The sequence below is a fragment of the Conger conger genome, chromosome 8, assembly GCF_963514075.1.
Source record: "Conger conger chromosome 8, fConCon1.1, whole genome shotgun sequence".
NCBI lineage: Eukaryota > Metazoa > Chordata > Actinopteri > Anguilliformes > Congridae > Conger > Conger conger.
Window position 1 is genome coordinate 18,790,143 of NC_083767.1, and position 144,179 is coordinate 18,934,321.

General features: G+C 39.6%; 3 protein-coding genes across 6 annotated transcripts in view; 2 read left to right on the forward strand and 1 right to left on the reverse strand.

Annotated features, from left to right (window-relative positions):
* LOC133135012 (neuronal acetylcholine receptor subunit non-alpha-3-like) overlaps nt 1-3,171 on the forward strand; it is a 20,452-nt gene extending 17,281 nt beyond the window's left edge. The window contains exons 5-6 of the mRNA XM_061251739.1: nt 774-1,662; nt 2,287-3,171. Coding sequence (XP_061107723.1) covers nt 774-1,662; nt 2,287-2,421 — 1,024 coding nt within the window. The 3' untranslated portion in view covers nt 2,422-3,171. The remainder of the gene's footprint in view (nt 1-773; nt 1,663-2,286) is intronic.
* Nucleotides 3,172-25,337: 22,166 nt separating this feature from the next.
* LOC133135011 (neuronal acetylcholine receptor subunit alpha-7-like) lies at nt 25,338-70,242 on the forward strand. The gene is made up of 10 exons (XM_061251738.1): nt 25,338-25,456; nt 43,377-43,516; nt 55,207-55,251; nt 55,718-55,827; nt 63,471-63,550; nt 63,833-64,000; nt 66,027-66,221; nt 67,190-67,276; nt 68,327-68,436; nt 69,055-70,242. The coding sequence occupies exons 1-10, from the start codon at nt 25,387-25,389 to the stop codon at nt 69,589-69,591; spliced, it is 1,542 nt and encodes a 513-aa protein (XP_061107722.1). The 5' UTR covers nt 25,338-25,386; the 3' UTR covers nt 69,592-70,242.
* A 52,482-nt stretch (nt 70,243-122,724) lies between these two features.
* On the reverse strand, nt 122,725-128,294 carry si:ch211-175m2.5 (uncharacterized protein LOC568697 homolog). 4 transcript variants are annotated; one of them, XM_061252390.1, is made up of 5 exons: nt 128,174-128,294; nt 127,248-127,418; nt 126,625-126,724; nt 126,094-126,224; nt 122,725-125,293 (listed from the first exon to the last, which is right to left on the reverse strand). In XM_061252390.1, the coding sequence occupies exons 2-5, from the start codon at nt 127,374-127,376 to the stop codon at nt 124,991-124,993; spliced, it is 663 nt and encodes a 220-aa protein (XP_061108374.1). In that variant the 5' UTR covers nt 127,377-127,418; nt 128,174-128,294; the 3' UTR covers nt 122,725-124,990. The 4 variants fall into 4 exon arrangements, with proteins under 4 accessions (XP_061108374.1, XP_061108371.1, XP_061108372.1 ...); XM_061252387.1 differs by having other exon boundaries at nt 128,079-128,221; XM_061252388.1 differs by lacking the exon at nt 128,174-128,294 and adding an exon at nt 127,896-128,072.
* Nucleotides 128,295-144,179: the final 15,885 nt, after the last annotated feature.

Here is a 144,179-nt window from a genome sequence, read left to right on the forward strand (position 1 = left end):
GCTATTCCATCACTTGCTGTTTCATAAGAGTATAAAGAATTAGGTAAAAAGCATGCAAAATCCCTTGGTCAACCATCAGCATTGGAAAAAAAAACAAAAACCCAATACAGAAGACACAGTAATTAACCATCACAAGTTGAGTAAAGGGCAGAAAACAATGCATAAATGGCTAAATATACAACTTTGAACTGTAAGGGCAATTATAAAGAGGCATGAAACACTGAGCACTTTATTAGGAACATTTTTATTAGGAACCTGCTTATTCATGCGATTATCTAATCAGCCAATTGTGTGGCAGCAGTGCCGTGGAATGATTGATGGTGGCAGACAGGGTGGTTTGAATATCTCAGAAACTGCTGATCTCCTGGGATTTTCATGCACACTAGTCTCTAGAGTTTTCTAAAGAAAAAAAAACAAAGGAAAAATTCAGTGAGCAGCAGTTCTGCAGACAGAAACACCTTGTTAATGAGAGACGTCAGAGGATAAGGAAGGTGACAGTAATGCAAATAACCACACATTACAACAGTGGCATGCAGAAGCGCATCACTGAACACACAACGTGTCAAACCACGTGTCAAACCACTAAGCTACAGCAGCAGAATAATTAATAAGTCAAAAAAATAAGTATAATAAATACCTAATAAAGTGCTCACTGAGTTTATTTAGTGGCCTATAGACAACAACTTATTTTCCTGTCAAAAATAAGGTTTTGACTAGAATACAGGCTGAGTATTCCCCCTATTCATATTTGCCCTTGTTTCTCTGTGTCGTAGTGCTGATGGGCGTTTTGAGGGTTCCATCATGACCAAGGCCATCGTTAAGTTCAATGGCACCGTCACATGGACGCCACCGGCAAGCTACAAGTCTGCCTGCACCATGGACGTCACCTTCTTCCCCTTCGACCGGCAGAACTGCTCCATGAAGTTCGGCTCCTGGACCTACGACGGCAGCATGGTGGACCTGGTCCCAGTCGACGACCACGTCGACCGCAAGGACTTCTTTGACAACGGCGAGTGGGAGATCCTGAACGCCACGGGCGCGAAGGGAAACCGTCGGGACGGGCTCTACTCCTACCCTTTCGTCACCTACTCCTTCATCCTCAAGCGGCTGCCCCTCTTTTACACCCTCTTCCTCATCATCCCCTGCCTGGGCTTGTCCTTCCTGACTGTGCTGGTCTTCTACCTGCCGTCCGACGAGGGCGAGAAGCTGTCCCTCTCCACCTCCGTCCTGGTGTCCCTCACCGTCTTCCTGCTGGTCATCGAGGAGATCATCCCCTCCTCCTCCAAAGTCATCCCGCTCATCGGCGAGTACCTCCTCTTCATCATGATCTTCGTCACGCTCTCCATCATCGTCACCGTCTTCGTCATCAACGTCCACCACCGCTCCTCGGCCACCTACCACCCCATGTCCCCCTGGGTGAAGACCCTGTTCCTGCAGCGGCTGCCCCGACTGCTCTGCATGCGGGGTCATGCCGACCGCTACCACTGCCCCGAGGTGGAGTCGCGCAGCCCGGAGACGAAGCCCGGGAATGCCGCACCCCAGCAGAGGGTGCCGGAGGCCAAGGAGGATGAGAACCTGGCCTGGTTGGCCATGATGGAGAAGGCCACCGACTCTGTGCGCTACATTTCCTGCCATATCAAGAAGGAGCACTTCATCAGAGAGGTAAGAGAGGTGATCCACAGTGATGAAAAATCATTATCTATTGCCAGCGAAATGGTTAGTCCAGTGGTCCTCACTCATGGTCCTGGAGCTACAGGGCGTGCTGGTTTTGGAATTGGTCTGCAACCAATTCAGACCCAAGAAACCAAGTGAAGTGCGTTAACTGTGTAATTAGCTGCTTAAGTCGATCAATTAAGCGCTGAGTAACGACAAAAGCCAGCCCACTCTGTGGCTCTCTAGGACCAGGAATAAGGACCTTGTTTCAATCTAATGATTTAGCATATGTTCTTTGTAAAGTGATTGCGCTCAATAGTTTATGTTTTTATAATTCAAATTTAGTCTGCAGAACTTTGAGGGACATCGTGGTGACTGAAGACTGAGTTTGTACAAATGATACAAATGTATCACAAACGTAAACATAAACAAACGTTTGTACAAACGTAATTAAATAAAGTTCCAAAAAGAGAAGAATCATATCTAGTTAAAGGGTCCTTTGTTGGGCAAAATGGTTGTCTGGGAGCTTTCACACTTCACATCAATGATAGTGGGTTCCATAAAGAACTAAAAAGGGTTACAGTATAATCCAAAGCCAGATAACCCTTTTTCTGTCATTTTGGCCTTCTACAGGTGGTACAGGACTGGAAGTTTGTGGCCCAGGTGCTGGACCGTATCTTCCTGTGGGGCTTTCTCAGTGCGTCTGTGTTGGGCACCATCCTAATCTTCACCCCTGCCTTGCAGATGTATCTGAGCACCCCTCCCTGAGGACCCCACCTACACGTTGCGATATCAGCATAGACATAGAGCGGGGATCAGCAACTCACAGTCCTAGAGTGCAGAGAACTTCTGGTTTTCCTAGCCTTCCTTACTTGGGAGTCAGGTGTGAAGACAGTTTGGCCAATGAGTTGCACTAATTGCCCAGGAGAAAAGAAAACCAGGGCTGGATTTGGATTCAAGGGCCAGAGTTGATGATCCCTGATGTAGAGTGATAAGCTGCTGGTTATTAGTCTATTTCAAGCACAGAGACCATAGGAATGATGCATTATGCTTTTGCAGATTCTAGATTACAATGCAGATGTACTTCTTCAATATTTTCATTTGGAAATAAAGTATGATTATCTTGCTCTCATCAGAGATTGGTGGTGATGCCAGTTTGAGAGGATTACACTCCTTCAGCTGTTTGAGATTTTCAGAGAAGCTGGGTGAAACATCACTTGCTTCAATTTTGGTAAATTTCTATGGAACGTAAGCTTATTAAATATTAAGGGAATAAACGGACTATGCTGTAAGTAAAAGAGATTTATTTTGCCCACCCTTAGAACTGATATTTGACTTTTTCAGCAAAACCGACAGTGCCAGAATGGGTCATCCATTTAAAAGAATAGAAAGGAAATATGGCTGTACGCATCCCCAATGCAAGTTCTGTAACAGTTCGACAATATTATGTTGATAAAGCATATTCATATCAGTTTGAACTCATATCTGCATGTTACAATAAAACATTAATAATCAGCTCATGAGAGTGTTTTCCATTTTCAATCTTAAAAATAAGGGAAGTTTTGAGGGTGAATCGTTGCCTGTGGTCCCACCATCAACAAGTTCACTTTATAACCCAGGTCAGACTGTACATGTCAGAATGTCTTGTCTGACTGTACATATTACTCATTTTGATATCCGTTTTTCCTGTTAAGGAAAATTAAGCATCACTTTTGTATAGTTGTGTATGAGTACTAAATTGTTATTTTAATATTTGTAGAAGATATAGTTTTGTTTTGAAGCAAAAACTGTCACTTTTGAAGAAACCCCTCCTGAGTAAGTTTTAATTTATGGACACACACCCCTCCCCCCTCATTAATACACTACAAAGGACTCAACATCACATCACATAATATGCAGGCATTTTAGTCAGAGTTATCCACATTCTTTTATTTAGCTCACCAGATATAACCATTACTGCCTGTAATGTTTCCTAAATTGACAGTTTTAAACATAAAACCAGAGAGAAACCTGACACTAGGTGGCACCATATCCTTGGGAAATCACTCAATTGTTATTGAAATGAATGTCTCTTCAGAATTTCTGGAATAATTCAGACTTGATCATAGTAGTTTTCTCATTTCCTGTAACATACACCTTTTAGTATGCAAGTATACTACCTACATGTCTCTGCACACAAATTCATGCACTTACATAGTATGCACAAACACGCTTAAAATCACATTCAAACATGCCCCGATATATGCATGTGCATACCGAAAGAAGAGATGCTGTTATCCACCATTGAACACACATTTTCATAATCCCCTTTTATTTCTCTTTTCTCAAAATGCATAATATTTTGATGAATAAATAAATAAAAATGACAGGGATTTTCCACCTGCATGACTGCTGTAACACTCCACTGGCAGAAATTGGCAGAGGAATACACTTTGTGACAAACCACTTTAATAATTGAGGTTCTGACTTGTTTATTTTGGTAAATGCCCTGAAGCTGGCTATCCCATGCATGTTAATGATTAAACATCTGTCCCCAAATGCAACAAAAAAAAAAACCACTCCCTACAATTGTGAGCATTTAAGGATAAAGACGTGGACAACTCTCCAAGGGTGGATTTGAAACAGAAGAAAATGTGGAATTCAATGCAGAATTTAAAAAGTAAAAAAATATTTAAATGGAATAACTCCATGAAATAATATACTTAGTGAGCACTTTATTAGGTAGACCTGTACATCAGCTTGTTAATGCAAATATTTAATCAGCCAATCATGTGGCAGAAGCTAAACGCATAAAAGCATGCAGACGTGGTCAAGAGGTTCAGCTGTTTTTCAGACCAAATGACAGAATGGGGAAGAAATGTAAGTGCCTTTGACTATAGAATGATTGTTAGTGGCAGACAGGGTGGTTTGAGTATCTCAGAAACTGGGATTTCCATGCACAACAGCCTCTAGACTTTGCAGAGAATGGTAAAAAAAAAAAAAAAAAAAACATCCAGTGAGCAACAGTTCTGCGGGCAGAAATGCATTGTTAATGAGAGAGGTCAGAGGAGAAGGGACAGACTGGTCAAAGCAGACAGGAAGGTGGGAGTAACACAAATAACCACACATTACAACAGTGGTATGCAGAAGACTTAATAACACTTAAGGAGTCTAAAAAATAAATCAGATAAATACCTAATTACGCTCACTGAGTGTATCTCATCGAGCTTTGTTTCTCTAATCACACTATTTTGTATGCTATTTTTTGAAAGAGACAGACATAATATGTCCAATACATGTCAAGCTATCAGGCTCCACACTCTGTGGACTAATTTTTTTTTAAACTGACAATTGGACTAAAGTAGAATTTTCATTGCAAATTCAAATCCTTACAGAGTCCATATAATTCCAACAGGGACCATAGGTATTCTGTAAGAGTTGATTTAAATCCCATAAATCTAATGACATAAGAGACAGCAGATCCTCAGTACTGTTACAGTAAATTTCCATTAATCACTTATTCATGGTAAGACTCCCAGCAGAAATTGAAACCACCTCTATAACCAGAACTTTACCCAGTCTCAGGAGATATATATACCTCTGAGCACTTATTTGCAGAAGCACAATTACATTCTTCTCACAGATAGGCTACACTTTGCTGTAGTTTCAAATGTCAAATGTCCACTTGGGGTGCTAAAGGGATGCTTCGACATTAACTGAGTGGAGAAGAGGCTTGTTTACTCAAGAGACAGGCTTAACCGCTCCGCTGATTTAGTGTAGTGGTTAGCGTATCAGCAGCTCCCGTTTGCGATGTTCAAAAACCACATTTATACAGTAACATATCAGACGACTTTGGTGTAAATACAACAATATATTAAATCAAAACAAATCGAGGAGGAAGGTCTGGATGGTTGAATGAAAGGCAAACTTAATTTCTATTTTAATTCAATTCTAATTAACCTTGCGTCCTGTTTTTAAATTCACACAGCCACTACATGACGCATGAGTTTTAAAAATGCTCGTAATCTTACATTCCTTAAAGATTGAGCTTTTTTATATCACCCCGAGTGGACATTTTGTTTTCAAACTGCAAAAGTGTACCTGTGAGAACATAACCAAGTGGTCAGAGGTATGTAAATTCCTTGAGACTGTGCTGACTTTTTTTTTTTTTTTTCTAACTAGAGGGAGGGGGACCATAAGCTCCATGAACTCATTTGATCTTGTTTCTTTTTTCATGAAGAGGGCATAGTCTGCATATTGACAAACAATCGTACATTTGTTACACTTTGGTTGTGTTACAGCTTTCAGACTGAGGCCTGCCTGTCTATCCACGGTCATCCCCTTTAAAATGGCTGTCTGTCACAGTTTGCATTAGTCACATCACCGATGTCTCGGTTGTTAAAGACCTGAAGTGTTTAAATAAGCCACATTAGCACTTAGAGTCTCTGTGGTGCCTGGTAAGTGCCACCATGTGTCTAATGTAGCACTGTATCTGTGGTTATTTCCATAAAGTGGTTGAATAAACTCAGTTGGCGTCGTCTCCAGAAGCTGCAATCTAAGCTAAGAGCTTGTGAATAGCTTTAGATGAGTCTTTTAAATGTGAACACCTACCATTTATCAATCACACAAAAGTGTGGTTATTTCCTGAGGATTACCCTGCCAAGCTCGGAAAGTGCCCTCAAGATGATGGATTAATATATTGACTGTGAGTCTGGGTCGTTGCCACGCGCATATAAGACACAGTGTAATGTGACAGCAACAGCACAATCCTACCCTGTTGTCATGGCGACCTTTTCAATGTGAATCAGAGCTTGGTATCAGTACTGACCTTTCCAATGTTCCCAACACGTATGCGTATGTACGTTAACGCAAGATTCTGTCCTGACGGACGGTTTTGCACGAACATACTTCTGTGGTATGAACCTCTGTGCCAGCCTTTCATTTTTGGCCATACAATATGTCAAGAGAAACTGAATAATTTTCCGAAAAACAAAGTATTATGACTGGTGCAATTGCATAAAATAAATTATAAAATATAAAAACCAATGGTTTTAATGCAGCATAATGACCTGAAGCTGAAAAGGGATGGCTAAGCTTAAAAATAGACTGAAAGCAGAGATGAGAGTGTAAAAATAGTTCTATGAATTATTAAGAGGGTGGCAAACCCTTAATAAACTGATTGTCTTTTATCTTTTCAGTTGCACACACTGCTTTAGGGTTTGTGGAATAAACGGTGAAATAAACACTTTACTTGTTTCAGTAACTCTTATTTTAAATAATAAATGACTTGTTTCTGTTACTCTTATTTTAAAATTAACATTAACTGTATATGTGTATGTGTGTGTATGTCTTTTAGTGTGTGCGTATGTCTCTCTCTCGTTGTGTCTGTGTGTGCGTGCGTGCATGCCTGCTTCCCTGTGCATGTGTGGAATAATTCAGTGGTTGTATTGGTAGTACATTTTACATTTTATGTAGCTAATTTGGCAAAATTGCTATAACTCACCTGAGAGATTTTAAGGGATAGAATGACAGCAGGGGAGACAAGTGTAAGGAGAGGAGTGGTTAGAGATATTCAGAGAAAGAGAGGTTTGGAAATTCCTTAACATTGCAGGAGGTGGGTCTGTCAAAGCTGTAAAACCTCTGTATTCCAATGTAGACGAAGGCTCTGTTCTCCCCAACAGAGGTTCTTTGAGATACAATCATATCATATTTATCTCTTTCTGAATTCTGGTATTGTTGCAACATAAATGCATTGGATAGCAATGATAAAATAAATATAGGACAATATTAAATTGCAGTTGGACAGAATCAAGACCATTGTCTGAAAAGGGGTCATTGAAATGTGGTCAAGTGTGAGACACAGAGATTCTGTCTAACAACCCCAATAGATAATAGGTTACTGTATGATAGTTGGAGACACACAGAGCCTCTATGAATGAGCAATGACACCCCAGGGCTTGTATGTGTGTCCAACAGTAGATGATGCACAGAGCTTCACCATGTCTGTCTGACAATGAGAAATGTGTAAAGATTATGTAAGTCTGAGTCATACATAAAGGATATTGATAAATGCACACAGTAGAGAAGGATTCCCCCACCACTGATTTCCTTGTCTGTGCATTGTGTTAATCCGAGCATCTGGGAGTTTAATTAGAATTTCATTGTTTATTGGTATATGGCAGATTTTTTCAATTGTTTACACACAGTAGGAAAAAAGAATAAAAAATATTTGAATACAAATGATTTAATAAACACATTTGTAATGTCTTTCATTGGCTTTTCTGTCTGATAAATTTACCAGACAGAAAAATGTGCACAGAAATACATAATATTTAACCCCTTAAGTATCGCCCCTTTTCTTGAAACATGCTTGAAAATGATATACTCAAAATAAAATGGTTTGCTATTCTTGAACCCTTTTGACTACATACATAATTCTGGTCTTTTCTCAAAGGTAAGCCTTTGGGGGTTGTGTTTGAGTCAGAAGTACTCAAAGTATGTCTAAATCAAAGTTAAAGAAGCTTTCCCTTACCCTTTCAAATCCGAGGACAATATCACAACAAATTACCTTTCTGCATTGTTTCTAATCTATGTCTAGGCAGTTTGGAGACTCCAAAAGGACACATGGAAACTAAATAATATGGGTCTTATGAGGTGTAAAATACTGCATTTTGCTTACAAAAGTATACAACACTTTTTATCCTGAAAAAAGTGTTTGCACTTCCCCCCGCCTGTCACCCTCCCCCTACCTGTCTGTTTCAACATCCCTCTCCTTACAGCTCTTCTCAGACAGCAAAATATTGAGAAGACCATAATAAATAAGTATAATAACCACTATAATTGTTATGTACGGTACTGACGACCAAAAAGCTGACCAACGGATGATCCAAAAACGTGGTTTATTCAGCCAAAGTTCAGAGCCAAGAGATCAACAAACAGTACCCAAATCAAAAGGCTAAAGAATGGTTGAAAAAACAAGCAAAGGTTGAAATCCAGGAGGTCAGAAAAACAGGTACAAAAGGGCTAAGGCAAAAATCAAAGTCGAAGACATAAGCAAAATAATCAAAACCAAATAAACAGATGGGCAACCAAAATAAGAGGGCAAGGCAAACTCGGAAATCAAATCAAAGGGGTGAGTTTGATTTGCATGGACAGGTGCGAACACTTCACTGAAACTAAGCGAGTAATCAGGGATAGCATAGGAAGGGAGAGTTATAGAACAGCGTGGAAAACTAGGAGATAATATTAGTCAGTTACGTGATTAAATCAAAACTACCCAATTTCAGAGACTATTAGTTTGTTAATTAGACAGACAGTAAGTGTATTAATCGGATTAGTAGCATACAATATCTAAATTAGTACAATATTTAACTATCGAGAGAAGCCGGAAGTAAGGAATGCAAGGCTGGAAGAAATGTTGAAACTCTGAAAACTGCCAAAACCAACCGAATAGTGAAGCGCACAGACAGGGGAGTGAATCGGGCTCAGAAACATTTAGACACAGACATCACAGGGGATCACGAATGCAGAAACTGTAATAGGGACAATAACCAGATATGCATGATATGAATAAATAACAAGAATAAACACGAATAAACACTGAAACAAACAGAACAAACTCACAAACATTACAATAATACCATCTTGTGTACTAATATATCTACAATGAGGTCCATTGATTGAAGTTCCCAACCCCCATCAACAAGACAAACACATTTACAATTTTGCATGCCATTTATTATTCAAAATCAACTGAATAGACTGAAAATGCCCTCAATTGTGGACGGTGTCAATGGTGTTTTCACTGTCTTCCTCAGAAATATTCACTCTGATGAGAGATTCCTTGGAATTCCACCAAAGAAGTCCCCTATTTAGATGTCTCTATACAGAGAAAGAGAGTTTTGGAAAGTCCTTAACACTGCAGTCAGTGAGTTTGTAAAAGCTATAAGACCTCTGTCTTCTGATGTAGGAAAAGGTTATTTGAAATACAATCCTATCATAATCATTGCTTTCTCAGTTCTGGTATTGTTACAACATCAATGCATTGGCTAGAAATTAATGACACAAGTTAAAAAAATAAACATTGTTCAAGCCTATTGTTTCTTTTGAACCTTATTTCAAAATGTGTAGATTATATAGTACAATATTAAATTGTACAGAATTGTAGGAGGGAGGCGAAGTGTGACTCTGCCATTTGTGAGGAGCCTGTGAGCTGGGGGTTCTGGTATGTGTCAAAAGGGACAAAGGACAATGCTGTTTGTAGTACCTTTGGGGAGTTTCAGACGATTGACGCCAAGAAGATAAGGGATAGATATATGGTGGGTGGATGAGCGGTTCCCGGGCAATTAGGCCATGAGGGCCATTAAAACTCCTGGGAAAAGAATGTGCCTAAAATCTTATGACCCCACACCAGGTCACTTCCAGGGGGAAAGACTCCGGGCAGTACCACAGTGCCCTCCTTTGGGCACTGTTGTCATTACCCCAGGGACTACTCTCTTGGATGAAAACCTCAAAACTGTTGTTGAGATGGTCAATAGACCCGGTAAAATATTGTAAACATTGCCCATGTGATCCTTGTTGTATTGCATTACGCACATTGTAGTAATAACATGAATTACATGTAAAATGGATACACAGGAGGGAGGTTTCATGATAACTGCACCATAACAAAACATTAGGATAATCTGTTTGGTATGGATGTGATCCAGTAAAATCAAGGAATCAGATGAGATACATTTCATACCAAATGGATTTTAATAAACCATAGTTTCAATAACTCAAGGGAAAACCTACACGTCCTCTCTTGGTAATCATCTCATTTTCCCTACGCAACAACCCCCAACGGTGGGGGTCTAAATTCCAGATTTGACAACCCCACCAGGCTAATTTATGGCACTGCCGCCTGGATCAAACACATGATTTGGCATAAAAGCCAGGGAGACAAGCCTATCAGGGAAGATCGCACTCGACTTCCCACACTGTGCATACTTTGTATATGTGTGTAGCGAAAGCAGGCTGGGTAAGACTATTTCACTCTATTCTTTTTATTTTCAATTTGTCTATTCGTAATTGACTGTGTTATTCTACGCTAACTGCCTACCCGTCTGCAAATAAATTATTTTGTTTGTAACATGTGTGATCACCATGACTCTAATTCATCTTGTACCTTTTCAGCCTAAATTACAACTGAATATTGAGGGGGAAAATGGGGACCAAAGACTGACCGATCGGCAGCTTGGTACAGGTGTGATAGTTCTAAGCTGTGAGGCCAGCAAGTTTCTGCCAACATTAAAGGGTCGGTTAGGTACGGCTCTTGTGATTTGACGCGAAGGGAACCCCTGGGCGTTACGGCGCTGGTTCCTGTCAAATTAGCTCTAAGGAGCCCAGTTAATGCTAAGCCGACCTGGGCTCGCAACTATCATGGCAGTTTTGCATGTATTGCGTTGACTGGACCCTCAGCCTCTGAGTTCTACACCGAACTGAGATATTCAGCAATAATGTTAATCGCGAGAACATATATTGAGTAATAGTGGCGCAGGTACGAGTTGAGTGTAATCACTCCCGAGGTTCACGTAAATTTCAAACCCAAATTTCTAAATTATATATCTTAAATGGAGTCAGATAAACGAGTGGAACGATAGTAACCACTAAGCTTACAATACTGCCCCGTTTACGAACAGAGAATATTAATAATTTTACTGATCTGTTTCAGGCCAGCTGTAAGCGGGATATGGGGCAGGTCAATCCATATCCGACCCGTGGCAACGGACCCAGTATATTCCTAAACATAATTGTGCTCTGTCTGTGTGCAGAGGATGATAATTAAAATCTCTCATTCACTTCCAAACAGCCAGGGAAAAACTCGTCGTCCCTTCACCTCCAGCTACTCCCTCATTGGTCTAGCTGTGCAGGTTCAACAGAATCATGGCCATTGTCTGAAAAGGGGCAATTGAAATGTGTGAGACAAGTGTCAAGTGTGAGACACAGGGCTTCTGTATTTCTGACAACACACATGCCTTTAGTATGTGCTAGATACACACAGGGCATCACTATAAATGAGCAAAAGGGATAGACACCCAGGGGCTTGTATGTGTGTCCATTAGTAAGAAATACACAGGACTTTGCTATGTATGTCCAACGATGACTAATATGTAAGGGCTTTGTTTGTCTGAGTTGTATATAAAGAATATTGATAAATGCACACAGTAGAGGTGGATTCCATCAACACTGTCTCCCTTGTCCAGTGTGGACGTTTATCCAAGCATCAGGGGATTGAAATAGAATTTGAACTCAAACTATAGTGTTGGTTTAGTGATATATTTGGCTGGATTCAGATACAAGTGGAAATAAACCAATTATACATGACTGCTCTGAACTTCTCCCCAGAGGTATTAATGGCTTGTAGCAATTAGCATTGAATGGGTCATTTGTATTGGATGTTTGACTCTTCTTATAATAGCACAAATGAAAAATGCAGCAATGTCAGGCTATATCTCAAATTCCACTTTATTTAAGTCTTTGCCTTATGCATTGATACTCCCAAAGTTAATGTACTTAATGTACATACAGTAAGTGACATATCTACACTGTTCTTGGTATTGGTTTATATTTGACCTTTATTTGTTTATTTATTTGATCATCATTAACAAACGGATAATGGTTCCGAAGATGAATTGGTGTATTAAAGAAAGGAGCCAATTTAATTACTTTCTGCCAAGACTTTTTCATAACTGAGACCACCTCACTCAATCCAAGAAGTAATTAGTGGAATGGGTGCTAATGAAGTTTTAATTGTATGGGTAATTAAATCTTCAATTTTCAATGACATGGAGTACAGAGGTTGCTTCATCCATCTCTGGCCAGTTGCATTGGCACAGCTATGGTGGAATTCAATCTGACCAATATGCTCTGTCCATTAGAAAAAAGGTAGCTATTGGCCACACTTTATGCATAGTATGCACCCCTACACCATTCAGGAAACATGCATGCCATCATTCTCACAGGATAAACACATATCATCCGTAAGCATGTCTAAAAATCATGTGATTGACTTTACATCATGGTAAATCTGCACAATATACAGATTTTTTTATGAATGTGTGTATAACAGTAACAAAGATTTATAAATGATTCATAAAGACATGTAAATGAATGTATAACAGAAGATCAATGAAGGCTTTGCAGTAAAGTGTTACCAGTATCTACATATTTTGTTTTTATTTATTCAATATTTGCACAAGTTTGGTTGCAATTTAATATACATATTTTCAGGGGAGTGGCGGCACGGATGGTGCAGTGGGTAGCACTGCTGCCTCACAGCAAGGAGGTCCTGGGTTTGAATCCCCGTGTCTGTGCGGGTTTCCTCCGGGTACTCCCACAGTCCAAAGACATGCAGGTTAGGCTGATTGGAGAGTCTAAATTACCCGTAGGTATGAGTGTGTGAGTGAATGGTGTGTGCCCTGCGATGTACTAGCGACCTGTCCAGGGTGTATTCTTGCCTTTTGCCCAATGTATGCAGGGATAGGCTCCAGCCCCCCTGCGACCCTGTTCAGGACAAGCGGATTAAGATGATGGATGGATGGATTTTCAGGGCAGTTATTTCTTAAACAAATCCCATTCTTTATGCACAAACACACAAGATTATAGCATTGAACTTTCTTTGCCTTGTGACTGTGACTGTCATTATGGTATGTGTTGATGTGGCACAACAAAGCAGAATGCTTCAGCAAGATCGCTTATTACGAAAAGCCGATAACACATCAAGGATGACTAAAGGGGAACAACAGCGACAAACAATTACCCCTGATGCAGAATTACAACTGTTAAATAAATCAAGACCACTGAAGTGCAAATACATGGCTACTGATCATCATACTTACTGTACTCTGTACTAACCATTGATTAAACTCAACACTAACCACCTATAAGAAAGAGAGACCAGCAGGTAGGCTTATGCAGGCAGTTCCAGGGCACATTATACATTATTCAGAAGTTATGCTGGCCTTGTGTTTTCTGTCCTTGCTTATGTCTTGATCTTTGAGTATATACTTTAATAGATAGCGACAGTTAGGCCAATAGAAACCTATGGGGAAAAATTGTGCCACAGCGCACTAGGAAGTGTAATAGTTTGACCACTGCTCATTTGTCTTTGGTCACATGGCTAGTCACATGCAGAGCAAAAGAAACACCTTGGCGGATGAACTAATGATAAATGCTGAACTGGAAGCTCAAAGCGGGCCTTTTGGTCTTGATTCCTGGGCCATTTCCACTATGCGTCATGCATTTATTTGTCAGTTTAACTGAAGAATTACCACTTCGCTCACAAGTTTTCAGCTGCATTTGCAGATTTAATAAACATTTTATGAATGACTATGGTCATTACGAATATCAGTTATGAATGGTAAAATGTTTAGCATAACCTCAACACTGTATTTTCTCACTTAGACTCACTAACATTAAACAAAGATATGTTTTGTGTAAAGAATCTATAATGTGTTTTATTACAGTAGTCACTTGGTCAACCCTTATAATAATGGAAGCAATCCTAAGATTAAGAAAAATTAATATAAATAGTTTGCTTGAGTATTCGCTGTAAATATGAACAGTGAAAACAGATGAAAGCAATTAATAGTTCCAGTGAAAAACCTGGCCTCTATGCCAAAAATGGATTCATTACCAAATACAATTGCTGTTTTACTAGTATCAATAATACTATATGCTCATGCTATATGGTGTAGCAAAATTCTACCCAAGCAGACTTCTAAAACAGACTTCTAATGGGCATAATGACAATTTTACAGGGGCATCAGAGTTTAGAGTAAACTCTGTGTCACAGACAGGCAATCAGAAACCAAGCGCGGACTCACAAATGGCAGAATAGGTAGCTTTAATGACAGTGTTGTACAGACCGGGGTAAAAACCAGCAAACAGTAGTAACAGGGACAAGGCAGTTCATATCGATAGGGCAGGTAATGGTCAGAAGCCGGGCAGACCGGGCAAAGGAGATAATGCAGAGTGAGGTCCAGAGTGAGCAGGGGACGATAATGAGGGGTGAAACAAGACAAACCATGACGTTTCATATGAGACGCATGAAAGACAGGGTGGATGCGGTGTAGGGGAGGAGGGAGGAGGAGGAGGGACGACATTGTGTTTCAATACGGAATCAAAATGACATTAAGAAGTTTGTGCTAACAAATTGCATTTCCTGCAACATAATTGACACTAGACAATAGGCTACCCAATTTACGGAGGCAGTTTCAATAGCCTTTTTAATCAACCAAAAGAAAACTTTCACTTTCAGAAGGAGACAAAGTTTTAGGTATGTTTAGAAAGATAATTTATTTGTCCTCTAGGAAGTCAGTAGGAAGGATGAAAGGGATTAGCAGGGCACACACAATACTTGAAATCTCACACCTAGTCCCAGGATGTCATGGAAAAAATAAAAATTCCATGTACTACTTGAGACATGTTGTGACATGTTTCAGGAAACACTCGTAAAATTAGCGAATGTCTTGAAGAAACATTCTTACCACTGCGACATGCTTCAGGAAATCACCCCAGAACGGGGAATCGAAGCAGGACATACAATGGACTTTTCAACAGCTTAGTTGTCATTATAAATGATAAAGATCGAGATCAAAAGTTTTAACTTTAACACCCAACACTTGGAGATGGCATATAAGCCACCACACACAATGTTTGTAGGCTCCTCTAAATATGCAGATTTGTACTGGCCTTCAGCCGTGACCATGTTTATTCAGTTATAGCTGAAAAACGATAGGGGATTTTACGGAGAAAGGAAACATTAATTATTTGGTCAACGCATGAATAACTGCAAAGGGATTTTATTCCTGATGATAAAAGATGAAAACTGGCTGCTGATGTGGTTGGTCTGTTTGTCATTGATTTCCCGCTGAAATTCACAAAAGCTGGTTGATAAATGATTAAACCTGAGTCCGATGAATGAAAATCACATTAGGAACACATGCAACCTTCCGTGTTCTCCAGATTCAATTGATACTATATCCAAACCACATCTCCGGCCATACAAGCGGGATGGTGTTATGCACCATACCTCCAATGAATAATTTAGCATAAAAACAGTGACAAGACAGCATTTTTTATCCTGCCTTGGTTATTTTTCAAATTCAAGCATACATTTAAATTGTATCACTCTTCTGAAATTGTATCGTCATAATTCATGACAAAATCAAATTTTTTCATTTGATTTACCTTCTTATCCACAATTAGCTGAAACAAGCAATAGGGCATACAGTACTTCTTTGTCTCAATACTTTGAAAGGCAAAATAAAGCACACCCTCTTTCAATTCTAAGGTTTTACATATTAGGACATAGTGTATCTTCAATAACAAATAACACTTAAAATATATTTTCCTTCAATTCCAATCCAGCATTGCTTGACTCGTTTTTAGGAAATGTTATTACACACAACGACGCCTGGATTCAATCAATTATTGCACTTATCTGACCAAACTCTCTCTCTCTATCTCTCTGTTATCTCTCTCTCGCTCTCTTGCTCTTTGGATTATTGTCTCTTCACCACCCTCTGCCTTGCTCTGTGTGCATTTGTGTATACAATGTGTGCAAAATGTCCAGCAGACTCTAGCATCCAAAGTCACTTACAAATCAATACATAAAGTTAAAGAGTTGGCTTTTAGTGAATAGATCCATGGCACTATTAATTGCATTGGACCAGTGCACAGATAGACATCAAGGGGGGACTTGCATTTGCCCTGTCACTCAATGAGTGCCCTTTTGGACAGTGGTATATATAATTTGTGTTTTATATAATATATGCATAGGTCTGCAGTCATGAGTAATCTCTCTGGTGACTCTTTGGCTGCAGTACCAGACACTACTTGTCGTGATCAACACGCAACAGTTTCCCACTTGCAATGGATTCACGTTGCTGTACAGAAAATAATACTGCGTATTTCCTACTGTGTACTCTTTTTTTGCATTTTGTCATAAATCAAATCACCATTGAAACAATAACACTTACAATGCTCAAAATTGAATAAATAGTTTTAAATCAAGTAGTTAGATTTGCCAAATGAGAGCTACATTTTTCGAGGTTAAGTTATTCAAAACTAGCCCACAAGCAAACTAGTCTAGCAAGAACTTACAAAAACTCAATGTTTGAGGCGTGTAGATAAGCTAATGTGTGTGTCCCATTTTCTTTAGTAATGCCACAGACAGTAGTTTTGTTGTACAAATTGTGTGGTAGTGGAACATTGCATTTTTAAAATTAGCCACATACCACTACCATCCATTTGGAACAAATGGCTAAACTACTATCCATGCCATTACTAAGGAAAAGAGAACTTTGGCATGTCTTTGATTACTCAGAACATAAAAAGGGAAATAAGATAATGGAAATAACTTATTGAACAAAAACAAAAAAACATGGTTTTTATAGTGAAACGAAAAGGTAAAACTGCTCATAGGTCACTATACGAGTGTTGATGTCTGTGTGAATGGCTGCTGTAGTATAGTGGGGGATACTATCTGTAGAGCATGGACATGACACAAGTTTACTGGGTCAAAAAATGTATAAAAGGGAGATGAAGTGTTACTTTTATTATGTTTCAGAAGACTCAAAACTATATTATACACGGTACACAGTGTGTGCTTATGAATGTGGTGTCGGTGTGGCAATACCGGGCTGAAAATGCCCAAAATGTCTGTGCATGGCCCTGCATAGCACCAAGCAGTGCTGCACCTGGGAGACTACCCAGTGTGCTTTGTGGTTCAAGCACCACTCCTACTGTCCTCCGCTCTTCTCCCTTCTCAGAATCACCCATAGGTACTACACTGTCCATGGTAATAAAAGGATTAAGTGTTTTTCACACAAAGGACTAATTAACTAGCTACTATTAGTGGAATTGGGTTCACTGAGCAACTCTTTCATTCATACACAATGTGAAGACCTTGATAATTATTAAATATACATGAGATTAATTGTTCTATTTGAAAACCCTGCGCCAGGAAAGATGTATGCACATATGTACATTTACATGGTTAGTGCAGTTCAAATGAGTGAAAAATACTATTGAGATTAATATGCTCTGGTACTTTGCCTGAAAGAATATTGAATTATTGGCACCCTTCGAAAAAAAATGGTGAAAAAAGGCTGCATATATTAAACAACATGGATAATGATCAATAGTCTATATGTTATGTTCAAACATGTCCATAAACAATATAATTTTATTTCAATGTTGTTTCAATGTTTTTTATTGAGTAGTCTTATTTTTTCTTAAAAACACAGGTGCTAACAATTATTGTAAATAAAATCAAACATAGTGAAATTGGAAATACAGTTTTACTTAATTCAGTCAAGCTCAGTCTAAATGAACTATATTGTGTCATTCCATCACTTCCTGTTTCAGTAGTAGAGTATAAAAAGGTGACAACAAGCATGCAAAATCCATTTGTTAACCATCAGCAGAGATTTCAGAAGGCACAGATGGTAATTGGCCATCGCCAGTTGGGAAATGGGTGCCAAAAAAATACATAAACATAGTTAAACATACCACTTAACACTGTAAGGGCAATAATATAAAGCAGTAAAACATACCTGGTTCAACTGAACTACATGATAGCTTATGGGAACATCATTTTCAAAGAACTATACCATATTTTAAATGATTTAGTGGCATTGTTCCATTTCTATTGACTTTGTTTCTAGTTTATTCTTGTTTCTAGTTGTCTTTGGAGCTGTCCTTGTACCCTTTCAGTACATCTGTTCCCTTGGGGAATGGAAACTCTATCAAAGGCATCTTTTCACTTTCTGAGATGGCTTATTATTTTGAACACCTGTTTCCAGTCAGTATTGCAGAAGTCAGCCTTATCTTCGTATGCCTTTCTTGCTGTGAGTGAAAATGGCTATACCATCCAGGCAGTAACCATCGATTCAGGTAAATCTATCTTGAAATTGTATGTCGGCTGAAATACCAAGACCATATACTGGTGCACATTTTTTCTTTTTTTTTGCACTGAATGTTTTTTTTTTTCCACAGGAAGGCTGTGAACTAACAGAAACTGATGAATCATGGCTTTCAATCTGCCAATTGTAGAATTCAAAGAATCCTTGGCTTGTGACCTTTTGTAAATGTGACACAAGGTCACAGTTTTCAGCCTTATATTCAAATATTAAATCTTAATATTATGGTCTGATGAAAATCACTGAAAAAACACTTGACACTGAACCTCATTAGTCACATTCCTGGATGATATACAGTGGTGTGCGAAAATGTGGGCACCCCTGGTCAAAAAGCCTTTTACAATTAATATCTCAGAGAACAGAAGCAAACCTGACCTCTAAATACTACAATGTTAAAGATGACACATTTCTACAAATTTTAAAGCAAGGTCGCTTTTTATTGAAACATTTTTCAAAATAATACAAAAGGAAAAAGGCCCTGAGCAAAAGTTTAGGAACACTGTCAGTTAGTACTGTGTAACTCCTCCTCTTAAAAATGCTTCCTGTAGCCAGCTAAGAGTCTTCCTGGCAAAAACACCTCTAGCTCAGAAATATTTTTCGGCCTCCTTGCATATATGGCATGTTTGAGATCTCTCCACAGATTTTCAATAATATTCAAGTCCGGGGACTGTGGTGTGCATTCCAAAACCTTCATCCATCTTTCCTGGAGGTACTTCATGATTGATTTCGAGGTATACTTTGGATCGTTGTCTTGTTGGAATACCCAATACCTTCAATGTCTGGACTAAACTTCGAACATTAGCCTCTAGAATTTCTTGATATTTGGGGGGAATCCACTCTTCCTTCAACTCGCATAATATTTCCTGTGCCCCCAACTGCCACACAATCCCAAAGCATATTGGATCCACCTCCATGCTTCACAGATGGTAAGATGTTTTTCTCAACATACTTTGCATACTTCAGACACTTTATTTTGTGTTGAGGTCATTGGGAAGGCTTCTTCTAGCAACTCTGCCATGTTGGTCTTTGTTGTTTAAAGTCTATTGTCCTGTGAACAGTCCGCTATTCTTTGCAGCTCTTTGGCAGTGATGTCTGGGTTCCCCTGGGCATCTCTCACCAGGTCTCAGGCCATTCTATCTGACATTTTTCTTTGCCTTCTTGCCTTGACATCAACTGTTCCATTTATCTTCCATTTTCGAATATTTTTTCTGACAGTGGAAATAGATAGTTTGAAACGTTGAGAGAGTTCTCCTTCTTGGTGGAAATGAACCATCCTCAATCTGATATCCTTTGACAACTATTAAGAGGAACCCATGGTTGTTCAGACCAGACAGAACAGCCACTGCTGGATACTTGGCATGGATTTACTTAAGAATAAAAAGTTCAGCCCTGGAATTATATTCACCTGACTCATTGAAGCCCTATTGAGTAAGTGACCTTGGTCTGTCATCTTTCTCATCTTTTAAAAAAGTAATCCAAAAGGGTTCCCAAACTTTTTCCCAAACCATGAGGAATATTACAGTAGTTCTGGAAGATCTCTCAACTGATATCAAAGCTATTCTCCTATCACAACCACAACAATCACTGCTCACAATTATCCTGAACAATTTCCAGCTATAGTACATTCATTTATTCATTCATTCATTCATTCATTCATTATCTTAACCTGCTTATCCTGAACAGAGTCGCAGGGGGGCTGGAGCCTATCCCAGCATACATTGGGCGAAGGCAGGAATATACCCTGGACAGGTCGCCAGTCCATCACAGGGCACACACACCATTCACTCACACACTCATACCCACGGGCAATTTAGACTCTTCAGTCAGCCTAACCTGCATGTCTTTGGACTGTGGGAGGAAACCGGAGTACCCGGAGGAAACCCACACAAACTCCACACAGAGAGGCTGACGGCTATAGTACAGAATTTTGCTAATTAATTCCTAAAATTCCTCCCGTTGTGGCTCAGATACAAGTGGATGTCGCTTTGCACAATGGCACAACATCAGACAATTCTATCCAAAATAACAATGGAGAGAAACTGAGTAGATGGCAGCTGTGATGAGTTTCCCATTCGATCATTTTACATGCTTGTGACATGCGAGTAAATACCAAGGCGTATTGCTGTACCCTTAGAAGGTCAAATGACAAAGCAAATTAAAGCTTGTGAATTACAATCATGGGCAAGGAGCAAACAAATGCATGTTTGCAGGAAGTTGATGAAGCCCTTGTTTCCTCACTATCTTGTTATTTATTTGTATTTATTCATATCTTTATTTTCAGGACTGCTATTTAGCAATGGCTATAGCTGGCTTTCAGTATCACCTTGGAACTGAATGCTCCCTTCAAAAGGGCCATTGCTGCAGGGATTTGAGCAGCCCCGGGAATTGGGCGGCTCGGTGAAAGGTGTCAACAGCCATCACCTGTGCTTTGGTGTTTTATCAAATCCGGAGGTCAAAGCCGGATAGCTGTCAGCGGCTCTTCAAAACTTGGGGAGCTGCACTTGGGGAGCTGCTCCCCTGTCATGCTGTTCAACACTAAATGGATAAACAGTTCCATTTGTTTGTTTGCCGCTGAAATCATTCTTCTCTACTGCTTTACATTAACATGGTTGAAATCCTTCATTGCATTTTCAGCCAATGGCCAATAAATCCATCAGATATATAGACAAGTAAATAACATATTCAGGCCACAGGCCTGAGAAACCTGACTTAATACAACATTGAAACTGGAAGGTAACATGGCTTTTTATTATATGAAATCCACGGTGCCTTTATTGCCCTTGACAGACATAAGATTACCTATCTGGCTATAGCTCCGTGTCAGAAACAACTCTTCTGGTTGCAGAGCAAGACCTCCCATCACCACTGTGTCTGATCCTACATGTCTTACACGGCAGGATCCAAAACTAGAGCACTACTAGGGTAAACTAGGGTAATTAATCAATAATGAATTTTAAAAAAACACATTGTAAAACAACAAAATCATTTTTCAATGAAAACATTGGAACATTCTTTGAGTCATTAGGCCCAAATCTGAATCCAACTGAACATGTATTTAAAGATGGTGGATGTACTGTACAGACCTGGCAATACCAAAACAGTCATTCCAAGGAAGACTACATGTCAGACCACTGGAACAGCCATTAACTCGTTTAAAAATGTGTATAGATTGTATGGCCCTTTCCTGTTGTTTATGTTCAGTAGTGGTCCCCATAATCTGACTTGATAGCTTCAGCATCATTGGTTTTTAGTTGAAGAGTCTGTGAGCAAGCTTCTAATCTACCCACAGTCATTTGCATGTCATTAACATTGGCTGATTCTGGTTGTTAATCGGGGGAAGGCTGTGTTTGACCCCTGAGTAAAGTTTATCGTTTAATTAACATTCTGCAGTTTGAAATCTGCTGTAATTGTTTTTTATATTCTTAATGCCTCTATGTGAGTACACATACACTAACTGCCTGGCATGACCAAAGGGGAAATCAATTGTGAATCAATTGTGACAATGAGAGTTCAGGACCATTCTTATCAGTAAGGTTAAAACAGCTAGGCATAGGTTGAATGAAGCACAGGTCACACCCACAGAAACGGTTGTCAGCAAAGTAGAGAGGGGACAATATTGATTGCTTCCAGAGGATGGATTATCTCTCCAGTGTGTTGTTTTTGATTTGGGTGCAAATCTTTATTAAGATTTATGTGCTTGTCAATTATTTTTATTGGATATTCAATGCAAGCTAAAAGGTTTCTACCACTATGGTAAGTGATGCATTCAGTGAGGCATGAACATTGAAATCGCATTTCCCTTTCCAAAAATACATATATTTTAAATTATTATTTTCTGGTCAGAATAAAATTGCAGTAGAATGTATACAATTACACATTTCCGGTATTATGTGTAGTTCTATTGCGACATAAATAATAATACATAGGCTTGTATTACTGAGGGTTCACTATTCATCAAGAATAGCAAAGGTAACATCAAAATAATTCAACATTGAGTTCTGGCAGCTGAAAAGTGGAGGTAGAAAATTGTTAGCTACATTTCAAACTGATTTTTGGAGTAGATATTTGCGGGGAAATTTCTATAGCAGGTAAACAATAAGAACAAGAAGCTTGCACTGGGAGCCAAAGTATTAGCTGGAGATTGTATCAGTCACCATTGCCAATCTTTTGTTGGTTGTTTCCAACAAACTCCATCACTGGTGACATTCTTCTCCATGTTCTACTAGTATGGTGATTTCACAACTGTCCAATCCCCATTTTGTTACCCCTGACTGATGCAAATGCTTGGAAGAGCTTGCTAGGTGTGCAGCGATTGGTGGGTTTGAGGACTACTCCAATGTATCTTTACATTACATTACAATATTGGTATTATCCAGAGCGACGTACAGTTGATAAGATTAAGCAGGAGACAATCCTCCCCTGGAGCAATGCTGGGTTAAGGGCCTTGCTCAAAGGTCCAACGGCTGTGCAGATCTTATTGTGGCTACACCGGGGATCGAACCAACCGACCTTGCGTGTCCCAGTAATTTACCTTAACCACTACGCTACAGGCCGCCCCACTCTTTAGTGGACTGAAACCTGGTTCCTGTTTGTATTTGACATTAATGTTTTTCTGTCCTTCATCCTCATTGTGTGTGTTATACTTTCAATCAATTTCTATACTTTATACATGTACGATTCATGTTTTGTTTGCGAAAGTGTACTGAAAATGAGCACACACTAATTCCCAAATGAAATTGTAAATGGAGCCTTTAAAAAGACAATTATGACTCTAGACCATAAAATGGCTGGTATGAGTTGTGGATTTTGTTTTAACCCAGCACTAAAACACCAAATTATTCCTATTAAGACCACAATTAATCAATTTGTTGAATCAGGTGTCATCGTGCTGGGTTAAGACAAAAACCTGCTCCCACACCAGCCCTTTTCAGTTTAAGATTGGACTCCCCTAATATAGACGGTGCAGTGAGCTGCTGTATTTTTTGGATGATACTGATCCATTCTGAGAGTATTTTGGGAAAAAAAGATAAATAGGTCAGAGGATTATTTTGTACAAATTCTACAGACTGAAGAAAAGCTTGATTAATACTAAGTACAAACTGGATAAAAGAGTAAAGGGTAAAAACATAAAAGAGTAACCCAACATAGAATCTATATCTATCACTCTGGTCTATATCCATATGTTGTGATCTTTAACCCTCCTATTATGTTTAAGGTCAATTTGACCCCATTCAGTGTTTGACATCTCTTAAAAACCAGTTAACCCTTTTGTATATTGATGCAGGTGCCAGACTTTCACTTACTGTTCCTTAGGCTCTGAAATGAGATGTTTCTCACAGATTTTTTATATTTTTTTATAAAAAGCTAGTGCTTTGAGAGACAATAAGAAGGCAACACACTACATGTCAAAACATTTTATTACAATATGTTTGTTTCAACCGTTTTGACACCAAACAAGCGCAACTTAAAACTGGTCATAAAATCTGAACATAATAGGAGGGTTAAGTAGCAGCTAACTTATTTGAACCAGGATTTAGTTCTAATAATATCCACATGTAGTGCTCCATAACCAGCAGGTATCTTTAGTTGTACCAGCAGCCAGGATTTACTGCTGCTCCTTCCATACTAACAAGCAACATGGAATTTTAAGAGCACAGACACAGCTACCATCCACAGTATTCTAGACCTTATGTAAATATACTATTGTATCCTTACAGGCCCTCACTTTTATCCTCCCAATTTTAATACTCTTGGTTTGAGTGAAGAACTGCTTCAATTGCACAGCACGTTCTGCAGCTTTGCATTTATTTTAATCCTGCACATAATACATTTGAATAAATAGATTGTTTATAGAAAAACATGCTGTTGTTCTTATTTGCCTATTAAAAACAGGTACAGGAACAAAAAATGAAGAGCAGCAGCAGAATTAAGTGTACAGAAACAGCATTCATCAAACATCAAATTTCAGTCAAATGCCTCCAAACGGGTTTTTCAAATCCAAAAACTTGAAGTATTGACTGGTCTAGGCATTCACCCGATCTGAATCCAATTGAAGTTATACCATATAGTAAAGAGATTACCTCAGAAAACAGAACATTAGTAAGTCCAGACATTAGGGTGCTACTGTATGAATAAAAAATTGGTGTAATGCCTAAATGGTAAACCAAAGTGTATAAAATACCCTTTGAATAAAAAGTTTTTTATATGCACTTTAACCACATGTGAATTTGTAAGATTTGTCCCAAACATTATGGAGCTCACTGTGTGTGCATGTGCGTGTGCAAACAATTTTTTTGGGAAAATATTAACTCGGGAATGCATTGAAAGGATATTAAAGAACATGGGGCTGCTTGACCTTGCAATAGGTTCGATGTTGCGGTATTTTCTTGCTATACATGTTTATTTTCATCCACCTGTAACAGTATGCTCATCCAAAGGAACGAGTTCGAAGAGGATGACAGGTAATGAGTTTAATCGACAGCACGCCTACTTTAAGAAATGAAATTATATATATAAAAAAAGAAGAAATAAGAATGAAGAACTGTGATTGAAATGTTATGATAGATTGTAATTCATTCATAATTGTGTTTGCACGAGCACAGTCTAATAGGCTAGGAGAGCCAGTCTCTCTCTCTCTCTCTCTCTCTCTCTCTCTCTCTCTCTCTCTCTCTCTCTCTCTCTCTCTCTCTCTCTCTCTCTCTCTCTCTCTCTCAGCCATCGTTTGCTTTCTCTTCAGACGTTGAGTTAGCAAGCTCACAGCGGGAACGGACGGATTCTTCTTTGGAAAATGCAGGGTCGGAAGTTTGTAATATGTCTTTACATTGGGATGTATTTATGGACGTCGTTCCTTTTCAAAGGTGAGGTTCTTGGTACGAGTTCACTTTCTGCTGAGGGATAGCGTACCTGCCTGTGTCGGTAGCAAATTGTATAATCCGGAAAAAATGCATGGATAACTATTTATCTCCGTAGGTTTGGCTAATTTTGTTTATCAAATAATGTGAACGAAAAGTTTTCATCCCAGTATGAGAACAACCTATATTCATTCATCGGTCGTAAGGAGTACAATAACAGTATATTGTTATTTATCTTTATTGAAAATAAACATGATAGACTAATTGTAATAAGGTACAGCCTATATTCACGACAATAACTATTTTATTTTTAAATGCTATTACAGGACAAACGTCTCTTTAAATTGTTCATTGTAACCGAACGATATACCGAAACTATAAATAAATGCAACAAAAAAAGATACTCCAACTAGACATTTCAGAAACAGATCAACCTTTCCAAATGAAGTGGAATTTGGCTTTGGAGTAGACTAAGACACATTTACACATTTGTCCATTCATATTCACTCAGTGACCACTTTATTAGGCTGACCTGTACACCCTGTCAAACCTCTAAGTGGATAGGTTAGTAAGTCTAATAAGTCAAATAAGTCAAATAAATACCTAATAAAGTGATCACTGAGTGTGATATGTGAACGTCCAGTAGACTAGTTTTAGAGCACATAAACTGCCATGTTTCTCCAGTTACAACTTAATTGGGAGAGTTAAAACTAATTTGGCAGTATTTATATTGAATATGTGTATAGTTCTATACCTGTATATACACCCTCCCAAATATTTTTGCATGCAAAGTTAATTCTGGAGGTCACCCTGCAGGGCCACAGGTAGCAGACCGCAGTAGGCCCCTATGGGAAGAATGCGCATCTTACTGTATGTGGATTTACGTGACCAAGGTAGTACCGAGTGTTACACAAGGGGGCAGTAGGCGATAAGGCCGTCATTTCTCTAACTCTTTATTATGCTTTGTCTAAGGCTGTGATTATGTATTTTCCCTGGAAAACATCAAAGGACAGGGAATCCTATTGAAGTTATCATGTTTGCATGAAGTTTTCATTTGCATGTTCACTGTTGGGGCCACATTGCTTTTTTGCTGACAGACTAATCCCAATTTGAAGATAATAGGCCTACTTCATATGGAATACAGAAAGTTTATTCTAGCTCTCTTCATGATTTAACTCTAACTTCTTTACCATCCATACATTAGTATTGGGGCTGTGTTACAAACAGCTCAATGTAGCTCGCTACTTAATAAAATCAGTTACTAATTCATATTTTACTAATATAGCTCATTCAGAGTACATTCAGGAACCTGCCAAAACATATTTTTTTGTCTAGTCTGTTACGAAAACTGCTAGTTAAAACGTCCTCCTGGACAAAACTGGTCAACAGATTGATGAATTTTACAATGACTATGTGTGGTGTGAAACCATTTTGGTTGGTTTTGGTTGTATCACTGAATGCTTTAGCCTAAGACCCCTTTTTTTACCATGTTGATCCTGAGACAGGACTATGTTCAGGTTTCCCTGAGATTCAATTACAATGGGATGGGAATGAGGCAAACATCAGTTAGGAAGAAAAAAAAGTATTGTCTACATTACATGCCAAAAGTAGCAAAATGTTGGCCTTGTGTGCAAAATGCTCATGGGCATCCCAAGGGCAGGACTATTAGGACAATATCATTTCTGCAGAGGCTGACATTATTGTCAGTAGCAGAGGCACATACTGTGAACTCTTGGAGTAGTCAGAGTCAGTCATCTGTCTCAAGTGTCTGAGTTCTGGCACCAATATGGCCGTCACTGTCATCAAAGCAAAGAATGAGGATAGAACTTCACTGGACCACTCCTAACAAGACAGCTGCAGAAAGATCCAATCTTGCTCATAAAGATAATTAAGCTCCCTATCATGACGCAAGGGTGACATGCTACAGTCAATAGTGAACTCTCTAATTAAAATATTGCCGATAATTTGGCATTGTTCGGTTATTAAACAGACACCAGCAGGGTCAGACACTCAATCAGCTTTTTACTGAAAAGTGATCTTTGCACATACACTCACCTTGCACTTTATTAGGAACACCTGTGAACCTACTTATTAATGCGATTATCTTATCAGCCAATCGTGTGACAGTAGGGCAATGCTTGAAATCATGTCGATGTCAGTTAATCAACCAGCAGAATGTCAGTGATTTCGACTGTTGTGTGTTTCACGTGTCTCTAGAGTATACTCAAGATGGTGCTATAAACTAAAAACATCCAGTGAGCGGCAGTTCTGCGGACAGAAAAGCCTTGTTGAAGATCAGCAGTTGAGGTCAGCAGAGAATGGCCAGACTGGTTTGAGCTGACAGAAAAGCTACGGTAACTCAGATAACTACTCCACAATTGTGGTGAGCAGAAAAGCATCAAACATGTTGAACCTTGAGGCAGATGGGCTACAACAGCAGAAGACCACATTGGGTTCCACTTCTATCAGCTCTGAACAGAAATCTGAGACTGGAGTGGGCACAGGCTCACCAAAATTGGACAGTTTAAGACTGGAAAAAGGTAGTCTAAATGAATCTTGATTTCTGCTGAGGCATACAGATGGTAGGCATGAATCCATGGACCCAACCTGGTTAACAGTCCAGGCTCGTGGTTGTGACGTAATGATGTTGAGAATATTTTCTTGGCAGAGAATCTCAAAGGTGGAATCCATGCCACAAAGATTGAGGCTGTTTTGAGAGCAAAGAGAGACCCTACCCAGTATTAGTATAGTGTTCCTAATAAAGTTCTCAGTGAGACTGGGATGCTATTGAAAAGTATAATAAACACTAATGTTTTAACATTATCTGCTTGTGCAGGTGACAAACGGTTGGAGGTCTATAGTCAGGGGCAGAGCGAGCCTGTCATGCATATAGGTGTGAGGCATGATGAGAAAGCCTACTAAGTTAGTGTCTATGTTTGGGTACCCAGGGGGCAAATATTTATGAACATAAGCCTGCAAAAAGCAATTGTTTCCTGGGATGCTGGCTTGAGTCAGAACCAGGACCTCCATACAGGTGTCCCACCTTCATCAAGGTGTTTCCCACCCCATAGCACTTGCTCTTATGGATGTAGGCTGCATGTATGTATGTTGGTTCATGGTTAACATGGTTAACTTGCACTTGTGTTTTAGTGATGTTACATTACTTGCTGGTTTTGAAATGGCGTTGGCCAGGTCTGGTACTATTGCTTGTATTAATTTGGTGAATGCAAATATTAAGGGCTTCATATTATATTAAGAGTTCATTTTGAAACCCAAATTGAAGGACTATAAACACAGGCAGATTCAACATGTCAGTGAGCCTTTTTCAATGATAGGAAGGGATTTCAATGGTCTTGTAATGATGTAATAATGTTTTAACACAAATATCTTATCTATTGTCCCTTTAACAGTATCATTATAAATGCGAAACCTCAACTAGTGTACGGCACACATCTTTCTGGTGACAGCTCTAATACCTGGGGACACAGCCCACTAGATCTCTATTGATTATGTGATATGTGGTCTAAGAGGGGTTCAACCCATGCTGTCACAACTAAAAGGCAGTACACATGATTTAACAAAGCAAAAGACTAAGGTTTCCAATTTGAGAAACTAATCAATCTTGTCCATTCTGGGTATGGCATCACCTTACGTCAGTATCAGCCTGGTGATTTTGAATCATAAATGAAAAAAATAAGCTTGATGTGTGGACAACAATAATGCTGAATAGAGGAAAAATAAAAAATTCAGTTGTATGCAAAAATGTGGGCACCCCTGGTCAAAAAGCATTTTACAATTAATATCGTAGTGAACAGAAGCAAACCTGAACTGTTTAACATGAGTTAATCATAAAACCTTTCTGCAAGATTATTACTAAGGCCCAGATCCAGGTGATTTACTCGTGAGGGCTTCATTGAGTTAGGTGAATGTAATTCCAAGACTGAACTTTTTTCAAACTCAATGACTTCTAAAGTATCCTACTGCAGTGGCTGTTCTATCTGGTGTTACCAACCACGTGTTCCTCTAAATAGTTGTCCAAGGATATCAGAATGAAGATGGTTCATTTCCACCAAGAAGGAGAAGGCTACAAAAACTCAACTTTATTTCCACTGTCAGAAACATTATTACAAAATGGAAGTCAAATGGAACAGTTGAAGTCAAGCCGAGGTTTGGAAAACCAGGTAAACAGATAGAATGGTCAGAGACCTGGTGAGAGATGCTCAGAAGAACCCACACATCACAGAGCTACAAAAAAGAGTAGCAGGCACAGGACTAGCTGTTCAACAATATAACATAGTTTAAACAAAGGCCTACATGGCAGAGTTGCCAGAAAGAAGGCTTTCCTATGACCTCAACGCAAACTTAACTGTCGAAAATTCTAGAGGCTAATGTTCAAAGGTCAGTCCAGACATTGAAGTTGAAGAGAGGTTGGTTATTCCAGCAAGACAATGATCCAAAGCATACATCAAAATCAACCATGAAGTACCTCCAGGAAAGACAGATGAACCACCACAGTCCCCAGACTTCAATATTATTGAAAATCTGTGGAGAGATCTCAAACATGCTGTACATGCAAGGAGGCTGAAGAACATTTCTGTGCTAGAGGTGTTCTGCCGGAAAGAATGGGGGAAAATCCAAAAGCGAGAATTGAAAGACTCTTAGCTGACTACAGGAAGCGTTTGCAAGCTGTTATAGTTGCCCGAGTTACAAAGTACTAAAACTTTTGCACATGGCCTTTTCCCTTTTTTTATTATTAAAAAGTTGATTTGAAAATTAAAATAAAAAGTAATCTTGCTTTAAAATTTGAAGAAATGTGTCATATTTAACTTTTAGACGTTCCATTTAGACGTCAGGTTCACTTCTGTTCACCAAGATATGCATTGTAAATGGATTTTTGACCAAGGGTGCCCAAATTTACATATGGCTGTCTATTGTTTGCCCACCTAATTAACAGAGACAACATTTTCATTTTTATAGCACGAATATATAAAGTTAAATTTGTAGTGAACTAATTCAAGAGGCTTGCTCAAGGGTGACAGCTTTCAAGTGTAGCCCTAACCACCAGTCAGACTACTACACTAAATTTTAATTTCAAAATCATAATGCTCCCAAAACATAGTGTCATTATCATTTCATATCATATCATTTCATATCGTTCATGCTATATCAGTTTAAAGTATGTCCTTAGTCCTGCAGTTTTTCACCCACGGATTAGAAGTGAAACAATAAATATGAGGTTAAAGTGGAGATTGTCACCTTTAATTTGATAAACATCCATACACCAATTCCTGTAGGAATTGCATCCTTTTTTAAACATAGTCAACCCCTTTTAGGGGACCAAAACTCATTTGACAGTTGGCTTCTCAGCAGTTTGTGATTAGTCAGGTGTATTCAGTCATTTCCTCGGTGCAGGGATAAGGAAGCTTTCAAGTATCTGGTCTTGATTTCATGCCTTTGTAGTCTGTTATTTGCATTTGTAAACACGAGGACCAGAGTTGTGCCCATGAAAGTCAAAGAAGAAAAATTGAGGCAGAAAAATAAGAAAAAAACAGTCAGAGACTTTGGCTTAAGGAAACATTTTTGAATTATTGTTCATAAATGACACAAATTTTATAGACAACACATTATATTGCTAACTGTGGGGAAGAAGACTGCTCCACTGAGAATCAGTCTATGACTTAATAGTGTGAGTGTTTACGGCAGGGTGTCTACTTCATGAAGGGACATGATGTCATCAAGAAAGAATTGAGTTTAAAGTACTGTAAGGAGGCGCTATCGAACAGACTGTGCAGTAATACGTTTCTTATGGAAACACCTGTGATGAATGACTGCCGTTTCTGCTTGAAATGAACCATTGGACTTTTACATTATATTTCCTGGACATTTTCTGCTTAGTGTACCACTGGTTTGAGATGAATGAGCATGAATGACCTTGATCCAGTGCCGTCCTGTCCAATATGTAAGATATGCACTGCGCGTAGCTCCCGCTACCCATGAAAGGGCCTCATGTTAGCTTAGAACCTATTTTCGAAATATGTTTTACTTCAACTGTGTTATGTTTCTGGAAATGTTATAAAAGACCTTTATAAAAATGAGATACCCCAAAAGAACAGTCTTTGAAAGGCTCTGGGGTGTCCTATGAGAGATTGTGAATTGCGTGCATTGCAATGCAGAAGGAGTCGATCTGATAGGCACTTGTTGGGAAGTCGATGGTACAGATAATGGCAGTATTGTGTTACAGAGGTGGCCCATTGCCTTCTGAGCATCTGTCTTGGTTAATTTGATTTAATAAATCATCAATCGTACCAAGATATTCAGTAGCCTTGGAGAGTGCTGCTGGAAGAAGGCTCATGAATAATAATGTTGTGACCCTTTTTTCAGGACAACAGGCATTGCAAGGCTCCCGAAAGTAAAAAAGTTCCCACGTATGCAAGCAAAGCTCATTGCAACACAATTGTGCGACCAGCAAACAACATTAAAAAAAGCCCAGAGCATTAATATGTACATACACTCAGTGAGCACTTTTTTAGGTATTTATTAGAGTTATTGTTTTACTTCTGCTCCTGTAGCCTATCCGCTTAGAGGCCTACAATCTGCCTTCCTCCATATTAGTGACAGAGACTATGCAGCAGCCCTTTCTAAACACTTTGTTAGTGCTGCACTGAATATGTAAATCGCATCACTTCCTGTGCGCCGCAAAAATGTTGGTCCCTGATAGCAGCTGTCCAATGGCTGAAAATAGCTCATGCAGAGATATCTATAAGGTACTTGCTATTGTCTAAAAAGTGCCAACGATTGATATAGGACTGATTCTGAAACAGCAATTGGCAGGTGTTTATCATTCAGACATTTAATGCGATGTATTGTGCTTGGCAGCACATCGAGCAGAACACTTTCCCAAGCTTCTTTCCCCCCTCAGATGGCTGTTAAGGCCATCAGCCAGTACTTCAGACATTAATGTGTGTGGGGAGAGAGAGAGAGAGAGAGAGAGAGAGAGAGAGAGAGAGAGAGAGAGAGAGAGAGAGAGAGAGAGAGAGAGAGAGAGAGAGAGAGAGAGAGAGAGAGAGAGAGAGAGAGAGAGAGAGAGAGAGAGAGAGAGAGTGTGCGCAAAGCATATTCTTAACAGATGGCAACAAAGTTAAGGCTCATAAAAGTTGTCAACTGTAAAAAATTGTCTGATCTGTTGGAAAGTATCACCAAAAAGAGATAATGTGGTGAAAATGTTAATTCGTCTACAGCTCTGCATTTTTCTATTTTAATTTATTAATTTTTGTAGTTTACCAGAAAAACTCCACTGAGGTTGATTTCTTCCATGAGGGGGCTGGCATCAACAAACAGTGCTCGAAATGGAATCACAATGACGAGACATACACTCATTGAGCAGTTTATTAGGTAGTTATTAGACTTCAGGTTTCTGCTGCTGTAGCCTATGCACTTATAGGTTTGACGCATTGTGTGTTCAGAGATTCTTGCCTGCATACCACTGTTGTAATGTGTGGTTATTTGCGTTACCTTGTCACCTTTGACCTGTTTGGCCCTTCTCCTCTGTCCTTTCTCATTAACAACCCATTTCTGCCCGCACAACTGCTGCTCACTGGATGTTTTATTGTTTTTCGCACCATTCTCTGTGTGAAAGTCCCAGGAGATCAGCAGTTACTCAAACTGAGATACTCAAACCAACCTATCTGGCACGAACAATCATTCACACATTCACGCTGATTAAATATTTGCAATAACAGTACAGGTAAACCTATTAAGTGGTGAGTGTACATACTGCACGTTTGGGACAGAATACAGCTTAACAGTTTGGCAATGGAGCAGTAGTATCTGACAAGAGAAAACAAAGCAGAATAGAGGAACAAAGCCATCTATAATCAGTGAGAGTCAGGGAAAGAGACTTGTTTCAGATGTGGGCTAGAGCCAACATCCTTTTTTTTCTGATATTGATACAGGTTCCTGTTTCCACATATTTGCCCACCCCTCTCCCATGCTCTTCATTTTGGATGAGGGATTATCTCTTTCTGTGTGTCGGCTTTTTAAGGACAAGTGATTTATTTTGTTTAAAACTGATTTTTGCTTCCCGTTTCACATTGAAACACAGCAAAAGCTGCTTGGTGCCAAGAGCGAAGCGGAGCAAATTGATCCTCCTGCTGCTTCTCCTGTGATTCAACCATGTGAGAAAATCACCCCAAGGCATTTCTAAATAGCTGGACTTTAAATGCGGCAAGGCATTTTCTGTCATCATTTCTGACACCTTAAAAAGAGTTTCTCTCCTCATCTGGCTCTCACTTTCCCTGTCAACCCCCACCCCTGCCACTCTCTCAGCAACTGGCATAGTGTACATTTATGCACTTTGTTGTACGTCGCTCTGGATAAGAGCGTCTGCTAAATGCCACGTAATGTAATGTAATGTAATGCTTTGATTGAAAAATCGGTATAGATTTCTAACTATTGCTTTTATTTCCCTGAGGTGGGGTGGGGTGCAAAAATTTTAAATGTCTGTTACAATGAATCTGTATGTGATCGAAAGCAAACCTGAACTGTAAATGGTGGAGTTAAACATGAGACCTGTCTTTTAGTACATTTTTTTACTTTTAATAAATTATAAAAAAGGCCCATTATTAGAAAATAAAAGATACATGGAACAGTTGAAGTCAAGGCAAGGTCCGGAAGACCAAGAAAGATTTCAGATAGAATGGCCCGAGACCTGGTGAGAAATGCTCAGAAGCCACACATCACTGCAAAAGAGCTGCAAAAAAGAGTTTCAAACACAGGTCCAGCAACCTGAACACAATATTAAGGGTCTTAAGTATGTAAACGAAAACATTGAGCAGCCTGAAGCCTTTTGGAACAATGTGACGAAACCAAAATTTTACTTTTTGAGATCCAAGAAAGATGATTTTGGCTCACAACAAAAGACTCTACGATTTGAAAAATATGTCTGAATCGCGCAGTGTATACCCAGCTTAAGGTACATGACTGGGACCCGGAAGGTTGCTGGCTCAAGCCCCAGTGTGGCTACGATAAGATGAGCAAGGCCCTTAATACAGTTTCTGCCCACTGCTCCTAAGTAACTAGAGGACAAATTACCCCACAAGGTTTAATAAAGTATATCTACATCTTTAATAGTAAAAGTATATCTTCAATAGTTATTTGTAAAATAAATAAATAAATAAATAAATGATGAAGAAGAAAATAGTATGTACTTGTCAATGTCACTAAAGAATTATGATACAAGCATTAAAACTAATATTTGAATATATTCCATCTCGAATCTCGCACGCTTTAACATCCCTGATTTGGAAACCCAGCATATGACAACCAGACAGCAGCCATGGCATGCTGTGGCCAATACGATACAAACTGTAAATGCAGCATGTCTCTTCTATTCATGCCCAGCTAAGCTATTACATGGTTGTCACCATAATGGTGGAATATAACAAGCTATTGGCAGCCAGACAGTTCTGCCCATGGCCTTGGTAATAATGGGGCAGACGTCAGTTTAATCAATCTTAGAAACATAATCAGTTACTCGGATTGTGTTATAGAGTGAGAAAACACACACTAACAAGTTGCATAATAATATAATGTCAAAATGCATAGTTAGCCATACAAGTGACTTGTATGTATGCTGGCTTTGTTTCCCTTAAGGGACCTCTATCTTTGTTCTGTCTGTTCTATCTGTGTTCTGCTCTGTAGTTTTTGTTCTTGAACTGTCACCGTCTCTGTGATTTATTTTTGTTTATTTCTTTTATTTATTTATTAATTTATTCAATATAGCAAGCAATGAGCTGGAGAAAAAAAAGGTTTGGCACTTTAATACTAGTGTGCTTTTGACTATTCACATCAGACTTGTATGTATGTCTCTCAGGGGTTAATCAAAGATGGAAACAAATTCAGATAATATAGAATGATGCAAACTGAAACAATCTGAAGCAATGACTAAAAAGCCATCCACTTTGCTCCGTTCCATAGGGGTGATATTTCTATCTAAATTACAGCATCAGTGTTTCTTGTCATCTTCATGCGCTTGGGAGACATGACAAGATTATGGTCATTGGCAAGGACACGGATTTTCATGCATGGATTTGCATTCATTATGATTTTGGTCGACAGATTGGGATTTGGTGCTCTGCTTTTTCAGATGTTAGAGACTACAGGATTGAACCTCATGAGTGAAAAATATTTCAGCACGCATATTCCCATGTGTGCTTTCAATTGACCCTGAGAAGGCTTTTGATTGGCTGGAGTGGGGGTATCTTTGGGAGGTTTTGGAACGCATGCATTTTGGAACTGAGCTCATTCATAGGATTATAGTTTTGTATACAACACCTTCTGCAATCATAGTAGTCATGAAATTCCTTGGGATACCATTTGGAGCAATACCATGTGTATCTAAAAATCAAAAAATGCATTGAGGTAAAAAAGGGGGAGAAAAAAAAAAACCTGTTTGAATGTTCTGTGTTCTGTGTGATTTTTCTTTTTAATAAAAAAACATTTTTCGATAAAATGTCCAATTCACAATATAATCTGATATTTTGTGAATCTCCATGGTATTGAATCTGGACAGTGCCAGTGACTTTGGCTGGCAGGCAGCTGGCAGGCAGCTTGAAAACTGAGCTGGTCAAGCTGATCTATCTGGGTATGAGCTGGTCAACCAGCATGGCAAAGCTGGTCATGATGAGTTAGTATGGGTATGTGTTAGTGCTGGTAGCTTGTCTGAGCTGGTAACTAGTGAAACATAGCTTGGACTGGTCAAACCATGTTGAGCTGGGAGCTGGTCTGAACTGGTCAACCATTGCATTATGTTCTGCTGGCGCTTTTACCCAAAGCGACGTACAGTTGATCAGACAAAGCAGGAGACAATCTCCCTTGGAGCAATGTGGGGTTAAGGGCCTTGCTCAAGGGCATGTACCTTAACCACTACGCTGCAGGCTGCCCAGGCTAACCAGCTAAACCATGTCGAGCTGGGAGCTGGTCTGAACTGGTCAACCAGCTACCAACGGTTTCAAAACCTTAGCTTGAACTTTTCTTTCAGCAGGGACATACATCATATGGTTTATATAGAATTTATATGTGTTCCCTATTAAACAGCCAACATTATTAAGTTAGTGAATAGGTTCTCACCAGATTACTGGTGATAATTACATTATTTCATTATTATAGCATCTGCCCACAGATCACACAATTAAAAAAATAAAGAAATAGCAGATAAATGCCACAGGCTTGGTTAATATAGTCAGAATTATCGAAACAATTATATCACTTGTAACATAATCTAGTTTAGGAAAACAAATGAGCCACTATACCAGTATATGGAAGTAAATAAACCTTTAAGCTCTCTGTACGCACACACACTGCCCAATAACCTGTGTCTGAGGGTAATAAATCTGTTCAAAGCCATTTGCACTCCACAAAATGTGTGCACTTCTCACCATATACTGAAATAAAAGAGTGTATGACCCACACACTGTACAGAATGTGACTTTACAGTATATTCATTATTGTGTTGTTGCTAAGCAACACTTGACAATAATGATGAAAAAAAACCTGTTTATAATCTTTTGTTAACTAATAGATGTATTTTTTCTTTTCTTTTTTCTTTTAAAGCAAACATATATTCATCAAAATAAATCTAATATTTCTACAAAAGAAACAATGTTGCGGAAAATATAACATTGTGGAATAGCCCACCAGAATGGCTATTGACAACCTGTCATTTGTCTTTGTCTGCTATTATATAGAGTTTGTTTGTGTTTCTGTTCATTCTTCATGGTGACAATCTCATGGCCAGTAAGCGCCATAGAAACCTACTATTGGGTAAGATTGGGATGTGTTTCCCACTTACCTCACTTGCCTTTTACTGTGCTAATTTTCAAGGAGCTCTTGCCAAACACTGAGGGCCCTCTCTATGCCTTTGAGTCATCTACTTTTTTGTTAAGGACATCAAATAACTTTTTCATACTTCCGTTGCTCTGTGGGAATGTGTGAGTCTTGATTGGAGCTCCTCCTTCATCCTGTTGTGGCTCTCTGTTGTGCATAAGAAGAAAGGACTGCATGGTCCCCCAGAAATGTTGGGGATTCTGAATAAAACAAAGGAGGAGGTTTCAAAGTAACATTGCATAAGTGTCAGTGATAGTTTGAAGGTTTTTCAAGGTGGAATTGGTGGTGAGGGGGGTTCTTGAAAATGTGAATGAAAGTCAGTTGAAGGTGGAAAATTTTGACAACTATTTTGGGGGATTCATTTAAAAATATCTGGCAGTGCTAACTCTCAGTCAGACAAGTGGCTAAGAGGGTGCCTAATTGGACTTGCTTTTTGGGCACTGTGGACATGTTTTATGAAAACATACTCTCATATACTGTATGTGAAACATTTTGTTGACATTTTGTATTACATTTTCAATTTGAATAGCGAAATAAGCGTCTCTAATCATTCATGTGTCAAAGACAAAACGATTTGTTTTGTATTTGGAGAGATTTGGGGACACCTGAGGGCATCTGGGTGCAGTTTTGGGAAACCTCGTGTGGAATTTGAATGCCTGTCGATATCATTACCAAAAATTGACATCAAGTTTGTGCACAAATATAAAGTAGTTCTGTGTTGATCCTTTTGTGTATACTGTATGCATATGCTTTGACATAAATTTATTTTGCCTCAAATATCTGATTGGTACAAGCCTCACACAATGTGTGAAACCTCTACATGGTAGGCTACAGCAGAAGACTTAATAAGTATAAAAAATAAGTCCTAATAAATACCTAACAAAGTGCTCACCGAGATAAAAAAAAAACTCTATCTATGCATCTATAGCCTATATTGTATTGTGTAGTTGCATACTTGTACAAATAAATATTAAATATTCTCTATTTCAAAAGAAATATGTGCTTTGCAGTTCACAATAGTGCTGCCTGTATAACTTGTGGGTAGGAGCTCGTCTGTTTGCCTGTGCTTTGAAATTGGGAAGAATCTCCTCCTCTCCTCAAACCCTGGTCGACACACCAAAGGTTTTTCTATTAATAGTGAGATTTAAGAAGAGAAGCTGTGGATACCATTATTAAATTCTAGCCTATACTGTATGACACTGCTTGAGATTGAACACTATTCTGGGGTCAAGGTGAATGCTCAGACTACAATTGCATCGCATATTTCACAGAAATCGCTAAGGCTATTTCTATCGGAAAAGGTGTTAATGACCTGATTGTAGTTAATGCGGAGACTTGAGACATCCTTTGTAATTTCCCGTAGAATTAATTGATTACATGTAAGTTTAATAATAGCAGTTAATGAAGCAATTGTTTATTATAGCTTATTATAGGTGCCCCTTCCTGCTCAGCAGATAAGAATACAGATCTCAGTCAGGCATAGGAATGATTCTCATAGGGCTTGTGTATATATATATATATATATAATTTATTTATTTTTTGTAGACGTCTTGTTTCATTAATTCAAATATATTTATCTTGCATCTGTGTGGGTGTATACTAGTTCGATAAAAATGCAAATGTTCAATTTTGAGTGAACAGCAGGCATTGGAGTGATTTCTTTAATGTTACAATTCATTTTTCAAAACAACGCATAAACTTGACAACATTGTATTAAAGCAGAATTAATGTAAGTCAGTATAAAAATAAATGCAGTGACACAAAATGCTCTGGCTTACCATCAACAATAATCTCGTTTTGGATTTGGTTTCAGGAAGCGTTAATGATACAGCAGATGAAAGACAATGCCGAGATGAAAATCTAATTGCAACTTTAATGAGATAACTTCAAATTCTAGTGCACTTCCAATATGCACCACTATGATAAGTGAGACTGAATGGTGTCGTCACCATTTTCTTCCCCCAAGCTGGATTTTGTGTTGAAAGGCAAAAAAAACTCTTATGCACTTGTTTTGCCTTCAGCAGCACAGTAAGAAACATTTGAAATACCTCTTACCCCATACATGTTTAATTAAAAGGGGATTACAGCTAAAAGCTGCCTTAAATCAGATCGTACTTGGCTTAATGTTTGGTCTTACTTGCTTTAATGTGTCCTGGTTATCATTTTAAAATGAACTGAAAAAGGGCCCCTGAAGATCGGAGGCTTTTGACATTTTTACGGTACATAGGTTTTTCTAGGTTGTAACACCTGCCATGACCCATTTCTTCAACATAGCCCTTTTGAAATTCATGTGCTGTGGCAGTGGAATTTGAGGATGGGTGATCCCATAGAGGGTCGACAGCTTCCTCCGAGACAGATATCTGTGAGAGATCTGTGCTGACAGATTTAAGATGACTCATCCTATCTGACGCAGTAAGCTTTGCACAATATCAGGAGCCAAGGCCCTGACAGAATGCTCTTTTGTTGGTACACTATGACCAACAAACAGTGAGACCATGAAACAACCCAGTGGCATATGCTCACAAGGTAATTCCTAAGCGTTATGGAACCCATGGTATATCGTGGATATTGGCACAGCTGGCGGGGTGGTTAGGCATGACACGAGTGATGTTGCACCACCTTGCTGTGACAATATCCACAATATAAAACAGTTCCATAAAGATTTTTCATATAATGGTTACCACATTTATCTTTCAAAATTTCCAAAAAGAGAGACAAGACAAACTTTAAATGAATGTATTTTTAATGGAACTATATTTTATGGTAAATGTATTCCTCCGCTGAACAGTAGTGTATTGGTGCTAAGAATGGTATATATTATTGCTTATAAAATCAGGTTTGAAGTAAATAAGGATTCCAAGCTAAACCATTGTCCCTCATAGATCATCTCCACAGATATGTGAGCCTGTGAATTATTCAAAGATAAAAGTCTTGATACTCAAACTTAAATCCTGCTTTGGGTTTTCTTTTTGTAGGTTTTGGACTTGGGCCTATAGATTGAAATCTGATATCCATGCTTTGCGGAAAGAAAGGGCCCCTTACACTGACTGAAACCAAAACAAATGACAATGGCACATCTATGAAGTAACAAGTATCTGACCTGGCAGAGCGCTAAGACTTCTTTTGTATTTCTGGTAATGAGAGGGTGTTCAACTCTGTGTATGACCATTCAGTCAGATTACTGAGAGCTCTGTTTTTAATCACTGCAGTCATACTGTTCAATGCAATTGTGACTATCTGTTCAATACTTCCTTATTTTGGTTTATCCCATCAAAAACCTGTGGTCTGAACTGTAGAGGGGAGTCCCTAAGCGGATTCTGAAAGGTTCTGCATGGAGGAATGGTCAGAAATCCATCCATATGTGTTCTCTAAATTCATCACAAATCATAATGATCTATATGATATGTTCAAACATATAGAACTAATAAAGGACTCACGGTTGTCAGAGGTATTGCGCAAAGTATTAAACCAGGGGTGCCAATAATTGTAGAACATGTTTTTTGGGGAAATACATTTTTTATTTTTGAAATACTTCACACTTTTGTTGATTCCATTGAATCATTAATAAAGCACACTACACATCTTAGAAAATAAAGCTTATGTCAATAGCACTTTTTGTGCATATTTATTTAGGGTGCCAATAATTGTGGAGCCCACTGCATATGTCCACATAAAGTACATCCACATAATTCACAATATTGTTCAGCCGGCAATGATAAATGATGGAGGCAGTGCTGGAGATCATGTGTTCAGAGGAAAGGTATTCTTTCCAAACACAAAAAACAAGATAGCTGTCAGTAGCAGGCGTGCCACTCCAATCCATCCTCATTCTTTCAGATTCCAAAGGGGCAGCCAGCTGCTACCTTATTCAAGCTTTGTTTATGACTTTGGCAAATTGGCCAGGGGGAATGAAGGCTCAATCTCACAGTGCCACGACAGCCACTTTTTTTCTTTCTCCAAAGGCGGCCGTATATCACAATTTGAATCTGGAATCTCTGAACGAAATACCTATGGTGGGTGTGAAGATTGAAATCCGGACCCTACCGAGACACACAGTGGTTTTTAATCCCTTGTGCACTACAGATTACCATTTCTTCTGTTAAATCATAGGGCTGGAACACCTAAAAAAATAAGATAAAATGCATGACCTTTTTCATGGCAGTGCTTCCCAACACATACTGCTTCTAAAATGCTTTAGGTACAGACTACCTGTTTAGGTGTAGGTGACATATCACTTATGCAAGAATATAGTAAAACACAAATCTCTGCAAGCAATGAGGAGGAATTCATGAAACAATTTTTTATACTGTGTACACTAAATATTTATGTACAATGCATAAAAATGTTTTGTGCAATGTCATGAAATGTAAAACGTATTTGCCAGGGTGTATTCAGAAACATAATCACATTAATTTTTTTATTACTGAGGGCCAGTATTTTTTATTCACTCCTTCAAGCGGTCCTTTGTAACAGCGAGTCTTGCAATGACATATTAAGAAATCAGTGTGCCTATGATTTGCAAATTATAACCAATGGATGCACTCAAGTAAATATTCCACCGCATGTCACATTAGGTTTTACGCTCACCACAGTGGAACAATAAGGCCAGACAGGGAAGCTCATTTCATGCTAATGATGATAATCTCCCCTTTCTTAGATGTAGCCCCTTGTGATTATATTGTGTCTGAATCACACTTGGGCGTGTTTGAGTTGCAACTAAAAATAGCCCATTGCTGTTTACCAGTGTAATAAAGCATGACCATTTCCTGTGTGTGTGTGTGTGTGTGTGTGTGTGTGTGTGTGTGTGTGTGTGTGTGTGTGCATGCATGTATGGGTGTGTGCGTGTGAGTGTGAGTGTGAGTGTGTCTACAGAAGAATATGTTTTTTTCTATTTTCAAATGAGGTAAACGGAATTCTGAATGTAGGCGGTTCATGTTTGGCTGTGTCTAAATTGTGCGACCATGCATGGCTGTTAGACCATGTGTGTAAATATGTTTGCTTATTTAATCAGGGCGTTCAGGTGAGAACTACATTCCCTTTTGGCATAGATGACCAAGAAAATCAATATGGGTAAAAACAGCTGCAGGCAGATGATTAGATAGCCAGATAGAGTCCAATCTGGGAATTTTATGAGGAAATCAGCGTTAACACATGCTCTAGGAATTTCTGTGCCTGTGGGAAATTTATAGTAATCCATTACATGGATGTACCAGTAGTAAACATTTAACCACTGCTAATAAGGAATTGTATTTAGTTTCTGCATCACATTATTGCATAAGGTTGCATCTGCGTTCTAGTTTTGAGATATTGAGCTTCAAAGCTTTCATACCCTAACACAGCAAAACCTGAAATGCCGGGCAGTTCTTCATAGACCGAAATGACAGACACTCTAAAAGTACTCTGAATGTACAATATCAAAATCCGGTTACACTTTACTTGAACCCCTCGCCATAACGTAACACTGTCATACAAATCACATGATAGCTGTAACAAGATGGCAGATAACAGATGATGTCAGGTTTTGTCAGTAAAACTGTCATACTTGTATCAGTAGATTTTATGAGAGTAACATCTGTCATAACATTTACCGATAAAAGTATGACTGTTTTATATAATTTGACATCAACTGACATCATCTGTTACGCCATCTTTTTTGTCGTGTATGACAGTGTTATGTCAGCCTCATGGCGGGGGGTACAAGTTAAGCGTTCCCCAGAATCCTATCAAATTTCCCTATAAACAAAATGACGCCAGCTCATATTTGTCAAAACGTTCCTATTGGCACCTAAAGGTCATGCAGAATACAAGGGAATGCTCAGACACTCAGCTGAAGTGAACGTAATATTTGCCTTTAAGGAATTGCTGCGACGTGTTTGTTCCATTGCAGGAGTCATGTTTTGGCAGGTTCAGTCCGTACAATTTCCCTGGACCCATTGGTTTTCATAAATCATTGGATTACATTGTTTGAATTATTTCTGTTGCATTAGAGCCTCTTGAACAAGGTTGACAGTATGTTAACATTGTGCTTCTCTCTCTATGACAGGGTCGTTGCAGGGTGAGTACCAGAGGAAACTGTATAAGGAGCTAATGGTCAACTACAACCGCCTAGAGAGGCCGGTCTCCAATGACTCCGCACCCATCTTAGTGGAGTTGGGCATGGCTCTGCTGCAGATCATTGACGTGGTGAGTAAAGGCAGAAAGGGGTCCCCCTTAAAAGCAGGTTTCCCACTACTTCTGGAAAGGCCCTTTTGTAGGGTGCTTGAAGATGTTGGATCTTCTCTTGGTTTACATATTTCATGAAACTCATTTTCCCAAAGCTATAATATGCCCACACAGTGGGCACTTTACTAGGTATTTATTAGACTTATTTTTCAGACTTAGGTGTACGGGTATTCTTAATAAACTGCTCAGTGAGTGTATCGAAGTTGTGAAAACTGTGAAATAATTCATTTATAATTAATTGTATCTAATAATTGATGGAATGATTATAATAGTCTTACATTATGTCGAGATAACATTTCAAGAATTGTGAGTAGCGGGTCCAGTTTTGAAATATGAACTATTATGAAGTATGAAACTTTCAGTACTGGAATTGCAAAAGTGTATGGTCAGGATATTTTCACAGTACTGCTTGAGGTACCTTTTGGGAAATCCTCAGAATTGAATACCCAGTACATTTCTGGAAGGCAACAGCTTAGTTTCAGTTCCAAAATGCTTTCATACCAGTATCAAAAATGTAAAAAGCTGCAAAATGTAAAAGACCAAATTTAGAACGGCTGAGGGGTTTTCACAACCACACTTCTTCAGTCATAATTGGGTTATTAAATGGAAATTGAGTTTCATGAAAAATACAGCTATGCAAGCCAAAGGATAAAGCTCTTCTTTTGATATTCTTGCTGCTTTTCACACAGAACAATACTCAGCGTTCAATCAACTCTAACACCATTTCCGCATGTACAGCATATTTTGCACTCACAGATTAGAAATCTGCTGCTAAATCCCAAAATTATGTCAACGTTTAACACAACTGTGTCTTACGCAATGCTTCTTATTTATATGACCCATTGAATGCAGCACACACAGAGAGTGTTTGAGAGAGGTAAACATCTCCCCAATGGGGAAAATAAACTCATGCAAGCGAGGCAAAAACTCCCCAATGGGAAGAAATTGTGGGAGGAACCCAACTGTAGAGATCCTCCACGAGCCAGCCTGGTATAAAATATAATGAGGATCTAAAGCAAAGAGAGTGGGTTTGGCAGGTTATAGGTACACAGTCAAGTAGTAGACAGTCAAAGGGATATGCAAAGATTAGGCCTGTGACAGCAGATTTTGGGGAGACGTGGTTAAATCCAAAGAGACCAATTAAGAACCACATGGAAGCAAAAACATCGATAAATGACTATATTTTTGTGTTAATATGCTTTACTCTGTTGATTGTCTACTTCAAGTATTGGATTTTGCTATTAGTGTTTACTGTTGAGTGGGTAGCATTGATTGCATTATTACACTTTTGATAATGATTTTATGTAATAATGTCCCACAGTATTGTTAATGACCAAGATTATGTAATTTTGTAATAATTGAATAATTTGATAAATGGGGACTCTGGTGCTTAAGCTGAAGGTTGTAGTCATTATCCACTCGTGATTCTGTAAATTAGCTATTGCCAAGCCATTTTTCGGACTACTTTCACTCAGCTAATTGATGTTTTGCTCCCATATATAAATGATGGAAATCTAGTGTTTGGTGGAAATGAAAGTGGGGGGTTTATGTTTATGTGTAGTAATGAAGAAAACCCAAAATCATAAACAGTATTGTATCCAGCTCCCTCTGGAGCAATGTATGGAAATGATTTTCTCTGTAATTGTTTTTTAGGAGTCTGAGCACTGAAGGAGACAGAACCCACTTTATTATTATTATTGTTATTGTTATTATTTCCCGACTGTCCTCAATAATACGTGTTTAAATATAAAAAGCAATTTTGTTTCTATATACTGAAGACATGGCTGTTCTAGTGAGGGAGTTCTTGAACAATTTCTAAATATTGGACTAAAAATGGACCATAACTTCAAGAACCTGCAACAAAATCTATGCGCAATATAAAATAAAGTTACAGGAGTTACTCTATTGTATTATGAAATTCAGAGCAATAAACAATCTGAAACAATGGTGGCAGTATACGTAAATCCAGATAATTCATTCTTATTTTGCATTGGATATAAACAGCACATATCCAGCATTGTCCATAATATTACAGTGACTTATTCAAGCTTATCAAAAATGGCTTACTTGAACCTCTCTAAACGGTTTACTACTTCCTACTTTTCCCAACTAATACCTGTATATTACCTCACTGAAACATGTGCATCGCATTTCAATCGTTATGGATTTCTTATCACATTTCCATTATATCCATTTACCATTCCACTTTGCCAGCCAGGAGACGATGGGATCCCCTTCAATAGCTGGGTTCCTCCTGAAATTTACTCCCACTAGGTAGTTTTTTTCTCACTGCTGTTTAATGATTTTTTCTCCTACATGTGCTTGCTATTTTGTGGCTTCAAGCCTTGTTTTTGCGCTTCTGTTACTTCTTAAAGCATCTTTGTGACCATCTTCTGTAAAAAGCGGTATGCAAATAAACTTGAATGGAATTGAAGTGCAGCACCCTACATATGCCACTTTACACATCCATCTCAGAACTTACAGTAACGCAAGGCTTTGCGGGCTGTGAGATCGAGAGGCACACAGCTGTCATGCAGCATCAGCACAGAGCTGCTCAGCTTACATCACCCCTACTTGGGATCTGTCTTGTGCTTTCCCTGGGAGAAATGCCCTATTTTCCCCTGCCCGATTATCGGAACAGACGGGGCCAGGGGACTGTGTGTTAATACTGTCTGCCACCGCTGCTCCTGGGGGGAGGGGAGGTAGATTGTCTGTTCTTTCCTTCACCTCTGTGAGAAATGAAAGCTTTCTTGACTGAGCCAATGACAGGTGATGATGGCATCTTGCGAAAATTAAGATTCACTGATTACCAGGGGATGCTAGTGACAAGCTTCTTGTTTGCTTGGTTTTGGTGTTCAGTGGAATCGATGGCAGTGTTCCCACACAATATCAAATTAGTAAAAAAAAAAGTTTCAAGGTGCTATGAACACTGATACTGTTCATAGTTATCTGTTTGGACTTCAGTCTTTGTGATTTAGCTAACAGTTCATTGTTTGTTGTTGTTCTTCCCCTTTGGTCCGTGATAGATTACTTTTTGACAAGTGACCCTGCTGAAAAAAACAGCTCAAGCTAGGCCTTGAAACCACAGGTAGCTGGTTGATCAGTTCAGACCAGCTCAACACAGTTTAGCCGGTTGACCAGTTCAGACAAGCTCAAGCTACCTGCACTACCGTAGCTGGTTGACCAGCTCATACGTAGCTAGACCAGCTTCATGACCAGCTTGGCCATGTTCAATTTTCAACCTGGTAAAGCTAGCATTGCTGGATTTTACAGCAGGAGATCCTATTCTGCCATGTTCTGTCACATCAGTGTGATATGTTAGTGCAACTGAATTTATCATCTGGGCATAGGCAGTACAAATTTTTGTTGTGTTATTCTTAAAATAGATCTAGTTTTATAGCCATTATCTTCCCATGTTTAATTTTGTATGTATTATAGACTTGTTGGCTCAATGGACTCAGCAGAAATGACTACATATTCAAAGCTGATTCCAGCTTAAAACTTGCAGCGTTTGGCAAACCTTTGTTCTCTACTGAAGGCACAGGAAGTCAGAGAAAACTGGAAAAAATATGCGGGGAAATTACACTGTGCATAATTCATAGTTTTATCATTCTGAGGCTAGCTCTTTTTAGCATAAAACCATAAAAATATAGGTTACAAACATTTGACTAAATTTAATTTACAGTACACTTCCAGAAAATTCTATTGAAGTGTGGAGCCTCATACTACTGGCAACACAGCACGAGTACAAGATAACTAGTGCTGATAGGAGTGATGCATCCGTCAATCACAACTGGCAGCCTATGGGCTAGCATCATTTGGGTGGAATTAATGGAAGAGTAACCTGACAAAGCCACCCAGACCTGGTAATGTAAAACCAATTATGTCTGTTTTTACTTATGACATGCAAGAAGGCCCTGGGTTTGAATCCCAACCTGGGCCATTATGTGCAGAGTTTGCATGTCTCTGCATGCATGTGGGTTTCCTCCGGGTACTCCAGGTACTCCTCCCACAGTCCAAATTCAGGAAAGGTTCATTGGAGAGTCTAAATTGGAGAGTCTTAATTGCAGAGCCCATAGGTGTGAGTGAATGGTGTGGGTGTCCAGGGTGGGTACCCACTACGACCCTGACAAGATATATTCATATTAGATAATGGACGATTGGATGGACATCCGGGGCTCATGTCTGTGATATCCATCTTATCTATCTGTGATAAGTAAGAGGGCCGTACCAGCACTCATCGCAAGGGTGTACATTTGACAAAACTGGTGTACCTGCATGAATCAGGGGTTGATAAATTACTTCTCAATGCAAATTATGTTTTTGCAGTTCTGATGTAACACCATAATAAATTGCTGGGCAGTAACAAAATAAATCAACATGAAAGATCCTGATGATTTACCTGGGCTTTCAAACCATGATTTATTGTGGTCAGTTTGCTAAAATACTGGCAGGCAAAAGTAAACCTTAAGTTTAAATCAGGTGTAAAAGCAATGGAAGCAAAGGTCAGTAAACCATTTCGGACATCTGGCTCTTGAGACTTGGATTTTCAATGGAAAATATGGCTTGTGAGAATAATACTGAAAATCATGAGGGTATAGGCAATAGTTAGCAGTTATTTAGCTGATGTGTTTATCCAAAGGGTCCTCCCTGAAGCAATGTGCGGATAAGGGCCTTGCTCAAGGGCCCAACAGCTGCTTGGACTTGATCATGGCTTCACCGGGGTTTGAACCACCAACCTTCTGGGTCCCTGTTGTACACCTTATCCACTAGGCTATCATTGCTGAATCCTGGCCGGGGCCTTTCTGTGTGGAGTTTGCATGGGTTTGCTCTGGGTACTCTGGCTTCCTCCAACAGCCAAAATACATACAGGTTAGGCTATGTATATATAAATTAACCCAAAGCCTTATGCAATTATATGTTTATGTAAGTTATATGTTAAAATGTGCATTTGCATGACCTTTCCCACAAAGACAGTGTTATGTATCCAACTTGTATAATTACTTGGCTCACTGCAAATATACTTAATAAAGCATGAAAACATTTTCTGTGTTGTTGCCCTTACATTATGGTCCTCTATCTGAGTAAACACATTTAATTTCACATTAGAGGATACAGACCCCTCTCCTTCACAGGCTAAGGGAAGGGTCCTAGTGACCCAGATGGCATAGAGCCCACAGACTGCAGCTGGGAAACAGTGAACACATCACTTCCTCCAAATCAGTTCATATGCCGGGACAGCTGAACCAGCTCCTGTGGTGTCGCGCTTGAAAAGGAAGTGGAGGACGAGTAGAACTAAATATGTAACAAACATGATGCGGCTAAGACAAGGTGTTCGGGGCTTGGGATAGCATTTTTGAGGGCACACCAATTCAATTCAATTCAATTTACTTTTCACGGGAGACTGTCACAAAGATGCTTTACAGAGTAACACAGAAGAAGCCCCCAATAGCATATGAGGTAAACTACTCCCTTAGGGGAGAAAAACCCTAAAACAGTGGCGAGAAAAGTCCCCAATGGGAAGAAACCTTGGGAGAACCCGGCTATAGGGGCATGCTCATCCTCTGCTGGCCTATAAGTTTCATGTGTGAAACTAGTAGTCAACCACACTTTCATGGACATTCAAGCCTTATGACTGCTATCCAACTGGATTTCTCCAGCGACTGTTGGGATCACTCAATGCTGGCACAACCTCCATTGGTCTGTCACCTCCAAAGATCAGATTGACAACAAGGCAGCTGGTTGTCATAATCTTAAATGGATTAATTCCAGGCTGATATACTGAGACCGCTGGAAATGATCTAAAAGCCCTTGACAGTGTAGCTTGATTAATACTGAAAGCAGCTGTAGGGAAAGATGGTGGCTCATGGATATAGTGACAAGGATGCAGGTTACCAGTGGGGTTGGGGGGTGGGGGAGGTATGCCTCTCTGGCATGCCTGTGAGTGCAGGCGCCATCTGCGGAAAATAGCGCCCGAGGCTTGTCGGGAGGGCCAGGGTTAGGTCCATAGATCTGGGTCAACTAGTACCGCCTGGCTCTGCCTCCAGCGCATGCTCCGCCTTTTTTTGATGGGAATAAGCGCAAGCCAACACTTTGGGATCACAGGGCCATGGGATACGCATTGGATACAGCGTAATGGTCCAGCTGTCGCCAATCCCTTAGTGGGGTTAAAGTGTTAGTGTGAAGCCAACTGGTCTACATTTCAGCTTTATTTTCGCTGTTATGTAAGCCATTATGAGCCTATCAAAATCAGTTATGTTTCATTGCATCATAAACATCTTTCTTAAAAATATAGAAATGATAATTTAATCTTATATGTATGTTTTCATGAACTCTGTACACTCAGTGTCCACTTTATTAGGTAGACCGGTGCACCAGCCCTTTAATGCAAGGCAGCAACTCAGTGCATAAAAGCATGCAGACATGCTCAAGAGGTTCAGTTGTAGTTCAGACCAAACATCAGAATGGGCAATAAAAGTGACTTGTCTGTGGAATGATGGTGTCAGACGGGCTTTGAGTACCTCAGAAACTGCTAATCTCCTGAGATTGTCATGCATGACAGTGTCTAGATTTTACAGACAGTGGTGCAAAAGAAAAAAATAAAACCATCGAGCAGCAATTGCCTGATAGATGAGAGGAGAATGAACAGACAGGACAGTACTGAAATAACCACATGTTACAACAGTGGTATGCAAACATCAAACATTGAGTATCAAGAGTATCAAACATTGAAGTGGATAGGCTACAGCAGATGAAGTCTAATGAATGCCTAATAAAGTGGTCACTGATGGTATTCTTATTCAGTAATGAAACACAGTGTTGAGCCTGTAAATGCCTAAGACAAGTCAATTAGTAACAGCCATAAAAGCTGTGAGCTGGTGTGAGAGAGCAATAAAATCCTTTTTAGAAACCCAGCTCCTGGTTATTAAAAGTCCTGTCTACATTTTATTAGCCTTTCCAAAATATCCTTCTTGTACTTTTTTAAAAACTCTGTCCCTTTGTGTGATGTAAATCAGAGGTTGTTAATCACATTCATAAAACCCTCAAAATTATTTTTTATAATAACCTCACAAATTCAGGAGCAAGGGCTGACATAGCACAACAGGCAGCTCCTTTGAAATGTTAATCAGCATTATTTATTTTCATGGATGATACACTCACCCCTGCATTTCTAAGTAAACAGAATTCTCATTATTCCTCCCAAGCACAAATACTATAGCATTGCTTATTTTCAAGGAGTGTTTGAAGCCAAATATCCAAAAAGCACTGAATTGTATCTGACAGAATGTATTGCAGTTGTTTTAAGGCTCTTCATTTATGAGCATTGGTGTGGAGGGCCACCAATAATTGGCAAATGCATAAATATTACAAGCTGTAATCTGTAGGATGTCAGGTGCACAAAACAGCTCTCAAGGGAAATCAACCAACCAAAACATCCACTATCCTTCTCAGAATTTTTTTTTGTCAGAAATCCTTCCAAAGTGATCATCCATCAATTAATCTATGTATCATCACTAATCTATGTAGAGCAGCAGGGTAGCTTGCAACCCCCAGGGGTTTATTCCCAGGGGGACAATGGTATTTTGCTCTTGAGCTAAGTACTTAACCTGAATAGCTTCACTAACGATCCAGATATAAAAGTGTCACTGTGGAAAAGAGCATCTGCTAAATGCAAAAGCAAAGATTGCCAAACAATAAATCCCTAAATGAGTGCATACCTAATTAAAATAGCTGCTGCTAATGTAATATTGTTTGCCAAAATGATTACTTTTGAGAAAAGTCATCCTCCGGCAAAGGTGAAATAACTTTTACGCAGATCAATAAACTTGAACATGGTTTAAGTTCCCTTGTTTAATTAAACACATTTGCAGTGACATAGGGTACATCAACAACACTGGTGAAGCTCTTTGTGATCGACTGGTCACTTCCCGTCTGATATCAGCAGGGGCAATGCCAGCGAGGAGGTGCAGGTTGTTTGTGTCGGTGGGTTTCAAGCATCCAGTGATCAGGCGGCAGGTGTTGTTCAATGCTGAGTCAAGTTTATTGGCATGGGTTGATCTCTCCCAGACAGGACATGCATACTCCACAGAGGAATAGCATAAGGCCAGAGCTTATTGTGTGCGCTGTGGCTCCCCATTTGGAGTTGATCAATTTCCATAGGATGTTGTTTTGGGAACCGACTTTCAATTTGCAGTTTGCTCCTTAAAGGAGAGAGTGTGGTCCAGGGTACTCCAAGGTAAACAGGGTGGGTACAGTCCTCCAGTGGTGTTCCAGACCATTTGATGTTAAGAGGTCAGTTGGCTTCACGATTCCTGAGATGGAACAAGCAGAATTGAGTTCACAGGGTTGGCTGGTTGTGCTCGTAGTAGAGGAGTAGCTCATCTAGGGCTGAGGTGAGGTTTGCTTCTACTGCTTCAAACGTATCTTGGTCGTCGGCGTAGAAGAACCACTCAGTATTCTGGTCCATTGGCTGGTCGTCAGTGTAGATGTTATATAGTAGTGGAGCCAGCACACTACCTTGGGGTAAGCCATTACATTGTTGTCACCAGCGACTTTGCTTGCTGTTCAAGACAACAAAGAAGCACCAATCTTTCAGGAGGGCTCCAATGAGGTCTGTAAGCGCCAGGCCTTTTGTCAACTCCAAGATCTTTTTCAGGATATATGCGGCAGACAGATCAACAAAGATGGCTCCTGTTATCAGTCCTTTCTGAAACCCATCCTTAATGTGCTGACTGAGATTCAGAAGTTAACTTGTTGTAGATTTGCCAGGTCGGGAATCCGGATAGTTGAGGGATGATGGCTGGTTCAGCAACAGGGGCAAGCCTGTTAAGGATCAGGCAGTTAAACAGCTTATATGCTGGAATAGCAGCCAACTGGTGTAAAATACAGATTTTGATTCTGAGAAATTATATGTAGGAATACTCATGTGGGAACATTCAGATTTGCAGTACATACCAGCATGGCTGAAATAAGTCTTTACAGCCATATGGAAGGTTCCACATTCTACAAATTAATATTTTTAGGTGTGCAGTAGCTTAGAATGCTAATATGCATGTAATTCATGGAAACCTCTGACCAGCCAACAGGTATAATGCAGATTAGGCAGTTTGTAATCGAAAGTCCAAGCAAAGGTCTGGTAGCCAGGCAAACAGAAAAAAAGGTAATCCAAAGAGTAGTTGTGGTGACAGGCAGAGGGTTGAAAACTATAATGCAGTCCAAACAGGCGGATAAACAGAATCAAAGGCACAAACTGATAAAGCAAAGGGTGTCCAAACATGACCGGTCAAATCAGAACGGAAGGATAATCCACAAAACAGAAGTCGAGAACAAAACAGGTTGAAAGTGTGACAGGAAAAACCGCTGGAGAGTATGGCCAATCTGACGAAATAGAAGGGTTTAAATACACAGATAATGAAGGGGAAATAACAGTCAGGTGTGCGTAACAAACAGGAAGTGAAAACAGGTGAAACAAATGAATGGGAAAACACACAGAGGGAAATAACAGGTGAAAATTGCTAAACTTTGAAGGAAAGACCAACCTCCGTCCTATGAGTTAATGTTTTTTCTTCATGAATAATTCATTTCTTCCTTATTCCCATCGTATATACAGTCATCAGCAATTATTACTGAATCAGAATACTTTTTGAAGTGCCAAGCGAGCTCTCTTCTTTCGAGTTGAATAAATTGTTAATTTCCTTTAGAACGGAGATTTTTTTGTGCTTATTCAGTTTGAAAAATTCAGTTTGTTCTCTTCTCTGTTCAACCTGTCATCATTGAACCACATATTTAATTTACATCCTTTTACCCACTTTCAATGTCTCCCTTATTTTTCATTGAGTTACTTAAATTGTGTTTTCATTTTAATATATAGGTAAAACCCCATGCTAAACCAACGACGGAATTTAGCGAGGGCCGAAGGTATCAGCATGCTTGTCCTTCTGGTGTTGCTGAAAGAATATTAATAGGGTTAAATATTAGTGGCCCCTATGCGGAGAGTCTAGATCAGCCAATAAATAAACTACGATACGAAGACAGTAGTACCACTCTGCCTTCCGCTCTTTACTGGTCCGGGCTGACCAAGAATCTCCACAATAGGGCCAATACATTCACCTTCGTTATATCTGACTCGATTTAGAATAATAATTTAGATTAGTTATCTACCTTTGGTCTTCTGCTGGTTCCGCCGCATGTCACATCGCGTGTTATGTGCACGTCTCACGAACTGACTAGATATCTGCAGTCATTACAGAGGTCGCAGGAATAGCTACTCTTGGGTATATCTGCTTACAGCCTAGGGACCCAAGCAGACCAACATAGCTACGGCTGTTCTCGACATGAATGAACTACCACGCGGAGGCGAGGGATTTACCTACGGGTGCTATACGCCGTGATACATTAAGCGTAAATATTCATCCTCCCTACACCAGTTCGAGGGGGTAACCAAGCATTCCTGGTGTAACATTGAGTGTCAGTAAGCAAAACCACACAGATCAAGTTTTAACAATTTATTTTACCAGGCAGGTTACATACATAATTACACTCTAGTTCCAAATCAAAAAAGCATTACAACGGAAACCAAATTACAGAGTCTTAAAAGTCATACCTGGTAATAAAAGCTACATACGGGAATCTGGCTACCCTGTACATAGAAGTGACGTGCACGGTGTGCACGGGAGTCTGATTGCATCCTCCCTGATTGGTTGGTTTGGTCTCCTTAAATCCAAAATCAGGCTTTTGATGTTGACTCTAAAAATGGGTCCGCAATGAACCAATGAACCATCGGGCATTTTATAACCATTTGGAATTTGGAGCCAGGCCCCCCCAGGAAATGAGATCTTATCAGGGGAGTTGAGGCACATGGCTTTCACTGGGGCAGAGCTCCACACAGTTTCTCCTTGGTTCCTGGTTGGTTATGATGTCCAAGGTTTGCTGTTGCAGAAATGAAACCATTGCACCAGTTGCACTGAAACAATCAGAATAATACCAAACATGAATATTATCTAAACTGACTTTGTCATGAAACATCCGATGCTTTATGCATACTTTCAGGGAAACTGAGGAATGAGGGAGATGTGAGAGGGAGGGAGTAAGGAAGGGGGGGTCAAAGAGAATAATGGGCCCAACAGGCCGTGCTTTCTGAAACCTTCCCGTGCCGTAAAGGATGCCGCACCCTGATAGGAAGGGGATTTACGGGGGTTCAGGAAGACAGCTGTTTTCGGCATGAGTTTTTCCCCCACAGGCTCCTGCCTGTATGGGTGCGGAGAGGATGGGGGCTAATGGTGTATGCTCCTGGGGCTCTTGAGGCCACATATTACCACCGTACCAGAGGATGACAATGCCAGATTTTAATCATTTCCGCCTTACATATAGAAGTAGAATCTTTTTCCATAAAATAATATTATGTAGCCTTGTTCCTGCTGCTGCTATTACATGAATACATCGGGATAATTCCAAAGCATATTATATGTGAGTTACAATGAGAATGGAAACAATATAAACGGTTTAATACTCAAGTTAACCAAAAGTGAACAATATACACAGGGGACATGTTGATAACAGTCAAGTATGCTAATAGGCCAAATAACATTCTATCAAATAATCTTGAGAATACTTGAAGGTTTTTCTGTCTGTGTTGTGTCTTTTCCTCCTAGGATGAGAAGAACCAGGTCCTGATATCAAATGTTTGGCTACAGTTGGTAAGTGAAAGTGTGGTCTTGTTTTTAAAATCATCTGCAAGTATGATAAACCTGGTGCTTTTACATCGGAAGTCATATTATATTCAGAACACCATGGCTCACAACAAATAGCTACACGTATAAATAGAAAGTGTTGGCAATATACAGAATAAACATATGCAAATTAGTTTTTTCTGCTTATATTTTAATTTACCTTCTGATATTTGGAGTCATTTGAATGTGGATATTTATTCCTCAGATGTCAAATAAGCTGATCAGATGAGACATTTGAAATAATTTTAAGTTATCCCATCCTGCCTCATGGTAAAAAGCTTTGAAGTCCTGACCTAAAAGGCACTATATGAGTATAAAGCATTATTATTCCTATTATTACTTGCATTTTGGTCATTTTATGTGGGTACACAAATGGGTAGATGTGTTGCATTATAATGAACCTGGCTTTCATCTTCTCTGTTTCCTGTTCCAGTACTGGACTGATGTGTACCTCAGTTGGAATCCTGACAATTACCCAGGGGTACAGACTCTACGCTTTCCTTCCAATCAGGTGTGGGTGCCAGATATACTCCTGTACAACAGGTAGGCTTTGCCAACAGGTTTGCCCTCATCTCCCCTGCAAGTTAACTGAATCCCTCTCTCTGTATGTCAAGCATCTCAAAAGATTGTTCAAGAAAATGAAATGACCAAAAATGCCCTGATGATCTGTTTCAAGAGAGACAGGGAGCCTGTAAACATGGTGTTGCGTGTGGAGCTTGTTTTGAGCTCTGCCTTGGTTCCTCATGAAGGATAATTCAGAACAGTGGGCAGTTAAGGAAATATAAAATGCATATCACATTCTGTTCTAGCAAAACCATTCAGACCTCAAATAAAATAAATAAATAATAATGTCACCATTCATTTCCTCAATTCAAACACAGCCCATTTAAATTCAGGTACTTTTAGACAAAAATGTGAAATTCACTCGAGATAATGAGCTTATTGTATTCATGCCTGTCCCCCTTCCAAGGCAGCTGTCTCATTTGGGCACGTACAGCCTCATACAGTACCTGAAAAGTGCATATTTTGGACTGTGATTGTTTTTGTTTTCTGATCACTCTCCATGCATCTTCCTTTCATCAGTCTGTGTCTCTGCTTTGTACAACCAGGAAATCTGGGCACATTGGCAAAGCCTTTCATAATCATAACATCATTTATTTATTTTTTTGGTACCCATGAGTATTTTATTTAGTTATTTTATTTTACCTTTATTTTACCAGGAAATAGTGTGTGAAACACAATACCAATAATTAGCCTAACTTAGCCTATTACACAAAACCAAATGCAAGCATTTTTTATTTCAGTTTAGTCCTTGAGTTTTTCTTTTACTTTTCTCTCACAAGAATTATACACTACCTGGAATAAAAACTGCCCTGAGAATGAGGTGACGATACCATTAAACAAATGAGGGTTTAAGAACCTGTTGACATTCTTGGCCTTGGCTGTGTAATAAATGATAATCATTTTGCTTTACCAGACACATATACACTCAGTGAGCACTTTAGTAGATATTTATTAGACTTATTTTGTAGAATTCGACTGCTGTAGCCAATCCATGTAGAGTTATGATGTGTTGTGGGTTCAGAGATACCCTTCTGCATACCACTGTTGTAATTTGTGGTTATTTTCATTACTGTCACCTTCCTGCCAGCTTTGATCAGACTGGCCATTCTCCTCTGATGCCTCTCATTAAGAAGGCGTTTCTGTCTGCAGAACTGCTGCTCACTGGATTATTATTATTTATTTATTTTGCACCATTCTTTGCAAACTATACAGACTAGTGTGTGTGAAAATCCCAGGAGATCAGCAGTTTCTGAGATACTCAAACCACCCTGTCTGCCACCAACAATCATTCCACGGTCAAAGTCACTTAGATCACATTTTTTCCCCATTCTGATAGTTGATGTGAAAATTAACTGAAGCTCCTGACCTGTATCTACATGACTGTATGCATTTTACTGCTGCCACACAATTGACTGATTAGATAATCGCATGAATAAGTAGGTGTAATAAAGTTAAAACGCTATTGGCATTTCATAAGCATACATCCTCACTCTCGACCCTATCAGTTGACTTTACCCATTCATTGTAAATATTTTAAATGGAATGAAAACACAGAGTGTTCACTTAGATCAGGATATCCACTCCTCGAGGGCTGCAATGTCTACAGGTATTTGCAGTTTCCTTTCAAACAGCTGCCAATTAAGGCATTGAGAGCAAGGTGTGTGGGCTCTATAGCCATTCGATTTTTGAAATAATCACCCACCCTAAGACACACCAAAAAACAGGACTGGACTTAGACACCGCTTAGATTATAGATCTTCTAATGTGGTAGCCTGGCAAGAGTGTTAAAGGGACTCAATGATTGATGGGCCCAGCTCAGTTCAAATGGGAGCATTTAATGCAGTTCATTTCTAACTTGCTTTTAGATCTTGTTGAATTTTTTATATATTGATTTTGTAGCCTTTGGAGAAAGATTACACATTCCATTTAAGTCAATTAATTTGAACTAGAAAAAAAACATGCATTAATTTGTTAGTCAACATGACAAGGAAACATTCTAATTGAATCCAGGCTTAGTGTATTTGATTGGATTGTGCCTATAGGCTATTATTTGTGGTTTAGCTTGGTGAGAGTGGCCTTGGCCTGATTTGGAAGATATAGATTTATGAGTATTAGTGAATTACTGAGGTAAGCCTGCATAAAACCTTTAGTATTAGACTTTCTTTTCTTTCCTTGGCCAGCTGCCCTTGTACAGTTTTTTTTACAGTACTTACTGTAGTGCCACAGAAGTTTGCCAGGTAGTTTACCTCCAAGATTAATAGATTTGGGCCTGCACCCAAAACATATTGGGTCAATTGCAGCCAGCTTTGCTGGAGTTTAAACCCCCTAGATCACAGAACTGCATTAGAACTGGAATAGCTAAGCCGTGTTTCACGGTTATGTATGGATAGCTGATGGCTCCAGCTAAGCATGCTGGAATTGACCCACTTCGTTTGAATACACAGTTATATATTGATGAGCGAAAAACAGGGAGAAAATGAAGAAGCCTACACATGTTTTGGTATAAGCGGCCTTCAGCATGTCCTCTGTGTGGGCATGTGGATGTGGAAATAATATAGGCTGTGCAGATACTTTTTCATTTCATTCTGTCAATTAGTTATGTAATTAATGTCAAAGAGCAGATCTATTGACATCAATGAGTCATAAAATATCACATAACTCATAAATTACATTAAATATTCTATTGAATGCATAATGCAATGATTGTAAAAAAGTAACTAGAATCAATGGATGTTCCATGAGCTCTGCTGAACTGACAGGAGAGTTCACACATCGGAACATAGCTACACTTGCAGACAAATGCAGTTGCTGACAAATGAGGTGGATATAATACAGCCTTTCTATGAAAGAGATAATAAATTAAATGATATTTTAAAATAATAATAATAATAAATTAATACATAAGTTCTGAAATAAAATGGAATATTTAGCAAAAATCTGTAGGAAAATCCAATGCCTCAATGGTCAAAGAATTCCTTCAAAATAGTCCCATAGGGCTTTCTTAGTGCTTCTCCTTATTATTCAACAATCCTTTGTTTGTTGAGCCCTTTGTTTCTGAAGATTGTGGTGTACTAGATTGTTGGCCATGGTTTCTAAAAATAGTAGTAATGTATTGCGTCATATCAACCTGCAGTTCCTAACATGCACTTTGACTATGAGGAACAAGAGTGTGAGAACAGTTGGGCTTGGTTGCATTGCTAGCAAAATCTACTAAGTGTGTTATCTTGTACCTCCAAGTGCAGTCTTGAGAGGTCTTGGCAGGATGAGTGTAAAATATGGTACATTCCTTTTAACTTTCAGATGGAGCTAGAGTGATAAAATAAATACTATATAAAGTTGTATCCACTGTGATGAGAGTATTGTGATAGATAGATAGATAGATAGATAGATAGATAGATAGATAGATAGATAGATTTATATAGTGCTTTTATAGACACTCAAAGCACTTACAGTAATGAGGGGGAAAAACGCCTCAACCACCACCAATGTGTAGCACCCACCTGGATGATGCAAGGCTGCCATTTTGCGCCAGTACGCTCACAACACACCAGCTGAGGTGAAGAGAGAGAGAGCAATGTTTTTGCCAATTGAATCAGGGGATGAATAGGCGGCAGGTTGAAAGAGCCAGGGTTGGGTCATGTGATCTTTAATGACCACAGTGAGTTAGGACCTCAGTTTAACGTCTCATCCGAAAGATGGCGTCTCCTACAGCACAATGTCCCCATCACTGCACTGGGGCATTGGGGATATTTTGACCAGAGAGAAGATCGCCCCCTACTGGCCCACCAACATCACTTCCAGCAGCAACTTAGTTTTCCCAGAAGATCTCCCATCCAAGTATTAACCAAGCCCACACTTAGCTTCAGCCATTTGGCAGGAGCTGGGTGCATGATGGTATGGCTGCAAACATCAGACATCATGTTCATTGCTGATTCTTCATTGCTGGTCCCCCAATATGTCCTATATTTTGAGCAGTCCCACAGCATCCATAAACAACAAACTGAAAATACTTTTATGGTTGGTACTTTCTAAGATAAATGATTTCTTTGTGAAATTCCAACTGCAGCTGGTCGATATATGACAGCTGTATTTGTATTTCCCAAAAAAAGACATTGTGATTTCAGTGTTCTCTTAGCAGCTAAGGCCAGGGACACAAGACCAGAGAGAAGGCAACAAGTACAGTAGAACAGTTTATCTTCAGGTGTGCATGAGCTGCATTTATCATCGTCGAAGGGGCAACAGTGTCTGTTTCTTTAATCAGTGTTAGTCCATTATTGACCCACATATAAATCAAGACAAAATGGCCATCAGGCAACCTTAAGTTGGTGTAGTGGTTAGCTCTGTTGCCTCATGGGAAGGAGGTTAAGGGTTCAAATCCTGGCCGGGCAGATCCTCTCTATGTGGAGTTTGGATGCCGGCCTGTGTTTGCGTGGGTTTACTTTGGGTACGCTTGTTTCCTCCCACACTCAAAGACATGCATGTCAGGTTAGGTGTGCTCCTGTCCTTGCCCTTGACCAAAGCACTGGCCTCAGAACTGCAGTTGCTCCCTGAACGCTGCACTGAGGCTGCCCACTACTTCTAAGTAACTAGGATGAGTCAAATACAGAGGACAAATTGCCCCACGGGGTTTAATAAGGTATATCTAAGCCTTAAGGTTGTTATAATAGGGCTGCCTGCTGCTTTTAACATTCCATGGGCTTCATTGCGATCCTAGTCTGCTCTTCCCTCTGGAGACCTTTTTGTTTCCGCTCCATGCGGCACATAACCTTCTCCAACCTCCTGTACCCTCCCCATCCCCCTGTGATAGCAGTACAGTTACAGGGGGCCTGTGGAACTGCCAGTCAGCCGTTCACAAAGCCGATTATCTCTTACCGTGCCTCTGTGCTTTCCCTCCGCTGAAACTTGCCCTGACCGAAATTTGGATGAACCTCAGTGCCACTGCAAAGATTATCTGAGTTGTGGTATTTTCTTTGGTTGAAATAGAAGCTGTTGTTTGTTGGGTTAACATTAAGCATATTGATTAAGAATGGGCCTTTTGTGGCTGATGTCTTTGTGACCTGACAGTTTTGTATTCCTGAGACTGAGGTTCTCTACTTCCACAGTCTGCTGATTGTAATGTCATCTAATTGATAACCCTTGATATAGTCTAGATAGCCATATTTGGCTTCCCAGAGACAGACAATACCGTACATTATTGGCAAGATGCTTTCCGGTAAATCTCACCTGGTTTACTCAAGATTCAAATGGGCACTGCAGGTACACTGATTGCTGGATCTTTGGGCTGAAGACCCCCTGAAGGTGCTTTTTTCTCTGACTTAGAACGAATGCCCATGGGGCGGCAGCATGTGAACAGTACGTTAGGCATGCTGAGAATCCGGCAGATTATACATTTGTATGACTTTTATAGTAGACATAAGGGGCACAATATGAAGAATAAATTGTATCTCTGTAGCATGGTGTTACCTCCGGAAAAGTAGCCTTGCTTTGAAAAAAATGTATGTCCGGACTGTTTGTTGAATGTCTTTTCAATCCCGTGAACATATATCAAAAAAGCAGCCTCATTCTGTCTGGGGATAAGTGGTTATTCTGTAAACTCGAGTATGATCTATATGACTGTTGTTTGGAGCGAGTCCGCACTTTGCACTCCGCAGCTGCGTTCCGTTTAAATACCTTAAACCACAAGTGGCTGTACTGTAAACCCGGGCATGATCGATATGTCTGTGGGTTTCAGAGAGTTCCTGCTTTCCGCACCGCAGCCATTCTCTGTCGTACATATAAGGACATTACAGTACCTGACCGTGAGGGTGAAGAATAGCTCCCCTGTGCATACGGGCTTAATAAATCGCAGAACTTTACAGAAGACGAGAAAGAATAATAACTTTTTCACCACCTGTGCCTTATCCTGTGAAGTAGTCACTGTTCCTCAAGTCCACCAGGAACTGGTGCTAACATCTGGCTTTTATCTTGCGTTAAGTATCATCTATTTTGTGCTCAACCTGTCTTGACCGGTGAAAAGTGCACACACACGCACACAACATCTTTTTTATTTTTCTGTTTTTATTTATCTGCCTTTTTGTCCCTTATGAACTATGGTTCTTCATATTTCGGGAGAAACTTCAGATCCGTTGACTAGTTTGAACAATATAAACAGTTCCAGTGTCTGAATTTGTATTTGTATTGACTAGGTCAAGATATTTTGATATAAAATGTTTTTAAAAGATGTTTTTGTGAATCCATTAAAGAAGAGGTTGGTATACTACAGCATTAGTAGGGCATGAAGCTTGATGTCACGGAAGAAGGCAGCATTTTAAAACACTTGAATCATTAGCCTTCTCTTCAATAAAAAAGCACTGTGTGCAGTTATTTAAAAAATCACAGCCATCTGTTAAAAATTAGCCTCATTAATATCAACCATTTATATTCCTCATTTATGCAATGTGGCATAAATTAAGAGCAACATACAATAAAACATATCACTGTTTATGCTAATGCAACTTCTTGGAGAAAAACAACTGTTTAAGGAGTAAGTATTCCTGAAGAATATTAGCAGATTCAAATGTCAAATCACATATCTCATAAAAGTTGCTGGAGGCTGATAGTGAAGCCAATGTCATTTGCAATGAACCTGACTGACAGCTTGAGTCATGTTCAAACAAAATCTCATCTCCCTTCTTCTGCCAGAAGCACCCCCATAAACAAATATTTACTGCAGAATCAGACTGCAGCCCAAAAATAGAGAGAAAACCTAACATCTGGCTCAGTCATTTTAGATCCACTGACAGCTGGGGCATTTTCAGGCCTTTTTATCATATGGGAATGTCACCCAAGTGCAGTTTGGATCTGAGGCAGCTGAGACAGAGAGTAAACAATGTGCTCTGAATTGTGTATTTCGTGGCTCGTGTGAAATCAAAGCATCAACAACTGTCATGCCTCAGCCATTGAAATGACTTTAGCACTAAAATCATTCAATAAATCCACATCACAGCGCTATGGATGTAACATGATGCGATTATGCAAATGTTTTTCCAAGACTCATTCTTCTACTGGCATATTTTGGGGTTACAGGAGACCAGGAAGTGTCTGTTTCTAGACAAAGGGATGAGTTTTCCTTAGTTTTGGCTCCAGTTGAGATGACTTTTAGAGTCGTTAGGTTTTTAAAATCAATGTCAAAAATAACTCATAAGCTACTATATTTAGTGAACAGACATGGATAACTTTTTTTTTTCTTTTTTTTTCTGACCTGGAGAAAACCAATCATGAATAGTGATTGAAATGGTTACCGTCACACCAAATGCCACAGTGGCACTTTTTAATTTAGCTTCAGAATCACTGTTAATTAGCATGTGAAGGCCTGATGATCTCTTCCTTTTTATTTGGAAGTTATTGTTCTAAACCAACAGTAATAACTCTCAATTCACAGCAATTACTCTGAACCCCGAGTCATTAGTTAGAACCAACTGTCCCTAGTTTGCACCTGCAGTCATTGGTCGACATCCATGTCTGTTAGCCTGAACAGTCATTAGTCTAAATTCAATCATAGGTATAATGCAATCCATTGTCATTAGTCTGACCTCAGTCATTAGCATGACCTCACAATGGTTTATTTCTCTTTAAACTTCCAGTGCAGATGAAAGGTTTGATGCCACATTTCACACCAATGTCCTGGTCAACGCATCGGGGTATTGCCAGTATATACCACCAGGTGAGGTGATCTGACAGGGTTAACCAGTTTTCAATTTTAAACTTAATGGGCTGGAAAACAAGCTTTACATTGTGTTTGAAGGACACTCTCCTGAATGCTATGATTTGGAGACTTTTTCAATTAATAGGTCTCCAAGAAAGTATCATCCTAGTCACATTTTAACAACATATTTACTAATTTGTGGATAGTGATTATAGTGCATGTTTAAATGAGGTTAAATGTAAACAGGTCAGGAAAAGTTATTTGTTAAATAATTTAACCCCACCCCTATGGCTACTGCAGGGATCCTGAAGAGTACCTGCTACATCGATGTGCGCTGGTTCCCCTTTGACGTTCAGAAGTGCAACCTTAAATTTGGCTCCTGGACCTACAATGGCTGGATGCTGGACCTGCAGATGCTGTCAGTTGACACTTCCACCTACATCCCCAATGGGGAGTGGGACCTTGTGGGTAAGGCCCGCCAACCCTTCTCAGCCGGTCTCTCTGCCCCCACTCCCCTCTGATGGAAAAATACTGTGTTTTTAGAGACCATCTCTGTAGGGATATTATTGACATTTAATTAGATGTGTTATGTATGAAGATTAATGCATTCATTACTTTCATTTGCGCATTCTGTGAAATACACCGTTAGTTTCACAGTTGGGTGCAAACGCACACGCACGCTTGCACACACACTTTTGAGTCCATACTCATATCCCACCTTTTTATGTTTTTCAGTCTGCCGTGCACTGCTTCATTTATTCCAAAGTTTCAAAACTCAGTCTTAGTCTTTCTATGATTCAATACTGTTAGCATCTTCACTTGGGAAAAGTAATCATGGGAAAATAGGACGAAGAACTTTTGTATTTTTTTTTGTTTTTTTGTTGGTATTTTGTATTTTACAGGTGAACCTGATTAGGTGAACGGTGAATCATTAAAAGAAAATGATCAATAGAAAGGAGTTACCGCTATAACCACCATGTCCAACTTGAAAAAAATGATTTAGCTTATTTTAATTCAATGCCAATCTATCACAAGACTAAATTATGGCAGATTTCTATGAAGTGTACTGCTATCCACTGTTTTGGACACTGAAAATCATTAGCTGAAGATGATATTTTGCTAACACTGGAAATTATTTATAATATATCTTACAGGTTTTATTGAAAAAAAATGTTTTCAATATGAAGCAATACATGCAATATTAAACCCTTTAAATAAACAGCTTGGTCCCCCTTCAATAGACAGATAACTGGGGAGACACCAACACCAATGTCCGTTGTATACAGAAATGCTAAACTTCTTCCCTGTGTACTTATTTTGCCTGGACATGTATCTGGTTTCTCAGTGACATATATGGAAAATAATGCAGTTCTCAGAGGGTCATCTGAGGTGTCTTTTAAATGAGAGAAACTCTCTGTACCTGGTCACCCATCCCCCTTCCATCCCGCTCTCCTCTGGGCGATCAATGGTGGGGGCAGGCATCGATCGCATGTCATCGCTAACAGAGAGGTCAGCCCGCAGCGGGCAGCTCTTCCCTGATACGGAATCGAGCTTACGTCACGCCTGTAACAAGGAGAGTGTTACCGTCTTAATAAGGCGTCAAGGGACTGAGCTGAACAAATTACTCTCTGGACAGATTTAAAGCACTTTGCCTCTTTATCTCTCTGGCTGACTTTGACTCACGTTCCATTCTCTCTTGTTCTCTGGGCCGTTAGGTGGTGGGCCCCACTATCTCCCATTTGAGGCAGATTGGCGGCCATTTTGTAATTGCGTTATTGTTGCCAGTGACCTGCGTTCTACAGCTTTTGCTGGAGTTGAGCGGGGGCCAGGTGCAGATGGCAGACTTAGTGCTGATCTCACACGTCTGCGCTAATGACCAGGCCTGAGACTGGCGTGGGTACTGTAGCATTGGATGCCGGGGGCGGAACAGGAGGCGTCCAACGAGACAAATGGTGCCTCAAACCCATTACTGCACAGGTCAAATGAATTAACACTTCAGAATGGCATGGTAAGACTGTGCAATTTACTCTTTTTATACAAAGTTCTAACAAATATTTGAAAACAAAAAATATATATATATTTGGTTTGATTCCCCTTCATGATTAAATGAATAATAAATGAAAGGAGTTCACGATTGCCATTCATGAAAAATAGATAAATAAATATAGTGAGGCAAATATATTGATGCCATATATGTTGATGCGATGCCAGTCTTCAGGTAGATAAGTTATTGTTTTTCAATGGATTAAATGCTGAAAGTAGAATCTTCTCAACTCAAATGTACAAACAAACGTTCTCCTCGACAGTCATTTAGTTCACCCAGCAGGGATTGAGGATCAGCAAGTTAGCCATACGAAAGCATGTCGTCCCTCTCTCATACGCCGTCATCTAAAATCTTGATATCTGGTACCAGTTACTACACTTGCGTGAACCCCACAGACACACAAAGTGACCACGGACAACCCTAAAGAAGCCCTCTGCGTTTGGCCCGCAGGAGTGCCTTCGAAGAGGAACGAGCTGTACTACGAGTGCTGTAAGGAGCCATACCCAGACGTGACGTTCACGGTGACCATGCGCAGGCGCACGCTCTACTACGGCCTGAACCTGCTCATCCCCTGCGTGCTCATCTCCGGCCTGGCCCTGCTCGTCTTCCTGCTGCCCGCAGACTCTGGGGAGAAGATCTCACTGGGTGAGGCTCGTGCGGGGCATTGAACACAATTCAAGTTTATTTGTATAGCCCTGGCCCAAAGACACTTTACAGAGTAACAGAAAGGAAGAAAACAAGGGAAAGCCCCCAAATAGCATATGAGGTAGATGCTGGGGAGAAACAGTGGTCTTTTGTTTGCTGAAGCGAGGCAAACCTGAGCATTCTGTTAGGTGTGACCAACTGAGTTTTACAATTTATTATTATTAGTAGTAGTAGTAGTAGTAGTAGTAGTAGTAGTAGGTGTGAATTCATGTAATTTGGGACACTTCTTTGTAAATGCAGCTTCTCAGTCAGTCTAAATTAACCGAATTCTCCCAAGTAGTAGAAGTAGTAATAGTAGTAGTAGTAGCATTAAGATATATTATGATGATAACATAACATTATAATATTTGAATATCATTTTATGTATTTATTTATTTATTTCCAACACCCTTCCCTTGAAGGTATTGGAGATGGGAGTGACCATCTATAAATTAAAATGTACAAATGGTGATATCTAAGACCTTTCACAGCCTGACATTTTTCACTGATAATGTGTATGTTCTCCTCCTTGTCACTCCATTTTGCCCATCTTTTCTGATTCTGTCATGCATTTGGCGAGGTATTCTCATCTTCCAAGAGTAGGTTAAAAGTGAAGTAGACTTCCCCAAGGATATGTCCATCCTTACACCTTTAATCCCCAAAACCATTTGTTCCACCAAGGGAGCAAGGTATACATTACCCTTCTGCTCCTCCCAACTGTTAATCAATGGAGACAAGGTACTTACATTCTGCAAGTTAACCTAATGACCCGATTCTGCTGGGGTGCTGACATCCCGCTGGTGTAGTTATTGAGCGGGACTCACACTGTGTACTCAGGCAGATGAACACCTGCAAGATCAATGAGGGCATTAAGAGGTATTGATGTATGTGTATATGAATATGAAATATATCTTCATGTCCTCCCTCAGGAATAACTGTCTTGCTGTCCCTCACCGTGTTCATGCTGCTCGTAGCCGAGATCATGCCGGCCACCTCGGACTCTGTCCCTCTCATTGGTGAGTTTACCATTTCCTGTCTGTCCTGGTTACAGTCAGAATTATCAGAGACCAGGCCTTGGGGCTTATGACTTCAGGTGTCACTAAATTAAATATTATTATAATGGCTTCCTTGACTGTTGTGGACACAACTCTGGTCCTCATGTTGACAAATGCCATAAAAAGACTCCAAAGACAATCAAAAGCATAGAATCAAGACTAGATACTGAAAGATATCTTATACCTGGACTAAGGAAGCGATTGAATACACCTGACTAACTAACTAACTAATACAGCTGAGAAGCCAACAGATAAATTACTTTTGAACCCCTAAAATGTTCTTTTGGCTCTGTACTCCTGGATTCAAAATTAAACTATGAATATGAAGGTAGCGTACAGACTATCAGATTTAATTTGAGGCAATTCACATCCATATTTGGCAATCCGTGTAGGAATTACATCCTTTTTCATACATAGTCCCCCCATTTAAGTGGTTTCTAAAGATTGTTCACACTGATGTCACACTGATCTCACACTGCATGTGACAAAAATGACATTTGTGTCATATTAGGATATAGGATAAGGATGATATTGGTCCCCACTAAAATGTAGTCCTCCCAGCCACTGGGAGGAGTTTCCTGCACCTTGCAACAGCAGGTGTACAAGACCAATAAAATGTCCCCTTCAGCATGGATGTGTTGCCCAGGCCATGGTTGAGCTATGCTGAGATATCATACCTGAAACCTGATTCAATCTGTGTGGAGCTTCTCAGCATGGTCTCAGAGAATGGGGAGTAGATAAAACAGGAATTTGAATTCCTAATGTAGATTATCTCAACATATATATTATTATTTGGAATGATGTTCATCTGTGCAGAACTGCTAACTCTGAAATGTATTTATTTGGTCTCATTTGTCAAGTATTTAAGATGCATATGTCATAAATAATGTGTGCATAAAACAAACTTGTGATTTATGAAACACATTTTTAAAATGCTACTGTAGGAGATATTTCCACAGTTATTGTTCTAGTATACAGTAGCACTCAGAAATAACTATTTTGTCCTTTCAGCTCAGTACTTTGCCAGCACCATGATGATCGTGGGACTGTCCGTGGTGGTCACCGTTCTTGTTCTCCAGTTCCACCATCACGACCCTCAGGGTAGCAAGATGCCCAAGTGGGTAAGTCTCTGGGGTCGCACAGCGGCAATGCGGACGTGGGTGCATGGACCTATAACCAGAGGGTGCTTAAAATGAATCGAAATGAGATGCAGTGAGACCGTGATGTCGTAGCCTCCAGAAATGTTCTTAAACTGAACTGCCTTCATAAAAACCCAGCTGTGTTGAAGGGTGACAGCTTCATTTTAATTGCAGATATGGGCCTACATCGTTACAGCCCTCTGCCTCCAACACTCACTGACTGCAGACTGCAGAACACGTTACAGCACTCCACAGGCTATACATTCTATGGTTGCTGCTTTGTACCAAGACAAACGGAACCAACGAGAAATTCTGAAAGGATTCAGTAGTGTAGCTGATAATGAAAATGAGACACCTTTCAAACAACATAAATATCACACAGCAATATATCTAATTGCTACTTGATAAATCAAAAAAAAATAATAATAATAATAATATAGTGAGTTATTTTTAGTCAATTTTAATCATTTTCCCTCAATTGTGTTTTTAGGCCCAGCGCATATCTGAAACTAGTCTGATCAATTTCAGTGCTGGTAATCACAGTCCTGAGAAGTGTGTGCTGTCAAACCCCGTGCTATTATCCTGCCCTCTCTCCGGCAGGTGCGCGTGGTCCTGCTGAACTGGTGCGCCTGGTTCCTGCGCATGAAGCAACCGGGCGACAACCGCAAGCTGATAGGCTACAAGTACTGCCACGCGCACTCCAGCGGCAGCAGCGTGGAGATGAGCGCGGGGGGGCCGGGCCAGCCGGCGGCCAGCGCCAACGGCAACATGAACATGTACTTCAGCTACCACAGCATGGAGAACGCCTGCTGCCCCCTGAGCGCAGACTCAGGCGTGATCTGCGGGCGCGCGGGCGGAGGGGGGGTCTCCCCCGGAGAAGAGCGGGAGAGGCAGAGGGCTCTCCTGGCCGAGCAGGCCCCGGAGATCGGCCGCATCCTGGAGGAGGTGCAGTACATAGCCCAGCGCTTCCGAGACCAGGACCACGGCGAGGCCGTGTGCAGCGAGTGGAAGTTCGCGGCGGCAGTGGTGGACCGCCTCTGCCTGGTGGCCTTCTCGCTCTTCTCCATCATCTGCACCTTCACCATCCTCATGTCAGCGCCCAACTTTATCGAGGCCGTCTCCAAGGACTTCACCTAAGCCCTCCGTCCCTGTGTCGAAGAGAGGCTAGGACTGAAGTACGAAGGAAAAGCAAGACACTGGTTTTGTTTTCTTGCTGTTTGAGGGAGACAAATATACCTGTGCGCATAGTCTTATATATATATATACTACAACCAGACCTCGGGCAAGTACATCATTGTTTTGAATTCAAATACTTTTCTACACTTTACTGAGTGTGTACGGTGTATTAGAACTTATGAAATACTCTCAAGAAGTGTGAAAGCCGCATTCTGCTCCTCTTGGTTGGATCAATTGCACCAGGCAAGATCAATCAAGCACAAAAGTATTTGCATCCAAAATAATTACGTATTTGACCCGGATCTTACTACAACGGAACAAAATATACAAACAAAATATCAAATTGTAAATATACTGCATCATCTGTGACAGGCTTTCTTGTTTTGTGTTTTGGCAATGTTGTGTGATGATATTTAAACAAATGACCATTCCACAAAGCTAGTTTCCTATAACCTGGGCCCTGTCTCTTCAGCCCAATTACTGTTTGGAATTTTGATTATTATTATTATTATTATTATTATTATGTTAGGAGATTTTTCACTGTGAACCCAAAATTCTGTTTTAGAGGAAGCTCTAAATACTGTATTATGACTAACTACCGTTGATACCTAATGTAGCAGTCTTATTAAACCTCATGTGAATTAAAATGAGCTTTTTTCATGGATCTTCTCATTAGCTGTCTCTTCTTTGTGCAGTTTAATGGTTACAAACATGTACTCTGACTCTGTAAATATCGAGTTTCACAGCTGAACCAATCACCAGTCCAAACTGCTTGCCTGATTCAGTTTGCAAAAAGTGGTGACAGTCACATGCCAGTAGGCTCTTGATCGACACTTCCTGGATCAACCTAATTTGCCTCACACAGTCCTACTGAGGAAGGCTGTGTTCGCTCAAGGTCAAGGGACACAACAACAAAAAAAGATATGTTATCAGTTAGATTTGTAAATGTATACAAAATTTTACCACTGCGGTGTGACTTCAGACACTGTGCTCCGGCAATAGAGAAAAACAGTTATGCCGAAGCAATTCAACATTGTCTGGGGTGTTAGAAAAGTCAGACCATGGAAAATTAGTTAAAAAATCAGAGAGGAGGCTTTTGAGGCGGCACAGTAGGAGGATGCATTGGGTTTTGAAAGACCCGGCCGTCAAACGATGTGGGCGATTGGTGTGCCAGCTTCGAATGTCGAGCATATGACTGCTGTGGCTCTGCTTTTTCAAATAAAGACAGCCAGAACGTGATCTGTCAGATGTAGATTGCACTATGATTTTTGGCTAGGAACATGACCGAATCCACATAACTGTCGATCAGGCGCATAAAGAGATAAGGGATATCTGGGACTCCAACGTGTTTAGGCTGGTAACACTTTCAGAACATTAAATTGCAACTTTGGCTTTAAAGGTTAAAAAAAGTTGATGGATGACTCAGGAAGCAGCACTGTACATGGAAAACAGCAGTTTTCCTGAAAAAAAAATGTCTAAAAAGTTTCAAAATGTGCTTGCTATAAAACAGGCAGTGTTTGCAAGCAGCACATAACTGAATATAATCCCGTGGTAAACACATTTATTTCCAATTGCACTCTGCTTCAAAAAGCAAAAAATGGTTCCCCTAATTGTTTCTTCCCTATTATTTCAAAGCCTGTTACATTTTTTCAAATAGTATTTGTCATTTAGGATGACAGCTACATGACTATCCCTCCATCTGTTCTTCATGACGACTGTCTCAGCTTGCTGCAACACCCTCCATCCATCCATTTGGAAGGATGGACACAGACTAGCTCCTATTCCTTATGACGCAGCAAGACCCTTTGTTTGTTTTTGCTCTGCAACAAACCAATCATGTGATGAGGTAGGGAATACTCTGCCAATACACTGACACCCTGCCTCCCTGGGAGACTCCTGACCACAGGGCCTTGTGTGGCAGCTGGGCTTGGTTTGCGGGAACGTGGGTTGTGTTATTTTCTTTGCATTTTTTAATTTATCATTTTTCCATGAGAGTGAAGGGTGAAGACTTTTTTATTTTTCCATTTGTTGGCGTGTGCTCTCTCTCTAGCTTCAGCTACTCAAATAAAAGAAGGCGATGTTCTGAATGTTCATATCTCCCTGTGTCCAGCTCTTCTGTCCTCCCAGGGGTGTCTCACAAACGGGTTGATTTTATTGTGGATCTCACTGATGAACTTTGTGTTGGCTGTGCTCTGTTTAGGATTCTAAATATCTGTGCCACTAACAGATGGCTTTGTCATGTACCCATAGCCGGCAGCTGCAGTGCGAAGAACCCCGTAATAAACATCTTAATTAGATCTCCTGAAGGTGTGCGGTAATCAGTATCAATGAAAACATTATAGAAGGCCCAGCAAGTGCAAGTACATTTAATTACCACTGAAAGGCCACCGGCAGTAGAACATCACCAAAACTTCAATGACCCACCGCCATATTTGAAAGTCGATACAAGGTGCTTCTCCTTGTATGCTTTCCATCTTGCTGCTAAATACTATATGTCAATGGTGTGACCCAAACATTACATTTTTTACCTGTGGCCTCCCTCACCATTTTTCTTACCCTCTCTGGGGATCATATGCACACACATCCTCTTCCTGGCAAGTTTGCAACCATTCCATACGTGTTATGCTTTTTTATTATTGCCCTAACAGTGCTAAGTGGTATGTATAATGGTTTATGGATTGTTTTATACCCATTACCTTGTGATGGTCAATTACCATCTGTGTCTTCTGAATTGACAGTTCTTTGGCTTTTCCCATGCTGATGGTTGACAAAGGTATTTTGAATGCTTGTTACCTCCTTTGTTATACTTGTGAAACAGGAAATTATGGAATGGCACAATATAGTTCCTTTTGACTGAGATTAACATTGTATTGCCAATTTGTAAAATGTAACACAGGTAGCAAGGACTGTAACAGTCATTCTTTTATCTGAGCTGTGCTGCTTGGCTGCACATTTCGGTTACTTTGGTTGTGATTGTCAGTTCATAGCAGGATAATGCACATTCCTAAACTTCACTTCTGCCTGTGGTCCAGAGTGGACAGACAACCCCTTTGGGTGGGTACTGCCAACTCATATCCATGCCCCCGATTTTTGCAAAAATAGCATCACATGTGCATATCCTTTTTCCCTCTTTTATTGGACATGTATCTGACAAATTGTAACATTTACATATCAGCCTTTAGCTATATTGTACACACGGCCCATTTATTCAGCTGGGTATTAACTGAAACATCAGGTTAAGTACCTTGCTCGGGGCTACACTGATGGCGACTCAGTAGGGAGATGACCTCACAACCCTCAGAAGATTGAGTTAGAAGAACAATTGCCTAACCGTTGTGCTGCAGTAAATAACTTCTACGGCAGCCTTTCCTCTCTCTCTATTGCTGGAGCCTACCATGTACAGCCTAAACCATGGGGTTAGACATGAAGTTCAGGCATTAAAGGATTTAGCCAGCTCCATTCACGTTGCCTTTGAAACACTGCAATATTCTCTGTAGCCTACAACATATGAAGCTCAGTGTAACTGGGATGCAATGTTTTGTGATGCACATAAATGCTTCATGAACACTTCAGGAGGAAGGACTGAGCATGTTTTACTTTTATTTATCAAGTTTGGGGATGAATAAATAACAACTGAATTGATCCGGAAGACAACCTCAATCAACTCAATTACTCCATCTCTCTAGAGGCATGAAATAATTAGCTACAAATTAAAATTCAAACTCACCACAACAAAGCTTGTCATTTCAATTATTTTGCAACAATCATCACTTTGCAATAATACGGTCATATTATTTTCTAATATTCAAAAATGAACATGGCAATTAAGTCCCCAACCAAACCTCCTCATTAAAACTCATTAAATAGGGTTCTATCCTTAAATGATGATATACCAGATGTTATCATAGGGAAGGTTGAATATAGAAAGCCATTGCACCAAACACCTCTAGTAAAACAACTGAAGTAAGGGCACATGGTATTGTTGTCAGGGTAGACATTGTGCACCTACATTAATGCTTAGGAAGTGCTACTGCAATGCTTAGCAAAACCCTGTAGACCTTGAGGCACATTTCTGACATTAATTTTGGGAGGGTGTCAAAATATGAGTTTTACATAAATTGTATTTTTCATTAACTATATAGTTGTTGTCAATCACAGATGTATTTGAATTTTTTATAGGAGACCAGTCATATCATAAGACTTCCACAGACAAAATAATCTAAAAATGTGTTTACTTTTGAGATTCTTCAAAATGAAGAGTTAAAAATGAATGTTTGACAGAAAATTTGAATTCTCCAAGTACTCAAAAGATACCAAATATCAAATAATATGCCATTTTGCTTCTAGAATTATGGCCATTTAGAAATCAGATTTCATGCAACTTGGCACTTTTTAAGTGCTGGCCACCTACATTTTAGAAGTCTCTGACACAAAAACAAAGCAGCATAACAAAATTCATCATTTTTATTCCGCATCATTACTGACCACCACACAAAAAATAAAGCTGCTGTGTACTTCATTTGAGTGCAGTATATATAAAATTAATACCAGGCAATGCATTAACATCCCTTGGGCCCTTGAGCAAGGCCCTTAAACCTGCATTGCTCCAAGGGGAGGATTGTCTCCTGCTTAGACTAATCAACTGTACGTCGCTCTGGATAAGAGTCTGCCAAATGCCATTAATGTTATGTAATGTCAAATAAATGTTTAAGCAACTCAGTTTACAAAGTACCTTCCTTCTCCCTTTTCTGTCCTACATTTCAGAATTTGCTGAAAATAAGCGCACATTGTCCTGCCACTGTGAATGTAACGGAAAGGTGATGTGCCTGTGGACTTGAAAATGGCCTACTCCAACACCTTCTCTGACCCAGCTAGAGCAAGCGGTAAAAGGATCAGCACAGTTCAGTGGATTACCTCCACAGCAGCCATAAACTGTCTGAGATGTGTTCAAAGAGGAGATGCATGAGTATTAAACAAGACATAAAGGGCACTGAAGCACCTGCACTGTCAATGCAGCGATCTGCGAAATTATGTCATGTGACCAGTGGCACAGCATTTCTGGACAATGTCTGAATTAATATGGGTTTAAGTATACACTCAGTGACCACTTTATTAGGTAGACCTGTACACCAGCTTGTTAATGCAAAGATTTGATCAAGAGGTTCATCTGTTCAGACCAAATGTCATAATGGGGAAGAAATGTGATCTAAGTGACTTTGACCGTGGAATGATTGTTGGTGCCAGACAGGGTGGATTGAGTATCTCAGAAACTGCTGATTTCCTTGGATTTTCATGCACAACAGTCTCTAGAGTTTGCAGAGAATGGTGCGAAAAACATAAAAAACATCCATTGAGCAGCAGTTCTGTAGACAAAAACGTATTGTTAATGAGGTCAGAGGAGAAGGGCCAGACAGTCCAAAAAAAACCCTAATAAAGTGCTCACGGAGTGTATAATAGTGTTACCCCTCTTGTTCTGCAGTCCATTTCACAGTTTTTCTTCTTGATGACTAAACCAGCCCTAATATCACTGAAGAGCCCATTTTGAAGGAAATGGTTCCCATAAAATAATTTGGTGAAGTGATTCTGATTTCGTGAGCTCTTGAGAACAGGATGATGTTGAAGGCCCCGTATCCTTCATTGAGGCAGCATATTGAGCCCGAATGTGCATTGTAATGGAATTCTAAATCAATATCGGGGAGAGAATTTGCTGCAAATACAGTTGCAGTTCTTCGGGAGTGTGAATAGCCCACCGGGCTGTACAAATGAGGAAGTGCATGGGGTCTGCAATGGAAATGGGGTGAAGTGTCCTGATTGCACTAGCCTCACATTAACGATTCAGTTATCTGTACTGCCCTATAAGACTACCAGCTGTGCCCACAACTGATTAGGTCAGTGATGCACACACAAAAAAAAAAGCTTCTAGTAAATTTGCTTTCATTTTATTCACATGAAATATAATCTGGGGGTGGGTGGCGATCAGGAGCATAACATGATGGGAGGGAAAGAGCTGTATGTATGAAATGCAATATGGAATACAGAATGTGTGTGTGAGTGCGTGTGTGAGTGTGTGTGTGCACATTTGTGTATGCGTGTGAGTGTTTGTGAGTCAGGGATGGGCAAAAATACATCAAAATGTATTTTGATACAAAATCCGAAATATCCAAACTGTAAATGTGTCAAAATAAACTACGAAATACTGCAACCAAAAAATGGATCATTTTCTGCTCTGCAACAGCAAGTTCACAGATGAGAGACAGATGTTCATTGTTGCTCGGGTATTCCCTTTTTCATGGGCTGTTCACACATAAGAGCAGTGAGTGAGTGTCTAGTCTTGGATTTGGCCCTTGGTCTCTATGGAGATTGCATTTGGAGTCAGCAGATATACACCATCAGGAAATAAACCACTGCTGGACTCAAAAACGAAACACTGTACAGGTTGGCCAAGGAAGACTGCAATTCATGACAGATGAATCCTAAGAGTGAAAAAAAGTCACTCTAAAACATCAGTCAGTGACATCACCAGCCTCCAGATTGCAGGGCTGGAAATATCATGAGCCACCATCAACAGCAGACCAGAGGCTAAATTGCAAGGTGCAAACCTCTCATCAGCAGCAAGACATGAAAGGAAGATTAGAATACCACCAACAATTCTAATTAACCTGAAGGTTTGGAAAAAGGGTTTATAGATTGATGAGTGCAAAATAAATCTTTACCAAAATGAAAAGAAGGAATAGCCCATGGACCAAAGCACCCCCTTCATCTATAAAATATGGAGGAGGTAGTGTCATGGCATGTATGGCTGCTTCTGGAAGAGGCTCACTTGTCTTTATTGATGATGTAATGGAGGCTGGCAGCAATAAGATGGTGGCCACCTCGTCCTGCAGCAAGACAATGCCAAAACCTGCTTCCTACACAACCAAAGCATTCTTCAGTGGAAAAAAGTGAACTGGCCAAGTCACTCACCTGATTTCAATTCAATTAAGCATGCAAATATCTTACTGAAAGGGAGACTGAAGACAGAAACCCCCCAAAACAAAGATCAACTGACAATAGCTGGGAAGGCATTTTCCAAGAAAATACCAAATGATTGGAAATGTCAATGAGCTAACGTTCGTGGCAAACAGAAAGAAATTTGAATGTGTTCCCTAACATTAGCAATCTTGAACGAACCTCTGGTCACACTATGACAATATACTAGTTAAGTTGTTATATGCTTAATCTAAGATCGGAATAAGTTCACTCAGCAGTCTCTTGACATGCACAAGAGAGAAATGAGGAAAATAGCAGCAGGCAGTAGTTTTTACAAATCTAAGGGGAGGAACCAGGGACTGGCCTATTACGAAACAGTGTTAACTTTATGTTACGCGTTCATCACTGACTACTGCAGCCAAAGTAAAAAGAAATACAAGCAAGATGACCGGGCACAGTAGAGCAGAATGCATCAGTGGCAGAAAATAATCACATGATATTTGCGCCTAAATTGGGATGTCTATTTAACCCTCCTACCTCACCTGTGCATGCCTGTTCCTCAGCTGCCATTGCTGCAGCTATAGCATGATCCTCTGCTGCGTTGTCCTTGCTGTTTGCTTGCATTCTCCCGCATGCCTCAGAAAGTCTTTTGCACTCCCACCACCTCCCCAGCATCCACCGGTAGGCTCTGCTTATTTTTATCCCGGGGGGGATATGCAGTGGTTACTCCCTTTTATGAATTTGGCTGGCTTGTACCTACAATTTGCTTGCAAACGGTGAGTGAAAAGATGCAGAGCCTGACGCCAAAGTTTGCATTTTTATTAATCTCAGTAAAACCTTTGCTTATTCAATCATGAGTTGGGGTGACATTGGCTCAGGAGTTAAGAGCAGTCGTCTGGTAGTCGGAGAGTTGCCAGTTCGAGCCCGCCCTGGGTGTGTCAAAGCGTCCCTGAGCAAGACACCTAACCCTTGCATGGCAGCCAATCACCGTTGGTGTATGAGTGTGTGAATGTGAAGCATCAATTGTACAGCGCTTTGGATAAAGGCGCTATATAAATGCCAACCATTTTCCATTTTTAGTTGTTTGACAGAACTACCCACAGATGCATGATTGCAACTAAGCTAGCTAATTCAAAAAGATTGAAGTCTAAAAACATCATACTTACACAAACCTTACTGTCCATTGATTAAACTCAACACTCATTGACTATAATAGAGAAGCCCACAGACAAAAGTCACTGGCGCCCTGTGATTCTGGATGTTTTACATCATTCCTGGGCCATTTCCAGTACTCGAGGTGCATTCAAAAGAGTGGAAACAGCAAATTTGTGCAAAGCGAAGGTTGGTTCTAACATTGTCTTTTCTTAAATGAAATAAGTTACATTCGCATCAGTTTTATAGGAATTAATTTATATACAGTAAGGACTAAGTAAGGGTCCATCTGAACTTCCCAAAATGTATTAGTGAAGCTGTCCCCACAACCAAAACATAAATGGACTGTTTCTTTCTCAAACTGATGTCATTTGCAATCAATCACCCTTTGATTAACTTGTCCAGTTTCGAGACAATGTATTCACATTGTTTGACATGGTTAAACTATCCATACCAATTCACTTTCCTTTCTTGTCTCCCTTGATTTGCATGACTTTGTGGCTATCCTTGAGAAATTTTGAAAGAATAAATTGGGGATGTTGAGCTCCTCAGCCGATTATTTACTTTTCATTTCTGTACCGTCAGGCTATTGAAGCAGGCAATACATTCCATTGTCAGAAAGCGCCTTTCTCGTTCAAGACAGCATTGTTGAAGTCATTTTCTCCATGTTATTTTGTTTACTAAGATTGTTGGCAGGCTATGCAGGAGAATCTGCAGATTTAAAAATAAGATGGCTTTTATTAGCTGAAATGAGAAGAAAAATTTACATTTTCATAGTAGATTATGCATTCTTTGCAAACGTAATGTTTTGAGTGAGCCAAACATTATTCTTCTAAATGAAGCACAGGATATATAAATAGAATTTAAATAGGAATGGATCTGTCCGACAGATTGTCATCATTATACCTGGATTTTTCTTTTCATCAAATATGCTATTGGGTGTTTACACAACACACACACACACACACACACACACACACACACAACCTTCCATTTCAGTCTGTGAAAATGAAAACCCATTTTTCCTTCACGCTCCTTTAGTTCTGCTGGTCCACTGTACTGGAGTGAATCATGATAACCAACCCAAACTCCACTAGCTCTACTGTTTTTGTTTTCATCTTGAAATCAGAACCGTATTCAATTTAATTGATTAATTAACTGAAGAAGGGCGGCACGGATGGTGCAGTGGGTAGCACTGCCGCCTCACAGCAAGGAGGTCCTGGGTTCGAATCCCCGTCGGCCGGGGCCTCTCTGTGCGGAGTTTGCATGTTCTCCCCGTGTCTGCGTGGGTTTCCTCCGGGTACTCCGGTTTCCTCCCACAGTCCAAAGACATGCACGTTAGGCTGATTGGAGAGTCTAAATTGCCCGTAGGTATGAGTGTGTGAGTGAATGGTGTGTGTGCCCTGAGATAGACTGGCGACCTGTCCAGGGTGTATTCCTGCCTTTCGCCCAATGTATGCTGGGATAGGCTCCAGCCCCCCTGCGACCCTGATCAGGATAAGCAGGTTCAGATAATGGATGGATGGAATTAACTGAAGAGTAACAACAAAGACCAGAAGAGCCTGTGGCTTTGCAGGACCTGGTTTGCAGACTCCTGCACTAGACCTTATGATCATGGTATTGACACACAGTTCAGTAGTATCTGTGGTATGGAAGAATTCCTGCAGGTGAACTTTGTCTTAGGGAGGCCAGTGCACTCTGATGCCCATAAGCTTATTTTGCAGACGACACAGTGCACATTACCTTGAAGGTATCAGGCTGACATTTCAAATGGGGATGAGTATTGCCAAGGATGGAACTTGAGATGAGCATGACACATTGTGTTTCAATCATAATTCCAAAACGCTAGGGGTTTTTTCTACATGCCTTTTCGGGATTTACAACAAACATCGCCTTCCAACAAAATACTCCAATTAATTCAAGGGACCTCAGTTAAATGATCAAATGCTGCCTGGCCAAGGGGCATTTTTGTAATTTGTGATTTGTCATCATGCCTGCTTCATGTTTAGTGCTATTCAGTCTATTCAAATAAATAAACAAATAAATATCACCGTTTAACGTGTATGGTAGCTGTAATGTATGCCATCATTATATACCCTAAAGTGCTCTGAATGTACAAAATAAAATGTCAGTTAGAACCATATAATTTTATGGTCTCAAGATTACATTACATTATATTACAGGCATGTAGCAGACAGTCTTATCCAGATATACCTGTAGTTCCCCTCTGTGAATGCAGCAGCCATTTTAATTGTGGAGATTTCTACAGTCAACACGATTCTACTTGTGGAGTAGCTCTATTTGTGGAGATTTCTAATATGCTTGACGCCAAAGCAGCAGTTGGTCAGGTGCGACCGAACCAGCTCCAGGAAGACAAGCTAAGCTCAAATCAAAATCCAGTCATCACACACAAAAATAGAAAAAGAACAACCCGTCACGTACAGTAGATAAATTGTCCAAAAAGAACCCCTATTCTCCTAAGGCACTCCTGGCTCCCATACCGAGTAATGGTGTTTGGGTTAATTTTGTCAGGGAGTTTCTGATGAACCAATTGACTCTTAAGTGTGCTGGATCAGTGAGCTGCTGTTTGAGACAAGAGGGGGCCGAGCCAGCCTAGGAAGTATTTCCCAATCAGTGCCTCACGCCTTTGTAAGTCACAGACCATATACAATATATAGTAGCATATTGTTCCAGGGCAGACTTTACTGAAGCCTGACGCAAGACAGTTTCTTCTCCCCCACTTCATACTGAAGCCCGGGAAATTACAAAATTAATGAATTGTAAAATACATTCTTTCAGCCACTCCCCTCAAGCAAACACCTCAGAGCTGTGAAAACCAGAATAGCATCTTTTCAAAACAGCGCTTACACTCTTTGGATAATTAGCACTGAGTAAATCTGTGCTTTTTTTCCTTTGGCTACAAACACTGCCACTTTAACTCATTCCTTGGGAAAATGCGTATTTTTAAAAGTCAATTTATTTTAACGATCATATTTCATTATATTACTTAGGGTCTGAGCTATACATATGTGTATCTATGGCAGACATTTTAGTGCTAATAATACTCTTATCATATGTTATGGTTGCATAAGAAAGAAGAGAGACTCTAAAGTTATGTTGATACAGCAATAAAGTTTCTTCATTTGACTTCTTGACTTTACTAGGTATTTTGGCAGTGTGTCCATATCCTTCTCTTAGATGAAGCAGGATAGTTTGAGGGCACATTTGGCTTTCATCCAGGACAAAAATTTGGAAGCTTGTAATGTTTCTACTTTTCCCAAAGTCTCTCGCCAATCTAGCCCCTTATTGAACTCCCCAGTAATGTTCTGGATGGCAGCATTTCAAGGACATCCTGATGAGATTCTCATGCCCTACCACTGCAAACCTACCAGAAACCTCACCTCAGCAAAACAAAGCAGAGTATATATACACATGTATGGTGGATGATTAAACGTAATTTAAATCTTTTTGTAAAGGTCAAAGAAAAAAGTAATCACTAGAGGTAGTCTGTAACACAGTGAAAACTATCACCACCCAATGTCGGTCAGCAGCCAGTGTTGGTGCCATACTAGACTAGCAGAGAGACACCCATGAGAATTGTGTATGCAATGTGGTTAAGGCTGCAGTGGTTTACCCAAAACCAGGATTGATATGAGGTGAGTTCAAAGAATTACTCACATTCACTGTAGTTTATTTTTCCCTCCCTGTTGAAGGGCTATAAATGCATGGAACCACTGACCAGGACTGGATTGTGAATACGAAATCTGCATGACCTACCCATGCTATAAGCAGTGGTAACCAACCCTGTTCCTGGAGATCTAGCGCCCTGTAGGTTCTCACTCAAAACCTAACAATGCACACCTCATTTAAAGGCAAGAGATCCAATTGCACGTGTGCCAAATTATGGTTGCTGTGAAAACCAACAGAATGGTAGATCTCCAGGACAGGGTAGGCGACCACTGCTCTAAATGTACATTGTTGTGTAATCTCTTATTATGACTGTCTCAGATGCAGTTTTTTAAATTAGATCAGTTTTATTCTTGAATGTATTTATTTTTCTGAACTGCAAAACAAATGCATTACAACAGTTTTAATTGAGTTTACACAAGTCCAGTAAGCAACAAGCAAGAGTTAAAAGTACTAAATGAGAGTTGATTAACAAACATTTCAGTGACCCAACATATTGCATATATAATATATCAAAAAGGAGGTGCAGTTTGCACATCATTCAAACAGTCAGTAGGCAGAGATGAAGGCAAAGAACATCTATGGATTACAGAGTGATTCACTGATCCTCAGAAAATTGGCAGCTCTTCAAAATACTAATAAGTTGTATTCAATTTGCTGCCATAATAAGTCTGACATTTAGGACCAGATGTAGAAAATGTACTTAATTTTTAAGTAAAACAGGCTTTTCCTTTGAGCTTATTAAACCAAGGTAAACCAGTGGTACTATGATGTGAAGTTTGCCAAGGTTGACTGTTAGGTGTGCAGGAGCTCTTGCAGCAACTTGAATTGTCCAGTTTGGTTCGGATAGTGCTAGGGCACATGACATATGGTATCCATTTTAGTACAGTCATAAATGAGCAAGTTGTACATCAGCTGAAGTTGAATCAGCATCATCTATCATTGTTATTATTATTATTATTATTATTATTATTAGTAGTAGTAGTAGTAGTAGTAGTAGTAGACTAAGTCTCTTGTAAGTCTCTTTCAGACTTCCAGAAATTATGCATGATCTTTTCGCTTGTTTGGTTTTTGGCAATTGCTTCAAAGACTTGTCAGAAAAGTTACAAACTACAACAAAATCAGCCAGCTGTCCTATCATCTGTGCACTACGCCCTATTTTGAATTATAATCAGAAATCTACTGGCAATTGCTTCAAACACACCATCCAAAAATGTATTTATTGTTTCATATAATATTCATTTGCATTGGGATTAGGATATGAATAAGCTTTGACAATACATATTTTCTCTACCATGATGTTAGAGATGGTGTCTATTTGATTAATTGAAAGGGGATAATCCCAATACAACACAGTTAGTCTCATCTTTCTCGTCATGCATAACCAGTCAAGCTACTCGGTTGACATTGTGCATGGTGGTCAGGGGGCAGGCGCAGGGCAAAAGACACAGATCAAACTACTTTTCAAGATGTTGGTTCCTCTGTTTATTTTCACTTGTCACACACTTGGCCTGATTAAGTGGTGTACACTTCTAATGGATGTCATATTCAGTGCTGTCAAAGCAATGACAAACAATGGAATGATATGAGCTAAATATTTCATCACAAGTACTCCAAGCTGACAGACATAATTACCAAGACAAATGACAAGCCATACCATACTGTATACGTATATTGTATAGCCATCCTATTCGAACATGTGAAGTCAATTTTAATGTGAAAGAAGTTCAAGGCATTTGAAATATGAAATATGTCACTAAAAATAACCATTATTTATTTATCATCATCGCCATTGCCATCATCTTTACAATTACATTTTTCTCACTGTGAACTTTGACGCTGGCTCTGTGTCCATTACATGTACTCAGTGTCACTGGTCTTCAATGTTGCTCAGTCATTGTTCTGACACCCTGCTGTCTCAACATTGTTTCTGATCAATTTGTCTGTCAGCACGTCTCCCCCCTCAGACCTTCATCTGCTTAAGGCAGGACCTTCTTACATAATTGCAATAGATGGGGCTCAATGATTCAGTCTTTTCCCACTGTGACGATACTATTATATACACTCACAGAGCACTTTATTAGGAACACTATACTCATACTGAGTAGGGCCTCCCTTTGCTTTCAAATTCTTTGTGGCATGGATTCCACAAGATGTTGAGATTCTATTCCATGTTGACATGATTGCATCACGCAATTTCTTCAGATTTGTCAACTGCACATTCATGCTGCGAATCTCCCATTCTACCACATCCCTAAGGTGTTCTATTGGATTCAGATCCAGTGAAAACCAGTTAATGAAACCAGTTTGAGATTACTTTTGCTTTGTAGTGTAGTTTGTGCATTCTCATGCTGGAAGTAGCCATTAGAAGATGGTTACATTGTGGGCATGAAGGGATGCAGATGGTCACCAACATTACTCAAGTAGGCAATGATTGATTGGTATTAATGGGCCCAAAGTGTGCCAAGAAAACATTCCCCACACCATTACACCACCACCTCCAGTCTTGCCTGTTGACTCAAGGCCATGGATGCCTGCTGTTGGCACCAAATTAAGTTTTCCCAGTCTTCAACTGTCCAGTTTTGGTGAGCCTGTGCCCACTGCAGCCTTAGCTTTCTGTTCTTGGCTGTCAGAAGTGGCACCCAAGATGGTTTTTCGCTCCATTCTGAGTAAACTCGAAAGACTGTTGTGCATGAAAATCCCAGGAGATCAGCAGTTACAGAAATACAGCATACTGTTACTTCTTATTGCATCACTTATTAGTTGATCTAGGTACACATGCTATTTATTTACCACAATAAGACTATTATTTAAGCTGGGAGTTTGTATTTATGAACTATTACAACCAAAATAATGGTAAATTCAGCAGCTTACAGCTCACTTGATGCGAGTCACAAACTGCTTGTAAAACTGCCTCTTGTTAAATGGACTGCATTTATATAGCACTTTAGTAACACCCAGTGACTGCACAAAGGGCTACACAAAGTGCTTTACAATGAATGCCTCTCATTCACTCATTCACACACACTCACACACCAAGGACAAAAGGCTGCCATGCAAGGTGTCAATCAACTTGTCAGAAGCTAGGGATAAAAAAGGTCTTGAAAATCTAATTTGATAGTGTAGGCTACTATGTGGATAAATGAGGTTAAACGAGTCTATAGCATAGCTTTTTGTGTTGTGCTGCTATATGGACCATGTCAAAAGCCCTAATGATAATTAAAATAAATAGATGCATGTGAGGAGACGCATTTGTCCGACCAGAGATGGGTAACAAGGCAACATTTCTGGTTTCAATTAAATTAGTTCTAGCATTCATGCCATCAGACAGTTTCGCTACATTTCTTGACAGTGCATGAATGACAGCCGGAGACCATTCTTGCGTCCCTATATGATATGGTTTTGCTGTATTTAATCTAAGAGTGAACTAGTGTTGGTGTATACATTAAATTAGCTCATTTAGCCAGATTAATTGGTTGAAACAAAAACCTGCACACACGCCGGCCCTCCAGGACTGAAATTAGTATTAGACAATTATCACTCTTTACCTCCCCAGTCATCCAGCTGATAAATCAAAATATAAAAAGCTGCTATTAAGCGATGATAGACAGTAATGTCACGTGTTGCATTTAGTGGGGTTCTTCAATGCTTTATGAGGCTCACAGCCTTCTGTTTGTAGTGGTAAGATGTTTTAACAGCAGCAACTTATTTTCGGGGGACAGGTGGGGATTCACAGAGAACTGCTACTAGCAAGACAACAAATACAATGCATTCGGTTCCAATTATTTGTTTGGCTACAAGTTCAAGGAGCCAAGCCAAAGTGGATCGTGGTCATTTTGTTTTTTCTTAATTTAATTTCTAAGTTAGCATACATTGGTTGAATGGAAGTAATTGGTTCTTATAGCAATCAATTTCCAGGGTCAGGTCAGAATCCTATCTGTTTCTAGGTTGAAACATCCAAGGTCAATTATTCCTTATGCATATTTTATTTTTTACTGACCACTTCTGAATCTGTTGCCGATTACAATTTTGAGAGATGCTTTTCTTATTGTTTTCCCGACCCCTGGTAATCTTCAGGTCTAAAAGTCAAACAGGAAGGCAATACACAGTACATTTACATATTGCCGTATATTAATATGCATGCCTGTTCATTATACATGGACATACCGATATTTACATAATTGATGACCATTTGAGTTTTTTTACCATCTCTTTCAACCATTTTCTGTGGTAGATTACTGAATATTTAGACACAATATGGTAAGGACTGCATGAATTTAGTATCGCAAGCCGTGTCCAGAGAGAGAGAACATGATGTTAAAACTGCATGCCTCAAACAAGTAATTTCAGCATGGTATTTATAGTTGGCAGTTATACCGTTTATCTCTACACTTTTTTTTTCATGTTTAATAGAAATTATAGTTTGTTATCCAATTTGAGCGTGACATTAAGGTTGCCTTAAGTACCAACAAATATAATTTAGGACTCAAGAAAGGGGATTAAAGAACATGAAAGTTTTATAAAACAGCTCAGCTTTTCGGGAATTTATTTGCACAGACTGGGATGCAGGTCTGGCCATGATCCCAGAAACGGTAATGTGACAGAACTCTGAATGTACCTGATCCTCTGATGTCCCACTTTCTCCCCCACACCTGAGGATAATCGCCCTGTCGTACAGCCACACACACACACAGGTCTGATCCGATTGGTCCAATGTCCATAGGGCACGCACTGCCAATATTAGAGAGGCTTCATATTGTGAAGCACTACACTCAGTGACTGATTTATTAGGTAGACCTGTACACCAGCTTGTTAATGGATGTATTTAAATCAGCCAATCATGTGGCAGCAACTAAATGCATAAAAGCATGCAGACGTGGTAAAGAGGTTCAGCTGTTTTGTAGACCAAATGTCAAAATAGGGAAGAAATGCCAGTCAGAATGGTTTGAGTATCTCAGATCCCCTGGGATTTTCATGCACAACAGTCTCTAGAGTTTGCAGAGAATGCTGCAGAAAACAAAAAACAATCAGTGAGCAGCAGTTATGTGGGGAAAAACCTGTTGTTAATGGGAGAGGTCAGAGGAGAAGGGCCAGACTGGTTGAAGCTGACAGGAAGGTGACAGTAACGCAAATAACCACGCATAACAGTATACAGTGTCTCTGAACACAATGCTTCAAAACAATGCTTTAAAAAAAAGTGGATAGGCTACAGCAGCAGAATTCCAATAAATACCTAATAAAGTGCTCACTAAGTATTTACTATGGTTGCAATTTTATCTTTGAGCTAAGTCATTTAAATTGACTGTTTTCCCAACATAATTAATTTCATGGGACCTTATGCTTATATTTGGTTTGATAAAGGCAGGGAGTATTTTTGTTCTTAGACTCTGGTGTACACTACTATGTAGTATATTTAATACAGAGTAGTCTAGGCCAGTAATGTTATTTTTACTCCTTACTTATTTGGCTGGGGCAATGATCAATTTTCATCATCAATAATTATGATCCCAGTGTTCTGTCACACCATAAAAGAGAGTACAGCTTTCTGATTGAAACGGAAAATTCGGACAAAATACAGCACTGAAAACATTGAGGTGATGGCATTGTTCATCACAGAAAAATGAGCCAATCTGGGTGAATGGCCTGTACATGAAGTGAAGTGCATTTATTGTGCAATCTCCTGTCACAGTCTCCAGAGCACAATGAAGAAGACAAGGCTTTTATTCTCAGTATGATCGATCACACAGCAACCCCCATTGCCACTGTTGCCCTTTTTTTCTTTGTTAAAATTGCTAGACAGTTAAAACATTGAAGAGCTACTATGTTGTATGTAGGACATTGCATTTCTTTGTTTATCTGAAAAGAATGAAGAGGGAAAAAAAACATGAATACTTTTAAATATATGTACACTCAGTGAGCACTTTATTTATTTATTAGACTTATTGGTCTTCTGCTGTAACCTATCCACTTATGAGGTTTGACACATGTGTTCAGGGAGGCTCTTCTGCATACCACTGTTGTAATGTATGGTAATTTGTGTTACCGTCACCTTCCTGTCAGTTTCGACCTGTCTGGCCCTTCTTCTCTGACCTCTCATTAACAAGGTGTTTTTGCCCGCAGAACCACTCTGGAAACCCTAGAGACTATTGTATGGGGAAATCACAGGAGATCAGCAATTTGAGATATTCAAACCACCATGTCTGGCACCAGCAATCATTGCATGGTCAAAGTCTCTTCCCACTTCCCATTATGACCTATGGTCGGAAAAACAGCTGAACCTCTTGACCATGTCTGCATGCTTTTATGTTAATTTAGTTGCTGCCACATGATTGGTTAATTAAATATTCGCATTAACAAGCTGGTCTACCTAATGAAGTGCGTAGGGAGTGTATATCACCTAGGCTTGCAAATGTTCATAATTGTGTACAGTAGGTCCATGCTCTTCTGGTTCCCAAGCTAACCTCCATATTTATGAACATTTATGAATATGACTCAATCCTTATAGAGGAGAGACACCAGTTATGCATGTTCTGTTTGTATTCACATTTGGGTTGTAGGGAAAAATTCACAGAACGAAAGATCTCCCTCCTAAAAGCATGATAACCAATCACAAGTCAAAATCAGACTGCACCTTAGTGAGCAGGCTGGTTCCTCCAAAACTCTCAACGATGTGTGCTAAAAGTTTATCAATATATCTGTATTAAAGTATGATATGTACCCTGTATAGTTTCAAACTGATTAACTGCTAAATTGTGCTAGGATTACACAGTGAGCCCAGCCAGCTGGCAGGGGGGGGCCCCGTCTTGAACTGTGTAGACCAAACTGTCAAGGACACGGATATGACTGTACAGTTGATTTCTCCGGGACTCTCGATGTTTTATGCCAGGAGTGTATCTATTTGACCTAGAACATTAATTATAGCTGAGCTTATGAAAACGCAAGAAACCACAGTGAAAACTGTTGAAATGAGAGCAAAGAATGCTACGTACATTTATTCCCTTAGAAGAGAATAATTAATCAAATGTTTAGTATGTCTGTATATTAGAAAAGTATATTAGAAGTGAATATTAATGAAATGTTTAGTTTGTCTGTATATTTTCAATGATTTCTGCTGCTTAGTTTGTCTTATAAAAAGCGAAAGATACAGAGTGACGTGTATGGATGACGTGTTAGAGGGAGGGCATCCAGAACTTTCTGAGGTCTGGTAGTTTGCCAAGAGCAGGTGCGGGGTGAAGTGAGGACACGTAGTTGGCAGAATGCCCTGAACTTTGTACAGAGTTGGCAGAGCATAAGGACCGTTGGCAATTTGCCACAATGACGTTGTGGGAGGAGCGTTGGGAGGAGTTACGATAAGAAAAGTGTGGGTGATTTGCCAGAATGAGGTTTGAGGAGGAGTTGTAGGTGGAGTAACTGTGTATAAAATGGGTGTACAAATGCCAGTCGGGGTTCAGTTCTGGAGAGCTGATCCGGCTTTATGCACGTGTGCTAATAAAGTCTGATTTTACTGAAGATCTTGCTGCCTGGTGTCGTCTTTTCCCTCGCGAAGATGTTTTTCGACAAATTGAAGATTTGGACTCTGTCGTTTCCTAGACACGACATTTGGGGGCTCGTCCGGGATACGAAAGAGAAAGAGAAGCTCCCGGCGACTGGAGACCAGGGCGGAGAGTACTTTTTGATAGGCTGCAGCTGCAGCTTATCAGGGAATGAAAGTATTCAAGGACTCTGATCTCCTCTCCCGGACGCCGGAGGCAACATTCTCTCGTATAACTAACCCGGCAACTAAATTAAGGGGAAAAACGTAGCAAACTTTTCAGGAAACGTGCGCGCGGCGAACTGTGAGTAAGCGGTGTGGGAAGTTATTAATTGTGTTGGAAAATGTTTTTTTAGCAGAACTTGTATTAAGTCTAAAAAGTATATTGATACTGCGGACTGAAGTTATATTGTTGCTGCTAACGATTTTAAGTTATGTGATAAGAGGTGCCAGAGACTTGGAGGGAAAGAAACCCAAAAAGGGGATCCTGCAAGCTATATCTAGGTAGTTACCTCAAGGTGTGATGTAAGAGAAAAATTGCTGTGATGTAAGAGAAAATACTGTTACGCTGTGCTGATGCTTCGAAGGCTTGTGCGAATATAATGTTGTATTGAGGCAACAAAGGTAAAAATAACGCTGTGCTGAGGCTTAGAATGCTTGTGCGTGTGCGGATATAACGTTGTATTGAGACAACGGAGGTAAAAATCGTTATTTATGTATGTGTAAGATAAGAAACGCAAAGAGTGAATAAAAGTATTAACGGGAGAAAATACAGGCTCTGGCGGAAAAATAAAGATAAAATATATAATAATATAGATAATAATAGGGAAAATAAAGGTTAAAGACATAATAATATAGATAATAATAGGCGGAAAAAATATAAATAAATAGATAATATAAAAGTATTACGGGCAGTATATGAAAATGAAAAAGGGAAAGAAAACTGCGATTGAGATAATAGCGGGGGTGTATCTTAAATGTATACAGGAGATAGAAACTATCTCCGATAAGTGGAAACAAAAAAAGAACTAAGAAAATGGTGGCAAAATGGCCGTTTGATAAGAAAAATATGCGGAGGAGAAGGAGAGCGTAATGGCGGCGGGTAGAAACTGAAGCGAAGAGGCGACTCCGCCTCCATATGACGTGTGGCCTTGGGAAGGAGGAGTGTGGAGAAGGGGGGTCAAAACAGGTGCAGAGGGACTTAGCTGGGTGATACAGAACTATAATTTTTTAAAAATAAAACAAGAACAACACAGAAACCCATACGGTTCCGCGATAAGGAGGAACTCCCCAAAATAGTAGAGCCATTATTAATTAGGGCTGCTGTACCTCGATACATTCCCTGGTCCACTCAGGGCATGCAACATGTAATAACAAATCTCCCTGAGTTACAGAATGGAGTGAGCCACTGGTTCAGGGTGCTGGAGAAGGAGATGAGCGGCCGAATCTTGGCTGTCGGGGGCCTGAAGGCTCTCCTGGGGAAGGTTGTGGGGATGGAAACAATGCTGGACATATTCGAGCAGGCTGGCGTTGTCAGAGCCCAGATGCAAACCTACAGCAGTGGACAGTGGGCCATTTGACAATGTACGTGCTGCGCAGGTGGAGGCTGATAACTGAAAGGGACGCACAAACAGATCCCATAATGCCGTAAAGCCATACGGGAGGGGATGTCACCAGGAGTGGGGTGCCGCCTCGATGAGGTGGTGGGACTGAACACCATGACACACAGGGAGTTTGTGGATCATGTGGCGCATGCTGAAGAGAGACAGCGAAAAGATGGAAAAAAGCTGGAAGATCAAGCTAAAGACATTCAAAGAAAACTACTGTGCAGCTGAAGGAGCTGGAAGCCAAAGAACAAAAGCACCCCCCACACCTGAACCATGGAGCAGCCCAATGGCGCCCCGCCAGCGGTGGTCTACAACTTCTCCGGCATCCCTCACCCAGTGGCCATGCAAGGTAATATACAAGGGGGGGAACTACAAATGGGTGGGAACCAAATGAAGGGAGGGCCAGGGAATGGTGGGCAAACCAATCAGTGGAAAGGGCAGCAGAGTCAGCGCAATTTTGATGATGCTGGTAGGGGTAGTATTTATGATAGCTGGTATTTATCTGATTCTAATTGGAGTAGATAATCAAAGTAAAAATAAAAGTAAACTTGGTGAACTCAGACAGAGTAGTAACACATAGAACCAGACGCCTTCCTAAAGGTTCTTTGTCTCTTTTTATTTTCTTGCTCATGTGAGCTTGTGGGTGAGGGACGTTGTCCCCGGTATTTGTATTTTGGTTTGTGTTTTTTCCTGAGCTGCGTCTCAGGGTTCTTTATTTCCGTGCCTAGTGTTTTTTCTGGGTTGTATGTTGTTATTTTGGTTTTGGTTTTTTAGGGTCACTTTATTCCAGCTCACAGCAGGGAGTGCCAGAAGCACCAACAGTGCCCCAGCGGACCCAGGGAATTGCAAGCCGGCTCACCAGTGGAAGGACGTGCAGACCACATCCACTGGTTGGAAGATCAAGCCAGCTCACCAGTGGAGGGACGTGCAGACCACATCCACTGGTTGGATCCAGGAGCCCACCTGTTACATGGACTATGGCAATTCCTCGTGCTACGAATCAACGTGTTAAGTGTGTGATAATTTTAATAGTTGAGTCACTTAGGATAATACATACAGCTGTGATACGGCTATGGCCAGTCAAATTACGCGGGATGCACTTGTGCAGAGAGTGTTGGAGGAACCATGGAAACGCTGTTATATTGAGTCTGAGGCAATTGGATGCTGCTATAGCAGCAGGGGATGTGCAGGAACCCAACTTAGTATGGTGCATTGGCCAAGGGAGATATTCGGGGCCATAGGTTTTGACCCCGAAAGGGGGGAATGTAGGGAAAAATTCACAGAACGAAAGATCTCCCTCCTAAAAGCATGATAACCAATCACAAGTCAAAATCAGACTCCACCTTAGTGAGCAGGCTGGTTCCTCCAAAACTCTCAACGATGTGTGCTAAAAGTTTATCAATATATCTGTATTAAAGTATGATATGTACCCTGTATAGTTTCAAACTGATTAACTGCTAAATTGTGCTAGGATTACACAGTGAGCCCAGCCAGCTGGCAGGGGGGGGCCCCGTCTTGAACTGTGTAGACCAAACTGTCAAGGACACGGATATGACTGTACAGCTGATTTCTCCGGGACTCTCGATGTTTTATGCCAGGAGTGTATCTATTTGACCTAGAACATTAATTATAGCTGAGCTTATGAAAACGCAAGAAACCACAGTGAAAACTGTTGAAATGAGAGCAAAGAATGCTACGTACATTTATTCCCTTAGAAGAGAATAATTAATCAAATGTTTAGTATGTCTGTATATTAGAAAAGTATATTAGAAGTGAATATTAATGAAATGTTTAGTTTGTCTGTATATTTTCAATGATTTCTGCTGCTTAGTTTGTCTTATAAAAAGCGAAAGATACAGAGTGACGTGTATGGATGACGTGTTAGAGGGAGGGCATCCAGAACTTTCTGAGGTCTGGTAGTTTGCCAAGAGCAGGTGCGGGGTGAAGTGAGGACACGTAGTTGGCAGAATGCCCTGAACTTTGTACAGAGTTGGCAGAGCATAAGGACCGTTGGCAATTTGCCACAATGACGTTGTGGGAGGAGCGTTGGGAGGAGTTACGATAAGAAAAGTGTGGGTGATTTGCCAGAATGAGGTTTGAGGAGGAGTTGTAGGTGGAGTAACTGTGTATAAAATGGGTGTACAAATGCCAGTCGGGGTTCAGTTCTGGAGAGCTGATCCGGCTTTATGCACGTGTGCTAATAAAGTCTGATTTTCCTGAAGATCTTGCTGCCTGGTGTCGTCTTTTCCCTCGCGAAGATGTTTTTCGACAAATTGAAGATTTGGACTCTGTCGTTTCCTAGACACGACAGGGTATTTGGGCTTTTATTTGAAATATGTATTAGACTGCATGAAAGCAGAATAGATGCTGTGGGACTCAAATCAAGAGATATCCTGTGTGCAATAAAACTGGGACAATTGCATTCTTTTCAGAGTTATTGAGGTTACTGACAAAGGGTGATACAACAAACATGCAAAAATAAACACAGCCAATTGAGTTTACCCTGAGGTTTTGGCAAAAATCCCCTGGTCTCTGAAGGTCTGGCCAATTTTATAGCTTGGATACCTGCTCAGTGCTACAAGCAAATCCAGTTAGCTCACCTATTCAATCAGCATGAATACTCATTATTTGTGCAGGATAAACCTGTGCTGTGTCAGATCAACATGAAGCAAATAAACACAATGATTGGTCCTGTTTCTATGAATCCATTTTGGGAAGCTCCCAGTGTGAAATAAACATTTGAAAATGCAACATTCCATGTCTTGTGATATAAAAAAATAGCTTTTTTGTTTAATTGTGGGGAGTGAGGTTAAACACAAACAGCGTAGCATAGTGGTTAAGGTAAATGACTGGGACACGCAAGGTCGGTGGTTCTAATCCCGGTGTAGCCACAATAAGATCCGCACAGCCGTTGGGCCCTTGAGCAAGGCCCTTAACCCTGCATTGCTCCAGGGGAGGATTGTCTCCTGCTTAGTCTAATCAACTGTACGTCGCTCTGGATAAGAGCAACTGCCAAATGCCAATAATGTAATGTAATGAAATAGAGCAGAATGACAATGCAAAATATGAAAATACATACACAGATAACAAAGCAAATGTGACTCGACTCGGTAAAAAGGGCATCATCGTGCAGCTCTGAATTTTACAGGATGCTTAAAAACGTCAAATTCGATTTTAGCAAAAAATTTGATAAGCAGAGATCTGGAATCTTGAAATATTCAATATTATCTATAAATACATTACGTCACAATGTGCACATATGGAAAATATGTATTTTAAATTACAGCCGGACTAGTCCGCCACATTCTTCTGTTGGTTGAACTACTGTAGCTATGCAAATGAAACCAATTTTACCAATGTCACAGCCCTTTGACCTACTGCATTAGCCTTCTTCAATCTTTTTTTATTTTTTACAATTTTCAAATTACTACTAATTCTAAATTCCTGCAACATTGTAAATTAAATACCCTAGCACCTCCTTCCACTTTTCCTAAATATTTGGGCTTAACATAACCATGTTTACATAACTGAGATAATCTCTGACCAAACTTGTTGAAAATGTTGATTTTGTCAAAACCACTTCTGTTAGACACACAATCCAACAAGCTATATCTCCAAAATGGACAAGAAGCGATAGTTAATTTGTTCTTGTAGTTTTACGTCGAATTTAAAACAATAAATGTACAAAAATTCCAATGATACCCCCTTTACAACATTCGGTCACATATAGTATACTATGACAATGTCAAAATATGAGAGCATCTTTACATCAGGTTCCTGAGCCAGCGTATAACATCAGACCATACAGTCAGTGTGTTTGCACTGGCTTGGTGTAATGCTGCAGTCAGTGAACTTTTCTAATACATACATCTAGATACTATTGTAGCATGTGTCAATACAATTCCCAGATCTACCCAACCCTTCAAGATATTTTTGAGTATCTATTCGGATAACTGCCTGTTATTAACATTCCCTCAGTCATTTCAAGTGTCTGCATGGTTTGGTCATCTGTGCCTTTTCTTCAGAATATGTTCTCTGTGTGCTACTCACCACAGAGAGTGAACGTGACAAGATGGTCACTGAGGGTCTTTTATGCCATCATGAATCATGGCTGATGAGGTGTAATCTGATTGGTGCCAGGACAAAGCTGTTGGCATTCTGTGAAAACTGATTGGCAACAGCACATTTTAATGCAAATTTAAAAAATAATAGAGAGTGGGAGAACGGATGCATAATGTCTGCGGCTATAAAAGAATGCATGCAATTACAAAACAATATATATACAGTATGCGGGCTATTAAAACGGCTATTTTGTTCAACAGTGCATGCTCAGCTAATCTGAGCAAGTGCTTCTCCCATCTATGTAAGAAAGTGTAGGCGTCTGGTACAGGCATTCTGGGTGACCGAATAAACTGTCCCCATCACATGCTGGGTAACACCCTTGTGTTACCAAAACAGAGAGAGCTCATTACACAGACAAACAAAAGAGTAAACTAATTTTTTTTACAATTTTGCCTTCCCCCTCATGCTTTCTGGGCACAAATAATACATTCAAACAAAGACAAAACAAACCAAAGAGGCAAAGCTTTTCAGCTTTCTGCTTGTAGCCGCTGTTCAAAACTTCAGGTCAGTCCTTTTTCTATCTCCACTCCCTCTCTCTCTTTTCACCATGGTGAGTGACACCTTTAAGCCGTCACATCTGACATTTACTCACGCATTCACTCATCTACTGAAGCCTCCAACTTGAATGAATTTTGAAATTAATTAATTTTATGACAGACCACCACATTAGGTGAAGTGCAGGCCACAGTCTTTAGATCTGGGATCAGCACTGCTATTTTGTAGATTGATTTTACACATATCTGTGAAAACCCATGGGAGAATTTGGTATGTTTTTGGGCTGGGGGGCCTGGCTCAGCCAATTTGTGTTCAATAGTGACTTCCTTTTATTTACAGCATCTATCTTGGATAAACTCCAAGTCTCACCAAAAAGTTGTCAGCTATTGTCAGTATCTGTATTTATAATTTGCAAAAAAGACAAAATGTTATTAATTGCATTTGGCTTTGAAAAAATTAGTGGATGACATCATACTACATATACATATAAGTAGGACTATCCAATTAAATGACATCACAAATATGACCAACAAATGATAGTGCTTCCATTATTTTGTGAACTTAGCGATTCTCAAGAGTTAACAAATTTCTACAGCATTGTGTACTTGTACATGTGTGGAAACAAACATCTGGGATTTTTATAATCTAGTTCTCCTGAAGGACATGGCGAAACGCCAACTAAAATAGTACCAAAAACCTGGTACAAGAGTCTATTTTGACTTAATAGAGACAAAAGAAAATAATAAAGAAAACCTGATGCGGTTACCTGAATATGGGGTAACACAGCTTTAATTCTCTAATGAAAAACCAGCCTTGCAGGCTATGTCTACCTGGCTCAGTGTCTGAAACACAATGTAACACTCAAGCACAGAATGGAGGGACAATGAGTCTTACATAGGGTAGAGCCCGTCTACCAATAACAGATAATTGGTTAGTAATTAGACTGCACCTGGAAACCAATTAACCAAGGCAGCAATCTGCATGAGTGAGCCCGAAAAACGATACTGCCTGGAAAATGAGCAGGAAAACTTTGACAGGTTCAAAAGACAATAACAAAGTTATTTTTTATTGTTCTAAGTGGTGTTAAATATATTAATTTCTGAGATGTGTAATATGGTTTAAAAAGTGAGGCACCAAGTACTTTGCTCAATGGGGTAGCTCCAGTGCTCAGCATAGATTTTTAGCAAGGAGACTAATGGTTACAGGCCCAGATATCTTCTGAAAATACATATGGAATGTGCTTTTAAGAATGAAGAATGAATTGCTCTTTTGGTCAGGATAGCTGATGTGCAGCAAGGTTTATGCATTCTTACCTCAGATCATTCCTTACATATGCAGTGAGCTCAGATGTGCCATGTAAAATGTATGTGCGAAAATGTATCTTTGGGATATAGGTTCATTGAAGTGTGCATATCTTTTTGGCAGGCCGCCCATATTTACAGCACAACTTACCATGGGCTATTTTTTCTTTATTTTGACAGACTATGAATTTTTAGGTAGCTTAATGTGAATGGGTGTACTAGGCAGGATGACAGATGTCACCGTGAAATTGTGCCTCTCAAATGCAATTTGTTATTAGCCCAATGGGAAAACCTTTATAGACCATTTCCAGCATTAGCAGGAGAAATGCACTTGTGATGGATGCCCCTAGTGGTTCACAAATCCAATCACATCAGAATATCTGGCCTTTTTTTTTCAAGAGCGACTGAACATTCACCTGTTCAAAATGTTATTAATCTTGTTTGCATCAACTGAAGACTTGATGCCCTCCTAGCACAATCAGTGTGTGTGTGTGTGTGTGTGTGTATTTGTATGTATGTGTGGATATATTGATACTCAATACTAATACTTAATAGGTCTCCTCATGAAGCTTACATACTGTTGTGCTTTTTGTCACCACAAGATGTGTGGAGAGGCAGGTGAGACTCTTCGACTTACAACTGTATTTGTAGACAGAATGACAAGCTGGTCACCATTATATTTGCCGTCCTCCTAAGAGACATGGGGGAGACACATTTTTTAATATATTCAGTTAATAGCGACTTTGAGGGTTGTATTGCTAATATCTACAGAGTTTTTTTTTTTAGCCCTCGAGATAACCCTCTAGAAAATGTACACAAGCAGGCAGGGAAGCCCACCGATTGAGCTATTGAGCTGAATGTGTTGGTGTGTCGTTACACTGCAGAAATACCAGGAACTAGTTGGTGTTTTGCATGATTTTCGCATATTCGAATGGCAAAAGTCAAACATGCAAAAATTTATTGGAGAACATTGTTCCTGTTCGTGCACAGATTTACCTCTTTGTGGGCACTCAGATTTGACCGTTTTTCTGCATTTGGCCATTGTTATGAGTTACTTAAACACATGTTAATCTAATCCAGTCTTTAAAGAGGAGGGTACTGACAGCTGAAAAATAAGGGTATTAAATGATGGATTGGTTATAGATTAATTTATCAGCTATACCCTTACTGTAATGCATTAACAATTTTGCGTAAAATAAGAGCATCGGTATATAAATGTTCATTGGCATGTACAGTTATTTTTAAACTGTCAGTACCCACCTTGTTAGGGACTGGATTTGATTAACATATGTCTCCATCAATCTGTACAATACATAAACACATACTACAAAAAATCTCATGAAAATCTCAAATTTCATCAATTGCATGGAAAAACTGAACCAGAAGACATGTATTGTCTCTCCGTTACTCTGGTATTCTTGGCTAGCTTCTATCACTGTAAAAATGGTACCAGTGACAAACTTATTGTTATTGAACCATGGATGTATGCCAAAATTTGGTATTGGGGTGATCCAAGTACTCGGTTGAAATGAGTACCCGTTATGATTATTGACATTCTTCTGAGCATGAGTGTTGTATGAGCAATTGGATCATCATGATGATTGAAAAATTGGCAAGCTTTATTTATTTTACTTTTTTTTTTACATTGGCTACAGTAGCTGTACATCAGGGAAAAATGTAGTTCCTATAGCATACTTCCCCCACTTTATTGCATTACAATCACATTTTTTCTTAGCCAAGAGACAAAGGCTGGAACAACACATTTTTGCCTTTCGAATCCCTGCTTTGCCACCAGCAACAAAGATTTGAGTACATTCCCAACTCAGGCAAGTGCTGTACACAGTCTTATATGCCCTTCTAATGGGGAACTACCTGCAGGTGAGTTTAATTGCATATTGCCTGCAGGTATTGCCTGCTCCCACAGAGCCAGCAGGGAGTGGAGCTCCCCACAGTGCTGAGGACAATGGAGAAGGTTGCTGGGCATGGTTCTGCTACTCAGTGTAGAGCGTGGTGGATGAAGGTACAGTAAATATCAAGACACAAATAATCTTCAAACCCACAGTGCCATGGTGATAATTCTGCAAACTGCCAGCATGCATGACCCACATCCAATAGCTGCTCCATTCTAAACGTTCTGGTGCAAGGAAGGCAAACAGAACTTTGTCACATCACCCACCCCCTGTCTTTATCCCTGTCCCCAACACTATAGCCTCTTCAAGGCAAGAACAAAATGGAAACAGTAAATATGATGTATTGAAGGAAAATACTACTCAATCTGTTGGATTTTTACAATTAGACATTGTTAAAAGTACTGCTACATTGCTAGCGCAAAGCAACCACGGCATTAATATTTTACCACAGATGGATGACTATTAGCACATGCTCTGGGCTATTTGTGTTGTAGTTATACAGATTTAATGGACGGTCTACTTAAAAGAACTCCGCTTTAACATTACAAGGCAGACTGCTTCTACAAAGCAATGGGCATATTTTCATCTCAAGAAATGTACTGTATGAGAGACTTTTGACAAAGGGAAATTTGTGAAATTCTAATTCATGCATTTTCTCAACAGATGGCAGAACAACATTTAACAACAAATTATTTAACTGTTACATTGTCCTGTGAGCTGAACCATGGCATTGTGAAGCACTTTATGATCTTTGCTCTAGAAAGGTGCTGTATAAATAATCTTTACTTACTGTGAGCTGAACCAGGCAGTGCATGCATAATATATTTAGTTACAACATATTTGGCTCAAACCTTGCCAAAAAATAAGGTTTAAATGCAATTCACATGAGTTATTCAGAAAAGCGAACTATAGCCCATTTCACAAACGCAATTTAATGGATGGGATAATGTGGCCAAAAAGAGGTTGAGGGAAATGAGGAAACAGAACAGGTGCATACCAGGTGCTCCAACATGTCAGCCGCATTGAATAATAACAGTGACCTCATTTCACACGGTCCTATCCCAGTCACTCCAAAAAGCATGGTCAGGGAACGGTAACACGTCCGTGCCCCTGGCACAAACGGTTTAACCTCCCTAGTACACATTTGGAGGTACACTAGAATACCAAGGCGATGTTCAGCCAGGTGGAACAAGGTTCCATCATTTAAGTTGCACAGCTAAGGCTGAGACACTAAAATACAATAAAACTAGTTCTACTTGTTTTGGTTTTGGGACTTCATGTGTGAGTGTGTGTTTTTTTTTTTTCATTCACCATATCTTCATTATCATGTCGAAACAACCACATTAATGTTGATCATTTTTAAATAAGCAAACTGCTCTCTAACCCCTTGATGTCCGCATATAGGAATGTTGCTATCAATCAATAGGGTTGTTGTCAATCGAATTTGCACTTCCTGCCCTTTTAGTCTCTTGGGACTGTACATTCTCCCTGATCTCTGCATTGTGTTTGCATTCCAAGTCATTCTGGAAAGTAATGGTCTGTTAAATATCATTAAAGTAAAGATGGAGTATAACGGAAAGGGAAGGAAGAACTTTGGCTAAATGCATTCATCAGCACATAAGTTATTTCACCCTGCTCAGGTCTCTCAAACTTATACTGGCATTAATGACTATTCAGTCCATTTTGACCATAAAACTCTGAATATTAGAAATGGTGCTGACCTCTAGCGTCATAGTTCAGGTAGACAGACCTGTTAATCCCCTCAGGTATTGGTATAATTTAGGTAACTGTACAGAATAAAAGTCTCAGTGTTAAATCACCCACAATAAGTCCAATAGAGGCCAAATGAGCTCTATCAGAGATAGGGTAAAAGTACTAATCTATAAGTTCACATATCGATAATAGGCACAGTCCACTTGCCTGTCTGCTGAAAATTACATTTACCTTGCTATGTAAATTATTAAGGAGTTGGACACATTTCTCCAATGATTCATAACTGCATTATATGTCTAGCCTGCTAAAACTGCACTCAGAGTATGCATTAATAACCAATACTGTACATAATAGATGCAACAGGATTCCGTGAAACAGACATTTTAAATGATCAACAGCAAGGAAGTGGAATACTAATTTAAAACTCTCAACAGCTAATAAAAAGGCAAACATGACATTTTTAATTTTAGCCTACAAATATTGTAAAATTACACATTCGTTTTGACAAAAGCAGATTCATTTTGGGGATCATCTACCTCAACAAATTACTGTTTGAAATCTGTAGGTAACGGGACACTCTGCACTGGGGAAGGACTAGGCATGCAACCTGCTCTCCTCATCTTCAATCAAGTATGCAGATGGCATATTTAACACCTTTGCCCCCATTGACCGCTTTTGCCATCGCCGAGGTGGAAAACAGGGGCCAGCTGGCCGCAGCCAACTGTGAAAAGAACCCCGGCGATGAGCCGGCCCTCGCTGCCACGCTTCAAATCGGGCTGCCCTCGTGTGACCGCGGCGATGAACGCTTCCGTCTCGGCGTGAAGGGACAGCTCAGATCTGCATTTCACAGCCGTCTGTCTCCACCGCCGTGACTCCCGCCGAGAGGATGCAATTAGGGCAGGGACGCTTTTCTGGAATGGAGAGCTGAGCAATTTGTCACGTTTGTAGGTGCACAGTTTGTGGCTCTTGGGCCAGCAGGTCGTCTTGCACCTTCGCCAGGTGCTGTTGTGTTAACATGGCCGTCCCCTGTGCGGTGGGGCCAGCTGGGTTTGGTGCTCCCTCCCTTTCCTGGTGAAGGTGAGACTATGTCACAATCATGTTAAATACCTTGGATTTTGGCTTTCAGGGCATGCCGCTCTTTCTGATGTGTCACCAGAATGGTCTGGTTCTGAATGACCAAATGTTTACATTTTACATTTTAGTCATTTAGCTTTTAATCCAAAGTGACTTGCATAGGTTCTTCAACAAGTTTAAAACATTGCATCGATAAATAGCAAAACATGCAGCTGTTCTAACCAAAAATGTATGAATTAATACAATTAAAGGTAGAATAGGTAATTTCAGACTTCTAACAGTCAAGAGAGGGATAGCAGCAACAAATACCTTCACAAATACCTTCACAGCATTGTTTATTCCTCCCCCTTGTCTGTGAACGCGCTGACACTGAAACGCCAGTTGTGGCAATTAGAACCAATTAGTGAGCTTGAATTATACAGCTATACGGTGTTTTGGTACAGAATGCTGGCCCATCAACTGTATATTTTCAAATTTAAGGACTATAAACACAGGCAGAGGGTGAGTCAACATGTTTGATGTTAGGAAGGGATTTACAATGGTCTTGTAACAGTTTTTTGACACAAAAATCTATTGTATCTTTGAAGTATATATATAGAGAGAGGGGAAGACATGCGACAAATGTCAGACGGTCGGATTCGAACCGCCTACGTCGCGGCTCGCAATAACCCTGCATTGATCCAGGGGAGGATTGTCTCCTGCTTAGTCTAATCAACTGTACGTCGCTCTGGATAAGAGCGTCTGCCAAATGCCTGTAATGTAACAGTCACCTGAATCCCACTGTCTCGTTACCTGTGTATAACAATCTTTGCTAGATTGTTATGTGCCCTGCTTTGCCCATCCTTGTTCTGCTTGCCTCTACCGTGCCCTGCTTACCTGTCCATGTGTTCCTGGTTTGGTCCCATTTCCAACCCTTACCTCTTCGCCTCCGCTCAATTTCCAGTAAGTAAGGAAGTAAATAAATTTTATTTCTATAGCACCTTTCACAGACAGATAAACGGAACTACAGTCACAAAAACGGCTAGGCAAACGCCTGTCTGAAGAGATGAGACTTTAGCTGCTTTTTTACATTTTCCACTGAGGCCACAGCTCTTAAGTCCGGTGGAAGAGTATTCCACAATTTAGGAGCCACCGATTCGAAGGCTCGGTCATCTTTAATTTTGAGCCTAGTGCGAGGGACAACCAGTAAGCCCTCATCAGAAGACCTCAGAGACCTGCTGACAACATATGGGTGGAGTAGATCATGAAGGTAAGCAGGCGCCTGACCATGGAGGGCTCTATATGTGATCACAAGAACCTTGAACTGGATCCTGAAATTGACAGGTAGCCAGTGTAAGGAGACCAAGATAGGAGTGATATGACATGACCTCCTCAACATGGTCAGCAGCCTGGCAGCAGCATTTTGGACCAGTTATAGGCGGTCCAGAGATGATTTGCTGAGGCAGGTTAAAAGTGGTGCCAGCCATCCAATCCAGATTCATGTATGTGCAAACCTGACTTTGCTGAGATCTGAAGTGGAGGCTGATATCATGTATTTTGGTCAATTCTTTGGCCAGTAGTGTAATCTCAAATAACCATGGTTATGCTAGTAGCCTTTGCTATTGCTACATGATTTTCCATTGTGGATAGTTCAATTATACACATTTATCTACCCTAATTTAGAAACACAGAAACAAACTTAGAGTGTTATTTTGTATTACCTTTCAGTCAATGGCTTCGAGTGGTAGGGAAAGCACTGTGCTTTTCTCATTAATTATTATTTGAAATTATTTCGAACTTTCAACATTTTTTTCTTTTCACAGAACTGGAATATCTTTTAAAAAGATTGTGTGCTAGCTTTTTTACCCTTTTTTATCTGCCCCCAACCATTTACAGAAAAAGACAGCCAACATAGCACACATTTTCACAGGTGGGCTAACAGACCTTTTAGACAGAGCCAATTCCCCTCTCCTGTGAGCAATGTTGGGTGGTCAAAGAGTGATTTATATCATGACAGGCAGACGGGATAATGAGCAAGCACCAGAATCCCAGAATCGACAGCAGGATACTGCTGGTTCTGTCACCCCATGGAAGGGTGGCCTGTAGCGTAGCGGTTAAAGTACATGACTGGGACACGCAAGGTTGGTGGTTCAATCCCCGTTGTAGCCACAATAAGATCTGCACAGCTGTTGGGCCCTTAAGCAAGGCCTTTAACCCTGCATTGCTCCAGGGGAGGATTGTCTCCTGTTTAGTCTAATCAACTGTATGTCGCTCTGGATGAGAGTGTCTGCCAAATGCCAATAATAATATATATTATATAAGTATAGGAGAGAGTATGGGAATTTCTCTCCTGCAGGGACTGCTGCAACAAATGGTGGAAGAGGGACTAAAAAGCACCACTGTGAGCTTTAATTTATTATATTGGACTTATACTTCTCCCTAATAAAGTTTATTTAAAAGGGTAATCATTCTACCTTTAGTACCAACTATATCTTAGCTCTGAAAAACACAGTAGATTGTTTTGTGCTGCTGGGATATCACATTGATGTACTGTAGTTAATTAATGAATTCTAGGAAGTTATATAGCAGATCCGCAGGTGCACACTGACTGGTGCGAGACTATATCGGTGCTACATTGATCATCCTGATTTTATAAGTGAAGATACTTTCATACATATTTCAGGCTAATTAAAGGAAGGAGAAGAGATACTGTAATCCATAAAATGTGTATGCATGAACATTTGAGTCAGAATTGCTGATAAAAATAGAATAATGTATAAAGGAGTACATATATTAATAAACAACATCAAATTGGCATTCCTCCTTATGGACCCCATACCCCCATCAGTCAGAGAGATTGTTGACAGATGTAGTTAATAAAGATTTTCTACAGAACAAAATGTGTTCATTTGTTGGCCCATTATACATATTTACAATAAATCTCCAATCAATATTGAAGGTTGAAGACAAAGCATCCAGAGCTTGCAGGTTTGAACCAGAATTTACAGTATGAGTAGACTACTGAGGCCTAGACTAGCAGTTTGATTTGAATATAGACTGCCATAGAAAATGTTTGAGATGCAGCACCATCACTGCATGCAACACTATGCCTTTTTGCTTTTGGGACAGATGAAACAGAGGCTTTTGCCATTTGCTAAGGATCAGTGTGCAGAAATAACATTTGCTTAAGTGCACATTGCTGGAAGTCAAAGGGATGTTTAACTTCAACTTATGATACAAATAGCACATTTGGTTAACTTTGCGAAGCAGAGAAAACATATTGTGGATAAGCGTATACTTCTTACGACTAAGCAGGAAATGCTTGCTCACCTAAACTCCACTTTCATAAGCAAAGCCCTAATAGCCCTGGAGCTTTACTATTTTTGAACTGTGGATGCAAACAAGCAAAATGTCCAAAAAGATAATAATATAAATAAATAAATAAATAAAAAGCATTCTAGATAAGAACAAACTATCCTCATGGCGAGAAATAGATGCAATCACAACTGCCTTCAAAACTTTGCCATCTTGGTGACAGGGACGGGTGAGGGGGGAAGGGGGCTGGGGGGAGTATGCTTTCATTCCAACATTTTCAATGCTTATCCCTAAATGACTTTGAGAAAATTAAATTGCACGGTCGTACCTTTTTGAACTTGTCACAAAATGAGGCTCATTAGCAAATGCAAATGTTTTTCCTTTTGGTAATATTATTTAATTTGCACTGATAACGCCAATGATTGGACTGCGATAGACATTTAATGAGCATGATGCGGCTAATGACCGCGAGGGAGTGATAATTATCTTATCTTGTCATTTTCAGTGATAGTATAATATAAGTGTCATGATCTGTGTTTCTCTGTCTCTGTTTTCTGTGTCCCCAGTGTTTTAATTTCCTGATTGTCCTACACACCTAATTCCCCTCGTTATCTATCAGTCTGTTTTGTTAGTTCCTTGCCAGATTGTGATGTGCCCCTCACTATTCTCTCCAGCGGTTTTCCTGTGTGATTGTCTTGTGTTCTGACCCATTTTGTTTTTGACCATCGCCTTTTGGATTTCCCTTCTGTTCGTGTTTGACCCGCTGTTATTGGGCTCTGTTTGGATTTGTGTCTTTGGATTTCGTTTCTGTTTATCTGCCTTATCTCTGCCTGTGACCGCGACTACATTTCAGATTTTCTTTGTATCGGTCTGCCTTGTTACCGAACCCCTGTCTGGATTATTGTTTACAAACAGTTTAGTCTTCAATACACCAGTTTGCCTCTTATCGACCTCCGCCTGTTTTACCTGCCGAAAGTTATTAAAGACTTCATCAGGTTTGATCAACATTAAACGTTTTTGGTTAATCCAGAGCCAATGCATGTGTGTAAGCCAGTGAATAAATTAATCAATTAATCAAATTATAAATGTTTTGCTTGTGTTTGTCATGCTTACGTGTACTTATGTATATTAATCGCTCCCACTTTAACTGATCTACATATGACACCCTGTAATTGGGTTGGGAAAAAAAGGAATGGATATCAAATGTCAGTGCAAAATATATTGACACCTTAACAGATTTTCTAGGAACTACTATATGATTGCAGGTTGTTCATAAACATTCTTTTTTTTACAAACAATTAATTTTTTTACAGTGGGTCAACGCACCATTTTTACTGAGCCAGAGTGAAAAGGTTCAGTTCAGTTTTATTATTTTGTATTTTTTAATTACATAACATTAATGGCATTTGGCAGTCGCTCTTATCCAGAGCAAGGTACAGTTGATTAGATCGAGCAGGAGACAATCCTCCCCTGGTGCAATGCAGGGTTAAGGGCCTTGCTCAAGGGCCCAACGGCTGTGCGGATCTTATTGTGGCTACACCAGGATTAGAACCGCCGACCTTGCGGGTCCCAGTCATGTACCTTAACCACTACACTACAGGCTGCCTCGTCTTTTCAAAGACGATTGTCCCATAGATGCTTTACAGAGTAACAGAAGGGGGGAGAAAGGGGAAATATCAGGCCTAAGCCCTGAAATAACACATGACGTAAACTCTCCAGTGGGGAGACAAACCATAAAGCGGCAAGAGAGAACGCCCCGACGGGAATAAATCTCCAGGAGGGTGGTCATCCTCCGCTGGCCTATAGGTTGAGAAGGTAACCTTTTCATATTTAATAGTAATAAAGATTACAATAATGCATTCTGAAACAAATATGAAACCATTAAATGAACCAGAACAGGTTGGGCTCATGAAAAGAGTCACAGCCTGAAGTATGTTTTGACTCATTGATTATGTGTTCTGGACACGGACTTTAAGGATGCCTGGTTTAAATGGATGTACATATTAATAAAATGCCAAATAATTATGAATTGGAGACAAATATTCAGTAGCTGTGTTAGTATATAAAATTCACATGACATTTATTAAAGTAAATACTTGTGAACACATCTGGCATATTACTTCTGTAGTCTCTAATGTCAGCTGTCCTATGGCTCACCAGGGATTCTAGCCTTGGACTCCCAGAGGATACCATGGAGACACATATAACAGAGCAGAAAAAGGGGACCTTTTTCCTTGTAATCCAGCATGTTTAATCAGCCATGAAAACAAATTTACTATGATTTTCTTTGTCTTTCAATCTGTCTTTTGACATTTTTATTTTTCTTCCTTGCTGCTGTAGCCTATCCACTTAAAACGTTTGACGTGTTGTGTGTTCAGAGATGCTCTTCCACGTATCACTGTTGTAATGTGTGGTTATTTACATTACTGTCACCTTCCTGTCAGCTCTGACCAGTCTGGCCCTTCTCTGACCCCTCACAATAACGAGGTGTTTTGGCTGCCGCTCACTATATTTTTGGGGTTTTTGAATTCGAGTTCCTGTATAATTTTTTTTTTTTTTTTTTTTTTTTTTTTTTAGTACAATAGGTAAGATTTTTGTGTGAAAAAAGTGAAAATTTCAATTTTCTGGAGTCTTTCAATCGGTCTTTTGACATTTTTATTTTTATTCCTAAGGAGGGGAAACTTAGAGAGGGAGTGAGTAGACAAAACAAACAGTAAATAAACTATAGTTTCAACTGTCATCCTCATGAGTCAAAGTCAACAAAAATCTGAATAATAAACAAAAATAACGAAACAAAGTTTTTTGTTTTTTTTGGCTCTCAGCTCTGTTCCATGGAACCTAGTAAGAGATCAAAGCAGTGTAAGGGAGCAGGGACGGAGGAACAGACACGACCAAAAAGTGAATCTTAAAGTTACCCACAGCATGTGTGATAACCACTAATATAATTTAGGGGAACCACTAGAGGAGAAAGGGAAAACTGAAAACAGGACAGAAAACTCCCTGGCGAAACGCCAAGTAAAACAGTACCGAAAACCTGTATAAAAGAGTTTATTCATACTTCATAGGTGAAAGAGAATATAAAAGAAAACTGATATGGTTACCCAAATACGGGGCCCCACTCCTTTAATTATATAAAGAAAATTCAGACTTCCAGGCTACCTCTAACTGGCTCAGTGTCTGATGCGCAATGCAACACTCAAGCACAGAACGGAGGGACAATGAGCCTTACATAGAGTAGAGCCCGCCTACCAAAAATAGATAATTGGTTTGGTAATTAGACTGCACCTGGATACCAATTAACCAAGGCAGCAATCTGCATGCGTGAGCCAAAAAAAAAGGTACTGCCTGGAAAATGAGTTGAGAAACCCTGACAAGAACATCCATTATCCTAACCCGCTTATCCTGAACAGAGTCACAGGGGGGCTGGAGCCTATCCCAGCATACATTGTACGAAAAGCAGGAATACACCTTGGACAGGTCGCCAGTCATTATATTACATTGATGGCATTTGGCAGACGCTATTATCCAGAGCAAAGTGCATACCCATAACCAGGGATAAGTGCGCTGAAAGACCCTAGAGGGAAGTACAATTTCAACTGCTACCTGTACAACAACGATAAGGACCAGGGCCTATTAGAATCTTTTTTTTTTCTTTTTTTTTTAAACAAACAAATAAACAAACAAACAAACAAACAACAAAGCAAAAGTGACCAAACTTAACTATCCAAACACTGCTTACCTAGCCAACTAAAAATACCGATACACAAAGTAAATCACAGAAAGACAACAATTAAGGTTCACAGGGAGGTAGGAAGGGGTGGGGAGAGGTGCTGCTTGAAGAGTCCATCGCAGGGCACACACACCATTCACTCACACACTCATACCTATGGGTAATTTAGACTCTCCAATCAGCCTAACCTGCATGTCTTTGGATTGAGGGAGGAAACCGGAGTACCCGGAGGAAACACGCAAACACGGGGAGAACATGCAAACTCCACACAGAGAGGCCCTGGCCGACGGGAATTCGAACCCAAGACCTCCTTGCTGTGAGGCGGCAGTGCTACCCACTGCACCATCCGTGCCGCCTCACCCTGACAAGTGTATTTGTTAAATTCCCCAGTCCTTCCACAGTCTGCCTTTCAGTGTATCTACTTTGATTGATACTGACCTTAGAATGACCCTGCCAGAACCCTGCATTGTGTATGAAGAGATGCACTACCCTGTAAAACTGAGATGGAATATTACATGTAACTTGGGTCCAATCTATTCATAAACATATTCTGTAAAGCATGTAGAATGCTCGCCAGTGCCATTTAGGATGGAATATTTCCATGAACCCTGCTATACTAAGGCTTTACAAAAGGTCCAATAACCGAAGCATATGTCATGAATGGAAAATAACTTCAGTGACATCAAGTGGTCTGCTTTGCTGTACTTACATATCTTACATTTTACGTATTCCCAGATTGTGTGGGAATAGCATCTGCTATTGCTTTAACCTTTAGGTCAATGAAAGACATGTGGCAGGAGAGGTTAAGAGGATACAATGCATTGTGCTGCCTGCTCACATGGCCTTGTTCTTTTTTGTGCAAGTTTGCATTCTCCCGTTTCAATAAGTTCTCAGTGACATCATTGTAAGTGGTCTGCTTTGCTGTACTTACATATCTTACATCTTACATATTCCCAGATTGTGTGTGAGTAGCGTCTGCTATTGCTTTAACCTTTAGGTAAATGAAAGACAGGTGGCAGGACAAGTGAAGAGTATTTGATGCATTGTGCTGCCTGTTCACATTGTTGCTGCCTGGCCTTGTTCTATTTTTCTTGCAAAAATTGTCAATCTGAGGACACCTTCTAAAACTGGGTCAGCGGTGGCAAAAGTGTCTCAATAAGAATTGATCAACAGTGTCATAAATCTGCAGTCCTGGGGCATGTTCCATAAAGCAGGATTACCGAGTTAGCCAGATAACTGCACAAAGTAAAACCCAGAATAGCTCTTTTTTTACTTCAGTCCATGTTCCAGATCTGGGCAGGGTCCGGGTTTTACCCAGTGTTCCAGGCCATGGGCTGACGTGTGTCTACAGCTCTGTTTTTCTCAGCCTGTGTGTAGCAGCGAGGCTCATCCGCCCGTGAAATCGCTCTTATCGGAGCGCAGCTGGGACCTCGGGGGGCTCAGGCCGCCCCCCCCCGCATCAAGGAGGGCACAGGTGTAGATCCAACCGCCTCGTGCCAGTCCATCGGAGTACAGTGTGGGGGACTACATGTTCGCCTTTGTTCATCGCTTATGGCAGGAAAATTAGGTCAGTGAAAAAGAAATAAATAACAAAATGTTGTTCTCGTTTATAAGCTTTGGTTATATTTATAGGATAGGTGATGCTACCGATTAGCATGATATAGCTAGGGAAGAAAAAGTTCACTTCCTGATGTACAATTCACAATGCACCCCACTATGACTACAATAATAAAGTTATTGAAGGGAGGGGTGATCCATGAGGGATAATTAATTGCTGTCATCGCCTTTTGCATCAAAACCTATAAAAAGCTCAACCATTCGCAGAATAGGTAGTTAACAAATAAAACACAGATCGTTAATTATGAAATGTAGCCGTCATCGCAAACGATCAATCACCGTAGCATTTCCGTCAATGCAGAACAAAGTTGGTGCGAAATGTCGACCTCCCACCTCACTTGCTCCGTGACAAACAGCGCCCTCCTCCTCCCACGTCTCATTTAGAAGGCAAATGTCACCTTGGCACCCGTACGCTTTCTGAAGACCAGGAGGAAAATGCAGAGCAGGAGCTGAAATTACCTGTTTTGTGATAATGAAGTGCTGGGGTGAGGGGCTGCTCTGCCATCCGTCATGCTGCCCCCCTCTCACTCCACAGCTGGCCGGCTGCCACAACACCCTAATTGAGATTTGTTATGAACTGTGTTCCTTAATAGCTCTTTGAGATTACCGAACATTCTTTTTCCATTGCAAAAAAAATGCTATGGAAAGAGTGCAATTGCCTTTATCAGTAGGTACAATAGGTACGATTTTTGTGTGAAAACATTGTTACAAGACCATTGTAAATCCCTTCCTATCATTGCAAAAGGCTCACTGACATGTTCTTAAATTCAGGTTTCAAAATATACAGTTGACGGGCCGACACTCTGTGACAAAACATCGTATAGCTGTACAACAATTGAAGCTCATTGGTTGAAAATTGTTTTAAATTGCCACAGCCAATGGCGGGGAGTTCAACGTCAGTGCGTTTACAGAGTAGGGGGAGGGATAAACAGTGTTGTGGTTGGGGTTGGAGGGTGTTTGGTGCTGCTATTCCTCTCTTGAAATTACCTATTTTACCTTGAAATATACAAAGTGTTGGTAAAACTGGAGTGACTTACCGTGAGACAATGTCACTGCTGTGCTGTTTTCGCAGGCAAAAGGCCGGTTTTGGTTTTGCTGGAGTTCCTCCTTTGAATGTCTCTCAGCCAATCACAGTATGAGGTCGGAACTAACTATTGCACTGAAAAAAAACAAGAAATAAGTTGGTCTTAACAAGTGTCTTAGGTTTAGATTCAGACTTTAAATTGTATTTCTATTCATTTTTTACTAAATGAGGCAGACTGTTTGGATCATTTCAAGATTTTCCAATGTGGTGACAAAATTTTACTTGTCAAGCAAACAATAGCTTAAAACAAGCAGAGAGAAAACAATGAGGAAAAAAAGAAAAGAAGTGTTATGTCTTTACAAGACTAAAAATGCTTGTTAAGCCATTTTTGCAGGGTGTATAATGATAAGTAAATTCCAGGCTGAATGACACCCAATGCAGAACATCAGTCTGTGATAGCTACGTGTTTACGCAGCCTTCATTTACTTTGCCAATTTTTGTTAAGAGTATTCAAAATTGTCTCAAAAAAGGAGAAAAAAGCACCAAGGAAAGTAAAGCCAAAATCTTCAACCGAACCCCCCTGGAATGCTATAACCTGTCAACAGCTTGCTGTCCAGTCTCCATTACCATGCACCCAGTGTGCCAGGTTCAGACCAGGGCAGTTGGCAGTTATGTTACAAAACTGTTATACTTTTCTACGGAGGGTCTTCTACAGAGGGTTCCACCCATGGCTCCCACCCTGCATTCTACCTATGGTTTCAGTTTCACTGAACTCTGCCATTTTGATTGAGGAGTGCCTGGATGAATGTGGTCAATGGCCTCTTGCCACTTGCCACAGCAGTGACATTCTGCAAGCAAGACAATGATTTAAAACTAATGGATCTCATGAGTAATCCCACTAGTCCATCCACATTACAATCTAATATAAATGGTTCTCATTAGAAAAATGCTAAATTGGACACTGAATGAAATACTAAAATATATATTTTTTTAAAGTAAAATGAATTAAATCTACTATGAATGAACTTTAAGAAATGTAAATTGTTTGCTGGCACTCAATACTTATATATTTTGCTTAACCGCCATTTGTCACACTACAATACAATGGTAAGGAGAGATCTGAAGATGACACTTCAAAATCATTAACTGGACCAGCACAATGTCAATAAAACATTCTGCTTGTTGATTGGTTAGGGAGGTATACCTAGGCTCCCCAGAGAACACACTCTAAACATGGCCTAGGGCTTGGGGGTTACATCACAGTTCTGGTGAGAATCGACACAATCATGAAGCCATATGGCTTGCGGGCCTGCAATTTAATCAGTGAATTATATTGGGACAAATGTTATTTTATAATTTTGAGATTATAATACACACAGCATGTAGTCCCTTGGGGTAAATGGTAAATGGTTGGAATTTATATAGCGCCTTTATCCAAAGCGCTGTACAATTGATGCTTCTCATTCACCCATTCATATTCACACTCACGCACTGACGGCGATTGGCTGCCATGCAAGGCACCGACCAGCTCGTCAGGCGCATTTAGGGGCTAGGTGTCTTGCTCAGGGACACTTCGACACAGCCCAGGCGGGGGATCATACCGGCAACCCTCCGACTGCCAGACGACTGCTCTTACTGCCTGAGCCATGTCGCCCAGGTAAAACCTGTTCTTAGCACAATGCTCTACCATTATGAGTATACTGTAATAATGTAGCAATATGATCTGGAGTTATTCATAAGAGGTCATGTTATAAAATATTTTGTTGTTACTCTGCACTTTATTAAAGCACTGTGAACTTGGTTACTTATTTGGGTGGTGATTTTAAGGTAAAATAAAACCAGCAAAGCTTATAACTGGGTTGCAGACCCCTGAGGTATGTGATGGATGTTTCAACGAAGAAGGAGTGAGAGGAAAGGAAAACAAAAGATGGAAAATTGAAGTCAGAAAGCCAAAGGGGGGAACAAACAAATCAACCAAAGTTTCTGTCAAGATTTTCTTTGTGCAACAATTCTTTGTTGTTTTGATTTAATGTTTTGCACTCACAGTAGTCGTCACCAAATTCAAAGACATTTTAGTTCCGCATTTTTATTTTTTTCTGAACATAAAACTGGGCAGTGACCAGCTAAGAAGACTTTGTGCATTTTGGATGAGAGGCTGATGCACATGTTCTTGTCTCATTCCTACAGTTCACATCGCATTCACCTTAAACATCTTCGCCAGTGAAGCCTCGATATTGCCTCCTTCTGACAGAATTCATAGCACAGTGCATTAATATCAGCAATGCATAACGGTCATATAAATTTTAACATTGTTCCATTATGTGCACTTGCATAAATTATTACTGCCAACATAAATATTCAGCATTTTCTACTTACCTCACATAAATATTCGCGGATTTGCACTTACCTGGTCTACCGGATTTATGAAGCTTAACTCTAATCGCACTAAACCAGTTTGTCAATGTTTCTTCACAACATCATTATAAAGACGATTATGATAAGACAATATGATCAAAGAGCCAAAAGCAGAAGTTGGAATTGTGTAGCCCTAGCCCTCCCCACATTTGACAGTGATCACATGCTGGCACAGAACAAAAGGATGTCTAAAAGAAAAGGAAAAAAGTTGCAGGTGAATTAATAATGAACGACAGTATTTGCACCTTATCGTCCCTTCACACACACATATTGGGAAAGCACAGCAATGGTACTCCTAGCCTCCCAGCACTCTTGCACATGATGGGTGGGTGGATGGGGGTCACTAGACCACCTGAGAAGGGATGGGCTTCACATCTGTATGCTAGTGAGGGTGTGCTGATTTTTTATTTATTCTTTTTTTTTTTAAGTAGGTTCGCATCGCAATGCATTACATAGCTGGATAATTGAAAACAATGGTTAGAAACCCAATTGAATCATCACATTTTTCACTATGTTGCAGGCAGAAATGTATTCCTAAATCTGGGCTCATGTGAGAGACATAAGCTTACTGTATCACATATTTGGATGTAAACTGGACACATTGCAAAAGTCAAATAACATTCTATTATCTCTCCCTCAGTGATGGAAGACTGTTTTCCCCATGGGGATTTCTGTTGTTTGTGTCTGGCAATCATTCAGTCCAACCTGAGATAGCAACCATCACTGTCAGAGTCAGACTTGCAGCAAAAAAAGGATGGTTTGACAGGCTGCCACCATGAAACTGCAAATTAATGCTGAACGGGGGTGAGACGTGTGTCGCAGACTTTGGGGTGGCCAGTTATCTAGCTGTAACTGAATCCCCCCGTGTAGTTGGGGGGATTCATTGTCCAGCTGAAAATATTACTAGCCTAACCGATAACTTTTTTCTGAAGATGAAATTATAAGCTCAGTTTAAATAAATGTTCTTTCATCACCAGTGACAAATCGCACAAATTGGTTGGGCAATTGAAAGAGAGATTCTGACTGTGTAATAACTTCCTGTCTATCTGTTTACATTCTAAACTAACACTCGACAAGCTAGTTCTAACAAGAACAATTTTTGGCTATTTCCCACGGTTAAGAATGCAAACACCACACGGAATTGAATGATGCAGTATTACAGAATTAAGAATTTATGTGTGTTTTAAATCTGTAGCTGTGGTTCACTTATGGCTTATTGTATGGCGTTTCTTAAGATTCACAGAGGACTCTGCGGTTATTCATTGACATGCAAATTCAAACTACTGGCAGACTTAACATAGCTTTCCACTATGCCGTATATATATATATATATATATATATATATAAAAACAATTAAAGCAATAGGCTGCATCATTGGACAAATGTTGCACACAACAGTACTAAGTAGGAAAGTTTAAAAATAAAGGCTAAAAATATGCTCAGAGAAACATGTTAGAATGTCCATTGTTTACTTATTGTTTACATTGTTATCTTTTTCACCGTTGTACACTTCTACAAAAGTATTGTACATAGAAATGCTGTTATCTATGTTTTGTACAGGCTCTCTCCAACATAAAGCCCAAGTACAACCATCTCAAAACAATATTTATAATTTAGTTGAAGAGAAAATGCTCGATCCTCGATCCGTGTGTAAGAAAATGTAGTATAATTTCAGTTTGTCAAAAAAAACGACTTGAAGTTATTCATAAAAAGCATTTTTAGTGAGAAAAAAAATAGCGATGCCTACGTCTAAATAGAGGACTTCCTTTGGAGGAGTTCCAAGGAATCTCTAGCCTGAGTGAATATTTCTGAGGAAGACAGTGAAAACAACATTGACACAATAGAGAGCATTTTCAGTGACATGACTATTTTATATCGGTGAGCATCTAAATACATTCTCAAGGTATTTTACTATTATTCAATATGCTCATAAATATGGAGCCAAGCTGCTTTTGAATAATAAATATCATGTGAAATTATGTCATGTGTTTGACTTGTTGATGGGGGTTTGGGTATTTGACAAAAGCAATCCAATAGACCTCAATATACATTAGTATATAAGATGGTATTATTGCTATTTGTATTTTATGGTCGTCTTGACCTGTTGCTGTCTGAGGATAGCTACAAGGAGAGGGAGTTAGAGAGGGGGATAGAGAGGCAGGGGAGGGTCACAGGCGGGGGAAAGTGCAAACACTTTTTTTCAGGATAAAAATTGTGTTGCATAGTTTAATAAGCAAAATGCAGCATTTTACACCTCATAATATCATTTAGTTTCCATGTGTCCTTTTGAAGTCACCAAATTTCCTTTTTGGAAAACTGCCTAGACATAAATTAGAAAAAAAACAATGCGGAATGCTCATTTTTGTTGATATTGTCCTCAAATTTGAAAGGGGATTTGTCCACTATTGTGACTTGTGAGATTTATCATGTCGCCACCACGACATGGTGTCATCATGTTACCGTATATCATTCAAATATTGGACATTAACGTGACCACAGAATTTTGCAATAGCAGCAGTATATTGGGTATATTTCATGCCATCAAGTCTGTCAGACAGAAGCCATAGGAAAGAGGGATGAAGACACAAAGAATTATTTTAACCAAAGCATTAAAATGACACGCAATCGAACAGCATGCCTGAACGCAACCTACATGGCTTTAACTACAGACTGCTGGACGTCTGTGAGTCAATGTAAATATTTAATTTGGCAAGTAGCCTATTATCGGACGTAGAATGTTGACATTTAAATATAACTATTTAAGATGGGCCAAAATGACATTTTTTCAGAAGGTTAATCCAGTTTTTTAAATTTATTATAGCGGACTAGCGGTCATAAGCAGTATCGGTTTCCCGGTTAACCGTTTAAAAAAATGGGATGGTAAACAATGACAAAAACAGATTTGTCACATCCCAAGTTGCTACGTCATAATTGTTCTGCTGTTATCACTGAAATACTCTTCCATGACACGCCAAGGCACGTTGCAGTCTTAGGCTTCAAGGAATCACTAACACTTCATCAATAATTCACAATAATTGAATGTCTCTCATCAATTCTGTAATAATGGGGGTATCGTAAACTGGACGTATGATTAACATAACACCAAAATGACAGACATAGACCTTTACTGTGACCAAAGATTCTCACACAGACTTGGTCTGCAAGGTTTTAATCACCTGAAAACTTCCTTGAAGGAAGGTAGGGGAATAAAGGTAGGGGAAAATGTACGCATGAATAATCACATAACCTGAAGACATACATCAAATGCAAATTCAGAAACAGATTTCTCACCCCAGCTGAACCTTTAAATCATCCACACTGACATCCAGACAATGTGGAGAGTGCATATGGCTTGACACAGCAGAATAATTTATCAATACACAGCCAGTAGCTATAAAATTGAGAGTAAAAGAGAGGAAATATTAAAAGAGGGGGGTATTTACTATTAAATTAAACTATCAGTCATTTTCTCTGTGTGGATCTTTTCCATATTGCCTAAAACAGACAAAACTTTTACAAGGTTTCATACATTATACACTCATCCAGCACATTATTAGGAACATTTTTACTTTATTAGATATGGGTCAGGAGCTTCAGTTAATGTTCACATCTACCATCAGAATGGGGAAAAATGTGATCTAAGTGACTTTGACCGTGGAATGATTGTTGGCTGCAGACAGGGTGGTTTGAATATCTCAGAAACTGCTGCTCTCTTGGGATTTTTACTCACACTAATCTCTAGAGTTTGCAAAGAATGGTGCAGACTGTATTGTTAACGGCTTGTTAATGAGAGATGTCAGAGGAGAATGGCCAGACTGGTCAAAGCTGACAGGAAGGTGACAGTAATGCAAAAAACCACACATTATAAAAGTGGTATGCAGAAGAGCATACCTGTTTTTGCCAAAGCATAACAGTCTCAGTGTGCGTATTGAAAATGCTACAGTTTCGTTATGCAGGCAAAACAATGCTGTGTTGTTTTTACGCTTATCAGTCATTACTTCAATACCATTAGCTGGTTCTAGGCTGAGCTTTAGTTATACTGTATTTTTTGCTCACGGATGGGGATCATGCATTTACTGTGCAACAGGAGTACCTATACTGGTCACATAAGCTTGTACATCAGCTCATCCTGTGACAGAGAGCCTATATAAAACGTACAAAATTGCATTCCTATATACATGTACTTTTGTAGAAGTATGCAATGGTGAAACAGACAACAATGATCAACAATTTATCCAGAGACATTCTAAGTAAACAATGGACATTTTATCAACGTTTATCAGAGCATATTTTTTGAACTGCATTATTATGCGGTTGGTTTGCTGGACCCTTGCCATGAAAAGACACTGACATTTCTTTATTTTTTCCAAAACGCTTGTTTTGCCGTGTTACAAATGTTACAAAATAATGCTACAACATAAGGAACTGTTGTCACTAAAGCAGTGGCTTTAAAATAGGTTGTACAGATAGAACCAAAAGTGTTACCAAAGTGATTGAAAATGTGCTGTCTAAATATTTCCAGTATATTATAATCACGTTTAAATAGCATTGAGAGTCTACTGGCCACAAAGTAGTGGATAGGCTGTGCAAATAAGTCCAGTTTTATTGGCAAAGAGCAATGCTGCCTCCTGGTGGGAACATTGCTGAATTGATTCTGAAAGAAAAAAGAAAGGTTTTAGTGGTACAACTGAATTAAAAATAACACTGAATAATCTGTAACAGCATGTTCTTCCAAAAAGGTACTCATGAGCTAGGGATACACCCCAAGTGGTGCAAGCTCTCCTGCAGAACTGTGTGGTTTGTAGTACCTGAACTGTAGTCTCTCTGTATTAGGAATGTTTGCTAAATGACAGCAATGTAAATACAATGTAATGTGTGGTTGGATACCAGTGTATTAAAAGGAGTAATGCACTCAAAGAGTAGTTATTTTCAATTGGGGAGAAAAAGAATAAGGAAGCATGTGCAATTTGAAAAAAAATTGAGAGTTACTGAAGGACTGCAACTTCTCAGACTTAAAAACAGCAGGATTTACTAAACAGTCATTGGGTCAGCATCTCCATTAGGATGTAGAGTGAATTCTGATTCCCAGGTAATTTGGGACAGCTTAAGTATTTTAAGTATTTAACTAATAATTGTCATTCAGCATTTTCACTTCAAAGGCCTTGCAAATAAATTAAGTGATCATGGTCACAACATTTGTGATGTGACCTCATTGAAGTGGGCGTGGCGACGGTCACCCAGGAAGTAGAGATAAAAGTATGGCTTATGAATGCAACAAAATTCCGAAAAAAGTTTTGAATATAATGTCAAACTTGTTTTACTTTTATCATTTTGACACTGTCCCAAATTACCTTCATGTGTATGGTAATTTGGGACATTGAAAAAGTACTTTGCATAAAGAAAAAATATATAACATGACTGGAATTTGAGTGCTTGTAAATAAATGTCACTCTAATCTTGTGTGAAACATGCTTTTTACCAGAGCCAGAGCAATGGCAATGGTGGAACTTAAGGAGTTCTTGCATAAGCCAGCCAGGGTCACAACCTATTATTCTCACAACCAAAAACCCTACAATGTCTACAATGTTACAAGCCCTTAAAGCTATAAATTCATGCTTTTTTCATGCTGAAATGTGATGCTTTACACAATTTACTATTTTTTCAGAAATTATTTTAGATTTTATGTGAGCATGTGTGCATTTTATTAATAGAATTTGACTATTGCAAGGAATGGGACGATTTAAGAATGATTTGCATTTATTTTGTCTGATTTGCTATGGGACTACTGGCTCTCATATGCCAATTACGACATGCGACATGGCTCAGGCAGTAAGAGCAGTCGTCTGGCAGTCGGAAGGTTGCTGGTTCGATCCCCCGCCCAGGCTGTGTCGAAGTGTCCCTGAGCAAGACACCTAACCCCCAAATTCTCCTGACGAGCTGGTCGGCGCCTTGCATGGCAGCCAATCACCGTCGGTGTGTGAGTGTGTGTATGAATGGATGAATGAGAAGCATCAATTGTACAGCGCTTTGGATAAAGGCACTATATAAATGCCGACCATTTACCATATACAATAGAAACAATTGTAAATGTCTGATGCTTAATGCTTAAATACTGATCAGTAAGTTAAGAACGCATCTTTGTGTATATGCGTTCATGCTGTGTCCTAAATTATCTATTGTGATGTCTCAAATTACCAAACACAAAGAAAAAAAAACAGATTGTTACTGTTCTTACAGTGATTACAAAATGGTTTGCTTTACATTTGCATGTTATAATTTCATAATTTGGCTCATATATGAATAGCTAAGAACATGAGAATTGTAGAAATGTACAGTACTATGGGTGTTAATAAAACTGATGGTGAGCGCAGACTCAGAAACTGATACAAAAAGTGTCCCAAATGACCTGAATTCACCGTAATTTGCTGGGATTGGGTCACTTTGCTGTTGATTCATAGGTACATACAATGCATCCGGAAAGGATTCACAGCGCTTCACTTTTCCTACATTTTTTCCTCAAAATTCTACACACAACACCCCATAATGACAACATGAAAGAAGTTTTTTTGAATTTTTTGCAAATTTATAAAAAAAAAAAAACTAAGAAATCACATGTACATAAGTATTCACAGACTTTGCCATGAAGCTCAAAATTGAGCTCAGGTGCATCCTGTTTCCACTGATCAACCTTGAGATGTTTCTACAACTTAATTGGAATCCACCTGTGGTAAATTCAGTTGATTGGACATGATTTGGAAAGGCACACACCTGTCTATATAAGGTCCCACAGTTGACAGTACATGTCGGAGCACAAACCAAGCATGAAGTCAAAGGAATTGTCTGTAGACCGCCGAGACAGGATTGTCTCGAGGCACAAATCTGGGGAAGGGTACAGAAAAATTTCTGCTGCTTTGAAGGTCCCAATGAGCACAGTGGCCTCCATCATCCGTAAATGGAAGAAGTTCGGAACTACCTAGGACTCTTCCTAGAGCTGGCCGCCCGTCTAAACTGAGCAATTGAAGGAGAAGGGCCTTAGTCAGGGAGGTGACCAAGAACCCGATGGTCACTCTGTCAGAGCTCCAGCGTTCCTCTGTGGAGAGAGGAGAACCTTCCAGAAGGACAACCATCTCTGCAGCAATCCACCAATCAGGCCTGTATGGTAGAGTGGCCAGACGGAGCCCACCTGGTGTTTGCCAAAAGGCACCTGAAGGACTGATGAGACAAAGATTGAACTCTTTGGCGTTATGTTTGTCTTTGAATGCCAGGCGTTATGTTTGGAGGAAACCAGGCACCGCTCATCACCTGGCTAATACCATCCCTACAGTGAAGCATGGTGGTGGCAGCATCATGCTGTGGGGATGTTTTTCAGTGGCAGGAACTGGGAGATTAGTCAGGATTGAGGGAAAGATGAATGCAGCAATGTACAGACACATCCTGGATGAAAACCTGCTCCAGAGCGCTCTTGACCTCATCTTTCAGCAGGACAACAACCCTAAGCACACAGCCAAGATATCAAAGGAGTGGCTTCAGGACACAAGGAGTGGACTGAGGTTGGAGTCAGTGCAACAAGAGCCATCACACTCAGGAAGCATCACAACGTCAGAAGCGTCTTACCTGGGCTAAAGAGAAAAAGAACTGGACTGTTGCTGAGTGGTCCAAAGTCTTTTCAGATGAAAGTTCATTTTGCATTTCATTTGGAAATCAAGGTCCCAGAGTCTGGAGGAAGAGTGGAGAGGCACAGAATCCAAAATGCTTGAAGTCCAGTGTGAAGTTTCCACAGGCCACTTTCAAAGCAACCTGGGCTTCCATAACACCTCAGCAGTGCCACAGGCTGATTGCCTCCATGCCACGCCACATTTATGAGGTAATTTGTGCAAAAGGAGCCCCAACCAAATATTGAGTGCATAAATTAACATACTTTTCAGAACATCAGCATTTATTTATTATAAATCCTTTTTTTGATTGGTCTTATGTAATATTCTAATATTTTGAGGGACTAGATTTTAGATTTTCATGAGCTCTAAGCCGTAATCATCAAGATTAAAACGAGGCTTAAAATATTTCACTTTATGTGTAATGAATCTAGAATATATTCAAGTTTTACTTACGGAAAAAAAAAACTTTTCCACGATATTCTAATTTTTTGAGCTGCACCTTATATCTGGAGCTAAGGCACTAAAACAGGGTGGATTTATGATGTATTAAAGCAAGCATTAAAGCGCATGGGTTGTTATAGCATATAGCTCTCATGCATAATGCAGGGGAAGGGTGTTCGGTCGCAGGCTAAGCACATCCACAGCAGCATCAACGTCTATTGAAACTTTTGAACCTTTTGAACCTTAAAAAAAGCAGTTCTGAATTTAAGCTTCCGCATATGTGTTCATTAGGGTATGCAATGAATTGTGAATAAAGTTTTACCTTCTTACCTCCATTCCAAGTTTGTTCATGTCTTTCCTTCCGCGCCCCCATGACTTTCTCATTTTGCAGGGATTTTCATACCTGCTGTTCTACCGGGAGTTAATATCAGGCCTCAGCTGGACCACCACCTGCCTGTTTTTCCCTCATTTATTTTTGTACACTGCCCAACATCCTGCTATCTTCTTTACATCCATAGCCTGCTGTTCGTTTCATTATAGGCCTACCTATAAGAATGAATTTTGTGTGCGATGTCACTAAAAAATGTTCCCTCTTCGTTGCCTTTGAATTCTTATAGGCTGTAATACAGCGTGAAGCAGCGACACCCCATTGACTACCTATATTTCCAAATCTGTAAATTTAAGTTTTCTTTTTTCTTATGGTAGCTCCATCCCTATTTCTCAGTGCCTTGTAATCTGGGCATGTAACCATGCTGTTGCAAAAGAGGGAGTTTCATTTATTTGACTGCGTAATTAGTAATAGTCTTAGTAAATCGGTTGTTAATATATCATTATCTGCAACCGTAAACGGGTCACAATAGACCAAATGTTTTTGTGTTGCGACCGTTTCCTTCATAGATCTGCCCCTGAGCCTTTGAAAAGTAAAGACGCAAGAGTTTGCCAACAATAGGCCATAGTCCATATCTAAAGTAAGCATATTGGGAGAATGTCTCATTAATTAAAGCCCCGTCCCTGTAGCCCAACAGAACTGACATGTCACTGGCTTTCACAACAACATTACATGTGGTTCAAGGGTCCTATATGTATTCTAGGCATAGCAATAAATACTGCTCTCTTCAGACCTGTTCAATAAATGGCCCTAAACTCCTGAGAACCTTGTATTGAGAACACAAACATATAAAATGACTCATATGATCACATAAATGCACACACATACAAACGTATGCAAATATAGTGGGCTACATAATAATTGGCACCCCTGACTGGAAATGCACAAAACACACTTAAGTTAACTTAATGACTACTGCGATAAACTCAAAATGCTGAACATGTGAAAAATAGATGAATAGGTACGGTATTATATACACTCACAGAACACTTTATAACAAACACCTGTACACTTACTTATCCATGTGATTATCAAATCTACAAATTGTGTGGCAGCAGTGCAATGCATAAAATCATGCATAAAATAACTGCTGATCTCCTGGGATTTTCACGCACAACAGTTTCTAGATTTTACTCAGAAAGGTGTGAAAAACAAAAAACATCCAGCGAGTGGCAGTTCTGCAGACAGAAACGCCTTGTTGATGAGAGAGGTCAACGGAGAATGGCCATGGTTCGAACTGACAGAAAGACTAGGACTCAGATAACCACTCTGTACAATTGAGGTGAGCAGAAGTAGGACACTTTGGCACACTTTAAGCCTGTTAATAGCAATCAATCATCACTTGAATTTCACAGCCTATTTGAGTACTGTTGCTGAGCATGTGCATCCCTTCATGGCCACAATGTACCCATCTTTTAATGGCTGCTTCCAGCATGGTAATGCACCATGTCACAAACTGGTCTCATGAACATGACAATGAGTTCAATATTCTTCAGTAGCCTTCCCAGTCACCAGATCTGAATCCAATAGAAAACCTGTGGGATGTGGTAGAACGAGAGATTTGCAGCATGAATGTGCAGCTGACAAATCTGCAGAAATGGTGTGATGCAATCATGTCAACATGGAACAGAATCTCAAAGGAATGTTTTCAACATCTTGTGGAATCCATGCCACCAACAATTGAGGCTGTTTAGAGAGCAAAGGGAGGCCCTACCCACTATTAGTATTAATTCCTAATAAAGAGGTCCACTGTCAAGAGATGGCCACTGCAGAACATAGATTTTGTTGTCAGGGAACCATTTCTGTGAGGATTTTGAGGTATTTGGGTCATAGTCTTGCTGGAAAGTTCACCTACATCCTTGTCTCAGAAAGTCTCAGCCTTGTGATAGAGGCAAGCAGATTATCAGCCAAAATTGCCTGATACTTGGTGGAATCCATTATATTGTGGGTATAATGCGTGTTTCCTTTTATGCATCTGTTTTGACATCCAAATATACCGATGGTGTATTTGATGCTGCAAGTGAATTTATTGGTACAAATTCAGATGATCACTATTTACAACTTATGGTCTTTGGGAGTCAAACAGCTTGATTAGCTGTGTGTACATGTGATTGTGTGTCAATATACATGGAACATAAAATTACCTCAATATTCCATTTTTGGTGAAGGAAAAAGTTAGGAAATATGGCCCTCTAGTGGACACAAGAATACAGTTCCATTATTTTCCAGACATGGGTCATGACCAAAAGGGCTTACTTCTACTATTGAGTATACAAGTTGTACACAACTTTCAGTGTCATGTACATCTTTTGACCTCAAACTCAAATTCAGTGTATAGCAAAGACAAATTAATTGACCTTGCTGTTCCAATACTTTTGGAGGGAAATGTATGCTAAAATGCATTACATCCAAAGTAAAAAAAAGAAACGAAGAAAGAAAAAAAAAGAAAAACTTTCAACAGTGTTTGACAATGACAATTAACCCCTTATGGGCTGATGCAACCTGCACGTTACCTCTCCCTTAACAGACGGATGCGATGTAAGCGTTATTTGATCTTATGACCGTCTTTCAAGACACATGACCGTTACCATGCCTTTCTATGTGTTTTCTATAGGGCACCTTAGTCCATAATGGGTTAATAAATCATTAATTAGCAAGATGCTCTACGCATACTCATTTGAACACTTTCTCAACAGTCTTTAAAATAGACTTCACAAGTGGAATGAATACAACTTCATTCATTGTGGAGCTATTTTCAGTTAATAAAGCAGGATGAGACTAAATGTGTAATGTCTGGCATGTTAAGACAATTTTATCAGTTGTTGAGTTACAAATGATTTACTGTATAGCAGCTTGGTGAAACATTTGAATGCTTAAAAAAGCTTGCATGAAATAGACACTACGTCATGTTAAATTATATGAGTGAAGTACTGATCATCTTGCAGAAAACATTCCTCTGTGACCCTTTCAGTCCCAAGACTTAAGCGTAACTACTGTGCCATATGGCACTCTCAAACTTATGCTGTTTCAACCAATCAAAATGACTGCGATACTATTGTTTTGAGCCCCTAAAACCCTACTAAATTTTCTCTACTTTCTCCACCAAAGCCAAAACCTCTGGGGATACACTTGATATAGGGCTGGGGACTGAAAAGGTGAGGCTCATAAACGTAGCAGGAAGGGTGCGCGGGTCGTATGAGAACCGGAGGGGTCGCCCGGTCCTCAGACCGTAAGATCAGTCGCTCTTGCTCTGGCCGCCCTCCTTGCCCCCGTCCTTGCCCTTGTCCCTGGGCACGCGGCCCAGGCTGTAGAACTCGGTGTTGGGGCGCATGTCCGTGACGTGCGCCATGCGGTTGGACATGGCGAAGAAGGAGGCCACGGCGGCGATGTCCCAGGCGTCCTCCCGGTCGAAGCCGTGCACCTCCAGCTCCAGGAAGTGTCTGTCCTCGATGGCGTCGCTGCGGCAAACGGCCAGGGCGAAGTCCAGCATGGCCCGCTCTCTGGGGCTCAGCTCCGCGTTCTGGTAGTTCACCGTCACCTACCACCAGGGGGAGGCGTCGAGTCAGAAACTTCCCTTTCCGCCTACTCCACAGACCCGGGGTGAGTTTCCTACATTACTACTGCAGGATATTAGTGTGGAAAAGTCCAATACAGCTACATAAGAGACTGATATATGCTTTCATAACCCTCGGGAGGAAATTACTCTTATCAGGCTCTTATGTAGCTGGATGTTGTACATAGCTGTGGAATTGCCCAGAAAATACCACACACACACAATTTCAAGTTCAATTTCATGTTTCCCAAAATATGCTGTGAAGAAAGTTTTTCAAGAGTTACTGGAAGATAGTCTATACTTCAATTAACTAAATGAACAATTAAAAAGTCATTGAGAAGTTTGTACAAACAAATTGCAATTTCTTCAACATAATTGAAACTAGACAATAACACCAATTTACTGAGGCAGTTTGAATATAATTTTTAATCAACAAAAATTAAACTGCCAGAAGTAGTAGAACATAAGTGCTCATGTCTGAAAAATACACATTTGCGGTACAGTAGATTAGTGGAAACAGATTTCATGCACTACTCGAAATACCTAAATCTGCTTTGGATTCAAGTGCTTTTCACTGCTTGATTGATCTTGCCTGGAGAAATTGAGCCAACCAAGACGACCAGAAGGTCGTGTTTCCATAACAATTATGTATCTGACCCAGGTCTGGGGAACTGCTTGAACTGACAGCTACTGTAGCAACAAATTTGTTCGCATTGCCATGGACGCTAAAGCATGTCCACAGCGCTAAATGAACGTTCCTGTTCAATAACGGCGTGCGCGGTCACCTGGTCGGCCAGCGTGGGGTTCTTGGAGTAGATGCGGTGCAAGGCGCTGTGTGAAACCACGCAGTACAAGCAGCGGTTATGGATGCTGGTTGCCACCACAATGAGCTCCCGGTCTGCTTTCGTCAGTTTTCCTGGGGAACATTACAGTTATTTAGCTGATGCTTTTATCCAAAGGGACTTAAAGTTCATTAGACTGAGCAGGGGACAATCCCCCCTGGAGCCTTGTTCAAGAGCTGCACTGATCTTATTGTGGCTACACTGGGGCTTGAACCACCAACCTTCCAAGTCCCAGTCAAGCACCTTAGCCAATAGGCCATCAGCTGCCCCAGAACAGAAAGATAAGAAACACTGCTACACTGATAACAGCAAGAAAGCAGAGTATAATGCTACCACTCCTACTTACCATGTTAATCCCATCATAGCTCTAATTGGCTAAATTACACCTTTGTTGTGCTTATTATATCTGAGGTTTTCTTTGGCAAATGTGAATTTAAGGTTCCTTGTTGTCTGGAAAACACAACTGTTGCTCACCTGTCTCCTTGTTCATCAAGGCATTGTAATAGGCGAAAAATGCTCGAAACTCTGATGGCCGATGTGCAAGTACCTTGAACACGTTGGGCAAAAACCCACCCTAGGAACAAAATGGGGGGGGGGGGGGGGTTAATGTTATCATTGTTGATGCATTCTTAGAATTGACACATCCAGAGTGTCTGGATATGGATGTTAGTTTCTCATTTCCTTAACTTTGGTTCCCTTAAAAATGATAAGTTTCAAGTACACCTCGACACACCCAGGGCGTGATCGAACCGGCAGTCTGCCAGACGACTGCTCTTACCAACTGAGCCAATGTTGCCCCTGTGAGGCAATTGCAACTCATGGACCTTGATAGCACCTTTACAATTTTTCTTTTATGTAAAATTAAGGCTTTATTGTCATATGTACAGTGCACAATGAAATTCTTCATTCCCACAGGTTTAAATAAAACAATAAAAAACTACAATAAAAAACTACAATAAAATAGCAATAAAAATACAACAACAATGAAACAACTAGAAATATTGTAAAACAGTATAAAAATGTACCTCACCCTTTCAGTCCCCAGCCCAACAGTAGAACACACCAGATGTATGCTACACAAGCCAAACATGTCTAACCTTGGTTTCCACCTCTTCCATTAGCTCTACAATATCGTAGGGAAGGTCCTTCTTGTACGGAATGGGATATCTGCCGATTTGTTCTGGGGAGTCCGTGGAGAACGCTTTCCTGGTAATAGCAGAGGTCATGGCTCCTGTGCGCTGACACTTTCCCAATAGACTAAGTCTGGCCTGATGAAAAACAGTCAATAATTGAAATAGATCAGCAAAAGTAACTGGATTTAAGATGTTTCCTTAATCCATGCCAACTGTCCCTATTTACCATTTACAGATTAACCATGCAGTTTTCAAAGCGTGTAACAGCAGTACCCCAAAGGTACAACATTTCTCTCATCTCTTAACCACTATCCCATGCTGATTATGCTACATATTACTGCAATGTAATTTGTAGCGACAACCCAATAACGGTATTATTATTATTAATACAAATAAGCAGCCTAAATAGAACCTTGTTGCAGTAGGTAGCAGCACACAGCACAAACTGCTAGCTAGCTAAGTCATATATATAGTTTATTTACTCGTGTATCAAGGTAGCCTAATCAGTGAGCATCAACCACAAACAAGGACAAAGTAACGTAGCTAAAATGACTTGACAAGCTGTCACTGAAATACCCCATAAAGCTAACGCAAAATAACCCAGAGTCTTACGTTCGTCAACCTAGATAATCATTGTCAGCTTGTATCTTCAAGTTCAATTCAAGAAACTTCAGTAGTTAGCCTCGATTATGTTAGCTTTGCAAACACAACGTAGCTACAAACACGAACATTTCTAACTAAAAGGCAACATTACTCAATTCCGGAAAAATAATAATAATAAAAACTCTGCAGTACCACTAATGCGGGCCGTCGAAACAATTGCAAAACACCTGCACCACAAGCCATATTTCTAGTTAGAAAATGTTTGTTGGTGATCGCGAGTACTCGACCTCCACAGACAACTCCTTCCTGGTTAGCGAAGAGCCAACCGGGTTTCACGGTTCCTGAAACACCTCCAGTTTCAATCCGTTGTCCCGCCTACCTTCAGTGAGAAACCAAAGATAGTGGAAGAACGCAACAAGAAAGTAATAGTGGAATTCAATGGAGAATCGTGTTATATACTGTTCTGTCGTTGTTGGCTGGGGAACCAATTCGACTATTGAATATTCAAATTAATTTAGTGCTACACAATTTGAGAGCTAACTGGACAGTTTACTAGCTCGGCCTACTGATGCATTATATTCCCAGCATTAACAAAGTTATGCAATACTGCTCGGTAACTTTCAGAGAAAACATAAAACCTACTTCATAAATATGCAAAATAACTACATTTTACTATTGGCTAAGGATATAAGAGCAATAATGGTTAAAAAATAAAAGTAAGATCTGTATATAAGGCCAATACAGAGCAACCGTGAAGAATGGGACACTGGAGGGAGTTAAATGGTGTATAGATTTAGAAAATGCCCTTAGACCCAGAATGCAACAAAACACAAGAAAAAATACATTGTTGGCAATGAATCAAACAGACGGACATCAGACACTGTCTGGTGGTTATAGTATGTGATGTAAAGCACAGAAGGCCCTCTGGTGTGTCTAGGTCCGATTATTTTTTAATTTAAAAGCGTATTCTCAGTAAAGATCAATAGTAAAACAATAAAGTTCAGAGGAGTCATGTGAGGAGAGCGATGGAAGTTACAGGCACCCGGGAAGGTTGCATCTTATACACTCCGGGTTACGATTGGCTAAATGTGCTCACTGTCTGTAGACTTGGGTCAGGCAGTTTCTGCCTGCTGAAATCCATAGAAGGCATTACTCTAGACACCAACCTCTTTTTCTCAATACATTTGTTATAATTCCAATTGTAAACATGAAGAAATAAGAAATAATGTAGAAATAAAGTAGAAATGACTCTACATTGTGGTTATTTTCGGATTGGAATGTTTTATGAAATAATCTTATAACTTATATTAAAAAAAAAGAAAAAGAAATAAATAATGGTCTTAATTATTTTTCCATGAGGGAAAGTTAAGCATGTTAAGAAATGTGGTTGGAAACTTACATTAAATTCAGTCCTTATGCATTACAGTTTGGACTTCAAAGGCTATGCTTGTGGCTATGCTGTCTTCCGAAATGTAATAATTAAAAAACGTAATAAAAAAATGTTTTACCCATAAACATCACCCAGGTTTGGGTGTGACATGGTCATATTGTCATCATCATTTTGGGAATAATGCCATGTACTATAGCTGAGAAAAAAAGTGTATATATATATATATATATATATATATATACAGTCAGGTCCATAAATATTGGGACATCGACACAATTCTCTTCTTTTTGGCTCTATACACCACCACAATGGATTTGAAATTAAACGAACAAGATGTGCTTTAACTGCAGACTTTCAGCTTTAATTTGAGGGTATTTACATCCAAATCAGGTGAACGGTGTATGAATTACAACAGTTTGTACATGTGCCTCCCACTTTTTAAGGGACCAAAAGTAATGGGACAAACTAACAATCAGAAGTCAAACTTTCACTTTTTAATACTTGGTTGCAAAGCCTTTGCAGTCAATTACAGCCTGAAGTCTGGAACGCATAGACATCACCAGACGCTGGGTTTCATCCCTGGTGATGCTCTGCCAGGCCTCTACTGCAACTGTCTTCAGTTCCTGCTTGTTCTTGGGGCATTTTCCCTTCAGTTTTGTCTTCAGCAAGTGAAATGCATGTTCAATCGGATTCAGGTCAGGTGATTGACTTGGCCATTGCATAACATTCCACTTCTTTGCCTTAAAAAACTCTTTGGTTGCTTTTGCAGTATGTTTCGGGTCATTGTCCATCTGCACTGTGAAGCGCCGTCCAATGAGTTCTGAAGCATTTGGCTGAATATGAGCAGATAATATTGCCTGAAACACTTCAGAATTCATCCTGCTGCTTTTGTCAGCAGTCACATCATCAATAAATACAAGGGAACCAGTTCCATTGGCAGCCATACATGCCACCACCATGCTTCACTGATGAGGTGGTATGTTTTGGATCATGAGCAGTTCCTTTCCTTCTCCATACTCTTCTCTTCCCATCATTCTGGTACAAGTTGATATTTGTCTCATCTGTCCATAGGATGTTGTTCCAGAACTGTAAAGGCTTTTTTAGATGTTGTTTGGCAAACTCAAATCTGGTCTTCCTGTTTTTGAGGATCACCAATGGTTTACATCTTGTGGTGAACCCTCTGTATTCACTCTGGTGAAGTCTTCTCTTGATTGTTGACTTTGACACACATACACCTACCTCCTGGAGAGTGTTCTTGATCTGGCCAACTGTTGTGAAGGGGTTTTTCTTCACCAGGGAAATAATTATTCTGTCATCCACCGCAGTTGTTTTCCGTGGTCTTCCGGGTCTTTTGGTGTTGCTGAGCTCACCAGTGCGTTCTTTCTTTTTAAGAATGTTCCAAACAGTTGATTTGGCCACACCTAATGTTTTTGCTATCTCTCTGATGGGTTTGTTTTGATTTTTCAGCCTAATGATGACTTGCTTCACTGATAGTGACATCTCTTTGGATCTCATATTGAGAGTTGTCAGCAACAGATTCCAAATGCAAATAGCACACTTGAAATGAACTCTAGACCTTTTATCTGCTCCTTGTAAATTAGATAATGAGGGAATAACACACACCTGGCCATGGAACAGCTGAGCAGCCAATTGTCCCATTACTTTTGGTCCCTTAAAAAGTGGGAGGCACATATGGAAACTGAACACCTGTACACCTACTTATCCGTGCGATTATATAATCAGCCAATCGTGTGGCAGCAGTGCAATGCAGTGCATACAATCATGCAGATACAGGTCAGGAGCTTCAGTTAATGTTCACTTCAATCACCGGAATGGTGAAAAAGAATTGATCTAAGTGACTGTGGAATGATTGTTGGTGCCAGACAGGGAGGTTTTTAGTATCTCAGAAACGGCTGATCTCCTGGAATTTGCACACTCAACAGTCTCTAGAGTTGGGAGTTTGCAGAGAATGGAACGTAAAACAAAAAACATCCAGTGAGCAGCAGTTATGCAGGCAGTAATGCGTGGTTAATGATAGTGGTCAGAGGAGGTATGCAGAAGAACATTTCTGAACACATCATCACAACACATTATAAGTATATGTGGATAGGCTGCAGCAGTAGAAGTCAGACAAAATAGACTCACTCAGTTGTGAGGGAAAAAATAATGAATAAATAAATAAAATAAAATAAAACATTGGTTTTATTTTGGTTAGCTTTCTTTTGAAGTATTCCGTGACAGGAAATGGGGCTGCTGCATCTTGTTTCTACTTTATCCTTTGTTTTATCCAGCGTTCAGCAATTGCAAGTTTTGCAAGCACATAACTCCCTGGAATTGATTCACTTTCTTCTTGTGCTCAACAATAAACGCAGTTATAGTCTTGCTTTCTTAAAACTGGTTGCTGCTGGTTGAACTGCATCACCATGAGCCTATTTTAAGTGGCTGTAGCATACAGTTGAGATGAAATGTTCATGTAGACTCTCGAGGTGCCTGGTGGAGGCATATTTTGTTGTTCAGTCGGTTGCTAATCTCTGTTGTATTTATAATGAAATTCGCCAGCCACACATAGATACAGTTACTTCAGTGCGTTCTAAATTTATGTAAAATGTACGTTATATATTTGAAAATGTATCAAATATTGCAACCCTCATATTTATTTTCATATGAAAAAACAAGAATGAGATTCAATATTTTGCCATATCATGATGTAACTTTTTCATTAGGTCTAGCTATGAGGAAATATATTGTTCTATATATACAAATTCTCAGTTTTCAAGGACTTGATAAAACATAATGAAAATATTATCCAGCATTTCCTGTCCTGAACACTTACCCCTCTGACCTCAATGACTGTAGTCTTATTAAACAAATGTGCTATCCAACGCAATAAATATAAATGACAAATTACCTCTGGATTACACCAAAACTAGAAAGCTCTTTCAAAGTAAAAAAAAAATTGGATTAATCCTGGAAGATTCTTGTTTATTTATTTTCCTACTTTCCTATTGAGATAACTTTGCACTCTTGATTGAATCAAAGGGTTTTGTGAGATATACCCCTGCATTAACTCAGTCTTAGTCGTACCTGTGATTTCTTTGTGTATTTAAACATCATTCCCCTATAGAGCTCCTTTATATTGTTCCAGCTTCCACAGTGCTGGAAAACCTTTGCTGTCAAGATGAACGCAATGGATTTCTGTGTGCTGATCACCCACTTTCCTCTGAAGTCTAATCTCTCACAGACGGTGATCCATTTTAATTAGGCCTTCTCGTTTTGAAATCGGGCAGTGATTATACCCTGGGAACTCAACACAAGCTTCTCATTACAATTTTTGCCCCGACCTGCCCTCTAAGAACAGAAAGAACCGGGATTATACATACTGCTGATCCCCCCTATAAACATGGATATATAGCGTTATCGCTCCCTGCGAGACTGCAGGTGGTAGATATCCGTCTCATCAGTGTTTATTATAGGAAACCTAAGCAAGATCACACTGCTGCATCATTTTCAAATGTTCCAAGGTACAAGCTGAATTAGTCACTGGCCACATTTGCGTCAGCCATTTTGAAATGTGCAAGTGATGAAGCATCAACCAACACAGAGAAAGGTCAGTATTGAAATGGATTTATTCTCCTGTTCTCATTCATGCAGGTATGATCAAATGTGAATGGTGAATTTTGTTTTAATTAGTTTTGTTCTGTTTTTTCTTCCCGAGACTGAAGATATGAGATCCCAGCAAGGCAATTTAAACTAAACATACATTTAATAATATCATATAATGTATATTAAAAATACATAAATAACACATGCAGCCATGGAGTTTTTTATTTGAGAACTTTGTTTGTTTTGCCCTTGACATTTTCATGGATCTGTTCTATTAACATTCGCCTAAAGTTAGTTTTCCACAGCGTGGTGATTGATTTGTCTGGATTTATTCAGACCAAAAGAATGATTCAATGCTTTGATCAGTACTTTGATCAAAACTAGAAAACACATACACAGAGAAATGTTTTGAAGAATGTCATGTTCTTTAAAAGGAATAGTATAGTTTCTGGTCACTAATCCACTTCACTTTCAGATTTAGTTTGGATTTTCATGCACAACAGTTTGCATGGAATGGTGTGGAAAAACACAAAAACATCCAGTGAGCAGCAGTTCCATTGGCAGAAATACATTGTTGATAAGAGAGGTCAGAGGAGAATGGCCAGACTGGTTGAAGCTGACAGGAAGGTGACAGCAAATAACCACATTACAATAACCTCTAAGTGGATAGGCTACAGCAGCACAAGACTTAATAAGTCTAACAAATAAACCTAATAAATACCTAATAAAGTGCTCACTGAGTGTATTTCCTATGACATGCACAACATGAGACTGCTCATGAGAGCTCAACCAAAGTAGAACATGGATAATATAAACACGGATACTTACAGTTTACATGTTTATAATTATGAATAAACTTTACAAAGTCATGTGTTCATAACCTGTGTACATTATATCACTGCACAAGTTTATTTAGTGTTTAGAGCTGGCCTGGTGCAATTGTGAAGGTGCAAGGCCCTTAATGTCCATATAGCAATTGTAAACCTGACAGGCTATTAGAAACGTCTGTAAATATATTTGATATCCATCAACTCCCAAATAAGCTGTCTGGGCCAACAGAAAACACTACACTAAAACTGTAATAAAACAAAAAACAAACAAAGAAACCTATAAAGTGAACTAGCCCTTAAAAATAAAGGGATAAAGTTCTGAAAATAACATAATACAACCAAAAGTTTGAACAAATAAAAAAATAAAACGGAAGCAGAAGGTGTAAGGTTATAGAAAAGAGCAGAATGAAATCAGCAGCTCCATAATCCCCAGACTCTCACATCCTAAAACTAGCACACACTTATGTCTCTACCTTAACTGAATTTTAATTTGTTCCTACCCATCTATGTGTTTTAATGAAAAAATGTTGTAAATACCTCTCTATAAAATGTTCAAGAGGCTTTTTAATACACTGTGATTGGTAGAATAAAGGCACGCACACATACCCTCACACAAGTTATGCATTCTATAAACGCTTTTATAACAAATTATTTTTCCCCTCAAAATGTATACTAACTCATGTCATTGGCCTGTATTCAACCATTTCATTCTGTCTCTAATTTAGACACAGTTTGATGATTTGGTTTTAATAACGGCTGAACTCACCAAATAAATTGCGAGTGAGTAAATAAATACATGAATAAATTAAATATTTTACTGTAAGACAATTTTACGGAGAAAAATTAATGAAGTATACTGTACATAACTCTTCATTAGAATGTCACCTAATGTGACCACCTTCATGTTTACAGAACAGTTAATTATACATTTAAATTTCTAATGGCCCAGTAATGAAGCACACAGGAATAAAGGTTAACGATCCATGAGAAATCTAATTTCTTGAGTTTGTATTTAATGTGCTACAGATTAAAATTGAGTTTATCTTATTGAATAGGCATAAAAATGCAAACCTAGGAGAATTTGCGAAAGAAAAAGCAATTATGTTTTGCTCCATTTCAGAAATGCATAATTTCCTGAATGGCTCACTAATATATTTTATTATTTCAATAACATTACTGTTAGTTATTTTGTTTCTGATTATGTTAGAAGGTGTGTGATTAAAGAACGTTGCATACAACATCAGAAACAAGTCTGTAAGTGAATAGAATTCCATTAAAGATTCATGCTACAATAATATGCTATGCTATGCTACCTTTTAAGTCTTACATACAAGTAGTGGCCAAAAAGGTGAAAAAAACCCCCCAATAAGAAGTCACTCAATAGGGCACTGGACCACCACGTAACCAGAATGGTGTGACCTCTGGCAATTGACCCTCACCTCTAATTCTACACGAAAAATCTTCCAATAAATCAATTAACTATACCTCAACAGGTTAAAAAAATGTTGTCTCGGATATCCCTCCTATAAAAGCTGGGTGCAAACCTGGTGACTGAGAAGGCCATGACATTTGGATAACATTGACATTATCATCCTGAAAAACATCCCTGCCAGCAAGGAAGAAAGAAAGAAAATGAAAGTGTGTTTTTCATTGAACTTGCCTACTAATGAAGCCCATGCAGAACCCACCACTAATGTGTTGAGCATTTTGGCGCAAAATGGCTGCCATTGCTTCACCCAGGTGGGTTGGTGCTGCACATAGTTGCACATGGTTGAGGCGAGTTTCCCCTCATTACTGAAAGGTGCTTTTATGAGTGCAACTATATCTATCTGTCTCACCAATGTAGGCATTTTTAATTATGTACCACCATGTCCTCGCCATTTACAAGACCATGGTGAAGGATGATTTGCCTGTTCAATCTATGTTTCTCGCACAGTAGTCAATTCCCTCTATTCTGCACACCACAATACTCACTTACTTCATTTCCAGGTGCAATGAGTCATATGGTAGAGTTCTTGAAAGACTGACTCTTAATTAAACTGATAATTGCAGGTCAGGAGCCGTGCTGTGTGGACCTGCCTGTTTTCAATATAAGATACTTTGTGTCGTTCATTTAATTACATCCCGCTTTTCCGGGAACTGCCTGTATATACTCTTGTTAATAATGAATGTGAACATTAACTGAACATGTTATACTCTCATTTCAATCCTAAGATCTGTTTAGTACTTTAGCTCTGTGCAGTTACTGCATTGCTGTTCTATGTCATCCCTGTGCCGTAATCGTCAGTGTCGTAATCATTCTGTATCTCTGTCCGATAATTGCATAACTTCCCTCTGTTATCAGTGCTGCAGTCTTACATGTTTCCTTTGATCCCATCTCTGTGCAATATTTTTCCTTTTTACTGTACTGTAATTACATCTCAGCTGATTAATCTCATCGCTCTGGTGCAATGGTATCTCTGTTCCATTATTTCATCTCTTGCGTAATGTCAGTTCTGTACTATGTCTCTCCCAAGTTCTCTGTAGAAACTTGGTATTTGCAGGGATACGCATCACATCAAATATCCTATTTGAAAAAACAGTCATGTATAAATATGAATAAATAATAAGGAATTATATATTAGTTATATGACAGTGCCACTACCAATACCAACCAAACATGTTGACAAAGCACATAATGCTATGCTTTTGATACCAAAAATGGCTATGATAATTGCAAGATCGACTAAGAGGAAAAGTCCCAGAGCCACTGATTTAAGAGCAGTCTTTGTACCTGACAGCCTGAGAGGCACAACGGATATTTAATTTAACCTAAAAACAAATGGTATGCTGCTAATGGTATGGGGAAAGTAATGATATGCTTAAATATATTGTCATATAATTATATAAATTATCATTACTATAGAAATCCCCATATTATGGAGTACATCTCTTTCAACCTATCACAGCTACATTATAAAGGGAGATCAGTAATTAAAAGGCTTCACCCATTAGAGAATCATTTTGGGCTTCTCAATTAATCTCACAATTAATTCACTAATTAGAAACTGTTCAATATTTAACCAGTAAAATGCCATTGAGGTGAAATATTCATGGGGAGCATTAGTCAATTGATAATCTAGAGTTAATTGCTTAGTTACAAGTTCATCACGGAGAGCTAAGAGAAAGTCTGGACTGCTTCATAAGTACCAGGAAGTGTAGAGGCTTAAACACAGACCTAAATAAGAAAGTACTTTTTTATTTTACTCCCCCATCTGAACACACAAGCACAAATGTCTCTACTATCATATGTAAATATTGTGATTGATTATGATGATTCACACTTGATTGATTCAAATCACATTTTCACTACGATAATCAATCCAATAATCAATAATCCAAAATTTGAATCCAAACTTGAATCCATTACAATGACATATGTGACGCAGAGTGCCTACCACTGGCTATCATTGAGATACATGATGCAGTCCCACTTCATTGTCCCATATGAGACATGCATCCACAAACTTGTCAATGTCAGATAGAAAACATTCCTTCCCTATTACGGGTAATGTGGGCCACCTCACTATATTTGATACATCCATATTTCACATTTTACTGGTTTACTTCAAGAAAATGTGTGGAAAAAAAATGGAAAAAGTAATTACAATGAAAAAAAACATGCTTATCAGGTAGGTTCAACCTTATTACAGACTGAATCCATACAGAAAATAAATAAATAAATAAAATGAAAACTGCCAGTGAACAGGCAGGCAGACTTTTAGACAGTGGAAGTTGGAACCCACCTATTTCACGCAATACATCGACAACATCTGCATAATCCATTCCTGCCAGTTTTCCCCCCTCCACCCCTTTGCAGTCTGACATCACTTGCATGTATATTTTTCTCCAGAGATGTCCTCATACAAACCCACAGCCAATAACTACAGTAATAGGTACAGTATGCAATACTGACTTTTTTGTATGATGGCATACTTACTTATTGAAATCATATTTTTATTTGTTGCTGACATTATGTTTTTCTGTTGCAAAATGATAGTAATTGTTGCACAGGTTTATCCCACTCCCCCGTTCCACTGTAAACGATGTAACAAAAAATGATAAGAATCTAACTTTTCTATTTTGCATTTTTCCATTCATCCCTCCTTTTTTCTACCTCTCTATTTCTCTCTTTCTTTTTTCTTCTTCCTTCCTGTTGTTCAATGGCCTGGGATTCACCAAGTGGCCCTGGGGATTGCTGTGTGATGCTTACTACTATGTAGCTGAATAAAGAATGTGTTCCCTTCATATAAGATGAATATATTTGAAAAGCCTTATCTCCCAAATGGTCAGTCTTTTTGGACAGCACTCTGGTTGAGCTCTGAGGAGTATGGATTGCAGTGATTCCTGCTTTGCATTAATTTGTAAAATAATTGCTTTGCAAGCCCTCTGCTCTGCTCTGCAGAGAGCTATGCTTTGAAAGCTTCAGATTCTCTGACACGTTGTTCAATGTCAATTTTACTAAAACAGGAGAAAAAACACATCAAAAGAGCATATTCTGCATGGACGTTTAAAACCAGCAACCAATTAGGAATGCCATTTATTTGGGTTTTTTTGTGAGATTGGATGAGTCTCTTGTCCGCATTCTGTGAAAATTGCATCTGTTACAAATACATCCATAGTTAAAACTATGTATCCAAGTTGTGTATAAATAGAAACAAAGGACTGAATTGTTCATGTTGTTCATTTGTTTGAATGTAGTTCAGTAGCCTAACGTATGCTAGTGATAGTGAATATCCCCAAGGTTCATAGGGATAGACTTGCTGTCCCCTTGCTTTTTAATTTATGTAAGTAAGCAATACAAGCCAAACATATGGGGTCTTGAAGCCAGGTGATAAATTATGAAAATGGTATGTGTTTTGGTTTAATGGACATAAAAATCAGAGAGCAAACTAAAAGTGGGTGAATACCCATTTTTTGGAATAACTCACTCAGAGATGAATTCTATCAACTTTACCTCCCATGTGGTTGTGGTTTGAAAATAAAGTTCCATTATAAATGTGGTTAGAAAACAATAGGGTGAATAATCCCTTCACATTTTGTATCAGAAAAATCTGTTCAATATAAAATGAGCTTTTCTGATCATTAATGGGTCTGGACAAAAATATATGCAGATGTTTTGTATTTGGAGAGATTTTGGGACACTCTGGGTGCAGTTTTGGGAAAACTCTGGGTTGGACCTTGATTTAAAAATTTAGACAATCTGCTAAACTATAAAATACGTTTTGTAATCTTTTCGTATTTCAATCTTTTGTGTACACGGTATGTACATGCTCTGACATAAATGTGTTCTATGGCACAAGCCTCTTCTTTAATTTAAGTTTTCAACCATCTGTGTGCAGTAAGAGCTTTTGAGATATTTAAATTTTTTTATAGGACTAGTACAAAATAGGTGTACTATTGTACTATGAGTTCTGTGTTAACTCACAGAAGTCAAATTCGCAAGCTAGTTAGAGGACAGCACAGTGCATATATGAACGCACATGCAATGTGTTTGCCACAGCTGTGAAATCACAGCTCTCTCCTCATCATCTGAAGCCTGCTTATTGTATGTTTAGCTCTAGGCATTATGAGAATAGAATGCTTGTCACAGTTCTTTGGGTGCCTGTGTTCTTACGTCAGTTCCATTCTACCTACAAACTCAATAACCACTATTTAATTAAACCTTTGACTGAATGAGATGCCTGGTAAATGAGTCACTATCAGCAAATAAAAGGAAATGGTCACATAAAGTAAAAAGCTAAATAAAGTAAATACTATGTACGCACATAATAATGCACTTACACTTCACATTAGATCTAATTTCCGGGCAATGAGAAGAGTTCACCTGCTTTGAAAAATAAAAAGCATCAAATTAATCTGAAGCCCTGGCCTGGTTTTCCAACATCACATTTCTTAATGAAGCCAGCAGATGGCTTTGAGGCCAGTCAACCTTTATGTGTGTTGTTTAGCGTGGAAAGTTGTGTGAAGGTGAGTGAGATGATCCGCTGATGCAGAACGTTATGCAAATCAGAGAGATTAATTCTTATCTCTATGCTGTGATTACCAATATGTTGTCTTTATTGCTTTCATATAATTTGCATCACTAAACCTGCATGTACAGTACTGTGCTAAAGTCTAAGCTACCCTAGATTTATTTTAAATAAATTTGGTCTTAGATTTGTCTGTTATCTGCATTAGCACTAGTAGAAAAGAGCACATTTCCAAACATTCATTTAAATGTTACAGAGAATTTGTATTTTATTATACAATTACTAACAAGCATTGTTCAATAGTGAGTTAACTTACTCAAAACTCTTCTGAAAAGTTTTCTGCACTGCAAATTCTCAAATTCTAAAACACATATAATCATTCTAACATTTTAACAAAATAGTAATACTCATTTTCTTCCAACAAGAACACATGGTCAATCATAGCACAATCACCTAAAAAAACACAACGACAGGTGGCATTACAGTAGATGCACTATTTTATGTCAATCCTTTAGCACTCTCTAGTCTCCCTTTTGTTATTGTAATTATTTTGAGTGTAAGACAAACTTTCCATTACAAAACAGCAAGGCACAACTTTAATGTATGGAATTTGCCACCGTATAGCCAACAGGGACAAGTCATGGAAATGCAGCAGCAAAGGCATTTATTGGAAAAAGCTATTACAACTAAAAATGAGAAACAAAAATTTGAATACTCTACAGTACAGTAAAATTGATGTAGTTTACGGTGAAAAAGTACTGGAGGTACAGTAATGTTGGCTGATTTTACCCAGTCTACTTCATTTGGCTTTGTTAACAACACACCTGACAGAATGTCACCTCTTGCTCTTGCTCACTGGGGAAAGAACCTCTGTGTATGCTTGATCCACCCCAGGCAATCATCAGCTGATGCAGTAAATCCAGGCATCTGGCATCCATCTTCTATGTTGAATGGCACCACAAATTCATACTCCTCCATCTGTCCCTCTGCATCATCCAGCCCCCTTCCTCTTTCACCCACAAAGTCCAAAGGTGCCCCCTGTTTTGTCAATTGTTATGAAATTCAAATTCCCACAACACCTGGGCAGGTCTCCAACTGAATCACCTGTGATTATATTCAATAGCCAATTCACAATCAGCAGCACATTCTGCATCAACTTCAATCAGCATCTCATTTCTATAATGAAAAAGTTTTTATGGTTTTGAATGCATTTCAATATGGTATTTGTGGCTTAGCAAATTGCTATCCACTTGAATTTTAGCCCAATATATTATGTAAAGTTTTGGAGTTGAGTGTATCAGTTTTGAAATCCAGTATAACATTTGAAAATTGGGCTGTGTAAATATACAGTTTTTTGGTGGTTGAGGCTGAATGAGAAATTAATTCAAGAGTTTTGACTTTAACTGTGTCAATTGAATCCATTCATTGCAAAAGTCATTAAAAAAACATCCATAGTTTGGTCCATATAGAGTGCTGTTTTACTAACTGTGCAAAGAAAAAAAAAAAAAATAAGAAAAAACAACCTGGTATCAAAAAATGCTTGTAATTGTAAAAAAACTGTAAACAAAGTAATAATGAAACGTATTAATAAATAGACCACTTTTCAAATCAAAAATAACCCCTGAAGTATCACCCCTTTTCTTAATACAAGCTTGAAAAATACATACCCAAAATAAAATGGTTAGAACTCTTGAATCCTTTTGACTTACAGGCACAATCCTGCCCTCTTCTGAAAGGTAATCTTTGCAGGTTTGTTTTCCAAAATTACTCTTAATATTACTAAAACAAAGTTACAGAAGCTCAAACACAGTGGAAGTGGAAGATTTATTTTAACTGAAAATTTTGTATTTGTATTTGAATGGATACAGATTTTCATGGCTATGTCTGGTGGGCTTAGAAACACAATGGAACCACAGCAAGAATTGTGGACAAATCCCTTTCAAATTTGATGACAATATCACCAAATATTTGCATTCTCCATTGCTTTTTCTAAGACATGTCTAGGCAGGTTTCCAAAGCTTGTGGATTCCCAAAATGCAGCGAAGGTGAGGTCCCCCTCACTTGTTTTTCCACCGCACACAAAATAAGGAACTGTTGTTGCTAAAGCAATGGCATAGTTTATACAGATAGTTTATTCAAATGGTATATGCTGTGATTATATTGATTTAAAATTGTGCCCTAAAAAAAGGAACAAATGGAAAAAATCCCACTTAAGGGGTTAATCGAGGCTGTCTGGGATTACCTGGAGAGTTGGATGCAAGTGAGACTGCCAAAGACTGCAGAATAACTGTGGCAAGTTCTCCAATACAGTTGGAACAAACTACCAGCTGATTAGAAGTTGAAAGGTGTTCAGAACAAATATTGATTTGACTTAATTTTTGACTGTTCACTGCTCTCTATAGTCATATTTTTTATATTTAGAAATAGTGAATTTAATTATTTGAAAACATCTTCATTTTACGCATTTCTGTTTACATATGCCTCAGCCTTTTGCAGAGCACTGTATGATGCTGCAATCAGAATTTGCAGCAAAAGGGGAAAATGAGATACCAAGGGAGGGAGTAGTGACTATGTTTATAAAGGGCCGCTCTTTATAACTCAGATATTTTTATCCTCCCGGGGAAGTTTTCATAATCATGATCCTCTCAGTGAGAAAGTGAGTCTAAGCAGCAGGGTAGCACTTTTCTATATGGATTGGTGGCTCTTTTTCCCCCTGTGGGGAAATGTCTATTAGTAATAAGCACACAGTGGCTTGTGCAATAAGCAAACATGCATACCCCACAAAATAGCTGTGAATAAATTAATACCAACATTTTCTTGCCAAGGAAATGAAAGATCGGCGCTCCAACAAAATCTATAAAGGGGATGAAAAAATACCCCACTTAGTTATTAGGATTCCCAGAGGATCCTTGTACCCCTTTTCCACAGAAAACTCAGGATATATACGGGATATTAAACCCAGGATCGACTCACGTTTGACCCATTCACACCACGCAATGGTGAATGTCACAGGTCCTTGCAATTCACACCAGACCCTAAACTTTCCCAAATCTGCAAGTTTACGTCCATACATGTGACTGCTGATGAAGGCTGTCCGGTCTAAAATCATTAAAAGTCATTAAAAGTTCATCATCATTATCATTAAAACTTAATAAATCATTTGAAGTTGACGTTATTTTCCTGTGAATTGATCCGCTGATACGATGGGCATGACCTGGTATTTTTCACTTAATGTAAGCTATATGCAAATAATTGCGGAAAACAATCATATTCAAGCATCTTTGCGATCAAGAAGTGTGGAAATTATGGCTGACAGAAGAAACTCTGTTGTCTATTGGCATTGGTTACTAAAGAGGAATGAAAACTACCCTTAAGCTAATGCCTGATTGAGTTGCTATTTGTTTTCATGTTGCATATACAGTTGTGGTCAAAAGTTTACATACACTTGTGAAGAGCATGTATATTATGGCAGTCTTGAGTTTCCAATGATTTCTACCATTCTTATTTTTCTGTGATGGAATGATTGGAACGCATATGTCTTTGTCACAAAAAACATACATGCATTTTGATTCTTTATACATTATAGGTCTTCGGGAAATATGACAGAATCTGCTGTGTCAAAAATGTACAAAGGGCAAATTGAATGATTACATTTCCCTCCAAAATTTGCTTTGTGGTATGGCCTCTTAACTTCTTGAGAGTGATTATGAGTGACTACAGCAGGTGACGTCTCTGTGCCCATTTAAATAGAGCTTGTTTGATATACTCATTAGACTCAGCCACAAACGCAACAATAGGAAAGTCTATGGAGCTCAGCACAGATCTGAAAAAGCAGACCATTGACTTAAACAAATCAGGAAAGCCACTTGGAGCCATTTCAAAGCAGCTACAGGTCAACTGTGCAAACAATTGTTTGTAATTATAAAGTACACGGCATAGTTGTGTCACTGTCAAGAAGAAAACGCAAGCTATCACCTGCTGCTGATAGAAAATTGGTCAGGATAGTCAAGAGTCTGCCAAGAACCACCAAAAAGCAGGTCTGCTGAATTAGAAGCTGATGGAACACAGGGGTCAGTGTCCACAGCCAAGCATATTTTACATCGCCATGGGCTGAGAAGCTGCCATGCAAGAAGCAAGCCCTTGCTGCAACTGAAGTTTTCTGATTGCATGGACAAAGAAAAGGCCTTCTGGAGGAAAGGTCTGTGGTCAGATGAAACAAAAATATAGCTATTTAGCCACACTGAGCAGAAATATGTTTTGAGGAGACAAGCTGAGGCCTTTATCCCCAAGAACACCATACCTACTGTCAAGCATGGTGGTGGGAGTATTATTCTCTGGGCCTGTTTTGATGCCAGTGGAACTGGTGCTTTACAGAAAGTAAACGGAATAATGAAGGAGGAGGATTACCTCCAAAAACCTAAAATCATCAGCCAGAAGGTTGGGTCTTGGATGCAGTTGG

Excerpts from the sequence above, each read along its gene's own strand:
- LOC133135011 (XM_061251738.1), top strand. The coding sequence starts at position 25,387 with ATGCAGGGTCGGAAGTTTGTAATATGTCTTTACATTGGGATGTATTTA. Across the intron at positions 67,277-68,326 it reads GGACTCTGTCCCTCTCATTG|CTCAGTACTTTGCCAGCACC; the intron begins GTGAGTTTACCA and ends TTGTCCTTTCAG. Across the intron at positions 68,437-69,054 it reads GTAGCAAGATGCCCAAGTGG|GTGCGCGTGGTCCTGCTGAA; the intron begins GTAAGTCTCTGG and ends TCTCTCCGGCAG.
- si:ch211-175m2.5 (XM_061252387.1), bottom strand. The coding sequence starts at position 128,129 with ATGGCTTGTGGTGCAGGTGTTTTGCAATTGTTTCGACGGCCCGCATTA. Across the intron at positions 126,725-127,247 it reads TGGAAGAGGTGGAAACCAAG|GGTGGGTTTTTGCCCAACGT; the intron begins GTTAGACATGTT and ends TTTTGTTCCTAG. Across the intron at positions 126,225-126,624 it reads CTTGATGAACAAGGAGACAG|GAAAACTGACGAAAGCAGAC; the intron begins GTGAGCAACAGT and ends AATGTTCCCCAG.